Consider the following 144,179-nt stretch of genomic DNA (forward strand, 5'->3'; position numbering starts at 1 on the left):
AATACCCGATGCCCCTCAGTACACCCCTCACCAGTGCAGTGAAGACGCCCACAGACTCCCCATCACCGACCCGACAAAGTCAAACATTTCTTCCAAGGGTTTGTTCACCCTCAATCTTATTTTTCGTATTGTCCCAATGTGTCTAAAGCGAACCCGCTCCCATCGTTTTGTGTCTTCGCCTTCCCTCCGCGATACGCTCTAAGGTCAAATATCACAAAAACCCTCAAAAAACATAAAAATTATTACAAACGTAAAAAAAACTAACAAAAAAACAAGACAAATGTAGACCCTCTGCGTCATAAATACCTAAATAAAAAACTCCACATAGGTTAACTATATACAGAATTATCTCATAGACTGTACAAGCTGTATATATATATATATATATATATATATTCTCTGGATTTCTAATGCTACTGTCTCTTTAAGGACTGGCTTTGTCTAGACTACCTCCATCACTAGCTAAGACAGTATTCAGACCACACAACGGTTTTATGAACGAAGGATCCTGGGAGGAGCTTAGGGTGTCATGAACCAATCACACGGCAGTGTCTGTGACCTCAGGGGCGGGGCTTCTTATTTCGCATAGGGCCACAAAAACTTGCAACACCAGCGTTGCGAACCTTCAGTAGCTTATCTTGTGGAGTAGTCATGCGTTAGATGCGGCCGGCTGTCTATGCGTCGTTACACCACGACCTCTGCAGCATGCGGTGAAGGGTGGACTATAAAATGGCGTCCTTGCGTTCCCGTGACGTCTCCTGGGGCGGGGTCTGCTCAGCAACACCGCGGACGGCTTTGGAAAGAAAATTTTTGGGGGGTAAGCAGCGCAGAGGTGGAAGGTTACAGGATATTCTTAACCGTTCCTTTCACGTACTTCCAAGACGTCCTTGGCGTTAAAAGTGCGTCCCTTGGAGGGGCAAAACGCGCGCCCGTCTCCAGGAATGCCGATGTGTGAAGAGGGCGAGGAGCCTTGAAGCGCCCCTGCACCAGCTATGAATAGATCCCATCCAGATGGGAAGGAGGAAGGTGCGGGGTGCTATAGACAGTCCCTGCAGATCGCCACCTGTCCTTTCATGTAGTCTCTGCAGGGACAGACCCTCTGAGTATTGGGGTGAGACCCCGCACAGCTGAACAATAACAGATCCCCTTGAAAGACGCAGTGTTTTTTTTTCTCGTCAATGGACGGGACCACAATGTCGTTTGCGGTGTCCGATGACTGGCAGTGGATCCCAAACCTATGGAAGAAACATCTATAGATCAGTCTATGAACATGCGTTATATAGCATATATGATGTATACGGTATTCTACAGAATTATAACAAGGACTGGGGAATTTGATATTCACAGCAGCAAGGGAGGAGTGGGGCGATTTTGTGGGAGGGAGAGACCTACGTAGTAAGGACAAAGCTGCATGCAACAGGAACAGAGGGAGAGCATAGAGACAAGTGGGAGGTGTCGGTTATATTAGTAAGAAATGTGGGGTTTACAGCAACACAACGTATTTCAGGAGAGGAATTTTCTGATTTTGTGGGAGGCAGTGACCTATGTAGTAAGGGCAGAGCTGCAGGCAACAGGGAGGAAGAGACTATGGACGTCAAATTACATAGTAGGCGATGTAACACTACAACTCCCAGCAGGCGCAGTCCCTCACATTGCACTTACTTGGCCAGGTCTTTGTCTTTGTTCAGATGCTGGAAGTACGAGGGCTCGCAGATGAGTTGCTTCTCCTGGCACACTTGCTTGCAGGACTTGCCCGGTTCTGCTAACTTCACCTGCATGGCGCTTAATGGCGGCCACATGACTTGTCCGTGACAGAAGTCCTGCGGGGGAAGAAGATTGATGTGAGAAGTGCAGCCTGCGCAAACAGGGATCAGCCTATAGGTGGCACTCAAGCTCTATATATGTGCTAGACCCGTGCACTCAAAGGCTCATATTGGATATTTTGTACCGCAGCATTTATAGAGGACGGAAGATGCTAGATACAAGAAATGGAAACTATCCTTTAGCTGTACAACTGGATGCAAGCTACTGCTCTCTGTTGTCAGCCAGTTCTGTCTGGAGAAAGGCCGATTGTAATGTTTTTCAATGAGATGATTAATAGGATGATAAACTAAGCAACCCTGTAAGGGGTGTAGGTGACTGCATAGGATAGCTCACTAAAAGACCAGGGTGCCGATATATGGGGCCATTGCTCTCCAATCTGTGACTCTCCCAGCTGCTACAAAACTACAACTCCCAGCATGCCTGGACAACTGAGCACTCCAACCTGTGGTCTACAGCCATTGCACAACTACAACTCCCAGCATGCCCCGACAGTTGTGCACTCCAACCTGTGGTCTACAGCCATTGCACAACTACAACTCCCAGCATGCCCCGACAGTTGTGCACTCCAACCTGCAGCCTTCTCCTGTTGCTATACTACAAACCCCAGTATAGACTGACCGCTGTGCACTGCAATCTGTGTAAAACTACAACTCCCAGCATTCCCTGACCGTTATATTATCAAAACCGTGGACCTCCAGCTGTTGCAAAACTTCAGTTCCCAGCAGGCCATGACACTTGTGCTCTACAACCTGTGATGAAGAACTACAGTTCTCAGCATACCTTGACGAGTATCAGTGAATGCTGGGGGTTGTAGTTCTGCAGCAGCTGGTTCTAGACCATTGTGCTAATGTTTCAAGGCACTGAAGCCAGTTCAGACTATCATCACCTCAGCAACCCCCAATGCTTCTATAGCACAGAGACTGCACCACCCCATATGACTACGACTACCCGTCCAATGCACCTCGCGGGCTTCTGGTCACAGTAAAATTTGAGGTCACCCTCAGGCACCCCTAGTATTTCCTTGCACTGGAAAACATCGGAATTCTTCAGATTACGGTGACATTTTTGCACTTGAGTCCCTTTAAGCCCGTCCTTACCTGTTTTTCAATGAACGCGTTCACCCGCTGCAGCATTCCTTCACACGTAAACTCATAGGGCAGGTACGGTTCATTCTGGAAGAAGGGTAAAAAAAAAATTTGCGCCATCAAGAGACGTTACATCGGAGCGAGCAACTCAAGCGAAATGGGTTGGATGTTTTAGGATCCGCGAACGTCTCCTCTGCCACTGAACATCACATCACAGCGCCCGACACCTTCATCCCGATGGAGAGGCTTCTGCAACTCTGCAGGCTACAGGGGAAGTTCTGCAGAGTTCAGAACAGTATTTGACCCGATATTTGCTGCCAGGAGGTGTTAACTTATGGCTGGCAAAAATGCAGTGCTGTCATTTTGCCCAACTGCAATACTTAGGCTAGTAGTGATCACCTGATCCATACAAGAGTCGTCCGTAACCTGTCACGCTAAAGACGTTGGTTAACTACAAGTCCCAGCATGCTGTTGCTGGAACCTTCCAGCCTGCGGACCACCCTATATACCAGTTCCTATGACAGTCTCTTCTTCCAGGAGGATGCAGATGGCCGTATAATCTGATTAATAATCTATAAATGGAGCATTCATCAGAGGGGAATTACAAAATCTGTTTGTGGGTTTGCAGGAAGTGTTGCTGAGACACAACAGAGAAGTGGTTGAGCTGGGACTAATCTTGCACAGGAAAGGTGGTGGGGTGGTTTAGCAATGAAATGAGAAGATGCAGCAAGAAAAGAAATAAAAATAAAATAAAATTTCCAACCTTCTGGTTCAGTATGGCCTTCACCGCCTTCTCCACTTCGTCAGGGTCGTTGATGTTCACCGTCCAGACGTGAGGTTTGCCTATGTACACTTCAGCGTAGGGGTGTTGGGATGTTAACTGCAATAAAATGGATCAGGAAATTACACAGGTTGTCCAGGATTACAAAAAAAAGGTCCAATATTTGATCATAAACAGCGCCACCCTTTTCGACTGGCTGAGTATGGTACTGCAGCTCATCTACATTTAGAGTACCAATACCCAGGTATAGTCCATGAACAAGGATGAAACAGACCCTTTACTAAACCTGGACAGAACAAAGCTACATCTATGGTCTAACCCTTAAGTTCTTAAAGGGGATGTCTAGATTAGAAAAAAAAAATAAAAATGGAATACAGTAAAATCCCAGGATCCTTAAGTGAGTATATTATCCCCCGGAGGACCCAACATATCTGTTCAGACAGACAGTCTACTGATTTTCAATGAGAACTATGTAATACCTTATTTCTCCTGCAGAGGCGCTGGAGAAAAATTAAATACTTCTACCCAATTCCCTACAGATTGCAGCCAATTTTTGGGGATGCCAGGAGCAGGGGAACCCATGAAAAGTGTGATCTTGGGGGGAATCTTCAAATAAGAAAACTGTAATAACTGGACAAACCCTTTCAATGGCAAGCAGAAGATTCTATTTCCAATAGCAGGAACAAAAAAAAACAAAAAAACAAAAACACATTACTTCTGCTCGAACCTCCCACCAAAGTAATCAGGAGGAGGAAGATTTCCGCAGTGGATTTTGCATGGCGAGACTTGCCACAAAACCCGCCGTGTGAACTGAGCCAACATCGTGTGCAGCCTTAAGGTGTCTATTGTGGACGGTTGTAAAAGATGATGGTTATTTACATAGACAAGCCTCATCCCCCATACTTTACACTACTCACCTCTCGTAGCGTCGGCTTGCCCTTAAAGAAGTCTGTATTCCTGCTGCTTTTTGGTGGGTCGAATTTAGGGTTCAGGAAAGCGCAGCCATTGGCAATGGCTTCCAGTGGGGCCGGCCCTTCATACGGGAATCCCAAGCCTACGAAGAGCTGAAAAGCAAACATATATACAGTATATATACACGGCGTGATCCACTGAGAAAAGACATCTGAGGATTATGGAGCTAAAGGGGTTAAGGACAGGGATAGAGGAAGAGAGTCCAATTGTTGGGGGTCTGAGCGCTGGGTTCCCCAGTCATCAGGACTGGCCTCCTAGTCAATGGCGGGCCAGTGTGATGACCGGGTGACCGGCGCCCCATCATGGGCCGTCAGGACTGTCATCTCCGGCAATGCCCGCAGTTGTGAACGGTGCACTGGTAACACCAGAAGTGCACGGCTCAATACAGTAGACACCAAGCAGTGGAATTTTTTGAAAAGTTGCATTTGGTCATCAGGCATATATCCCTTCACTAGTGGAACGTGTGACAAAAATCGCCAAAATTTTACAAAAGTTTTGAAACAAAAAAGTCCAAAAAGTGGCAAAAGGCATTGGCAGAATACTAGTATACACAAAAAAACCTAAAAATTTAATAATAAATAACTATATATATATATATATATATATATATATATATATATATATATATTATAATAAAAAATAAATAAATAAATCATAGTAAATATATATGTATATATATATATATATATATATATATATATATATATATATATATATATATATATATATATATATATATGTATAAAGCGTGCGTACGACAAACCCACTACCACAAATGTGCCATTGAATCCCTTCAGGAGCCGCTCGCACATTAGCCGCACTGTACTGGTCTTATTTATTGCGTGTAAATGCTGAACTGTAACGCAGCGAGGGAACGCTCACCCACGCAAGTCTGATCGCTGCCAAGAACATGGCGAATTATATGGAGACAGCAGGGGACACAAGGCTGCAATCATCTGGACTCTTCAGGTTATTCAGCAAGTGTCACGAAGCCTGTAAAGCCGAGTACAGCTGGGGAGAAGTTGGCATTTCATGAAAAAATAAGGGGCCCGTCCTGTGTGAACACTCACTAAGCAATGACAATTAATAACAATGCAAACAAAAATAAACTGTAATGTGTGAATAAGTCCCGGGGTCAAAAACTTGTCTGTTTTAAAGCGGACCTGTCCTGTGTGGTGTAGTATATAGAGGACCTGTCCTGTGTGGTGTAGTATATAGAGGGTCTCTCCTGTGCGGTGTAGTATATAGAGGATCTCTCCTGTGCGGTGTAGTATATAGAGGACCTGTCCTGTGTGGTGTAGTATATAGAGGACCTGTCCTGTGTGGTGTAGTATATAGAGGACCTGTCCTGTGTGGTGTAGTATATAGAGGACCTGTCCTGTGTGGTGTAGTATATAGAGGACCTGTCCTGTGTGGTGTAGTATATAGAGGACCTGTCCTGTGTGGTGTAGTATATAGAGGACCTGTCCTGTGTGGTGTAGTATATAGAGGACCTGTCCTGTGTGGTGTAGTATATAGAGGACCTGTCCTGTGTGGTGTAGTATATAGAGGACCTGTCCTGTGTGGTGTAGTATATAGAGGACCTGTCCTGTGTGGTGTAGTATATAGAGGATCTGTCCTGTGTGGTGTAGTATATAGAGGACCTGTCCTGTGTGGTGTAGTATATAGAGGACCTGTCCTCTCTCCTGTGTAGTATATAGAGGATCTGTCCTGTGTGGTGTAGTATATAGAGGATCTGTCCTGTGTGTTGTAGTATATAGCGGACCTGTCCTCTCTCCTGTGTAGTATATAGAGGATCTGTCCTCTCTCCTGTGTAGTATATAGAGGACCTGTCCTGTGTGGTGTAGTATATAGAGGACCTGTCCTGTGTGGTGTAGTATATAGAGGACCTGTCCTGTGTGGTGTAGTATATAGAGGATCTGTCCTGTGTGGTGTAGTATATAGAGGACCTGTCCTGTGTGGTGTAGTATATAGAGGACCTGTCCTCTCTCCTGTGTAGTATATAGAGGATCTGTCCTGTGTGGTGTAGTATATAGAGGATCTGTCCTGTGTGTTGTAGTATATAGCGGACCTGTCCTCTCTCCTGTGTAGTATATAGAGGATCTGTCCTCTCTCCTGTGTAGTATATAGAGGACCTGTCCTGTGTGGTGTAGTATATAGAGGACCTGTCCTGTGTGGTGTAGTATATAGAGGACCTGTCCTGTGTGGTGTAGTATATAGAGGATCTCTCCTGTATGGTGTAGTATATAGAGGATCTGTCTCCTCTCCTGTGTAGTATATAGAGGACCTGTCCTCTCTCCTGTGTAGTATATAGAGGACCTGTCCTCTCTCCTGTGTAGTATATAGAGGATCTGTCCTCTCTCCTGTGTAGTATATAGAGGACCTGTCCTCTCTCCTGTGTAGTATATAGAGGATCTGTCTCCTCTCCTGTGTAGTATATAGAGGACCTGTCCTCTCTCCTGTGTAGTATATAGAGGACCTGTCCTCTCTCCTGTGTAGTATATAGAGGACCTGTCCTCTCTCCTGTGTAGTATATAGAGGACCTGTCCTCTCTCCTATGTAGTATTTAGAGGACCTGTCCTCTCTCCTGTGTAGTATATAGAGGACCTGTCCTCTCTCCTGTGTAGTATATAGAGGACCTGTCCTCTCTCCTGTGTAGTATATAGAGGACCTGTATTGAGGCTGTAAATTCTCGTACATCGGGATCTTTCACATACCTGTGTTTACATATGGGATATATACATGGCCGTGTTAAGCACCAGCCCTTCCTCTTAGAGGGATTATAGGCCGACAATACCTGTAATATTCAGCCATCCAACCTTACAGGGAAATTGATATTTTGGTTACAGGGTGACGGTGTAGATGGGATCTGCTTGCTTTGCACTATAGGGTATTAGGAGAGTAAATACGGGGATTAGTGCGGCATTATACTCAGAATGGGGAAGGACTTAGACTCGCTTTATTCCAGCTGCTCTTCAGTGAACCGCACAAAGGCGACCGCAAGTCACCGAGCGACATCAATAGGAAGGGAACAGCACCCTTGTTACAGGATAGCACCCATGATGTGCCTATACCTACAGGGGGAGCTCTTATCCTCCATATACATCAATAGTCGTTTTTGAGATTCTGCTGGTTTAGCGACATCATGTAGTCAGACATGTGACTTAGAGGCGGAGCTCCCACAATGCACCACTCTCTGGCAACAGGAAATGTTTGTAACAGTGGAGAGTTCCTTGAAATAGTGCATTGTGCACATATAACGGTATACATGGTAGTGCACTCACCTTGGTCTCTCTAAGCAGGAACTGCAGGTCCCGGCCGCTCAGTATACCGTGATTCTTCACATAGTTGGGCATGTGGACTGTTCCCTTCTCATGGACTGTGCCATGGACCTCCATGTAGGTGTGGATGATATCCAAATATGTATTTTTGTCCTGTGTAAGTAGAAAACAGAGTAATAAGTCACCAGACTATGTACATGAAATAAAAGTGAATAATATCTCACGGTTTCATCATTAGAAGGGAAGCTGCTGCTGCAACAGCGCCACTCTTATCCATAGGCCGTATCAGGTATTGCACGACAGCTCCATTAAAATAGTTTTTTTTTGGGGGGGGGGGTGATTGTGTCCCAATACAATGTATACATGCAGTTATATGTATCAGCTCAGACTCCACCACACTGTTCGGATCTGGATTCTCTAGCCTCTATACATTTGTTGAACCCAAATAGATGAATATTTCAATTCACAGTAATTGGAGATTTTGAAAATGTTAAGGTAATAAAATGCAATACGTATATAGTGAAAGCAGCAATAAAACAGCATGGACAGTATAAGCCTGCAGCGAGCCCTGTCTTCCCACACCACCGGCTGCAGCGAGCCCCTGTCTTCCCACACTGCAGGCTACAGCAAGTCCCTGTCTTCCCAGATTGCTGCCTGCAGTGAGCCCGTCTTCCCACACCGCCACCTGCAGTGAGCCCCTGTCGTCCCACACCACTGGCTGCAGAGAGCCCCTGACTTCCCACACTGCCGCTTGCAGTGAGCCCCCATCTTCCAACACCACCGCCTGCAGCAAGCCCCCGTCTTCCCACACCGCCACCTGCAGCGAGCCCCTGTCTTCCCACACCGCCACCTGCAGCGAGCCCCTGTCTTCCCACACCGCCGGTTGCAGCGAGCCCCTGTCTTCCCACACCGCCACCTGCAGCGAGCCCCTGTCTTCCCACACTGCTGCCATATCCAGAGCACGCAGGAGTAAATCCTGGAATTGGCCAAACAAGCAGTGTTCCCGTAAATACCATGTTCTATGAAAAGGATTAATGGAAAAAAAACAGAAAAGCAATCCAGTGCCAACCCAAACTACCAGCTGGTGCCATGTAACACTATACGGCGGCAGCATCAGGATCACTCCGGTCTACATGTAACAGACAATAGACAGCCTTAAGTACCGCGTCCTAACACAGAGTCATAAATCCTACAAGTGGTTTTCAGTGGCCTAAGCCGTTTACAACTTGTACTCAAAGTCATCCCAGATGTCATAAATCCTGACTAATATTACAAGCAGCTGCTGTACAGAACACAGACGTAGCAAGAACCCAGGGCTGTGGTGCAGTACACCATGGGGCGGGGGTCACAGCTGTAACCCCTGGGAGATAAACAACAGTAAAATCTTCTATCCTGTACTACAATGTATTCATATTAGTAGGTACAATATTCCTGCTCGTTGCCAGTGAACGGAAACATTCTTGTTATAGCTCTATAGCTCTCATATCAGAAAATCAGTAGCATGAGAAGAGAGCAACACATGACGGGATCAGACTACAAGTCTGCAGAGGAGCATTTTATTATTTAAAAACCATGACTATTTGCAAAATTGTGTTAAAGAGCGTCCTTCACCACCTCCACCTCTTTTCATCCTTTAATAGTCACCACTGATTCGGGAACAGTTGGCCTCTTTCTTCTAGCCCCCACCATTCCTGACCAGCCAGTGCTGTTCGTTTTGGTGCCTGGTTTGCTAACTTGAATCTCCCAATGTCAAGTGGGCGGTGTCAGGCAGGAGCAGGCAAGGCGGTGACTCATTTATCCAATCAGAGGTGGACAGCATAAGCGTTCTGAGTCACGCCCTCTTCGCTGAAACCACCCACTTGACATTGGAGAGTCTAGTTATCATATCAAGCCCCAAAACTAACTGCACTGATAGGTCGGGAACTGCCCCAGAACTAGTGGAGTGGCGCCCAACAAAGAATGCAAATAACTGGAGATTGGGAAGGTGGTGAAAGGTCCCTTTCAATATTTTCAGTGCACTGGAGCAATGTGATGAATTGGTTGCAGAAGTATCCATACCCTATAAGAGGAACAAAATAACAAGGCTCCTGCACTGTCCATCTATGGCAGGGATAGGGAACCTTCGGCTCTCCAGCTGCTGTGAAACTACAAGTCCCATCATGCTCCATTCACTTCCATGGGAGTTCCAAGAACTGCAGAGCAAGTTTGCATGCTGGGAGTTGTAGTTTTGCAACAGCTGGAGAGCCGTATGTTCCCTACCCCTGATCTATGGGGTCACCATTTATTAGGTTCCACAAGCCTATGAGGGTCACATAACCCCCTCCATACCAGTACATCTAGGTCACCTTCACACCATGTAAGCCCCTACAGTTTACCCAAGACCATATGCTCCGAGCCTCAGGCCACAGCTAAGGAATGAAATGAATACGCACAGACTCGATCATGCTGGTGGTTCGGTGGCAGCGCCATATGGCGGGCAGCTTAAGGCTCTGCCATTATCCCCCGCTCCTTCTTGCAAAATACAAAAGAACGAATCTCAGCTATTTAACAATGCAGAAGTGTGCGAGTTGCTCAGTAAGGAAATCCATATAATCCCAATTCTCGCTGCCAAGAGGCGAGTTTCTTGCCATTTCTTGAAAATAATCTCGTGGGGTGGTCCAGATGGCGACTGCATTTATCATATTTTACTTCATCTGAAAATAGCGTTTATTTCTCATCACATCCTGGGGATACTCCAAGGACGCGCAGCTGAAGAAAGACTTCGCTTACAACCAGTTACTGCCTTAAAGGGCCAGAGCTTATAGAAGTCACCGGATCCTAAGATCATTCACTACGTGGCCAAAAAGTAACTGCACCCCCAGATATCGTCTATATCAATGTAAATCTATGGGCAGCCTTGTACCACTCTCGTTTTGGGTACGCAGTTACAATGCAGATTAGTGCGTCTCCAAACAATTTTCACCGTGATGTTATCGCCGTTCCTCCTAACCAATAGAGAACAGAAGAGAGGGCAGATCCATAAGAATAACGCATTATGGCAAGTGTGGCTAGCTCTGTGACATTACTCATGTGTACACGGCTTTATTCAGGACCGGCTTCCATCGCTGCCGCAGTCACGTCAGGGTTTATTAGCCGCTTCGTACCCCAGCACCGGCTCTCTAGTGCAGATAATAAAAGTCGCCTGGAGACCGTCACGCTCATTTATATAGCGCGGGCACAAACTCAAACTAGTGTCAGGCGTAGCAACCAGTCATCTACGAAACCGCACTCCATTCCCAATTTCGTGTCACACACAGTCTTCCCTGTGAAGTTTTGCCAGTAGGTCTCCTTACAACCGTATCACCCACCCACCCAAAATACTACTATGCTCTGATGAGAGGCAAATAACCTTGTAAGAAACTCATTGCTGGTTAGCGGAAGCGTTTGTGCGCAGTTATTGTGTCTAAAGGTTGTGCTACCAAGTATTAGGCTGAGGGCGCCAATACTTTTGTCCAGACCATTTTTGGAGTTTTGTGTAAAATGATCAATGATTTGACTTTTTTTTTCATTCTCTTTTGTGTTTTTTTATTGCAAGCAAAATAAATGAATATATTACCAAAGAGTTTGTGCTTGTAATCATTTTCTGGAAGAGACTGAGTATTATCTGACAGAATTATACTTTTGGCCAACACTGTATATTCATTTTTCCTGCTGACAGACTCCCTTTAAGGAGATCCAGTACCTGCCAACCCTGAGCTGTACCTGCCATAAGGACTGGAAGTTCATTGCTTGCTATGGGGAAAGCCAATGTTTCTTCTCACTGATAACATTTCTATTGGAATGGATACAAATTGGCAGAACGTTCTGTCACGTTTGGATATTCTGACACGCTAGTAGTCAAGGCTTATACACAATGTCATGGCTAAATGCACAATTGCACCTGAACACATCCCCAAAATACGGTAGCCAGAAGTTATACAAATTTGGTACACTCGCTTCTTCCAGCAGACAGAGCAACAGCAACATTAAATTCATTAAAAAAAAAAAAAAATCCACTTACCTTCCAGAAATTGTCAACTTTCCCGTAGACGAGGGACTGGTTCTGGCGTTTGATGTCATTCATGTGTCTGATGTCACTGGCGTTGAGATGCTGCTCAACCACGAACCCCAGGAAGCTGTTATCAGGTGTGTGAGCTGTACCCCGGGGGATAGAAGAGACACAGAACAGTGAATATCAGCTGCTACAAGGACGTTTATCCCGCTCTGCAGGGAATCTCGCAGGCAGCCGCTTTAGCATCTCATTTGTCTTTGAACACTATCTTCAGCGCAGCACAGACTTCTGGAAAAAGGAGAGACTGCTGACGGAAGACGTCTTGTCATATATCATGTCACTAACCGCAATACACCCAACTATCTTATCTAGGCAGAGCAGCGTCAAATATCAATGTGAATAAGATGTCACTGCCAGATATTACTGCAGGACACAGCAGGGGGAAGAGGCTGGACTGGGGTCACAGCAAGGTCTCCTATTTCACCTCCAATTGTCTCCTATCCCCCCCAGTAGACATGGCAGATTCTTCCACTTTCCCCCCAGTAATCATAGCAATGTCTCCTATTCACCCCTAACAGTCATAGCATAGTCTACTGCCCAACACTTCAGTAGTTAAAGCAATGTCTCCTACTTCACCCCCAATAGTCAAGGCATCGGACCCCACCTCTCTCCTGGTATTCACAGCAATGTCTCCCATTCACCACCCCCAAAAGTCACAGCAAGGTCTCCTGCTCCACTTCCAATTGCCTCCTATCCCCCCCCCAGAGGGCATGGCGGCTTTGCCTACTCCTCCGTCCCAGTAGTCACAGCAATGTCTCCTATTCACTCCTAACAGTCATAGCATTGTCTACCGCCCAACACTCCAGTAGTCACAGCAATGTGTCTCCTACTTCCCCCCAATAGTCACAGCATTGTCTACCACCCAACAATCCAGTAGTCACAGCAATGTCTCCTATTTCACCCCCAATAGTCACAGCATCGTCTACCACCCAACAATCCAGCAGTCAAGCAATGTCTCCTACTTCACCGCCAATAGTCAAGGCATCGGACCCCATCTCTCTCCTGGTATTCACAGCAATGTCTCCCATTCACCACCCCCAGTATTCAAGCATCGTCTCCTATATTCCCAGTATTGCTCCTATTCACCACCCCATTAGTCAACAGAGTCTCCTATACCCCCAATAGTCACAGCATTGATTACTACCCACTACCACCAGTAGCTGAGACATTATCTTCAATCCCACCCAGCATTCACAGAAATGTCTCAAACTTTGTCCCCCAATAGACACACTATTGTCACCACTTCAACCCTGGTAGCCACAGCACTGTATCCAATTGCCCCCCAGTAGTCAAGACAATTCCCCACTCTGGTAATCACAGCATTCATTCCCCCTCCATCTGTTAGACAAACCAGTGCACCCACACCCTCCAGTAAGGAGAGCAGTGACCATATACCCCAGAACCAATAGTAATGCTCCCACACTCCAGCAGCCCCCTTACCCTCCAGTAGTCACAGCAGTCCCTCCCCCACCCCATAGTCCCCGTTCCAGGGTGACTTCAGTTTTCACCAAGGCTTCCCCTTTCTAATCCCCCCATATAAAGCCTTCAATGTCTACTTAACCATTCCTCCTCCGTGCACAACCTCGCTGCCGCCTACTGACAGCCGATAAGACAACAAAACATCTGAAGCCTCGGCGCCTCTTTGTGGCCGCGGTTATTTGTATTTGGGAAGGTCGAAAGAGAGGAAATAAAAATCTATTCCCGCTTTTATGATGAAATGAAAGAAAATTCTTTCAATTGTCAGTTGGTATTAATTTTAGGCTGTCAGCGCTCCAGGCAGGTTCTCGGTGACCTCGGGAGGACGGCGAATATAAATTTCAAGGGTAAATTGTACTTTAACAAGTTTTCAGAAAAATGAATCACTGGACAGAGAGCTGGCGAGTCCCGGCTGGAGCGCGCTGCAGAATATTAATAACGTTTCCCCATCTACTCGTCTAGATCAGTTATACCCTATATACCCTGACAGCCAGGGGGCAGAATAAGACAATGGGGTCAAAATCTACGTCCTACACCCCATATCACTGCACTCCCCAAAATAAACCGTTTTTCCTTTGCTGCAGATTGGGTGAATAATCTAACCTGGGGCAATTATATGGAATTACATTCATAGAAAAATCTGATTAATAATACCGGCTGAAGCCAAGACAGACAAGAGGATGCTGCTGAAAGGGAATGTGTCAGCAGAAGATTATCTCATTTTTATGTTAAATAGCTCAAATTTGCATGGAGCAACACGGTGGCTCAGTGGTTAGCACTGCAGCCTTGCAGCGCTGGAGTCCTGGGTTCGAATCTTGCCAGGAACAACATCTGCAAGGAGTTTGTATGTTCTCCCCGTGTTTGCGTGGATTTCTGATTTAGGAATCTCTGAGGATTTTAATTTTTTACATATCATGATCTAGATTTAAAGGAAATACATGCCCCTAAAGTTTAGACGGACACTTGCTAATTCTGAAGAGGCTTTCTTTGCAGCAGTCACCTCATTTACATCACAGACAGGTTTACAATAGAAGATAACACCACTGTAACATCTTATCTCCTCCCCCTCCCTTCACATAGCAAGTCTAGAAGACTCTCCCATAGACATCAATGAGTCCGCTTCAGTTTATTGCTGCCTGCGGCTATGACTATGCTGTAAAGCAGATCACTAAATGCTGAAAAATTAGTCAGAAGTTCCTTTTACAAATGTGATAAATACCGTTGTCTGAATCTGGGACGGACCGGGCGTGACTGCTGGGAATCTGCTTTCTCTTTTTCTGTTATCGGCACACGCACAATCAAATTTAAGCCAAGCAAATTGCAAAAGTCAATGAACCCACAACAGCGCGTCTAACGCAGCAATTTTGGGGGACCTCCTCCCATCACAACCAATCTATACAGATTACTCAGGGCTTCAGGGTCTAGGAGACCTGCCAATACTCAACCTATATGTCTCGTTGTCTCTTACCACCGTATTGATGGGTTTCAGCGTTCCCGCATGGGGGTCCCATAATTCCCTTTAAGGGAACAAATTAGACTTCTTCCCTAAGTTTCTCACCGCTTCTATGTAACCCGTTGTATCTCTAATGCCTTATTTTTTTTTAGTCTAGAGATGCAATGTCCCGATGTTCCTAATCTGTCTGATGTCTCCGTCTTCTGTGTCTAGATAAACTTAAGACAAATCTATAAAACCAAAAAATGAGCAGTGGGGATCAATAAGCAATTTGTATTCACTTAGCTGATGTTTTCACTGTTAATTGAAATCTACTGTACTTCATTAAAATTAATGTATCAAAGGCAGTAAAGAATCAGGACGGCTCCCCGAGGATTAGGGGTTTTGTATCAAATAACAAAACGAGTTCTCCAGAGGAGTCCGCGATACCTGCGCACATTATAATCCCGGCCACGCTAACTAAAATATTACATTTAATCCTTAAAAAGTCTCTGCACTGAAGATTTTTACCGAACACAGAAGTACGATGCAGAATTGTACTGCTACGTCAGTGTCCACTGTGTCAAACCACCTTGGAGCTGTGCCCTGTAGACGGATTTGTATAGATATTGCTAAATTTACATGAACTGAATTGGAAAAATCTGATTAATAAATCAGGCTCAAGGATAGCTGTTCTTACCGCTAGGCTGCTTGTGTGTTGTCCAGAGTGGTAGTCAGACTTTCCAGGAGTGAACTGCAGAGATTGTTGTACGACTATTGCTATCCTAGTAACCAGTATTGAAATGAATTCAAAAAATCTAATTACTAAGGCAGACTAATGGACATAATGTTTTCCCTGTTAGCATGTGAAGTGCTTACACTTCTCCGTTCTGCTCAATCCGTTCCTGGTTTGACTCAAAAAAAAAAAAAAAAGCAGCAAAATTTGCATCAAAAAATGTTTCCGCAATGTAGGGCTTCAGCCTAAGGCTGGGCACATCTGTGTTAGAGTTGACAGACCTGAACAACAGAGACCCTGGTAATCTTTTGGCTTGCTTCACTGTATAAAAACTTCCTAACAGTGAAGACACGATCATGCAGTCTGCCTTAGTAATCAGATTTTTCCCATTCATTTCAGTGCAGGTGACTGGGTCAGCAAGTCATACAACAACTGTACATATCTAGAGAATGCAACGTGAATGTCTGATTAAATGGCAGCCTAGTGGTAGAGACTTCTACATCTCTAAACTGGATTTATTAATCAGATTACAATACACTCCATATTCTTAATTTAGCAATATCTATACAAAGATATCTACAGAGCACAACTTAAAGACGGACTGGCGCAGAGAATACTGAAATAGAGCCTAGCACTATAGACACCTTATATTTCTGTCTACTTTATTAATCAGATTTTTCTAATTTAATATCTACTCCTCTAGAATGCAGCTTAGTGCGTGAAAGACACCGTGGACACAGCAAGAGAGTCTAGAGACACAATCTTTCAGGTTGCTTTGCTGTGTAAAACATCAGTGAAGTCACCATCATTCAGTCTGCCTTATTGATCAGATTTTTCTAATTTATTTCAGCGCAGGTTACTGGATCAGCAATAGCTATACAACTATCTATATAAGTATAGAATGCAACGCAAAAGATTAGCAGAAAGACAGAAAGCGACACTAATGTTCATCCTGCTTTATTAATCAGATTTTTACAATTTCACTCAAATTATTAGGTTAGTATTATTTATACAAAACACAGAGCACAGCCCAAGATGGACTGGCACTATGAAAAACAGCCTAGCACTAGAGACACCGTTTCAATTGACTTTATTAATCAGATTATTTTTATTCAATATCTACAGAACACACTTTAACACTTCAGTCAGCTAAAGCAACAACTCTGAATATTATCTTGTGATGGTAATACCCCTTTAAGTTTAAATGGCACTGAGACATGGCAAAAATCAATCTAACAATAGACACAATCTTTCAGCTTGAGTTATTAATTAGATTTTTCTAATTGATTTCATGTTGTTAAGTCAGAAATATCTACACAAGTATCTATAGAATAGGAAACTTACGGAACATGGTGTAAAACTGTTGAGGGTTCAGATTCCACTTTCCCCAAGGTGTTTTGTGGCCTTTGGACTGGGCGTAGTGAGCGTGATTAAATTCTGGTTCTGTCCCGAACGAGTCCAGAACTCGCAGCATACACCTGAAGAATACAAAATGTATATATATTGGTACACGTGATTTCTAATCGTATCTAATAGCATTCTGTACTGGTACCCCATGAAACATCCTCCTCTAATAAGAACCTGATGGAACCAATATCTTCTTACAGTGCCCCCTAGGCAGTATGGAAGGTATAACCGTGAATCAGAAGGCCAAGATTTTGCACTGCAAACAATTGTTGGATTGACAGATCTTACTGATAGAAACCCAACAATTGATAGTCCAAAAATCACATCAGTTTCTATTGCAGATCTTTCTAGAAACGAAAACTGAGCATACTTACTATACTTTGAATCTTTCTTAAAGGGCTATTTTAGGATTTCTAAGTCATCCCCTATCCCTGGTCCCCTGACTGATAGGAGTGGCAGGTCGAGCATACCTGAAGTTGTTGATTTCAAGTGCTGCACATGCAAGACCGACCAGTCTATTCATATGGGGTACAAGGAAACCCCTATTCTCATGTTGATTGGAGTCCATTTGGTCAGACTCCTACCAATCTATTAGTTATCTGATATCCAGTGAATAAGGGATACCTTAAAATTGTCAGAGGATGTAGCCCTTTAAGGTGGTATAATTACATGGCACCTAGGGGCAGTTACTGTATTACCAAACCCTCTGCTATGAAATTCAGACGCGCCATATATGTTTTAAAGGGGTTTACCACAAATGTTCGATCAATACAAGGGGGGGTCCCTTTAAGTGCGAGCAAGGTCAACGTAACACTCCAAGCATTTTAACACTGGATGTCTACGAGCTACATCAGCAAGAAGTGGATGGAAATCGCTTATGACTGAGTAGACAGAGCTGTCAGAAGCCACAGAGCGCTCCGGCACAAGAGGCTGACAGTGCACGTCTATGGATCAACGCTGACATCTCCCATCAGACCGAGGCATCAAAAAGGAGACTCTGCGGATTTAGAGGGGGCTTACCGGAATCCAAGCAGAATTCTACTTGTTCTAGTGCATAGATGCGTACCTCTGCTATGGGTAAGACACAAGGACACTCTCTAAATCTATAGGAAGAACGACACTTCTGTGATACGGGAGAAACTGAGAACTGAAAGTTGAAGTGAAAATCGTGACGGGTGTGAGAAAAAGGTGCCCAACTGTGTCCGAGTACTGCTCCCAACCGGGAATTGGGTACGACTGTATCCTGTCTATATACTGGTAGTATGATACAACGTATCACTGTACACTATTACACTGTATAGGTTTCACGACTAGCTAGGTGCCTCTGAATATAAGCAAGATTGTTCTCATTCACCGACAGTGAGCTTGAAAACAATGACGCGTTAGAAGTTGTCTAACTTTCTATTTTATATACTGGTTAAGGGGTCACTAACTTTTCAACAAACTTTGTGAATATATGAAGGTTTATAACAACGCTTATAAAAGAGAAATATGCTTCTTTCTCCACTGATCAGGCCTTTGGAACGGACACTCACTCTGAAATCTCTGCTGGGAAATCGAGACAGACTGTCAGCTCATTCATATCACATATGGATCTAGAAGTCTATGGAGAGCTAAGGAGGAGGAGCAAAGGAAAAGAGAAGCAGAAACATACACAGACTTCTGCAGCTAATCGTATGTTTCGTTCTCACTCCAAGTGCTTTACTTGATATCTATAATGTTCAGCACTGCTGAATAATGTCCTCCATGCTGCAGCTAAGTGAGAATCTCCTGTGCGGTCTATAAGAGACACCACAGTAGATAGTCTCCATGCCGCCAGCTCAGGGGAACATGAGTATCAGAGATACACATTAGCACTGAGTATTTCAGTGCCCTCTCCAGGACTATTTCTGCACCAAAAACCAATGAATCTTCCATGTTGGTTACATGCAAATAAATAGGAACGAGCATTCATCCCATCAGCATTGCCCATCTATGTTGGGTTGACTTGTAGTCTCTATATCTATATCATGTCGGCCACTGCCCGCAGTCTCTGGGTTATGAGGAACATCTCATGCTCAGTACTTACTGATAATGAACCCAGGATGGACCAAGGGTCTTCTTGAACTGGGCAAGTCCCACAATGTCAATGTAGATGAGTTCCACCACCTTGTCTCCTTGGGTTGGACATCCCGATCTGTTCCCCACCACTTTCTTCATGATCCTAATGAATGAGACAATTAATGAAGGTTCCTTCAGCCACGAGATATTAATACATAGACATTATGTAACTATTTCCACTCTAGAATTTGTAATGGATGTTATTAATTGACCCATTTCTGATCCCATCCGCTCCCGGCTTCCCCTTTCTCCAGTGATTAAGAGGTGAAATTATTCTGAATTATGTTTTCACCGTAGACAGCCAAGGATCTCTTCCAAAAAAAGTAGAGTCTACAGTATATCACCGCAGATTAATGGAGCCATGGAGTGAATTTAGAGGAAGAAGGAGAGTAATATATATTTGTGGCCAATCACTTAACCTTTCGTGGAGGTCGAGCACAGAAGGACCACAGGCAGTTAGATGGGGACATCATTACATCATGTACAGACGAGGAGGATGGTATTATGACGTACCGATGAGCTCTGTCTAGCAAATTTGATCTATAAATCATTACAGAGATGGGAAAGAGCTTTGAAGAGAAATTAGACAGTAAAACGATTTAAAGGGGCGGACTCGTGACGGCAACCCCTGTGTATATGTTCTATAAGTGGGTTCGGACATCATAGAAGGGGGATCAGAGATGATTTGTAAGAGTTGCTCAGGTTCAGTTCACGTTCCTGACTCTAGGACCAGGTGCTGGTTCTGATCACAAGACTTGGGTCTTTCATCCCAGAAACTCATAGCGCATCACAAATTTAAAGTAAATGTTGAAGCGCTCCCTGGAGAACCCCTTTAATACAATGTTATTACATTAATTTGGCATCCCACAGTCCAGAAAATGACCACGTGTCATTGGTTTCCAGGATGACGTACTATGCAGAATGAAATCCCTACCGATCCAGAGAATAAAAGGGGCCACATATCGGATTCGGATGCTACAATCCACTTCTGTGGCCCTTTTAAAGGAACTGCAAGAGCCAAATAGAAAGAAGAGATTGATTCTCTAGATCAATGGTGGTCTCAGAGGTTGGCCCCGACCTCTAGGGGATTTTATACATCTTTCTATAGCTAGACTATCTGATAATCCAGAATCCATCCCTCCGATGGCGGATCAGAAGAGTTCTACTGTATCTCCTTTTACCCTTCACATCACACAATTCTCATTGTTCTACAATACAGAGACATAAGCTCCTTATACACAATTAGGGCCCAGATTTCTGGATGCTTTCTCTCTATTAGGAGGAGCGTCTACGCTCTCGGTCGGTTTAGCACTGAAGTCGGTTTTAGCATTGGAGGTAATCTTCTTACTCTTTCAGCTCAGCTATTGAAGCTGAAATCCTGACATCATGGCCCAATAAGTACAGAGACGTAATTAAGTCACTCCACTGGACTAATTCTCCAAGCGGCCCGCCACTGAACGCATTCTCAGCTATCTTGAATCCCGATTCCTTCGTCAGTAACCCCAGATGAACAAGGATCTGGAATAAAGAGAAAAATGAAAAATGTATCATCTGCTTAGGAAAACCATAAACTGAAATGAAACTTATGTAAGTGGGTCCAAAAACACATGTGGAAGTCTTAACCTCATGGTGACCACCCATTTAGTATATACGTGTGTTGGTTTCTGCAAGGACATGGCGGTAAGACCTTGCAGAGACCGCGGTTGTACGTCCGTGCAGAGACAGCGGTTGTACGTCCGTGCAGACTCAGCAGTTGTACGTCCTAATAACAAAGGAGTGTATGGACACTGGAAATAGTGGTAGATTTTCTTGAATTTTTGTAGCAGAAATCACAGGGTATTTGCTACAGTTTGGCCGCAGTCTTTACCCTTTGCATTGCAAATTAAACAGCAGAGTTTCGGACCAATTTATAGTCAATGCGTTTTTATCGGCAAAGCCCATAGAAGAGAGAAAATGATAAAGGACCCGTCATGGAGGTGCCCTTTAAGACTTACAGATGTGTAATGAAGCTCCGCCAGCCATTTATTCTCTATAATTACATTGAAGGTGGACTTGGAAAGGAAGTCATTTCACAGACGAAAGACCAGAGAATACAATACGAGAGCGGTAAACTGTGACACTTATCTCGTGCCTCGCAACGGTTATTAAAAGGAAAGAAAAAAATCTTGATTTTCCCATAGAATAATTATACAAAAAGGACGCATTGAACTGGAGCAAGGAGCGCGGCGCCTGTAATTATAACATGCTAATGGCAAGATCTGATAGAAGATGGCCGCCTCACATCGCACTCCAGAGGGTATCTTGGGACCGCTAGATCATTTAGAGGTCACCTTCACCTAAATTTTTAGACTCAACATTAAAGCTTCATTTTTCTGATACACAGCACCAAATCCTCTGCATAGTCAAAACAGACCGCACCCTTAAAGGGGTTTTTCCAGAAATTTAAAGGGAATGTGTCACTAAATAATGGTGATCGCCTCCATAAACTGAAGCTCACCTACCTACACGTCACTAGGAAAGCCAGGCAAATAGATTATTAAATCTCCGTAAATACAGCAAAGTTAAGATCAGTAATTTTTTTTACTTCTTTGTGATCGTCGGTAATGGACTGTGGGATTAATGTGCCACCCCTGCCGCATCGGAGAGGCCTTATCTAAATGGCAATATATTTACATAAGAAAATCCTGGCAATACGAAAAGATTAAATAGAATTAAATCAGAATGTTTGACTTTAAAAGGTTAATGGAAAGTATAAAAAAAATAAGCTGTGATTTTCAGTCTTGGGTGAAGGAGCCAAAACAAGAATCTTCTAGACAAATAAATGGGCTATGGCTTAACATACACTGAAAAAAACTCAATGAAAGAACGAGAGATGGGACTCAGACCCCTACTCAGGTGACATTTTTATAATGTATTCAAAATGGTGGTTTCCATACGGAGTGATGTGGGAAAATACATGTTATAGGTATATCCCACAGGTCTAATACCAGGCAGTTAGATTCGGATATAACTAACTCTAAAAAGAATGTCTGCATAGATACACCATGGTTCTTGGAAGGTCTACCAAGTCTCTGGGCGAGTGTTGGAAGGTCTAGCAAGCCTTTGGGCGATTGTTGGAATGTCTACCGAGTCTTTGGGTGAGTGTTGGAAGGTCCACCAAGTCTTTGAGAGAGTGCTGGAAGGTCGACCCTTTAGAACCAGAACACAGAAAGTGATGGCCTCTACACAGAAGTTAAAGGGGCTCTATCAGCAAAATTATTCTGATCGAGCCCCACATATGCGTGAATAGCCTTTATAAAAGGCGATTCAGGCACCGGTAAAGTTAAAGTTTAATATAACTTTACCGGTGCCTGAATAGCCTTTTTAAAGGCTATTCACGCATATGTGGGGCTCTGTCAGCATGATTTTGCTGATAGAGCCCCTTTAAGGAGTTTACACTATTCTAGGCATTCTCCTCTAATACCTTTTTCCTCTTCCGTTTCTCCAGATTCTGTTTTTCCGCCAGAGACTTGATTGCTTCTATCCAAGTATCATCCATCCGCTTTATTCTCAGCGTCATCCAGCGAAACTCCTCGTGCCTTGACATGACTTTGTAGAGCTCATCAAAATCTGTACGGATTTCAGTCTGAAAACAAGAAGGACCACAGTGCTAGTCTGTTTTGTGACAAGTGTAGGGCTAGCGAGCGGCCAGTTCTTTATTTCTGTAAAACACTTTGATATGTTCAAAAAGTGTAAAGATGGTCTTAAAGGGGACCTTTCATCAACTGCAACTAATTGTATCTTTCAATAGGCGCCGCTCCACTGATGCAAGCACAGTTGGAATTTTTTTTCTAGTCCCTACTATTCCCAAGCATGCATTTCTTTTGGTTTCAGCACAATTCTGCTCCCTGCACCCAGGTGGGCGGTCCTAAGCAGGAGCAGACAAGGACCGCCCACCTGACATCAGAGAGCACAACTGTGCTGAAAAGAATACCAATGATTGCTTAGGAATGGTGAGGGCTACAGAAAAAATTCTAACTGCGCTGGAATCAGTGGAGCAGCTCGTATTAAAGGACACAGAGTCAGAGTTGGTGGAGGTGTGAAAGGTCCACTTTATAAGTGGCAGAGATCTAGTCAATACCAATGACTTTCCATAGACCTTGACACATTCCCACATACACAGTACTCTATAGGACACCTCCACTGGAGCGGGAACATTACAGCTCATGGTCCTCTCCACCCATTGCCACCATTTACTCGTAGTCATTATCTGTGTCATCACATATCCCTTGATTAAAGTAATGGCCGCTACTTCTATCTCCAGCCTTGGCCGCGTTCCCTTGGCCTTAATTCCTTAACTAAATGTTGAAGTTCTAAGCACACGTTAGCGGGTCAATAATAAGAGTTATGAGTCGTTTTACCATTGTCCTTTTATCGGTTTCCTCCTTGTGGTTTACGGCTCTCCATAGCAGTCGAGGACACCAATTTTCAACCTGAAACGAATGAGGACAGAAATGAGAAAACCGAAACGCAGCGAGAACATATTACATTTATAGATGATCCCGATAATGGCTGTAATGTTTGTGCAAGGTGCAGGCAAACTCAGGCACCCGGAAAAAATCTCTTTTTAGGATTTAGCAAAATTTAGCCAAGCAATTCAAGACAAACAAGGCTTCAATGATTTATTTGTACAGCGGGTTGCTTGACCCATGGGGCAGAATCCATCAGTAGCGCTGTCAAAAACCTAGTTTTATTGACTCCGATATAAAAATTGTGAGTGAAAAGCGGCTGTAAAGTGTGACTTTTGCTCTGGAGGACTGGTCCTGTCTTGTATTACACAGACGGACTACTGGTTTGATTGGACACTGTGTAATGCTTCTTTTCTCCTGTGGTGGCGCTGCAGAGAAATCAAACACTGACAGGTTTCCCAACAGATTACGAATGATTGTGGTGATCAGCTTATTTCTTAGGGTCTTTTTTTTAACATGGAGAACCCATTTTATCAGGACCTGACACAGGGGAAGATCTCCATTTTGAACATGGGTATTTTTAGTATCTTCAATGCCAGGACCGGCAATTGAACATTTCTACCAATTATGAGCCCTGGAGATACTATCAGTCATCTTGAATTTCATATGGCTCCTTGAAGGGCGAGGACTTTGACATTATGGGCACTTCTGTATCAACTGGGGATGGATCTTTATAATGTCCCAAGAATTGAGTTGTAAAAGTTGGGCAGTATTTTATTTACGATCGTTTTATACAATGGTATATCTTTAGAATGGTACACAAATATGCTCAGTTCTCCTTGTGGTGGCTGAATGGAGTAACTACAGCTTGGCTCGCATTCAAGTCAATGGGAATCTATATACAGTACCTGTTCTGGCCACTACATGGAGAACGGCGCTGTCTGCTTCCTGCTCCGTGTATTAGCTGCTTAGAATAGCTGATCAGTGGGGGTGCTATCCTTAGGATAGGTCGTCAATATTTTTATCCCGACACCCCTTTGTGTCCCACCCTGCTTTACAAGCATTAAAAGTACAGAAAATAGGAAAAATAAATAAAAAAAATAGGGATTTTTTGTGGTATATTCAGCAAATAGAAGACGACTTATCGCGGTTGTCCAGGAATTGGACAAACTGCAAAAGGAGGCCGGGGAAAGTAACATCTGAAACTGAAAATCACACGCCTGTCCCCGAAACTGCCAACGCTGTCTGTTCGATTCCGTTGCGAGAAGATCTACATTCATGGGACCGTGGAAACCAATCAGTGGCCTCAGTGGTCACGTGATGTCATTGATCCCTCTGCCGCGACCACTGATTGGTCAGTTGTTCTGGTGACGAGGACGTGGTGTGAGACAACAGAGCACCAGGGACAGGTACGTATATATGACACCTCCCCCAGCTGTCTCCGTGGTTTGTCCAATCCTGGACAACCCCTTTAAATTTTTTTTTTTTTTACAAATTCAGTTTGTTTTTTGCACTCGTGATTTGGTACTTGATGTCCTGACACGAGAGCCACCTCCTGTCTTTGGAGCTCATCTCCGCAAGCCTCTCTTCACCTTGTCCTTCGTGCCATCTGCAAGCAGCAGGGCAGGCAATCTGCTTCTTCTGTTCCTTCTATACCCCGCCAGATACCAGACAGAAATCTTTACCCTGCGCTGTGATCATATTGTAGATGTCTTTACCGGCTTATAATGAAAGACGCTTCCTGAGAGGAGACGCCGCCGAACGGCTTCGCTTCACCTTCAATTTCTCATTTGCTTTTCAAAGAGACCGGCGATAAAAAGAGCCGGAGGCGTCCGAATCCGTGTTTAATATTGTATAGAGAGAAATTCCTTTAATCTGACAACTGATAATTTAGAAGATAATCTGGAAAATCCTGCAGAGTAATTAGGAGGATCCTCTGATCTAGAAGGCCTTAATGTGGCGGTAAGAACACAGCCGTCTGCGGGGGGGGGGGGGGGGGGGGGGAGAAGCTGGAGTGCAAAAATAATAGAACCCCTGATGGACCCCATTATGGTCAATGGGGTCCCATCAGACACAGCGACAGACACCGATCCGATTACTGTACGGTCACGAGCCCCGCAGCTGTGCGTCCGTCACATCATCGGAACAGACAGAAGCCATTTAAAACAAAGGGTCCTATGGAATGACAGCAAGCGGAGGTCTTAAAAATGGCGCAGAACGGGAAAAAAAAGATTATTGGCCAAAAGAAAATAACTCTCCATGTTCCAGGCAACTACACGGTGTGAACCCATCAAACAACACGTCACATCTCAGCTCCATATACTGGCCCTATAGGAGGTTAATGTTAGTCACATCCATGTCCAGTAGTCACTGACTAGAGGAGAATTATTTTTTTTTTTCCACGGTCTGTATAAACACAACATGCGTCATCCTAACACAGATGTTTACATAGCACCGACATGGAATACGTCTATAACGCCGACTGGAGAGCAAACAGTAGCGGTTCATTAAAGATGGCGGCCAACCAGCTGTATGTACCCAAGGGGGGCGGCGGAGGTTACCAGATCACCATTGTTTGCTAAAAAGATTAAAACAAGTAAACTAATGAGCTCTAACAATGGCGGCGTCTGAAGAGGAACAACTGTGAAGTAGGGAAGAACCGGCGCCTGGGATTACAGCTGAGGCCTACCCCACGTGATTGGCACCGAGCTGCAGTATCAGACACAACCACTGTATGGCGCTGTGTGAAGGGGATGATCAAGTCAATCCTATGATCAATGGGGTATCGAGCTTCAGACCCCCAACAACCCATACCGATTGGTCATCGATTTTATAGGACTGGAGATGCCCTTCAAACCAATATACTTTATTCGGGGTCAGAATAGGAGGACGTATTCTAACAAATAAAGGAATATTTTGGATTCCAGAACATGAAAAGCTATACCATCATGCACACATCACTATCTACCCTATAGACTGTATTTAACCATTCGCGTCATCCCAATTCATTCAATATAAGCAATGAAGCGACTTTGCAAAAAGACTTGCTTAAAAAGAAGCCATGCCGTTCTGGGTATACAGCTCTTACAGCAGACCTAGTGTATGCATCGCCATGGTTATAGACTACAAACTGTGCAGTCTGATCAAGATGGTAGAAGGAAGACAGATAAAAGCAGGATGAGACTACACAGGGAGGGGTACAGGGACTGTACACACACAAAACAACGGAGGTACACGCACCTCACTGAGGTAAATAAAGAACGAGCACGTGGAGCCGTCAACGCCGTAATTGGAGTAGCAAGCATCGGAACGCCACATGTCCTTCATCCACTGCGGAAAAAACAGAAAGCGCGGTCAGTCAAGGACTGAATGAGAGATTCTCCAGACTAGTGCATTGTGGGAGACGGAGAGCGTTGTACAGGAGTCAAACCAAATCATTAAAAGCGGCATAAAATATTCAAATCTATACAAAATAGGGTCACCTGAGTGATACGGGTACAGATACAGAGACGCCAAAGAACCTGTATAAACACCACATCTCCCCAATGCAATACAGCAGAGAATGCACTAACCCGTTTATGGGGCAATGAACAATCCTAAGAACAAAACCCACATCCCCTCCCCGCCTATAATCCCAGCACCAGACATGGACAGTGGAGCAGGAAGCAGACAGCGCTGTTCTCTGGAGTGGCTCAACTAAGTTTAAGTCCCATTCGAGTCCATGGGAGATGAGCTGCAGTACCTGGTCTGACCACTGCACAGAGAACGGCGCCATCTGCTTCCTGTTCCATTCTCAGTATCAGTTGCAGAGAACAGGTGATCAGGAAGGATGCTGGGTGACCAATCTGTCAAGGATGGCCTAGTCCTAGAATAGTTGTCAAATTAAGCTCGGAAAATCCCTTTAAGGATAAAAAAAAAAAAAGTTTTCAACCCGAAGATCAAAAATAAATGTAGTAAAATCTGAAGCATACCTTTACTTTACCCTCACAGTGAGGGTAGCCATCCATGGGAGGCAATTCACACTGCTCTTGGGCTCCGTTTATTAAATCTGTGCAGAGAAAAATAAGCAGAAGATAAATTTAATAGAACTGACAGGTAACAGTCAACATATTGTCAGGATAATCATCATATGGGAGGAGTTTAGAGGGACGTCCAAAGGAACAATATCTATTCTAAATGGTATGGCATCAGACAAGTGCAAGGTTCACCAGGAGCACAGAGTACTTCAGGAGAGAGGTGACCAATGATTTCAGTACCGACAAGAGTGTCAATGTCAAAAGTGATAAGTAACCTATCTATCTGCAGGACTGGGGTGATATACTGGTTCTGGTGACAGTAACCTATCTATCTGCAAGGCTGGGGAGATATGTTGGTTCTGGTGACACTAACCTATCTATCTGCAGGGTTGGGGTGATATGCTGGGTCTGGTGATACTAACCTATCTATCTGCAGGGCTGGGGTGATATGCTGGGGTCTGGTGACAGTAACCTATCTATCTGCAGGGCTGGGGTGATATGCTGGTTCTGGTGACAGTAACCTATCTATCTGCAGGGCTGGGGTGATATGCTGGGTCTGGTGACTGTAACCTATCTATCTGTAGGGCTGGGGTGATATGCTGGGTCTGGTGACAGTAACCTATCTATCTGCAGGGCTGGGATGATATGCTGGGTCTGGTGATACTAACCTATCTATCTGCAGGGCTGGGGTGATATGCTGGGGTCTGGTGACAGTAACCTATCTATCTGCAGGGCTGGGGTGATATGCTGGTTCTGGTGACAGTAACCTATCTATCTGCAGGGCTGGGGTGATATGCTGGTTCTGATGACAGTAACCTATCTATCTGCAGGGCTGGGGTGATATGCTGGGTCTGGTGACACTAACCTATCTATCTGCAGGGCTGGGGTGATATGCTGGTTCTGGTGACGGTAACCTATCTATCTGCAGGACTGGGGTGATATGCTGGTTCTGGTGACGGTAACCTATCTATCTGCAGGGCTGGGGTGATATGCTGGGTCTGGTGACAGTAACCTATCTATCTGCAGGGCTGGGGTGATATGCTGGGTCTGGTGACACTAACCTATCTATCTGCAGGGCTGGGGTGATATGCTGGGGTCTGGTGACAGTAACCTATCTATCTGCAGGGCTGGGGTGATATGCTGGTTCTGGTGACAGTAACCTATCTATCTGCAGGGCTGGGGTGATATGCTGGTTCTGGTGACAGTAACCTATCTATCTGCAGGGCTGGGGTGATATGCTGGTTCTGGTGACAGTAACCTATCTATCTGTAGGGCTGGGGTGATATGCTGGGTCTGGTGACAGTAACCTATCTATCTGCAGGGCTGGGGTGATATGCTGGTTCTGGTGACAGTAACCTATCTATCTGCAGGGCTGGGGTGATATGCTGGGTCTGGTGACAGTAACCTATCTATCTGCAGGGCTGGGGTGATATGCTGGGTCTGGTGATACTAACCTATCTATCTGCAGGGCTGGGGTGATATGCTGGTTCTGGTGACGGTAACCTATCTATCTGCAGGACTGGGGTGATATGCTGGTTCTGGTGACGGTAACCTATCTATCTGCAGGGCTGGGGTGATATGCTGGGTCTGGTGACAGTAACCTATCTATCTGCAGGGCTGGGGTGATATGCTGGGTCTGGTGATACTAACCTATCTATCTGCAGGGCTGGGGTGATATGCTGGGGTCTGGTGACAGTAACCTATCTATCTGCAGGGCTGGGGTGATATGCTGGTTCTGGTGACAGTAACCTATCTATCTGCAGGGCTGGGGTGATATGCTGGGTCTGGTGATACTAACCTATCTATCTGCAGGGCTGGGGTGATATTCTGGGTCTGGTGACAGTAACCTATCTATCTGCAGGGCTGGGGTGATATACTGGGTCTGGTGACAGTAACCTATCTATCTGCAGGGCTGGGGTGATATGCTGGTTCTGGTGACAGTAACCTATCTATCTGCAGGGCTGGGGTGATATGCTGGTTCTGGTGACAGTAACCTATCTATCTGCAGGGCTGGGGTGATATGCTGGGTCTGGTGACAGTAACCTATCTATCTGCAGGGCTGGGGTGATATGCTGGGTCTGGTGACAGTAACCTATCTGCAGGGCTGGGGCGATATGCTGGGTCTGGTGACAGTAACCTATCTATCTGCAGGGCTGGAGTGATACGGGCAACAATAAAAGGACACAACAAGATAACAAGATAAATTAGCTTATCTGCAGCACAGAGCATTTCAGAAAGGTGTGTCTCAATTTAGTGGGAAAGTAACCTTTCCACCAAAATGTTTAAGCTTCCCCCCCGCCCTCCCGCTTACTCCTGCTGGTTCCAGGACAGTCTACAAATAGCACCATATTGTACACCTGCCATGACGTAGCAGCGAGGGGATTAACGCTTCCTGTGCAGATCCAGAGCGGGCATGAGCTGGTAGAAGGTTGGCAAGGAAGAGGCCGCAGCTGCTGTGCACGGAGGACGGAGCGATATCAGTTACTGCGCAGGGCGGGGAATCTGCAGCTCAGGAAGCAATGCTGGATTTGCTTTCCTGGAAAAGTCTGATAAAGCACATAGCCCTTAAAGGGGGATTCCAGGGGGCCCCAGACTGTAACGCTGCTTCAAGGCAAGAATAAAACGGTTGCAAAGTTGTTTACAATAATGAAGTCTCCGCGTGACCTGTGAAACCGCCACATTGTTACCATAATATGTTGTTATAGAGCGCAAGGAATTGGAATTTAATTAACCTGATCGTCAAATGTATCACATCTCATCTGCTATGTAACAGCATTTAGTGATCTGCTTTACAGCAGTCTCAGGATCAGAACTGGCAAGTGTATCTATTATTAGGCTTAGTGGCCAGAGTGAAAATTGAATAATCAGCACATTATTATTATTATTATTACTGGATAGTAACAAGGGCAACAAAAAACAAATGATCAAAAACAGGTCAATATATTTTGGCGGTGGTTTTGACCCCAGCTCAGCACATATTGGGAGATGAGCCTCTACTCCGCCATCTTGCTAGTGATGAGGGTAAGAAGGAGGGGGGGGGGGGGGGGGGCATTGATACTCAATTTAGATATATGGGGTGAAAAAGCTAAATAAAAAACAACTTTTAAGCTTCATGCCCATAGATTGTGAGCGCACAGTGCAGCCGCCGCGCTCCCCGGATCCATCTTATAGGGCGGTAAGTGGATCTGACAGACTCGTCTTCTGACCACTGACTTGGAAATATTAAATAAAAGTCGAAATTCGGAATCCGCTGCAAAGTGTTCCCGTCTCTGCATTTAATAAAAACATCTTGAGCGCTAGGAAGGAGCAGCAGTCAAATCACTTCTATAAGATTACATCAAGGTTTCCCCCCATGTATTTGGGGGAGGGGGTTACATTTGTAGTAGTTGCCAGCACTTTCAGCCTGAGTTACAGAAGCAGAAGTCGGCGCCATGTTTTGCGAGGCTTCAGCTCCTTATCTGTTTATTCAGAAATGTTTTCCATCCTGCCAGGCGAGGAGGTTCATAAGAAGAACAGATGCCCTATTGATCCAGGGTTCGATACGACAGGAAGGGTCTGGAGCTCATCCACCAACATGAACCACGCCGGCCTCCTCCAGAGACAAACAGGCTTACACATAGAGGGTGAAAACAGGGTCCTATATAAAGGTGCCCCTTGTAAGGCTCTGAAGCTAGGTGACCCCCCTGAAAGTGTGACTTGTGTCTTTAAGACATGTACGAATAAGATCAGACTCAAAATCTGCCACAAACATTGAAAAAAAATGTACAAAAATTTAAAGTATAACCAATATTGCAATGTATGTACACAATAACTGCACCAGCAGAATAGTGAGCGCAGCTCTGGAGTATAATACAGGATAAGTAATGTATGTACACAGTGACTGTACCAGCAGAATAGTGAGCACAGCTCTGGAGTATAATACAGGATAAGTAATGTAATGTATGTACACAGTGACTGCACCAGCAGAATAGTGAGCGCAGCTCTGGAGTATAATACAGGATAAGTAATGTAATGTATGTACACAGTGACTGTACCAGCAGAATAGTTAGCGCAGCTCTGGAGTATAATACAGGATAAGTAATGTAATGTATGTACACAGTGACTGTACCAGCAGAATAATGAGTGCAGCTCTGGAGTATAATACAGGATAAGTCATGTAATGTATGTACACAGTGACTGTACCAGCAGAATAGTGAGCGCAGCTCTGGCGTATAATACAGGATAAGTAATGTAATGTATGTACACAGTGACTGCACCAGCAGAATAGTTAGCGCAGCTCTGGAGTATAATACAGGATAAGTAATGTAATGTATGTACACAGTGACTGTACCAGCAGAATAGTGAGCGCAGCTCTGGAGTATAATACAGGATAAGTAATGTATGTACACAGTGACTGTACCAGCAGAATAGTGAGCGCAGCTCTGGAGTATAATACAGGATAAGTAATGTAATGTATGTACACAGTGACTGCACCAGCAGAATAGTGAGCGCAGCTCTGGAGTATAACACAGGATAAGTAATGTAATGTATGTACACAGTGACTGTACCAGCAGAATAGTGAGCGCAGCTCTGGCTGTAATTTCCATTAGAAGCCATAGTCTATACGAGCAGTTGGGTTTAGATCTTCAGCTCACAGAAGTTGGCCCTGGATTCAGGCTCATGTTCACATGAGTACTACCTGGAGAATTGATCAAACGGCATCATCACTCGCCCCAGGGGTTCAATTGTGCAATGTTAACCCAAATGAGACAATAGTTTTATTGTGTGGCTGATCTTTTGATACACCCACTTCATAGCTTCACATCTGAAAGCATCAGCTCAGTCCCCATCAAATACACCAGAGTCAGCGACAGGAAAGGACTTGTTTTGGTGCTCAGAATCAGATAAATAGTCAATCTTATAGGAAGATACAAAATAGGGAGTTTTCAGCTTAAAATAGATGTGGATGATATATGAACACTTCTTTGTTTGATAATGCCACTAATAATACTGCCACCTATGTACAAGAATATAACTACTATAATACTACTCCTATGTACAAGAATATAACTACTATAATACTACCTCCTATGTACAAGAATATAACTACTATAATACTGCCACCTATGTACAAGAATATAACTACTATAATACTGCCACCTATGTACAAGAATATAACTACTATAATACTACTCCTATGTACAAGAATATAACTACTATAATACTACCCCCTATGTACAAGAATATAACTACTATAATACTACTCCTATGTACAAGAATATAACTACTATAATACTACCTCCTATGTACAAGAATATAACTACTATAATACTACTCCTATGTACAAGAATATAACTACTATAATACTACCTCCTATGTACAAGAATATAACTACTATAATACTACCTCCTATGTACAAGAATATAACTACTATAATACTGCTCCTATGTACAAGAATATAACTACTATAATACTGCTCCTATGTACAAGAATATAACTACTATAATACTGCTCCTATGTACAAGAATATAACTACTATAATACTGCTCCTATGTACAAGAATATAACTACTATAATACTACCTCCTATGTACAAGAATATAACTACTATAATATTGAACCAATGTTACAGAATGATCATCAGAATGGGAATAGAACATGCCACAGCTATCATTACTTATGCAAATAAAATCTCTTAGATAAATTTTATATAGCGACATGTAGTAGCATGCAACTTTTTTTTATATAGTCATATGAACTCAATCTTACACTACTCAATATGACCCAAGATGAGATTCCCACATGTGACAGGATATATTCCTACTACCACAGGCGTAATCTAATGTTCTCTATTCTTGTCTAGAGAACAAATTAGCAGTGTGACAAAGACTAAGCCGCAAACAAAATCAATCTGGAGAAACAAACATGAAAATCACTGCATAACTAATACCCGAGCCATGGCAGAATTAACCATATAGACTCACGTAAAGGAGAAATCGGAATCTGAGCTACTATAATGCGGGGAGGGGGGGGGGTGTTATGTTTTATCAGATATTTATACAACGCCTTCCAAAGATTAACAAATACTGAACCAGTAGGGCGTGCTCTATGAGCTCAGCTCTGACACCAGCAAAATAGGGAGCGCAGCTCTGGAGTATAATACAGGATAAGTAATGTAATGTATGTACACAGTGACTGTACCAGCAGAATAGTGAGCGCAGCTCTGGAGTATAATACAGGATAAGTAATGTATGTACACAGTGACTGTACCAGCAGAATAGTGAGCGCAGCTCTGGAGTATAATACAGGATAAGTAATGTAATGTATGTACACAGTGACTGTACCAGCAGAATAGTGAGCGCTGCTCTGGAGTATAATACAGGATAAGTAATGTAATGTATGTACACAGTGACTGTATCAGCAGAATAGTGAGCGCAGCTCTGGAGTATAATACAGGATAAGTAATGTAATGTATGTACACAGTGACTGTACCAGCAGAATAGTGAGCGCAGCTCTGGAGTATAATACAGGATAAGTAATGTAATGTATGTACACAGTGACTGCACCAGCAGAATAGTGAGCGCAGCTCTGGAGTATAATACAGGATAAGTAATGTAATGTATGTACACAGCGACTGTACCAGCAGAATAGTGAGCGCAGCTCTGGAGTATAATACAGGATAAGTTATGTAATGTATGTACACAGTGACTGCACCAGCAGAATAGTGAGCGCAGCTCTGGAGTATAATACAGGATGTTGTATAACTGTTTCTGTATAATATCTATGACGTGGTTACAATGAGTATGTTGGTCATACTGTGGTTCACCTCATGGTTTTGCACATATACTTTACATATTCTTTGTTGGGAAGTGTCAGCACAGATCTGGCTCTTGTTCTGTGACTAAAGATTTTCATTGCTCGGTACACACATAAAATTAGCAGACATAATACACACATTGATAAGAGATTATCCCTGCACATTATAAGTCTTTGCAACAGGCCATTTGTTCTCAACAAACCAGCGACAGTTATACAATCCGGGAGCCTGACCTGTGCCAAGTGCCGCTGAATACAGGTAAGATGAACCTGCCAGATAGAGGATTCTGCAAAGAGGATTAATTCCGCTACCAGGACCCTTGGTGGAATTCCAACATTCTTACATTTCAGGGTCTCTTGTGTAAACTACCTGCAGGAATACGGCCCTTTTATCTCGCTGCTGTACAGATCTTCTGTACATGTTCACTGGGGCCGAGAGACAAGGAAGAAAAAGGAAGTGCTTTATTTCTATCCGAAGACTTTGTGACACCGGGATATCAAACCAAATGCTGACCATAGTCACGGAGTAGATGGAGAAGACACAGCGGACAGAGACCACACAAATAGGAGCAAAACATAATAAGCAAAACTGAAGGTTTCTATATGGAGCCTAAAACCGCAGCTGGGTATCCCGAATTCAGGATAGTGTCATCAGCTTTGGAGCGCCCCTTTAAGCCCACAGCTGGACATAGGATAGCAGACAGTTAGAGAACTCGGCACCCACCTGCAACATTTACTTTTTCACCAGCAACAATGCTGGGCACGGCAGTCGTGGTACCATTGGTAGAATTGGATCCAGTACCGTTTACAACTAATGTGTCGACTTTAGATTCCAACTTTCCAATACGTTGCAAGATATTATCCAGAAGAACTGCCAGCGTCTTCTTCAGATCTAGAGAAGAAAAGAAACATATAGTCAGATTTTCTCCCAGACATCTTAGATTACATAGCAGTCTTATTGATATCAGGATTATCCGTGCGCTCTGTTTCACAAGGCTCCATATTAGTTTCCTTTTCATTCTGAAATTTCTAGGTCTTCTAAATGGAGAACAGATTGCAGGCGTAATAATATTATAATATGGATTCTTGTCACTGGCGTATCTGTAGATAATGTGTAGAAACAACACACTGAGGATTAGAGGGGAGAGGTGGCACATAGGCGCTGTCTGCAAAAGACATCTGTCACATGTCATCTCTATAGGAGGCTCCTTCTTAGGATATAGAATATAGAGGGATACATGTCTGCAATAGTTGAGACGCTGCCGAAGCCACCACTGCCCACCCGAGGCCCAGGCCACGGCCCCACCAAACCGCCGAAGCCCAGGCCGCATCCCCCACCGCACACCCGGGGCACAGGCTGTAGCCCCAACTGCCTACCCCAGGCCCAGGCCGCAGCCCCAACTGCCCACCCGAGGCCCAGGCCTCAGCTCCCACCTGAAGCCCAGGCCGCAGCCCCCACCGCCCACCTGAGGTCGAAGCCGCAGCCACCACCGCCCACCAGAGGCCCAGGCCGCAGCCACCACTGCTCACCAGAGGCCCAGGCCACAGCCCCACCGAGCCCCCGAAGCCCAGGCCGCAGCCCCCACCGCACACCCCAGGCCGCAGCCGCCACCGCACACCCCAGGCCGCAGCCCCCACCGCCCACCTGAGGTCGAAGCCGCAGCCACCACTGCCCACCAGAGGCCCAGGCCGCAGCCCCTACTATCCACCTGAGCCAATGCCAAAGACCATATCGCACATCTCCTCTGCTGAACAACATGTTGATAATCCTCACTCTTAAAAGAAGTTCTGCAGCAGTTAAGAGGTTTATTACAAGGAATAAAGTATCTCCTAATGCTATATAAAGAATACTAGGAGCCACTTCACTATTACAGGACACTTAAAAATATCCTCAGGCCTCTGTCTCATACTTTTAGATGGGCGCAGTAAGGGGAAGTAAGGGTGGAGGTCATTGTCTCCGCCATCATAAATAACACAGATATAAAGGAGATAACTACACGGCACATACACCCACAAACTTCTCCTATACTGGTGAGCAACGCAACAAACCTGAAACGTCGCAGTAACGCTTAATATTCTGACAACAAAGTGACGCAACCGGAAAATAAAATTTTTTAAAAAACCCACCGCCACACATCGAGTCTGTACACGCCTGTAATTAAATCATTAACAACCTAGAATTATTTTGCTTTGGATAAGACTCCTAGAGCGGAGCCCACGAGGGACGAGATTGTTCATCTGCTAAATGTTTATAACCGATGGCTTAAATTAACCCCGTGACAAGTGATCAGGGCCCTTTACCCAAATTTTTTTTTTTTTTTTTTTTACAATTTGTGATTGTTGGGAAAAAACTAAAAACTATCTCAGCCCTGGTAGGTGTATATATACATCTATTCACACACTGTATATATAAAGGGCACATTTTTCACCCCAAAGTCAGCACAATCCTGACCATAAAAGCTGCATAAACTGAACTTTACGGATATTTTTGGAGTATTTAAGCACAGTTTGGCATCAATCTAGTGACTATTTGGGCACAAAGCCTTTCCTGGCACCAGTGAGACCCGTCCACATGGCTTTTTCCCACGTTCCTCTGCATACTTGTATCCGACCGAGATTCTGTCCAGAAACGACTCCTTTAATACTTCACCGTTTCGGCCTCATGACCTCGGTGTCGCTCCAGATTAGGAGACTTTACAGCTTTGTAAAAGGAGATTATATAGACTATTGGTTCGGGGGACACGGGGACACACGGAGGTCTATTTATTAGACTATATACGATGACACCAACAAACTCAAAGACAGACTTGGTTGCTAGGGAAGTGCCACCTAGCAACTCCAAATAAATGGCGGCCATGTAAGTCATGTATTCTCAGCAACCAGTCGGTTTTGAATGACTTGAAGGGTCATTTAAGGAGAGGACAAACCCGATCTATAGATTTCTTAACCCATTACAGATCAGGTGACGGCAATAAGTAGCCAAAAGATAACTTACTTAGAGACACAAAAATCAGATTTTACAGCAATGACAACAATTAAGATGTCAGATCCTGCCGGTGCAGAATCCAAAGTCTCCAGAAATGTGCCCAGCCTTGGTTTAAAGGAACCTTGAGACTAACATGTCTATTACCCCCTACCTAAAAGACGTATGCACACAAGCCCTGGACTCCGTCTTCTACTTGGCCATTCCTATAGCCCTTGCATGTAAAGACTTTCATGTTCATCATAGTTGGGATATTCAACCACAGCCCCAAAACTTCCAGGAAAAGCCCTCTTTTAGATCCCATCACCTACTCAAACTTTTTGCAATTAGCCCCTCCGGGTTCCTCAATCTCCTTTGTAACCAGTCCCTCCCACAATATCATTTGTAGTCAGCCCCTCCCACAATATCGTTTGTAGTCAGCCCCTCCCACAATAGTTTGTAGTCAGCCCCTCCCACAATAGTTTGTAGTCAGCCCCTCCCACAATATCGTTTGTAGTCAGCCCCTCCCACAATATCGTTTGTAGTCAGCCCCTCCCACAATATCGTTTGTAGTCAGCCCCTCCCACAATATCGTTTGTAGTCAGCCCCTCCCACAATATCGTTTGTAGTCAGCCCCTCCCACAATATCGTTTGTAGTCAGCCCCTCCCACAATATCGTTTGTAGTCAGCCCCTCCCACTTCCTCAATATCGTTTGTACTCGGCCCCTCCCACTTCCTTTTGTCAACTATTCTTGCCTAGTATAATGTAATGTGGAGTGCCATACAATGGGGTAAGGACCCGTAATGAATACACACACTGGAAAATGCCGTTTTACAGCAGATAATCCCGACCGGATAACCCAGTGTTGTTGGAACGTTACAAACATCTGCTAAAGGAGGCTAAAAAAAATAATAAATAAAAGGATGTATTTTTCTGCCTTGTTTTCCTTTCACATAGTGCAGTAGTAGCGTAAGAGACTTGGAAATCTGTTGTGGAAACTGCCGAACAATCCCAATCCTAAAGTTACTCCTCTGGAACAGATTCAAGACCAAAAAAAAAAAAGTTGGCAAAAACAGGTCGCACTGCTCCCAACAGCACTACTGAAAAATACATTTTATAAGAAAGAGGAAGGAACAGAGTCAAAGTCCTGGGCAGAGGCCAATGTGTAGAATCCAGCAGTGACTGATCTAATAATCCCCGTGTCCCTGGATACACAGCCCCGAAACATTACCATCACAGGGCAGCCATATTATACCGTACTACAGGGGACCATAGGAAGAGCTACAGAACATTCACCCACTGCTAATATTAATTAATGTCAAAAACAATAGGAACACCATGGTAAACTGCCTCCTACAATAATAAACCTATTATAATACTGCATCCTGGGGCCACAGGAGGCTCAGTGGTTAGCACTGCAGCGCTGGAGTCCTGGTGTTCAAATCCTACCAAGGGCAAAAAAAAAACACCTGCAAGGAGTTTGTATGTTCTCCACGTGTTTGCATGGATCTCCATCCCATATTCCAAAAAGAAATACTGATAGAGCTCACAATGTATTTTTTCCCTATGTGGGGCTCACAATCTGCATAAAAAAAAAAAAAAAAATACTGCCTCCTATGTGCAAGAATATAACTACTATAATACTGCTCCTATGTACAAGAATATAACTACTATAATACTACTCCTATGTACAAGAATATAACTACTATAATACTACTCCTATGTACAAGAATATAACTACTATAATACTACTCCTATGTACAAGAATATAACTACTATAATACTGCCTCCTATGTACAAGAATAGAACTACTATAATACTGTCTCCTATGTGCAAGAATATAACTACTATAATACTACTCCTATGTACAAGAATATAACTACTATAATACTACTCCTATGTACAAGAATATAACTACTATAATACTGCTCCTATGTACAAGAATATAACTACTATAATACTACTCCTATGTACAAGAATATAACTACTATAATACTACTCCTATGTACAAGAATATAACTACTATAATACTGCCTCCTATGTACAAGAATATAACTACTATAATACTACTCCTATGTACAAGAATATAACTACTATAACACTACACCCCATGTACAAGAATATAACTACTATAATACTACTCCTATGTACAAGAATATAACTACTATAATACTACTCCTATGTACAAGAATATAACTACTGTACTATAATACTACTCCTATGTACAAGAATATAACTACTATAATACTACTCCTATGTACAAGAATATAACTACTATAATACTGCCTCCTATGTACAAGAATATAACTACTATAATACTGCTCCTATGTACAAGAATATAACTACTGTAATACTGCTCCAATGTACAAGAATATAACTACTGTAATACTGCTCCTATGTACAAGAATATAACTACTATAATACTGCTCCTATGTACAAGAATATAACTACTATAATACTGCTCCTATGTACAAGAATATAACTACTATAATACTGCTCCTATGTACAAGAATATAACTACTATAATACTGCTCCTATGTACAAGAATATAACTACTGTAATACTGCTCCAATGTACAAGAATATAACTACTGTAATACTGCTCCTATGTACAAGAATATAACTACTATAATACTGTCTCCTATGTGCAAGAATATAACGACTATAATACTACTCCTATGTACAAGAATATAACTACTATAATACTGCTCCTATGTACAAGAATATAACTACTATAATACTGCTCCTATGTACAAGAATATAACTACTATAATACTGCTCCTATGTACAAGAATATAACTACTGTAATACTGCTCCAATGTACAAGAATATAACTACTGTAATACTGCTCCTATGTACAAGAATATAACTACTATAATACTGTCTCCTATGTGCAAGAATATAACTACTATAATACCGCTCCTATGTACAAGAATATAACTATTATAATACTGCTCCTATGTACAAGAATATAACTACTATAATACTACTCCTATGTACAAGAATATAACTACTATAATACTACTCCTATGTACAAGAATATAACTACTATAATACTACTCCTATGTACAAGAATATAACTACTATAATACTACTCCTATGTACAAGAATATAACTACTATAATACTACTCCTATGTACAGGAATATAACTACTATAATACTACCTCCTATGTACAGGAATATAACTACTATAATACTACTCCTATGTACAAGAATATAACTACTATAATACTATTTTGTGCTTGTAACCTTTCTAGACTGTCACAATACAAGCGTAGCAGCAATAGAAAATCCTTACAGCCAGATGGTTTAATTCATCATGCAATTTGCACTCTCTCGAAAAGTGCAGAAAAATTGGAAATACAAGTGACACGCTCCCGTAGTCATTCCGTGATGCGGAGCCTTAATAAAGACATGTCATCCATTCTCTCAGAAGCACAGGCAAAATGCGCAGTTTTTGTCCTTACCATATGCTGTCATGGTGCCGACATATGGGCCGTCTACTACGTTCCTATTTTCTTCCGCCAGAGCTTTGATGTATCTTTTGCTGAGATCCAAGATCTGCTCGCGGAGGACGGTGCTGCTCTCGTGCGGAGTTCTCTGCTGGATCGTAAAATGGAGCAACATCATGCCCCATATGAAACCAAAAGTCACCAGGAAGAAGCCAAGCTTCTGAGAAGACAGTTTCCAAGGCGTAAAGTAAGCCATGACCTTCCGAGCAAATATTTCGGGTCAGTGCGGTTTTTCTTCAAAGGCAGCGAGAACTGTTCATACCCATGGCACGGACGTTCATAAGAGTCCCTGGAGTGGCAGCATCCTGCAGGTCAGAACCATTGTCTTCAGCTCTGTGATGCTGAGAAAGAAAATTGTATTAAAAATTCATTTTAACAATACGAAGAACTTTCTAGATCATTTGGACGTCAAACAGCAATCTTATCGTGCTATCGGGGTATGTTCACACTGCAGAATTTGAGGCTTTCTACTACTGCCTTGTACTTGGATTTTGAAGTAGAAGACTCGTCTCCAAATTCCACCATATGTACATATCCTATACCAGCTGCATATAAATAGGTCATATACACAGGGAGGGACCTCTGTACAGTTGTCAGACATCAAGAACTTTTTGGCCCCAATGGCTCAAAATTTTTGCACATTTTTATATAAAAAAAAAAAAAAAAAAAAAAGGAAAAGTTCAACAAAATCATTATAATTTACCGAAAGATATTCCTGGAATGCGAAGTTGGGCAAATTTTGGGTAAAGTTTGAATCTAACAAAAGTTATCAACTCTGGTAACCGGTAGTCCTACTAATATTATAAATGGGAAGGGTGTTGGTCGGGGTCCTGGGAGGGGAGGTGGGGTCGGGGTCGCGTGGGGCGTGGTTGGGGTCCCAGGGGGTGGGGAGTTGGGTCGAGTCAGGGTTGCGGGGGGGCCAGGGTTGGGTCAGGTTGGTGTCGCGGGGGGTGGCGGGGTTAGTGTCGGCGGTTGGTCGGCATTGCGGGGGTTGGGGTCGCAGGGAGGGTGGCCACGGGAAGCAGAGGTCGCGTTTCGGAGGGAGGAAGGCTGAGGTCACGTTTGGAGGTGGGAAATGGGAGGCCAGGGTGGGCATGGAGTCACGCAGGGTGGGAAGGGGAGGTCGGGGTCGTGACAGCTGCAGAGCAATGGGGGGCCGCCGGGGACGCGCTCCAGGTGTGTCGAGCAGGGCGGGAACCAGGCCGGCTGCAGACGCAGTCGTGGGTATTGCTAGTTTCAAATAATAATAATAATAATAATAAATAAATAAATAATAGACATAGTTCATAGAATTATTAATATGTTTATAATTAATGAGCTACATCGCTTGTTACATAATTACTTTCATAGGAATCCATTACTGGCTTTTTACTGACTTTAGAGAATTATTTTACTTCTTCTGACTGTATCGGTCGCCATTTGGACCCGGAGTCAGGGTGGTGGTCTGACCGCCCGATTCTGCAGCCCCCGATACGTTCACTACATCTCACACCAGCCGGCGTTTTACTAAGAGTGCATTATGAAATACCCGTCTTAGTACATTGGCCTGAAGCACTTGGAAATTTCTCAGTGTCATGTCAGAGATGAGCGAGGATCTAGTACAGCGATGATGGGGAAATCCCAGACAGGAAACCGTACAAATTGTCACAGCGATGCTACCAGGGGCTCAGTTTCACAACAAGGCTTTGCACTACTGGTTGCTACAGAAATACAGAGATCATATCCTGAACACTCATCATCAAGTAACTGTAAGAACTTCTAATTTGCAGGACGGGTCTTGGACTCATCCAAATAACGCACCATTAAGTCTTGTATACTACGCACGCATACAGCTCGATGGGTACTGATCTGGCTGCAACGGATCTCTGCAAGATCCTGTTAAAGGGAGTCCAGGTTGACAGACTCTATACAAGGCTACGGGACAGTTTTTAACATCCATTTGTTTGGACTGAAAAAAAAAAAATGGTCCAATTTTAACTTACAGCTGAAAATAGATGAAAGATGGATGGAAAAAAAAAAAAAAATGTGTGAAACGTCACCACTCTGTTAGGATTTTCAGAACTTTAGACATGTACGGTGCCTATATTATATATAAAAAAAATCTGGTTCATAAAATGTGTTTTATTGCATTTTGAAAAATTGAAGTTATGTTGCCGCACCCTGTGTAAAAAAATGAGGAATATTCTTTGATCTTGGGTTTACAGCTTCACATCTGACAGAAGTCGCCCCACCAGGAGCCCAACCTAAGTGAACAATGTAAATTTACTCATTCCTTGTCCTCAGGTAACCACTGGTGCAAATGTAACCAGAGCCTTATAAAAAATGTAAAAGGACTCATAAATGAGAATATGACAGTAGGATCGGACTCGACAAGTACAGGAATACTGAAACAGAAGCCTAACAATGCGCCATACAAATATATATTCACAAACGACTCATCCCATAGGGAATTGCCCTAAACTAAAAGTATTGAAACCATAAGTAAAGCAGCCGATACCCCTCAGACCCTAAAACAAACAGAGATCTCAATCAGAACCTTGAACATTTGCTTGCAAACCTTAACTGTTTAATAGTTGCTCCTCCACAGATTCCTGCACAGTTGGAATTTGTTCTCTAGCCCCACCGTTCCTGAGCAATCAGTGCTGTTAACTTCGGAACATAATATGCTATTAGGTTCTATAGTGGCAAATGGGAGGGTCGGGAGCAAAAAGACAAGGACCACCCATATGACAGTAGAGAAGCTAACTGGCGTATGGTGTGCTGAAGCTAGCAGAAATGATGGCTCACGACACATTGGGGCTCCAAAAAAAGAAAGCGCCAGAATCAGCGGAGCCCATTAAAAAAAAAAAGCAAAAAAATTAGTATTGGAGATAGGTCCCCTTTAAATACATCTGAGACCAAGATCCGACCTCCTAAAAGCATACACACCCCTAAATACTTAGAGGATTAACGTGAAGCTCCTGGGCCCCAATGCTAAATTTATGACATGGCTCCTAGCTGCCGTGGGCCATTTAGAATAATTGGACATTTTATGTGGCCTAGGGACCTTCGGGGCCCGGTTCTCCCCCTGCACCCCCTATAGCTACGCCCTTTATGTCCATTTTATGCCGGTATGGTTTGACTATAGACAGGCCTTGGTGGACTTTGATTTCCCAGGCAGGATAAAAATAAAAATTCTCCGCGAGCCTAAACTTTCTTCAGTTTGGGATTTGGCCAAATGCACTTGACCGCTTTGATAACACCTGCCCTTTACCCTTCCGTATACAACAATACTGGACTTCGGCCATGTACAGACTGTGCAGAGACACCGGCTCAAACAATGTGTTAAATGGAAGAAAGTTCAGAGACTGGCGGATGAGGGAAGTGACAAAGATAAGGGGAACACATAGGATTAGATTATTCCCATTCATCAGGTTTACTATCCGGTTACAATGGTTACGTCCTAGGCCGCATCCACATCGAGTAAATACACAATGAACACAAACCTAATTCCTCTTTTGATCTACACCAGATATAATATATACACTATATTACATATATACCGACAGGCGGGGACTCGGACCCATATACAGAACCTGGTATTCTAGCACAATCTCTACACAACACTCGCCCCATGGGTGACAGGTGCACAAAGAGCTATAAACAACACCGCCAAGGGGGTAATTGCTAACAACTAGGCAAAATTATACACGAGAGGGGACGACTGACGGAGAAACCGTACAATACATGATCTGGTAGTGATGAGGTGGACACCATATCATGACGACATCTAAAAAACACACGCAACATAGGTTTACGAAAACTAAAACAGAGTCCCTTTAATGCAGCTTGCACGTCAGTAGCGTCTTCCTCCAAGGAGTCCTCTTAGGTCATCCATTCCACATGAACAAGGAGTACATTTCTAAATAAACTGTTGACATATGTGATCGCAGGGGGGTGAGCAGAACGAAAAGTGACCCCAATAGTTTCCCCATGGGACACAGGATGCGCTATAGCGCACAGAGAGTCCACGTCATGCACTCGACCAGGGCATTTCATTTCAGCAATTCATTTCGAGGAGATGGTTCATGATGGATCCGTCACTCAACGTCATTTATAAATGACAATGTGAAAGCTTCACCATAAAACCAGGACAGCCATTGCCCCCTCCACGCCCAGTTCACCCTTGGATCTGCCTGGTACCAACATTGGGTCTGTCCACGTAAAAAAATGTTAGAATTTTTCTGCTATTGAATCTGCAACAGATTTTGCAAATTCAGCAGCAGCCGCCAGGTGGGATTTTCCTGCTTTCCATTTCCTTCAATGGGAGTTATAAAGGTGGATTTATGAGGTTTTTTTTTGTTTTTTACACTAATGGAAAAATTTTATCATTATTATTATTTGTGGTCTGCCTCCCATTGAAATGAATGGCAAGCAGAATTTTCACACGGAATTTGCAGAGGATTTTGAGGTTCATTCTACTTCAGAGTTCTCTCCATATTCCAGCGCTGTGGATCCTGTGCAAGAAAGCAGAAGCAGAGCTCAGATACAATGGGGCTGATCAGTGAGAGTGTTCACCATCACGAGAACAAGCGCTTAGACAAATTGGTCACATGTGAACATATCCTAACTAAAACTCTGTTCCAGTAATCTTAAAGGAGGACTTTTTAAGTCCTCTGGCACGGACGGTATTCTATACTGCTAGAAAGCGGACAGTGCACTGAAATCTGTGTGAAGGTATGTTTGCCTTGGCACCGATAACCCTCCACTGTCAGAAAGGTGGACCTTACAGTCTAAAGTCAAAGCTGGGCAGTAAGGAACGTCCCCTCCTGATGTTATTCTTCCATAGCCTTGTAATGTCAGGGGGGTGCTCCTAACAGCCCACGGGTAACGCCAGCCCTTCTAACAGTGGATCAATATCATTACCGAAACCAACAGCACCAATATCTCCGGCACCCAGGCGTATACCAGTGCACTGAATTCAGCACACCGTCCACTTTCTAGCAGTATAGAATACCGCCGATGCCAGAGGACGTGAAAGGTCCCCTTTAATGGAGCCTGCACAATCCCATGAGCTGTCCTACAAAACAATGCTGAAAATAACTGCGGCAAACAGCACCTTTAGGGCGTGAACGCACCCTCAGACTGGTTATTAGGGCTTACTCAAGCACATTACATAATTCAGTTGTTCTATATGGACCTGTGATTTTGTTTATGATATACGATTAGCACGTGGCAAGACACAACTTCCTACAACAATATATTATCCAGGAATTGTGAAAGAATCACAGAATGAGTAACTAAAAAAAAACAAAAAAAAAAAACACACCTTTGAAGCCTTCAGATGTGGCGTATTGGTGAGAGGAGATCATTTGGAAATAGATGCCTATACACGGACCCAAAGGCGCAAAAAACCGTTTGCCAAATGCTGCAAATCTACGTGGAATATCGAGGGAAGAAACAAAAGACTGCGGAGGTTCGAAACAATTACAGCAAAAAAAAAAAAAAAAAAAAAAAAAAAATTTAAAAAAATTCCCAATTATAGAAAAAATAAAAGTCACGTAGCGGGGACAGGTCCCCCATGTCCTCTGAAATTTTACATCAGCTGCCACGGGTAAATCAATATTCCTGACAAGTCAATCTGGAGCTTGTGCCATTGTGCGGCAGCTGAGCACACAGCGGCGCCCCATACACAGCGCACAAAAGCAGCGGGTAATGTCCCAGATAAGTGAGGAGCTGGCGGCCGAGATTACACAACCTGGAGCGGTCACACAAGGCCGATAAGAGGAGCTGAATAGGGTCGTACAAACACGTCGCACACATGCACCTGAGTGTGACTGTCACCACAATAGCCGCCATGTGAATAACGGCCCAAGATAAAGCACCTTCATTGTTCCCACAATGCAGAATATTCGGAGTCATCCTGGCCATGACATTCTGGATTCGGGCTCTATAAATATTGACCCGTGAATACAATGGGACACATGGCAGACGGGATGATGGATCGGAGTAATAAAGTGGGGGGTGGGAGGGGGTGACTCAAAAATAAGATGCCTGTAATGTAGTATTTTTTGTTCCCCTGTGGGGGGGCGTCTTGTCCAAAGCAGGGCTGTGGTGTTGGTAGGCCAAAGCATCACTCTTAACCCAACTCCGTCTAGTGCTCCACTGTCCAAAAAAAAAAACTAGCATAGAGGGTTCAAAACAAGAAAAGTTGCATATTTTTGCTCAAAACAAGATTTGCAAATTCTTTAAGTCTTGCGACACTGCACCAAGATGTCAATTTTCACTTACCGTACATCCCATGGCACAAGAACTCCCAATGTGGCCAGGTCAAAAGACAGGCGCCCTTCATAGAGACATACTTGCTTTTTACATATTTTTCAAGCCATATTTTCATACAAAGGAATGTCAAATACTGCTGCAAAAAAAAAATGGCTCCATAACAATGGCATAAAAAACAAAACCACAATCTTCTGGAATTGCAAATCAGTATCTGGAGTCATTGGGTGGCAGAACAATTCAAGGAACTGTGCAAAAACAGCAGGACCCGAAGAGGAATCCAAAAATCACAGCAGGGTCCAGTGCAGGAAAAAAGCCATAATCCAAGTCTAAAGTCACGTGAGATCCGTCAGTTCCTCTCCGGCGCAGGATACGGGGTGTTTAGGAGGAACAAAAACATCAAAAGTAAAACTACACAGCTCGGCCAAGACATTGCACTCCTTAAAAGCTAAGACCTTAACCAGGAGAGAACGGTAAAATGATATCTAGACGTCTGCGGCATCATAGGCGGTACGTTCCCACCAGTGTAGTGTAACCGTATGGGATGGCAGTGATACTGTACATGGTACTTAGCTGTAATTCTAGACAAAACCTATAGACAGGTGTGGCGCTGTTATAGAACAACCGGCTTTAGGTGATGGCCACATGTAGAAAAACAAAGCTAAAGAATGCAGTGGGAAAAGCAATCTCAGAAACGCATCGGCTTTTTGTTTTTTTGCCTCCCCCATATAAAACTCAAGGACTTACATGGATAAAATGAACATGCTGCATTTTTTTACACAATTAAAGGGGTTACCCTCTTTGTAATTTCGATGGCTTATCCTCAGGATAGGCCATAATGGACCCACAAAGATCCAGTATCCACGACCCCCACTGATCAGTTGGTCTGCGATGGCGCAGCTCCTTGTAATTACATCACAGCTCCATTGATGTCTATGGGATAACAGTGCAGTGCCTAAAGCTGCCACTACAGTATGTGAGCAGTGTGACTCCGGACATGTAAAAGTTACCAGGAGCCGCAGACCCCGGCAGGTGTGATATTGATGACCTATCCTAAGGACAGGCCATTAATATTGGAAAGTGGACAACCCCTTTATATAAAATATTTATTTTTCGATGCGGCGCTTCCACAATGGCCAAAAACACGTGGGCTAAGACTAGGGCAACAGTGATCATGGATTTTGGTACCACCCTGCGACTCCATCACTAATGCCAGAGTAGGCGACCAGGAGGGGGCTACCAATGTGACCATTCCAGGGGTAGGCAACTCCAACTGTTGTAAAACTACAACTCCCAGCATGCATACTGGCTCTACTGTTATTGGAACTCCCATGGAAGTGAATGGAGCATGTTGGGAGTTGTAGTTTTACAGCAGCTGAAGGGTTACTGACCCCTGATCTATTCACTTAGTGTAGTGAAGGATTTGCAGGGTGACACAGCCATCTTTGGTCACGTAATGGGGGTAACAACCAAAGTCGCCATGTAGCCGTAGCCTTAACCTTCTCTTCCTAATCCTGCACGTCCGGATTAATCTGTAACTAAACCAGAATCTATAAATGACTAAATTCCAGATTAAAGGGACGTGACTCCCACCAAGTCAAAGTCTCAACAGTCCACCCTGATGGAAATTATTAGACAAGCATTACCTCATTGTTTCCTTGTCAGATGTGCAAAGTCCAAAAACATGAAAGACCAAGGACCTCGTAAATGCAGCATCTGCCCCGGCAGTAATAAAAGAGACTCTACAGAGGAAACCGACTTGTAGGACCATCGTAAAACAGCGCCCGACCTTGCCCCATAACACATCTCAACCGTTCCCTCCTCAAGATATCAGCTACAGAAGAAAATGGACAGTCTAAAAGGAACTCCATGACTGCTGTCCTCGATAACCTGCCGCTCGCCCCCAAAATCTATAAAACTGGTCCCATTCTTGCCACCCCTTGAGTGACAACCAATCTACCACCACTAAGGCGCGGCTGCAACGAACGTAGAGGTTGCTGATGTTAAACTTTCAGAATTGCAAGTGGAAAATTTCAAGCATTTACAGTAGGAGCAACGTGGAGGAGTTTCTAGTACTGCAAAGATTTTACTTTAAACTTTTTTTTGCTAAATTTGATTTTATTTTTTTCCATTTTTGGCTAGGGCTACAAGAATAATCGCCTCAAGAGATCAAAGATGGCCAGGTCAACTTGCAATTTATTCACTCATCTGAGTGAAGGAGTCGCAGTGACCCCGAGGGTGCCGTGACCTTAAGTTGGAAAAGACACAAAGCAATGTCTGTAGCAATAAAATCTGTAGCAACTACGTAAAACAATTCTGATGTGTGAACATACGCTTAGGCTATACGCGTGTGCATATTCCGGGGCAGCTGCCGCGATGGAGTGCTGATGCAGTGCAGTCCGCCTGAAGAAATGGCATGTTGATTCTTTTTTTTCGCGAGCGGCAACATGCCACTCATAGAAATAGGTGGCCTGGCGGTCTACATAGACCTCCATTGTGAGGGGGCGGATTATGACATGGATTCAGCGCCATAACCCGCCCCCTCATGCCCCGCGTGAACTAGCCCTTACCAGAGAACTAACCATGTATTAGCAAACAGGATATTTCTCTTGCTGGGAAAGCTGTATAACAATCATGTTCAAGATGCACCAAACTAGAGGTCACCCAACTTTGCCAGAAACAGAAAAATATTCCATTTTATTTTACAGGGATCAACAACTTTCTGCTGTTGCTCTTGGAACGCCTATAGAAGTAAATGAAGCATGCTGGGAGTTGTAGTTTCCCAAAATATGGTGTAGCACCTTGATTTACTATTTAATGGCAACCAAATTGGTCCTCCATTATAGTTCCTTCAGGTCACAAAACTTTCTCAGACTCCTGAATGGAAATTTTGCAGCGATAAGAAAAAAGATTGCCGTTAATTGCAATTCAGAAGTCTAAGAAAGCTGGGTATATAGGTTGTCACCCAACTTTTCCACTGACTTTATAGCCATGGGACCAAAAGCACTTGAAAGGGTTAAAGCCACAGCCATACGAGACCTTGCGGAGGTTGTGAGTGCAGGAGCTCGGTACATTCAGCTCCGTGCCAGTCTGTTACCTGGAGGATGATGGCGGCGCCCTCAGCTCCACTTGCTCCCTATAGGAAGAATCTGGTAGTTCTCAGAATCGCGCCTTGTAACGCCTTTGGCTTTGTAAGTGAAATTAATTTCCCGGCGGAGAGAACTTTCGAGTGTCACAATCCAGAGAGATTTAGAACCTGCGGTATATGACTCAGGCGATTTGTGAACACTTCCTAATAACAGGCGGCGCCTTCAAGGTATCTTGAAATAGTGCAATAAAGGAAGTGTCAAAACCCAAATGGCAGAATTAATAAAGGGGCGTCTGGCCCTTTAAATTCAGGCATCTGTAAAGCCCATACACACAGTAGTGTATACAGTCCATACGAGTCCCTACTAATGTCCAGAGTATTCAGTGCTCCGCTATAGGCGAGGCCTCATATACTCCCCTAAAATTTAGTATATGGCCTTACTGCGGCAAGCCATGAGACTTGATGCAGATTTAAAAAGGATTGGTGACTTCTCCTTAAATATCCATTTTGGTAAATAACTAAACAATTTTGGAAATTTTGTTATTTTTTAATATTCTAAAGTAATCCGCCTCTGTTATTCCTCCTGGAAATATGCGCATAAACTGAAACCTTGATGCTACCGTTGCCCTTGTTTAAAGTCTTTCATTGGTAGAATACGACTTGCCACATTCGTAATTTATTCACAAATTTCCAGGCGGAATAACAAAGGAAAAGCACAACGCAGGACCCTTAGAAAATAATCGGCAAAGAAGCCCATGGCAGAGAGCTGAAGTTCTGCAAATTACGTGGGGTGAACTTAGTCTAACAGCCATGTGTTAAAATCCGGTATTGTGGCGGTCCTTTGTTACTCCTCCTAGAAATCTACGGATAAATTGACAACTTGATGGTAACAGTTTGAGGGGGTTCTCTGCACAGTCAGACATTGTCAGAGGTCAGTGACTGACCAGGGGAATGGTAACACCCAGTTGTTAATGTATTCATAAAATTTCCAGTAGGAACAACAGAGTAACGACGCGTTGTAGAGTTCTAAGGAAAGAAGATCCAAAAATAATCTCATAGGAACGCCAGTATTTACTAAAACAGACATGTCAGGAGTGAACACATGCCCTCTATAAGGCCCACAGTCCGATTGCTAAGGGCGCAACACCTAGCAAACCGCAGCCTTTTAAAATGGCGTTGCCAAGCAGAATGTCCGTATCACCTTGTCCGGTCTCAGATCACTCGGCTTTTGGGCACAAAAAGCAGAAGTGGCAGTGAAGCGTTCTTAGAGAAGGTGTGAGGCGGCTTTGGCAGGCCTCGGCCTAGTTATAGGCTTCCTGTCCCCTCCATAAATTGATGCTAAGTGTTTACGAAAACAGAAAATCATCTCTAATGCAAATGAAAGAGACGCGAGGTAAAGAAACGTCAGACATGTATGCCAGGAATGTGAAAAGCACTTAGCGGTACAAGTGGCGGGTGGTCAGCGAGCAGAATACATGGCAGCCGTGCCAGGAATGAAGAGCTATTAACAGGCACCATTAGAAGCGGAGGGGCTTCCCAGCATTACAGGCCTAGTCAGCGGCGACATGTATCGCAGGCCGCAAATATAACACAATGACTGGGCACACGGATGACTGTGCGATCGATGCCCAGCGTCGCAGGGTAACAGAGAGGATCCCCTATACAGAATGTGAAGGAGTAGCCTAGAAGGGTCCAATGCTGGAGGACCGGGATGTCCGAGCATTGCAGCCCATCAATCCTTCTGTAGTGTCTGCTTCAACAACTGGACATAGACATTGGGCAGGGGGCACCCACTGCTACCCAGGAAGAGGGAACCCACTGCCATCCAGGTAACGGCACAGGACACCCACTACTGTCAACAAGGGAGAGTTATGAAGACCAGAAGATGTATAAGAAAAAAAGAAAAACAGTTTTTATATCGTCTGCTCCGCCAGCAGGTGCACCTCATACATAACAAGGCGCACCCTCTGACAGGGCCATGCACCAGCCTCAAAATCGACACTACCCCATAGCTGGCACATTTTAAGGTACAGCAATAAACTGGAAGTCGCAGTCAAGTCTGCTTTAAAGGGATCCTATCACTCAGACATGATTTTTTCCAATACTGTGCAAGCGGCCATTTTCTTGTGGCCTGTGGGCATGTGCAGACTGCTCCGCCCAAGGCCTTAGAAGTTACAACCCACCGCCGGAAGAATAGGAGGAAGATGACGCTGCTGAAGAAGAGGAGGCGGCGCTGGAGAGAGCTCTCTCGCAGCATTGGGGACGCTCCCAAAGCTGTCTGAGTGCTGGGGCCCGCCCCCAATGCTGCGAGAGAGCTTATTAGCATACTGACAAGAACCGGGATTGCAGGCAAAGGGAATAAAAAGAGGGCAAAGGTAAGAAAAAGAGGTCCAATTTGTGCAATAATCAGGCTTGTGCAATAAAGTAACTTTTTTATGACTGGAAATCTCCTTTAAGGTAAAACTCCATGGACCAGACTGTTTCAGCGCTGTCTTCGGGTTCCTGGTCGGTTCCGAATCAGGGTTGTGTGATCGAAACCAGTACCTGGCAGTCTCTATTACCTGTACTATTAGGGTACATTAGGGTAAGATTAGATTATACTAGTGAAGCCAGCCATTACAGTACAGATAGCTACCTGTGGACAAGGGAGGGGAGGCAGAAGGTGGATGGACTAGGGCAGACCTGGGCAAAGTCCGGCCCGCGGGCCATATCCGGCCCTCTGACTGATTCAGTCCGGCCCGCACAGCTTTGACTAGGGGGCATGTCTAGGGGGCGTGTCTAGGGGGCGTGTCTTAGTGCTGGCCGAAGATGGAGATGTGGAGCGTGTCATAAAGTACTGAGAGATGTAAGGTGAGCTGCAGGGTGGAAAGAGAGTGTGTGTGTGCCTGTCTATGTGTGTGCCTGTCTATGTGTGTGCCTGTCTATGTGTGTGCCTGTCTATGTGTGTGCCTGTCTATGTGTGTGCCTGTCTATGTGTGTGCCTGTCTATGTGTGTGCCTGTCTATGTGTGTGCCTGTCTATGTGTGTGCCTGTCTATATATCTGTGTGTGTGTGTCTCAGTAACCTAGGGGCAGAGATGGAAGGGGAATGTTATACTAGGGCAGAGATGGCAGATGGAGGGGGGGGAACATGAAACTGGGGGAGAGATGGAGGGGGGGGGGGACATGAAATGGGGAAAATAAAGGGGGATATGAAACTGAGGGAGAAATGGAGGGGGGGGGACATGAAACTGGGGGTAGATGAAGAGGGCACAGACTGGGGGGACATTAAACCGTGGAGGAAGCTGTAGGGGGACCTGTCTGCCTCTAGTTGCCCCCAGTTTAATGTCACCCTCCAGCTACCCCTACAGTTTAATGTCTGCTTCCTGATTTTAATGTCCCCCTCTAGTTGCCCCCAGTTTAATGTCACCCTCCAGCTACCCCTACGGTTTCATGTCCCGCTCCAGTTGTCAATTTATTGCCGCCCTCCAACTACCCCCCACTGTTTAATGTCCCCCTCCAGCTGCTCCAGTTTCATGTCACCTCTAGTTTCCCCCAGTTTATACTGGGGCACCAGGAGAGGGACGTAATACTGTGGGGCAGTTGGAAGGGGACATTACAATGTGGGGGCATATAATGTACGGGTGACTGTAGGAGGATTGTACTGTGTGGGGGCACATGGAAAGATGATTGGGAATGGGCGGAGTCAACGTAGAAGTGGGTGGAGCTAAATTTGTCGTGGCGCGGCCCTCTAGCATAGTTTCAATTTCTTATACGGCCCCATGGGAAAATTAATTGCCCACCCCTGGACTAGGGTGCTGGTTCTGATCATGTGACCATGATTCGGAACCAGCCTGAACACCCAACGTGCAGCCCCAGGATACTCTCCCTTCTTGTGGCGGTTGCAGAAAAGAGTATAGGCCTCATTCAGACAGATGTATTTTTGGTCCAAGTGCACAGAGTGTGTATAACGGACCCATAGTAGTGCACACCGCAAGACACACGACCATCTGAATATGAAACACGCACAAAAAAAAACCCACACATACATTTTTGGACAATTTTTCATACGGCCATAGGAATGAGGCCTTAAAGTGCTATCGAGATTTTCAAAATTAGCCCTTAGAAAATTACATTTGGGGGTCCCCCTTCAATCAGCCAATTTCACTTACAGATCAATACTGTAATACAGAAATCGTAAACCTGGGGCAACAGAGTTCGAAGAATTCCTTAAGGACTACCAATATGGAAAATACCAGGAACCAGCCGAGATCCCCTTTAAACTAAACCAGTGACCTACTGCGCTGTCTGACAACATTAACACACGGTGTAAGCACAAAGTGAGAAGACCGAAGGCTGAAGAGTCACCGAAACACCTAAAATCTAAAAATTTCCAGCTTCAGTATTGGGGTGGGGGCACGTCCTATGACAAATGTACCTTGCATATACGTCACTAATTGCACAGCGAGCGCAACACAGAAATAAAATCACATTTGCAAGACCTGACAGCCACAGGTTTCCTGCTGCAAAGAGAATCAGTAAAAATTTCCCCACGAATAGATTTGCATCTCATTAGCTTCATCAAAACTTTTCTTCTTAAGAAATGACCCAGATATAAAAGATAAGATTGATGCATTTAAAAAATTTTTAATTCCTCTGTTGTAATAAAAAGACGTGTTACATACAGTATTGTGGTGAGCTGAGCATCCGACTGAATAGGGGGAAGTATGACGAAAGCCAAATATGTGAGCCCCAGCAGCGACAGATCGGGCCCCTCCTCACACTGATCCTGTCAGGGGCCACTTACATTGTAACAAAACCAGATCAGTTTGTGTGTTTTTTGTTAGTTTTTGACAAAAGAGTGGCATACTCTAGGGCTAGTTCACACGTATAAAAAGCCTAGCTTATTTTGGCACTGAAAATTCAGCGTCGCTTTTTGTTTACGCTGTTTTTTGCATTGGACGCTGTTTTTGACACTGTTTCAGTTACTGATTTTTTTTAAGCTTTTTTTTAACCAGCCCATTTTTTAACTAGCCAGCCCACTGGGCATGGCCAAAAACCACCCCTTTTTGTCTCCAGGTGCCATTTTAGCTCACAACTCGGACAGAGCAGAGCTGACAGCTTTTTAATATCAAAAAATTGAAAAAAAAAAATGGCATGGAATCTGATGTTCTTTTTCACAAAATGGCTGCAGGAAGAAGCCAACACCCAGGACCACTCCTCTGGGATGTGACTTCATAAAATGTGACATAACAAGCCTCGCTGTTTCAGTCGCTTTTTTGCCAAAACAGCAGCAAAAAAAGCGACCAAAATCAGCAAGGCTTTTTTTTTTTCAGCGCCCCATAGACTCCCATTGATTTCTTCAGGCTGAAAACGCCTGAAGACAGGTCATGTTGCTTCTTTTTCTGCTAGCAAAAAAAGCTAACAATAAAAAAAGCTAGCAGAAAAAAAAAAAAAAAGCTAGCTGTTCACATAGGGCTCCATTGCAAGGGCTAATTCACACGTGAACTGCCCGCGCGGGTTTTGACACCGAGAGAGACGCAGCGAGCCGCATCTCTCTCTGGTCAAAACCCACCTGCCCTTTCCCCTCCGCTGTCGGCTCAAATGAATGAGCCGACATAGGAGGGTGCTGCCGCCTGAAGATAGGGCAGGTCGCTTCTTTTCTCCGCTAGCAGCAGCCCGCCACTAGCGGAAAAAAGAAGCCTGGCAGTCTACATAGACCACCAATGTAAGGGGCGGATTTTGGAGCAAAATCCGCTGTCAAAATCCACCCCTTTGCCCCCGTGTGAATGAGCCCTAAAGGGGCTGATTTTGAAGCAAAATCAGCTGTCAAAATCAGCCTCCATGTCCCCGTGTGAACTCCTTTTCAGTTAGCTAGGAACAGTATATATAAAATCACATATGTATATATGTGGGGTCTCTTACTGAAACCTCATCAGTAGTGATCATCAGTTACATCCTATATTATACTCCAGAGCTGCGCTCACTATTCTGCTGGTACAGTCACTGTGTACATACATTACATTACTTATCCTGTATTATACTCCAGAGCTGCGCTCACTATTCTGCTGGTACAGTCACTGTGTACATACATTACATTACTTATCCTGTATTATACTGCAGAGCTGTGCTCACTATTCTGCTGGTACAGTCACTGTGTACATACATTACATTACTTATCCTGTATTATACTGCAGAGCTGTGCTCACTATTCTGCTGGTGCAGTCACTGTGTACATACATTACATTACTTATCCTGTATTATACTCCAGAGCTGCGCTCACTATTCTGCTGGTGCAGTCACTGTGTACATACATTACATTACTTATCCTGTATTATACTCCAGAGCTGCGCTCACTATTCTGCTGGTACAGTCACTGTGTACATACATTACATTACTTATCCTGTATTATACTCCAGAGCTGCGCTCACTATTCTGCTGGTACAGTCACTGTGTACATACATTACATTACTTATCCTGTATTATACTCCAGAGCTGCGCTCACTATTCTGCTGGTACAGTCACTGTGTACATACATTACTTATCCTATGTTACACCATGAACCAGAGCTGTATTAACAATTTAGCAGACTTCAGAGCTGGAACCTCCCAGCATTCTCTTCCTGCACACCTTGTACTGAGCTTGCTCTGGTAATATAAGTTCTAGGATTCTCTGCACCAGGCACTGTACATACCTGTGATATAGTTGCTGTAACCCTGCACCGATACTAGACTAGTAATGTAATACACAGTGATGTCACGTCTTGTATATAAACCGCACAATGGTGTCCCAGTTTACTACACATGGCACAATAACAAAGAGCTTTCAAGAGTTTCCTCCTTAAAACAAACACAAGCACATACATGACTAAGATAAATGCTTCTATCAAGTTGCTAGGTTGTGCCTGTCAGGCCATGCTGGGTGTTGTAGTACCACCATAGCTGGAGAGTCACAGGTTAATGATCAAATGTACATAGAGAGCACAAAAACACACAAAAACCACAGAAAATCTGATAACCCGGCCCTGAGAACGCAATATAATGTGTAATATCAGAGGAAAGAGCAAAAGGAGGAAATGTACAGGACGAGAAAGAGATACATAGACAGGAGACAGACAGATACATATATAGATACATAAAAGATACATACACATAAGTTACAGATGTGACAAGATATATAGACATAACAGACAGATGTGAGATACATATATAGATAAAAGATAAACACAAGATACAGACATTAGATAGATAGAGATGATAGATAGATAGATAGATAGATTAGATATGTGATAGTTATATAGACATAGGATAGACAGATCTCATATCTATCTGTATCATGACTACTGCATCTGTTTTATCTGCTCATAGAAACAGATATGAGACAACTACGACAGATAGAGACAGCCATACAGCAGATATGAGATATCCATGAGACAGCTATATATCAAGATACAGTCAGAACTCTATAGATACTGTGGACTGACTGAGTCTCTACTTAGATACATAAAAATATATAAAGACATTTCACATAGATACTATAGACAGACTGTATATACAGAGATACTATACAGACTGTATATACAGAGATACTATACAGACTGTATATACAGAGATACTATACAGACTGTATATACAGAGATACTATACAGACTGTATATACAGATACTGTAGACAGACTGTATATACAGAGATACTGTAGACAGACTGTATATACAGATACTGTAGACAGACTGTATATACAGAGATACTGTAGACAGACTGTATATACAGAGATACTGTAGACAGACTGTATATACAGAGATACTGTAGACAGACTGTATATACATAGGTACTATAGACAGACGGTATATACAGAGATTCTATAGACAGACTGTATATACAGAGATGCTATAGATAGATTACAGATATTGTAGATACAGACAGATTACACAAGTATTTGGGAAACCTTTAAGAGCCATTTCCTACTTTCCAGGTTACAGTTCGTCTGCTAGTTGCCCGGCAGGTAGACCTATCCTATCCCCGTCCACCACCAGGCTATTTCTATGTGCAATGACTCCTCGCATTTCTCCGCACAGTTTTTTTTATAAAATAATCAATCTCCAACGCTGCACTATAAAGAGAAAACCTGCCACCAAGCGACTGAGATGACCCCAGACTGCGCCCCCTCACCTGTACCCAGTGACAGCGCCCAGGTGCCAGAGACGATCCTGCACAGAGTTCTATATACAAGTCCGTCTGAGCATCATCTCGCGGGCACATCACAACCTGCAATTTCCTATTTTCATCATGAGTAACTGCCATATAGGGCACTGCCCTCGCCAATGGGAGGGACGGCCTCTGCCCACACCAGGTGCTTCCTACTTAACACCTTCACACTCAAAATGCACAAGATCCTAAAAATATATACACACACATCTATATCCATCAGTTGATTACTGGTTATCAGATCCTGGGAAATTAAGGTAACAACCCATATGACTATCATTAAAGTGAACCTTTCACCACCGCCAGCTCTTTTCATCCTCCAATAGCCTCTCTCCACCGATTCTGCCACAGTTAGAATTTTCCCATGTTCTTGAGCAATCGGTGCAGTTAGTTTTGGTGCCCGATATCCTAACTAGACTCCTTAATGTCAAGTGGGTGGTGTCAGGCGGCAGCAGAGAAAGGGGTGTGACTCAGCTGTGATACTGTGGTTCCTACTGGAGCTCTGAGTCACGCCCCTTTGCCAGATCCACCATCCACTTGACATTAGGGAGTCTAGTTAGGATATCAGGCACCAAAACTAACTGCCCCGATTGCTCAGGAATCAGCTAGATTAAGCAGCTGTAACAGCAGAACTATCATTATCACACAGCTTTGCTGGAAACAGATAAGACACAAGGCCTTGTTTGCTTTATTGACATGTAGACAATGCAAAATAACAGGACAAGAATTTGTCTACAATGTTTGCACAGTGCAAATATGTGGTGTAAACAAGTTATGCCACTGCCATGCCAAGGAGCACGCACAACATGCCAAGATGACAACATGGGCAAGCAGGGAGATGCCCGCGCCACTGCCAGGTGCAAATATGGATCGCCTGGATGACAGTAGCACAGAAAGAAACCCAGGAAAATTGATTTCCTACTCAGAAATCTGGGAAAGCTGGGTGATAACAATAGCCCTACCACTACAGCTTATCACCCAACTTTCCTAGGAACGGAAACAAGGGAACACAAGAAGATGCCTGTGCCACTCACAGGGGCGGGTGCAAATACGAATGCACTAACAGATCGCAGTAGGAGTCATGCACAGGACAACATGAGCAGAGGACGTATTCCAGCACAATAGATTTGCTACTCAGGAGTCTGGGAAAGCTGAGTGACAAACTGTTAGAGCTCAGTTGAATGTAGTGTGGTGGTGCAAGGAAGCCAACCAGGCAGGGTAGTGGTTGATGGGTATTGTGAATGCTTACAATTACCCAATGTCACGATTCTAAGACAAGCGGCGCCAAGTGGCAGCTGCTGATCTTCCCACCTTAAACCTGACAGAAGGTGCCACGTGACCACACCACTTCTTATTCTCGGAGAAAGGGCCATAAAATTTCCTACAGGCGCACCCACCACCCTAGATGAATGGAGGCAGAGGCGACGACTAATTCCTGGGATATTGGCGGTAATCTTATATCTCTAGATCTCCCTAAAAACATAGCAACCAGATGATAATCCGTAGGATAGGGGCTCGCGTCTGATTGGGTGCGGAGCGTACAGTGTACACAGCGCCAGGTTAAACATTACTGCTGCTATACGGTGCCTGGAGCGCAGAGCGGCTTTAGTCACTTCATGTGACCTCGTGTAAAATTTCCACTGACTTCCCCCGGGGTGACAAGGATGAATTCACACACCGCAGAATTTTTGCAGAAATTTCAGGCATCAGAATAAAGATTGTAGAATTCTGCTGCTGCAAAAACTGAACAGAAGTCTATGGAGGAGATGTCCTCAATGATGGCCAGGCCGCTGCTAGAAACAGTGCGAACCAGACAGACCCAGGGCAGGAGAGATAAGACCACAAGAACAAACACCAGGAATAACCCCCAGCGCTTGGGGTAAAAGGGTAGGGGGTCAGTGACTGTGTAACTAGGCAGGTGGAGGATACTCGGATGGTGAATGAATGATGGGACAAGAGTGAAGATTTCTCTATTTTTATTTTTTTAACTAGAGCACCAGTGTGCAGTGACAGGGGATTGTATATCCTTGGTGGGCTACAGTACGGAGCAGATTTATGTCAGTCAGGGGGCCGGTGTGCAGAGTACCAGGGGCAACACTTATAAACTGCAAGGTATCAGAAGATGAAACTATGGGGCTACAAAGAGAGACAGGGATGTTTGTAATGACAATAAATTGGGGGTGTTAGGGGTTGTCTGCAGTGATTCAGTGAGCAGCACCGGGCCAGTGGGCAGCAGAGAAGGAAGGGGGTTGTACTGATGCAGTGGGCAGTACCAGCCAGGTCAGAGGCAGCGTAGGAGATGGGCTGCACCAGGTCAGTGGGCATTATAGGGGTGTCACTGTATAGAGTAGGAGGGTCAGTGTGCAGTGTACAGGGGGATGCACTGGATTGCAGTACAGGAGGGTCAGTGAGCAGTGTAGGAATATTGGGAGAGGGGATAACACCAGGGGGATCAGGATGGGTCACAGAGAGGATGCACTGGGTCAATTGACAGTACGGTGGGGGGCAATGTACTGGGCCAGATTGCAGTGTAAGGGGATCAGTATGTTATACAGGAGGGCTGCACTGGATCAGTGTACAGTGCAGGGGTCAGTGTGGTATGGGGGGTCTGCACTAAGTAAGTGTGCGGTGCAGGGGGGGGGGGTCAGTATGTTATGCAGGGGGCTGCATGGGTCAGTGTGCAGTGGTCACTGTTATTGGGGGCTGCACTGGATCAGTGTGCAGGGGTCAATGTGTTATGCGGGGGGGGGGTCAGTGTATTATGCAGAGGAGTGATCAGTGTGTTATGCAGGGGGCAGCACTGGGTCAGTGTGCAGTGCAGGGGTCAGTGTGTTATGCGGGGGCCTGCACTGGGTCAGTATATTATGCAGGGGGGGGGGGCTGCACTGGGTCAGTGTATTATGCAGGGGGGGGGGCTGCACTGGGTCAGTGTATTATGCAGGGGGGGGGCTGCACTGGGTCAGTGTATTATGCAGGGGGGGGGCTGCACTGGGTCAGTGTATTATGCAGGGGGGTGGCTGCACTGGGTCAGTGTATTATGCAGGGGGGGGGCTGCACTGGGTCAGTGTATTATGCAGGGGGGGGGGCTGCACTGGGTCAGTGTATTATGCAGGGGGGGGCTGCACTGGGTCAGTGTATTATGCAGGGGGGGGGCTGCACTGGGTCAGTGTATTATGCAGGGGGGGGGCTGCACTGGGTCAGTGTATTATGCAGGGGGGGGGCTGCACTGGGTCAGTGTATTATGCAGGGGGGGGGGCTGCACTGGGTCAGTGTATTATGCAGGGGGGGGGGCTGCACTGGGTCAGTGTATTATGCAGGGGGGGGGGCTGCACTGGGTCAGTGTATTATGCAGGGGGGGGGGGGGGCTGCACTGGGTCAGTGTGACAGGAGAGCACCAGGCCAGTGCACACTGTGACAGCGGGTGTAGTATGCGGAGGGGCCGCTGCTCGGCTCTCCCCGGCGCAGGGTGGGCGCTCCTGTATGGGCAGCACGTCTGTGTCATGAGCTGTTACCTGCTGCTGGCTGGCACGTCTGGCTGATACTGTTGCATCCTTGCCCTGCAGTATGCACGCCTCCCCGGAGCACAGCGGTCACCAGGCCGGGTGGACATCGCTCCCATGGCCCATCGGTCCGGAGACGAGTGTCGTACAATCCCCCTGCAAGAACCCGACGACAACCAGCGACCGTCCTCAGACCCTGCACAGCGCTAGGGCGAGCGAGGGCGGGACTCAATGCACCTCACACCAGAGCGAGAGCGAACCACAGCGCAGGAGAGGGGACTGAGCCACAACACAACAACTTCCAGTCAGCGCAGAGCGGCGCGAGAGCGATAAACCTTCCCCCTTTCTAATACAAATAATTGGTAGACGCTGACAGGATGATTGACGGAAGGAATAGCCAATGGGGATGAGAGAAGGTAGGATCGTAACCAATCAGAGGAGTAGGGGCGGTGCCTGGTGCTGGTTGTAGTCTGCCTTTGTGAAGCTCAGCTCATTCAGTGTGTGAAGGGCAGGCGGGGAGGTTGTGCGGGGTGCGGGCTGATGGGTCTGGATGTGACCGGCCATAGCGACTGATACCTGTGCTTGTGTCATGTCCACCATACATACGTGTACATGTTCTGTGCTGCTGCAGTGCCCACACCTAATGTATACAGTATCCCAGAGAGAGGCCTGGCATGGCCCCTTATGTGCCCACAGGTCACTGGTGGCTTTACATGGAGAGCTGATACATCAGAGAGAGACTGGCTACTAGGAAACTAGTGCCGCCTGACTGGTTGTTAAGATGGAGGTCTCCATAGCAAGCGGTGTCAGACTCGATTGATAAGCCCCAAACCTAAATATACTCGTACCCCTTCCCCAGCTGTTTCCCTCTATCCATACAGTCATGGTTGGCTTGGCCGAGTGTGCATGTGTTTTCGCTAGACTGGAGTTTGTCACTTGCATACACCTCTTATCTCCAAGGAAAGGCGACCTATATAAGTGAATGGGGTCACATCCATAATACTGAGGGCAGGGCCGCCATCAGGAATTTTGGGGCCCCATACAGCCTAAGTGTCTGCCCCCCGCCATTTTAAAACGACTTTATTTTGCGACATACCAATTCTGTATTACATTTCCCTTTATTTAGCAGCATTACAAGGCTTAATCAGATTCTATTTGCAGGTACAATCTGCTACGTGTGACTGCACCTATAGAGAGCCCACACCATCTATAAGAGCTCTCTTAATAAATCCTCAGGGCTTATTCACATTGCGTTTTTGGCCTCCCTTGCCGGGATACGTTGGTAACCAGTCAGAATCAGCTGTCAACTTATCTCTGCACGAAGAACTGGCCATTAAAAAAAAGGGGGGCCTGCAGTTCTCTGTGCAGGGATAAGTGGGGAGCTGATTGTGACTGGTTACCAACATATCCTAGCAAGGGAGGCCAAAAACGCAATGTGAACACTCCTTTAAAGTGAAACTCCCACCCCCAAACAGGCTGCTATGCTAATAGCATAGCGGCCTACATCATTATTAATACAAAGCACACAGACCTTTGGAGGTATTATGTGCTTTGTAGTTCTCAAGCTAAAAACTTATATATTATATATTATTGCCCCAGACGTTCCCTCTCCGCAGTGCCGCACACCCGATGCCCCAACAATCCCCCTCCACCCCCCGTCCACCTTCTAACATCTTTCCACTGCCCCCTGTACCCATACCTCCCAACTTTTGAAGAACCAAACGAGGGACAAAATGTGCGGCGCGCTTTGCGCGCCGTGGCAAATTTAGCCCCACCCACTGTTATGTTGACTCCACCCATTCTCATTAATTTTTCATGTGCCCGCACACAGTATAATCCTCCTACAGTCACCCGTACATTATATGTCCCCCTCTATCTCTCCCCCAGCTTCATATACACCCTTCATCTGCCCCCAGTTTCATGTCTCCCACCCAATCTCTGCCCCCAGATTCATGTCCGCCCATCCATTTCTGCCACCAGTTTCATGTCCCCCCCTCCATCTCTGCCCCCAGTTTCATGTCCCCCCATCCATTTCTGCCACCAGTTTCATGTCCCCCCCTCCATCTCTGCCCCCAGTTTCATGTCCCCTCCATCTCTGTCCTGTTTCATGTCCCCCATCTCTACCCCCAGATTCATGCCCTCCATCTCTGCCCCCCAGATTCATGTCCCTCCATCTCTGCCCCCATATTCATGTCCCCTCCATCTCTGCCCCCAGATTCATGTCCCCTCCATCTCTGCCCCCATATTCATGTCCCCTCCATCTCTGCCCCCATATTCATGTCCCCTCCATCTCTGCCCCCATATTCATGTCCCCTCCATCTCTGCTCCCATATTCATGTCCCTCCATCTCTGCCCCCATATTCATGTCCCCGCCATCTCTGCCCCCATTGTCATGCCGTCCTCTCCATCTCTGCCCCCATATTCATATATTCATGTCCCTCCATCTCTGTCCCCATTGTCATGCCGTCCTCTCCATCTTTGCCCCCAGTTTCATGCCGTCCTCTCTCTGCCCCCAGTTTCACGTTCCACATTACACTGACTGACTTACCTTCTCCTTCGTTCCCTCGCAGCTTTCTGCGCACCTCTCTCTCACTGGCGCACAGTTATAGACGCGATGTGACGTCATCACATCGCGTCTACAAGCCAGTAGCGGAGGCGGCGAAGCGAGGAGCTGACACAGGTCAGCTCCTCGCTTCAGCCGCATATGTGACAGCGAGAGAGGCGCGCAGCGAGAGAGGCGCGCAGCGGCGAAGCAAGGAGCTGACCTGTGACCGGCTACTGGCTTGTAGACGCGATGGCTGAAGCGAGGAGCTGACCTGTGTCAGCTCCTCGCTTCGCTGCTGCCGCCGGCTACTGGCTTTTAGACGCGATGTGATCACATCGCGTAACAAGCCAGTAGCAGCGGCGGCGGCGAAGCGAGGAGCTGACACAGGTCAGCTCCTCGCTTCAGCCGCATATGTGTCAGCGAGAGAGGCACACAGCGGCGAAGCGAGGAGCTGACCTGTGTCAGCTCCTTGCTTCAGCCGCATATGTCTTCAACTCAGATCTGCGTCCTCTGGATGCAGATCTGAGTTGAAATAGGACATACACAATGACTGCTACGGGCACCAGGGGGCCGGCACACGGTAGCGGGCCAAAACCGGGCCCCCCCCCATTTTTCAATTTGGCCGGGCCCCTGACGCCAGTACCAGTAGTACTGGCCTATCGGCGGCCCTGACTGAGGGTACTGCCACTTCTAGTCCAAAAAACACTGGGGTCAGGGTGTTATACAGGGAGAGGTCAATGTGCAGCAATCTTTTTGCAGATAGAAGTTGCTGACAGTCGCAACACAGCTTTCTGCATTTGCACAACAGGAACTATAGCCGAAGTTGCCACGTAGCGCTATCGTAAAGGATCGGTGTTATTTGCTAAACCCTTATTTACAGGAGGGTCAAGAATCCTTGTAGAAATCTAATGCCCTTGTCTATCGCAGCGCCCAGGGGTGAAAAAAAATGCAAAAATTAGCAAAACAGTATTTAGTCCTGATGCAAAGGACCCAGAAGACTCGCAGGGTCCTTAGGGAGTTTGGGAGGTCTCTGCATTTGAACTCCATTTTAATGTCTATGTGCATGGGGTCCTCCCATCTATTGCACAGATGTTGGGCAGATAAGGTTCAGGCAATTGGATTGCAACTGTGTGACCCCCTTTGGTCACATGGAGATAAGCCATGGCACTGCACAAACAAACCAAGCGTGTATAGGGAAGTCATACAAACTCTTCAGCCCTGGTTTTTAATCTGTATAGTGCCCGGTGTCCCTGCAAAAGAAATAGAAACCTTTATTTAGATCTGTGAAATCAAGAAATATATTGTGAATTGCTAATAGAAATAAAGCGGACATGTGTCCTATTTGCTGAAAATGTACCCGGGGAAGGGGGTCCAGCGTGTGATACCGGACGAGCCATGCAGGTTTATAAAATCTTAGACAGGGGCCAGTGCAGATTCCAAAATGTACAGGTTTAATCTGATTAGAAATAGAATGTGGATTAATTGAATGTCCAAAATCAGACTGGACAATGGCTTTAGATACGGTGCAGTCAGAAAATGTTTGGCCGATCCATCAAATACTGGTCATGCACCAGTAACAACAACTTGAGTACACCATAAACTGTGCATATGAAGTACGAGTATTAGATGACCAGCTGCTTTGCCTGGCATTCATATTAGGAGCATGACTCCTTAGCATACCTGCAGGGAGAACTGAGGACTGGCATGGTGACACCACACCCTGGAGACTGTCAGTAAGTCTCACTGAATCCAGCCATATTGACCACCATTAACATAAGATATATGCCGCCCTGTGTATTTTTCTACACTCGTCTTGTTAGAGCCACAAGAGGCTTACTCTCTATAAGACAATGACATTCAGAACATATCGTATATGCAACTATCCATGCAAAGATAAGAAATGGGGTTTTGGTTCTGATATAAACAAGCCCAGCAGGTTTTTCTATACAGTAGTCGGGAGGAGACAGAGACGAGGAAGACAAGGTCTGTTTTTTATCTAGGGGAACATCTGCAGAAAGTTCTCACCTTACTCCACATTCTTCCTTCAGGGTTTTTCCCACCAACGTAACCAGATTTACATTTGTAGAGAATTAGAACGTAAACATTTTTGCAAATATAAGTAATTCGTTTAATAGATCTTCTCTAACCATCTTAGAAGTGACATCTTTTGTCTTGATCACTCATCAATGGATATGACCATGAATACAGGAACTTTCTATGGTCAGGAACCGAACCACGTCCTTATTGTGGACAGGTTATCAGGAAGACACTACATGTATGGGAAGATAACCTGACCACAATAAGGACATCATGGCTGGTTATCAGGAGGACACTACATGTATGAGAAGATAACCTGACTACAATAAGGACATCATGGCTGGTTATCAGGAGGACACTACATGTATGTGAAGATAACCTGACCACAATAAGGACATCATGGCTGGTTATCAGGAGGACACTACATGAATGGGAAGATAACCTGACCACAATAAGGACATCATGGCTGGTTATCAGGAGGACACTACATGTATGAGAAGATAACCCGACCACAATAAGGACATCATGGCTGGTTATCAGGAGGACACTACATGTAGGAGAAGATAACCCGACCACAATAAGGACATCATGGCTGGTTATCAGGAGGACACTACATGTATGAGAAGATAACCTGGCCACAATAAGGACATCATGGCTGGTTATCAGGAGGACACTACATGTATGAGAAGATAACCCAACCACAATAAGGACATCATGGCTGGTTATCAGGAGGACACTACATGTATGAGAAGATAACCTGACCACAATAAGGATATCATGGCTGGTTATCAGGAGGACACTACTTGTATGAGAAGATGACCTGACCACAATAAGGACATCATGGCTGGTTATCAGGAGGGACAGTACATGTATGAGAAGATAACCCGACCACAATAAGGACATCATGGCTGGTTATCAGGAGGACACTACATGTATGAGAAGATAACCCGACCACAATAAGGACATCATGGCTGGTTATCAGGAGGACACTACATGTATGAGAAGATAACCCGACCACAATAAGGACATCATGGCTGGTTATCAGGAGGACACTACTTGTATGAGAAGATGACCTGACCACAATAAGGACATCATGGCTGGTTATCAGGAGGGACAGTACATGTATGAGAAGATAACCTGACCACAATAAGGACATGATGGCTGGTTATCAGGAGGACACTACATGTATGAGAAGATAACCGGACCACAATAAGGACATCATGGCTGGTTATCAGGAGGACACTACATGTATGAGAAGATAACCGGACCACAATAAGGACATCATGGCTGGTTATCAGGAGGACACTACATGTATGAGAAGATAACCTGACCACAATAAGGACATCATGGCTGGTTATCAGGAGGACACTACATGTATGAGAAGATAACCCGACCACAATAAGGACATCATGGCTGGTTATCAGGAGGGCACTACATTTGCATGAGAAGATAACCTGACCACAATAAGAACATCATGGCTGGTTATCAGGAGGACACTACATGTATGAGAAGATAACCTGACCACAATAAGGACATCATGGCTGGTTATCAGGAGGACACTACATGTATGAGAAGATAACCTGGCCACAATAAGGACATCATGGCTGGTTATCAGGAGGACACTACATGTATGAGAAGATAACCTGGCCACAATAAGGACATCATGGCTGGTTATCAGGAGGACACTACATGTATGAGAAGATAACCCGGCCACAATAAGGACATCATGGCTGGTTATCAGGAGGACACTACATGTATGAGAAGATAACCCGACCACAATAAGGACATCATGGCTGGTTATCAGGAGGACACTACATGTATGAGAAGATAACCCGACCACAATAAGGACATCATGGCTGGTTATCAGGAGGACACTACATGTATGAGAAGATAACCTGACCACAATAAGGACATCATGGCTGGTTATCAGGAGGACACTACATGTATGAGAAGATAACCTGACCACAATAAGGACATCGTGGCTGGTTATCAGGAGGACACTACATGTATGAGAAGATAACCTGACCACAATAAGGACATCATGGCTGGTTATCAGCAGGGCACTACATGTATGAGAAGATAACCTGACCACAATAAGGACATCATGGCTGGTTATCAGGAGGACACTACATGTATGAGAAGATAACCCGACCACAATAAGGACATCATGGCTGGTTATCAGGAGGACACTACATGTATGAGAAGATAACCTGACCACAATAAGGACATCATGGCTGGTTATCAGGAGGACACTACATGTATGAGAAGATAACCCGACCACAATAAGGACATCATGGCTGGTTATCAGCAGGGCACTACATGTATATTGGGACCCAAAATTGCATACAATATTCTAAGTGTGACCATACCAGTGATTTGTATAGACGCATAACTATGTTCTTGTCATGAGAATCTAGACCTGTTTTGATGCATCCCATACATTTCTTTGCCTTGGCAGCAGCTGCCTGGCACAGGTCACTAAAGGTAAGCTTGCTGTCCACCTAAATACCCAAGTCTCTATCACTGTCAGTCTTACCCAGTAATTTACTATTAAGGACATAATCAGACATTTTATTTCTTCGACCAAATGCATAACCTTACATTTGCCAAGTCTCCGCCCAGGCTTCCAGCTTCCTTAGATCCCCTTGTAATATTCTACTATCCTGCTCATTATTGATTACCTGACAGAGTTTAGTATCATCTGCAAATATAGAGACCCTGCTCTGTAACCCTCTACCAGGTCATTAAACAGGAGAGGACCCCCCTAATACTGACCCCCTCTTATGCCTATATTTATTTATCGACTTGATACTGATGCCTCCTTTATGTCTCACTCGGTACTAATGTAATGTTCCTATAACGCTCCCTACTCAGTAATATCTCTCCCAATGCACTGCCCACTCTTGTACCCCTATGCTGTAATGATGCCCAATTGAGGATGAGCACCATTGGCGCGTTATATTGTATGTCTATCAGTGATCACATTGGCCTTGTGCACCGCCAACACAAAGTATGATGATAAAGCAATTATTCCTTCCTCATACAATCTACTTCTTTTGCGTACTCAATCATCAGTCCTTAAATCTTATCAGCACGGCCATAAATTTCCATAAGTCATGTGACTGAGATAAGATAACAGAAGGTAAAATTGCGCCATCCGACTGCAGCTTAATGACTGACAGCAGACAACGGCCGTTAAAGGGGAAGTGCCGCCAAGAAATGATTTTTTGTTTATATGATGTCTTTATATTAAACACATTTTAAAATCATTTTTAGCGATTTTAATTTCTCATGTTATTATCTAGATTTCCAAAAAAAGTCTTGCAATTCCAACTCTTGCTACTAAGCCTAAAATAGTTTGTGACTTCCTGTCTCCCGGAGATGAACCATACGGGCTGTAGAAATAACTTGACTTGTATGGGAGAGTTTTCTAGGCCCGCTCTGTGACCCGTGCAGAGGTCATTGTATAGAGAGAGGAGCAGATAAGATGTGACAGTGGGCTGTAAGTGAAGTGTCTGCTGCAAAGAACTCTCTTACAGAAAACAGGAAGTCTCTGCATATTATTTGGCTTAGTGGCCAGAGTCAGAGCTGCAGGATTTTTAGGAATTTCTTTTAAATACAAATAACAACAACAAATCTTTTAAAAACATAATTTAAAATGTAAGAATTAAAAAATATATTTCACATAAAACTTTCATTATCTATTAGTATGGTTCATCGAGAATATTATATGGAGGTCCGCTACCTCTTCTCAGGTCATTGGCAGCACGTCCATTAGTCACATGATCAAACGAATGTGGCTGAGCTGCAATACCAAGCCTAGCTACTTCCGAGATCTGTCTGTCTTACTCACCTCTCCTTGGCTTCATTGTGACATCCAGAGACCCCTCAGTGTTGTCTTCCGACCTCTTTAAGCTTCCAGAATGACATCAGTGATCTTGGGGTCCTCTGGGGGGGTCATGGGGCATTGCCACTTCACGATACTTGTGTCATTGTGGAGGCTGTGGGATAGCCGGGCACAGTGACAGAGCCCAGGAGAGGTGAGTAAGGCTGTTTGTTATGTTTACTCACCTTCCCTGGGCCTCCACTTATTATACTCTGGGATCTAAAGTTTTTTGCAGGACGTGTTGTATTTTTCATTAGCACCATTTTGGGGTGCACATAATATATTCTTATTTTTTAATAATTTATACCATATAGAGTATGTATAGAATTTATTTTATTTTTATTTTTTTTAAACAAAAGACTTATTTTAATGTCTGCCTCTTGTAAAAGCCACAACTTCTTTTTCCATCAATAGAGCGAAATGAGAGCTTGTGTTTTGCAGGCTGAGTTGAAAGTAAGGTTACGTTCACACAAAAGAGGTGCAAAACGGTTATAGAAAACATCTTGCACCCAAGGGGCACCTGTTGTTAGACCTGGTCGGAGCCTCCATTGTACCGCGCAGAGGCTGCCAGCTCGCAGCAGAGTGGTGCTTCTGGTCCTCTGTGATGGCGGGACGAAACCTCCGCATTAGTCTGCTGGGATTCCGGTCTCCACCTGGGGCAGTTCCAGGGTCTTCGGGGTTAGTGGAGGGCCGGAGGCTATTTAGGCCTCATTCTGGCTACTGCCCGCCGCTGGTTATTCAGATTGCCTGGTGACAGGTCCTCCTGCTTTACTGCTCCTATCCTGACCCGCCTGAATCTTCTGTTGGTCCTTCTGCCTTCCTGTGTAGGACCTCAGCTTGTCTTCCAGACTACCTCTTCTTGACCTCCTGATTTGGCTACCTTCTGTTCTGCTGTGGATGACCTCGGCTTGTCTCCTGACTACTCCTGCTTGACCTCTGCTTGGTTACTCCGTTACCTCCTGTATACCGACCCGGCTTGATTGACTTTGTTTTTGGCTATCCCTGAAACCTGTGAGACCTCCAGTGTACCAATTTGGGCTTTACAACTTCCCTGCTACCTCCTGACAAAACCTCAGAACATCTCTCTCCGTGCTGACCAGCTCCCCCATTTATTCATCCCCTGAGCTTTCTGGGTTTTCTGGGTCCTCTATTACTTGGGGTGCGCTGAGTGTTCGTCACTCTCTGGGCAGTTGCAGTTCTGGGTCCCAGAATTTACCAAGTCCAACTCCACCATCAGGACGTCTGATGAAGACCTCTGCGGCATGGTTCTGGTTAGGAGAGCGCGGTACACTCCGGACTGTTTTTGCCTCGGTGTTTGGGGATTCTGGTTGCCCCAGACTTGTTCATTATTATCGCATCAGGTTCCTAACACCTGTTTTCACAGATCCCCCAGACATTTCAGTGGAGGGATCAATGAACGCGGCCAAAAATAGGACACGACCTCTTTCATCCATGTCAAAATAATGGTTATGTGAATAGCCCCCATTCACTGATGTGAGGATGTATCCTTACACTGATACTGGTTTGGGGTACATGTAACTCATTGGTCCCTTTTTATTCCATTTTTATTGTTAAAATCATACAATAATGAAAACTTAATAAACAACCACAAAATGCAACATAGAAGAGGAATCTAAAATGGAATCCGTCTCATCTACGAGAAAACACGTGACAGGGAAATCACAACAACGGAAAGGAAAAAGCTAGATGAAGGCAAGACCACGAAACATGCGGAGAGAAAAGTGCTGGTAGATCAATTATATATGACGTATTTATTATCTTATCATGAATTATTTAGTTCTACTACTTACCCCCACATGGGATGTTCCTATGTAATATGTGATTTATCAGTATGTACATGGCCACGGGTTATGGCGTTATTTTGGCATTGATAGACAGGTCTAAGTTACCCCTCATCCTTAATGTCCGTGGTTAGACCCCCACCGAACTACAGTTTATTCCTTATTCTATGGCTATAGGATACATTTATTTCATGGTGTTACCCCTTTAAGTGATGGGGTATCCTTGCACTTCTGGAGAATCTCTTCTTAGAACCCTGAATTATGACGTCCCTCTGTTATCCATCCTGAAAATGTAGAAATGAATCTATAACTAGATATTACTATTCCTCTTGTCAGTGGGTTGAGCCCTATATGAGACTACATGTACGGCCCTTATAGCACTATGGGGAGGTTTATAAAGACTGGTGGTATCAACGCCAGTCTTCATGACCTCATCTCCAATGGAGGGTGCACCTCATATATGATTAGGTGCACACCTCTTTATACGTTGGGCCATGCACCTACAGGGAAATGTATGCCACCTCATGTAAGTGCTGATGAATCTGTCTGGGCCAATGGCCCCACCACTGTACGCCAGTTTTCAGAAACTGGTGCAAGGCATATTAAATCTGTTCGAATGGGTCTACTGTTTAACTGGAGCCCCAATCTCTGTATAGCCAGGACCTTTCTCATTAATGCCGCTCCTGAAATCCTACCATTACATATTTTTTGACATGTTAGACTGATGACCAACCCAAAGGTTAGCTGAACAGTAACTGATGGGTGGTCCAAAACATGGACTAAGGCCTTTTAACACATTGGTGGGCCCAGTGTAAGGGTTTCATAAGTGGACCCTCCCATTACCACCACTTAGTCATATCTGACACGCACAGATTATAATGCCTGCTTAGTGGCCCCCATATAGTATAATGCCTGCTTAGTGGCCCCCATATAGTATAATGCCTGCTTAGTGGCCCCCATATAGTATAATGCCTGCTTAGTGGCCCCCATATAGTATAATGCCTGCTTAGTGGCCCCCATATAGAATAATGCCTGCTTAGTGGCCCCCATATAGTATAATGCCTGCTTAGTGGCCCCCATATAGTATAATGCCTGCTTAGTGGCCCCCATATAGTATAATGCCTACTTAGAGGCCCCCCTATAGTATAATGCCTGCTTAGTGGCCCCCATATAGTATAATGCCTGCTTAGTGGCCCCATATAGTATAATGCCTACTTAGAGGCCCCCATATAGTATAATGCCTACTTAGAGGCCCCCATATAGTATAATGCCTGCTTAGTGGCCCCCATATAGTATAATGTCTGCTTAGTGGCCCCCATATAGTATAATGCCTGCTTAGTGGCCCCCATATAGTATAATGCCTGCTTAGAGGCCCTCATATCGTATAATGCCTGATTAGTGGCCCCCATATAGTATAATGCCTGCTTAGTGGCCCCCATATAGTATAATGCCTGATTAGTGGCCCCCATATAGTATAATGCCTGCTTAGTGGCCCCCATATAGTATAATGCCTGATTAGTGGTCCCCATATAGTATAATGCCTGCTTAGAGGCCCCATATAGTATAATGCCTGCTTAGTGGCCCCCATATAGTATAATGCCTGATTAGTGGCCCCCATATAGTATAATGCCTGCTTAGAGGCCCCATATAGTATAATGCCTGCTTAGTGGCCCCCATATAGTATAATGCCTGATTAGTGGCCCCCATATAGTATAATGCCTGCTTAGTGGCCCCCATATAGTATAATGCCTGCTTAGTGGCCCCCATATAGTATAATGCCTGCTTAGTGGCCCCCATATAGTATAATGCCTGCTTAGTGGCCCCCATATAGTATAATGCCTGATTAGTGGCCCCCATATAGTATAATGCCTGCTTAGTGGCCCCCATATAGTATAATGCCTGCTTAGTGGCCCCCATATAGTATAATGCCTGCTTAGTGGCCCCCATATAGTATAATGCCTGCTTAGAGGCCCCATACAATATAATACCCCTCAACGGCTCATTACACAGTTAAATGCTCTATAGAATATAATGGCCCATCACCCATTAACCTGTGCCCCCCCCCCCCCCTCCCAATGGCCCCTCAGACATTACCCTGTATACTCTATTCTCCCTCCAGTGGCCCTTTGGACAATATTATAATGCCCCCTTCAGCTGTACCCACAATATAAAGTATGAAGTCCCCCTCCAGTTTTCCTTGGAGAACACAGATGTGTTGCAGTCAGTACATATTGGGATAACCCAAACCCCCTGCCTGGGACAGTGCTATAATTGTAGGACTGTTCTGATGACCCAAAGGGGCCCTTGCTAGTATAGGTCCCGATGCAAGTGCACAGTTTGCCTTATGGTTAAAGTATCACTGGCCTTGACTCAGCGTCGATCTGATCTATTTGCCTCCCAGCCGTGGAAGCTACAGCTCTGCTTCTATTTATTTAATAGGGGCAGAGTTGTCGTCCCCCGGCCCCACCACTATTACTTGAATGGGAGCTTTGGACCCCATCCAGTAGCTTCTAGTGCCAGAAGGCAGCCGGATCAGCTGATCAGTGTGGGGTCCAGGTGTTAGACCCCACTGATCAGATAAAGGTGACCTATATGGTGGATAAGTCATCAGTCTAGAAATCTAGAAAATCGGTCGGAAATTCCTTTTCAGATAATCCTTCCTATTATATAATGCTGATAAAAACCTCTCGATAGGATGTTGACATTACCTGATATAGACACAGTTCACACCCAACATTTCTAGGAACTATAAAATTAATGTGTGACCGGGCAAGAGCTTTCAGGATAGTATACAAAAAGGAGACTACAAGTAAGGAGGGGTATATAGACCTGATGTTATCATCAAAGACATTCCAGCTTCAGGAAGGTTCTTGTTACATTTGCATCACTCTACATTTATTAAAGGGGTTGTCCACATTCACAGGATAGGCTAATAGTATGTGCTTGCTGGGTGTCCGACACCTGGGCCCCTCACCATTCTGCTGATCTGGCTGCGTCTAAGTCCATGGACGAGTCCATAAGCATCTCTGCTTCTATTCTAGTCATAGTCAGAGAGTTGCAGTGCTGTAGCATGTAGCTTCTAGTGGCAAGGGGCACCTGGATCAACCGAACGGTGCAGGGTCTGAGTGTTAGACCCCACCAATCAGATATTGATTAAGTTCTCCCTTTAAGTGGAGAACTAATAGGACAGTATGAGTCCCCACCGTACACAGGCTTATCTCGTCGTTGCATTTATTCTCCCGGCCTTGGGTCTTCTTCTTTTGCATCCATATAGTCACCACTGCCCATGTTTTTTAGATCGACAAAGCACAGGCTCGGCCTAGCGCTCCAGCCTGGATGGGAGCACCAGAACCCTCTCCTCAGGATGGGTGGGAATCCCATCAGTCACCATATTAAGGTTATCTTTTACTTGCCAGTATTGTGTTTCTTAGGCCTAGGGGGACAGCACACATGGTGCAAATATTGAGCCCTAGCCATGCCCCTATGGGACCTGCCTCTATTGCCACACCCTTTAGGGCACTAAATACCTATTTTGAATGTGATTGGTATATGTATTGCCCAAGTCAGAAATAAAGTGACTGATACCCCAGCGGCACGGGAGACATACTGCCATATTCTGGAGCTTCCTGAAGCTTCTAGGAGAGTTGATAAGTATGAGTTATCCCGATCGCTCAACCCTACTGGAGACCATGACCTATCGTCGATGTGATGGCACCGCTGCAGCCCCATCAATTCGCAACTGCATGGAATTCAGTAGGTAAGTATAACTCTGTTTTTATTTTAACTCCTCTCCTGCCTGAACATCCCCTTTAAATGATTAAAATTCTGTCTCCCCGCCGGCACCACTAGGGGGAGCTTACTGCATACAGGGGAGCTCATTACCAATGCAGTACACAGTAAGCTATAATATTAGCTTGTGACTTATTGTCTACGTAGGGGAACTCTGTATCCAAAAAGATGTAACGCATCGATTTATCTAATAATGAAATGAATTGATACATTTTGGATCTATTTAGATTTAAAAAATTGTTCTACCGTTGGAATCGTTGGCAGCTCAACGGTTAACTGGCGCCGCAGGAGACATCTGGATCCCCGTTGCAAAGTCTCCCCTCCCGTTACTCTGTTGTCTCGCAGCTCTTTCGGCACAGATTGTGCATTGTATAAGTCACTTTGAGATGACAGCATTATTAAAGATTTAGCCCTCGCTGCAAGGAAATCTACTTACGATTGATATACAAGTGCCGCATTAGGCAGACTATCGCCGCTGATCCAACGCGGCTTTACACGTCTTCGCAAAATCTGCTCTTATTTTTCTTGAAGGATAATTACCGGTGTCTCCTTATACGGTGCGATAATTAATAACATGACTCAATAGTCGCACTTATTTTCTACGTTGCCGACTCCGTCCCCACTGCCTTGTGAAGGAAGATTAAAACGTCTTCTTGTCTTCCTGTTACACGTCGAATAAAGACGCAAAATTCTTCTCCGCGCCGGCGAGAACGATAAAAGGCCGAGGACAAACAAAGATTTATGGAGGCGACGGGCTGGATCTGCAAATATCAGGACAATGGGGGGAAATATTGTTTGTATAAAACCTCCCAGGCCCCCGTTGAGGTCACATGGTCTCCGCCTTGAAGGATTTGCCGCTTTTTGTAAAAGACACGAAGGTTCCGGAACAGATTGCTCGAGATATATAAAGTAAGGGAAAGTTTCTCGGTATTCTGGTATGCCAAAAATATCTCTAGGCGAGTTATTTACATATACAATACTTCCTTTTCAAAAGGAAAGGTATTAGCACACATAGGTTGTCACCTACCTTTCCATGGAGCTCATATAACATTAACCTGTAGTCATAGTGACCTTTTCCCTGCCTTAGGTGTCAGTCTTTACTGAAGGTATTGGATCGCATTCATTAACCAGGAAGATTAACATGAACAGGGTTGTAGATAGGATATGAAGCAGTACACACAGTTATAATGCAAAAAGTAAGGGGGACATGTGTGATAAAGGGTTTGTGCCTAAATTTGCAACTTTTTGCACATTGGCTCCCACGCGCCCACTATATTAAAGGGACGGAGACTCTTGTACATTAGGCACATCTGTGTCTCCATGGTTACAGACTACAAACAAACCCCATGTGTAGTCTGATACTATGTTGCCGTTCTATAGAATGTGTGTAATATAAAGGACTTTATAATATTATAGAGTATATTATATAGTAATAATCTTTATAATAGGTCATGTAAAAGGGGGAGTCTATACAGAAGCAGTGGCGTAACTAGGAATGGCGGGGCCCCGTGGCGAACTTTTGACATGGCCCCCACCCCCCCGACCGACAGCGGCGCCGAAGACCTCGACCGACCCCCTCCTACGCATTTCTGCGCGTTCTATTATGCCCCATAGTGGCCCCTGCACACAGTATTATCCCCCATAGTGGCCCCTGCACACAGTATTATCCCCCATAGTGGCCCCTGCACACAGTATTATCCCCCATAGGGGCCCCTGCACACAGTATTATACCCCATAGTGTCCCCTGCACACAGTATTATCCCCCATAGTGGCCCCTGCACACAGTATTATCCCCAATAGTGGCCCCTGCACACAGTATTATCCCCCATAGTTGCCCCTGCACACAGTATTATGTCCCCATAGTGGCCCCTGCACACAGTATTATCCCCCATAGTGGCCCCTGCACACAGTATTATCCCCAATAGTGGCCCCTGCACACAGTATTATCCCCCATAGTTGCCCCTGCACACTGTATTATCCCCCATAGTGGCCCCTGCACACAGTATTATACCCCATAGTGGCCCCTGCACACAGTATTATACCCCATAGTGGCCCCTGCACACAGTATTATCCCCCATAGTGGCCCCTGCACACAGTATTATCCCCCATAGTGGCCCCTGCACACAGTATTATCCCCCATAGGGGCCCCTGCACACAGTATTATCCCCCATAGGGGCCCCTGCACACAGTATTATCCCCCATAGTGGCCCCTGCACACAGTATTATCCCCCATAGGGGCCCCTGCACACAGTATTATCCCCCATAGTGGCCCCTGCACACAGTATTATCCCCCATAGTGGCCCCTGCACACAGTATTACCACCCATAGTGGCCCCTGCACACAGTATTATCCCCCATAGGGGCCCCTGCACACAGTATTATCCCCCATAGGGGCCCCTGCACACAGTATTATCCCCCATAGGGGCCCCTGCACACAGTATTATCCCCCATAGTGGACACCCATAAACAATTATTATACTCTGGGGTCTTTTCAGACCCCAGAGTATAATAATCGGAGACCCAGGGGGGAGAAAAACATAAAAAACTACTGTTACTTACTTACCTGTCTCTGGCTCCTATGCAGTCTTCTCCGCTGCCTTTCCTCTGCCGTCCTTGTTTAATGACGTCTGACATCACATGACCCGGGACGCAGGCCGGGTTCATGTGACGTCAGAGACGTCAGAAAGGACATCAGGCAGGATCGTGGAGAGGTAAGTAACATGTTTTTTATGTTCCCTTACCTCTCCCGGTCCGCCAATCATTATACTCGGGGGTCTGTAAAGACTCCCGAGTATAATGATAGCAGCGGTAGCGGCTGTCACCGGGCCGCTAATGTCCCGGGCCCTGTGGCAGCCGCCTCCGCTGCTATGGCGGTAGTTATGCCACTGTACAGAAGTAATATCTGTTTTTTAAGGTGTACTCTGGAATAATGGCGCCCTCCCCCGGCCACACACATTCCTGCGCACACTAATATGCCCACTATTGGCCCCACAGTATTATATGCCCTAAGTGGCCCTTGCACACCGTATTATTACTGTATGCCCCATTGTGGACACCCATGAACAATTATACTCTTTTCAGACCCCAGAGTATAATAATTGGAGACTCAGGGTCCGGGGAGGATACAAAAGAAAACTGTTACTTACCTCTCCCTGGCTCCGGCGCACTCCCTGCAGATCATGTTGGCCATTTTCAATGTAGTAGGGCGGGACTCCGGATGTCACTGTGTCGCAACGCATAAGAACACAAACCCCGGCCCATGGGATGTCTGGGATGTCACCAAGTAGGCCCAAAGCCTTCAGGAGCCAGGAGAGGGAAGTAACTGGTTTTTTATGTTCCACATTGTGACACTTTTTATACCGAAACGATGATAGTTATTTTGCCATTATGAGTTCCAGCACGTTCCGGCCCATTTTAATCACGGGTTACCCCACAGTGCCCTTATACAGGTTAATACATCTTGTACAAATAGTGGGTAGAGCCTTTTGGTGTTTGGCTAGATTTTTGCTATGTAGCCAGTGCCAGAAGTAGGATCCTTGGGCACACCAGAAAAATTCAGGGGGTGGCAGGGGATAAGAGCATAGTACTTTTAAGGCCATCATTGTGTTAGATCCTGGGTTACTCTTGTACTTTGGTGGGCCACAGTCCAACACTGCATATACCATGTGGATGTTACAGTCAATATAACGACTGTCTGCACCTTCTATATTCATGACTTGGGTGTAGGTTCTCAAAGGTCAGCAGAGAGTCTGTCTGATGACAGCTGCTCCATTCCCCCTTTCATGGTCCAACCATGGCAGCAGGATCCAGAAACTCCATAACAGACAGTAATAGTTCTATAACTGGCGAGGTCATAGCCTTGGACCTAGGGGTGCAGATGTATGGGTTGCACCTGGTCCCTCCTAATAGATCCCAAAAAGTCACATACGACGGCACCCGTGTAGCGGGGTAAACTAACAAAATTCGGAATAGTATTTTTAGAAAAAGTATGTTTTGCAAATGATTGAAAACCCAATTATTCCCCACGAGCAGAAACCTTGCACAGGCTGCAGCAGACGACTCCTATTATTAGACTACAGATCCCAGAAACGACAACTGCGCCCCGAACAGGATTTACACTTAATTAATTACTGGAACAGCTGGCTGCTTTTTTTTTTTTTTTTTTCCCGGGCACCAGACAAAGACGAGAATTGATCTAGACACATAGTATTCTGGATCATATGTCTGGGGTGATGTCATCACTAGATGCAGTTAATAGATGCCTTCTATACGTGACTCCACCCAAAATACAGAATTGGTTTAATAGTTCATTCTTGTTATTTTGTTACTTTAACCTCGTTTCACCCATCGGAGTTCACAGGACATGTCATGAGTGTTGTCACCGCCATGGGAGGAAGACTGTGTGGAGGAGAACTGCTTGGATGGGGATCAGTGAACACAACTACAAATTGGACAAGAGGAGTGTGTTCTAGATAGGAAAAAAACATGTGAAGGAAACCATTCAGCTTTTATGGTTCCACTACTAGTGTTGTCCAATTATGAAGAACTGATTTCCCGATATTTTCGTCTATAAATCCCACGCAAAATTGACCATGCCTCCTAATCTTAGCGAGTGTATGACGTATGTGGCTGCATATTAATATCCCAATCCAGACTGTATTTTCAACTAGCGATATCTCTAGAATATAGAACTGTATCTTCTGTCATACAAAAGAGAAGATTCTTGCCTTTCATATGACACCAAAAGCAACTTTCTACGTTTATAATACCCAATACATAGCCCTCCCCATCCTCATTTTCTCTACACTTTGTACAGCCCATGTACAATGCGACACGAGGACAGATCTCAAGAGAGAAAAAAAAAAGAATAAAAAATGCAGGATTTCACAGAAAGGAACCAAAATGTGTTAAAGGGATCCTATCATTAAAAGTCTTTTTTTTTTTTTATCCCTAACACCTAGGAATAGCCTTAAGAAAGGTTCTTCTCCTACCTTTAGATGTCTTCTCCTGGCCGCTGGTATATAATCCATTTTTTGTCAGTATGCAAATGAGTTCTCTCGCAGCACTGGGGGTGGGCCCCAGCTCTCAAACAGAACTGGGGGCGTCCCTAATGCTTCGAAAGAACTCTCCAGCGCCGCCTCCATCTTCTTCTGGAATGCCCTCTCCTTGTGTCTTCTTCCAGCGGTGGCTTCCAACTTCTAGGCTTCAAGTCTAGGGCAAAGCCGACTCTGCATGCCCTCCGGCCACAAGAAAATGGCTGCTTGCACAGTATTGCGTAATTGGCTTTGTCCTAGGCCCGAGGCCTAGAAGTATGAAGCCACCGCCGGAAGAAGACGCGATGAAGACCATTTCCTGAAAACTTATATACTGGTTAAGGCTATTCCTATGTGTTAGGGACAAAAAATTGACTTTTAATGATAGGATCCCTTTAATAAAGTCTATTACAAAATGTATTAATGACACAAATACTACCAGAAATTCAAAAGTTGGCCGAATATTTAGTTATGCTTTATCCTTATAATACTCCTTTAATTTTATGCTGACCTTGGGTGATGTAATGGAGTAACACACGAATGCAAGGTCATACAGTTTTGCGCCCATAGAGATACATAGATCCGTATAGGAGCTGCATACACAAAACGGTGGTAGATTTTTTAGTTAAAATAATTTGCAATAGCTAGATGGATTGGTTCGAGCACTGTAACATCTATCGCAATATCCTTGATAAATTCCGTTTTATATACAACCTCTAAAAATAAAATGTTGAAGTCGTTAGTAAATAACCCTGAAAACAAAAAAAGCGGCAATTCACAGGAGAATTTAATGAAAGTCTTTGCTGGTTCTTATTACAGGTTAGGAGGTGAAGCTCTCGGAGGGAGACGCTTTATTTATGAGCCATTATTTCTGTACAGGAGCAATGGACTGAGCGTATAAACAACCCGCTCCCCAGGACTTCAGATCTCGGATAGGATAGGCACTTGTGGTGTGAGCTGTAAATTTACCGCACTGCTGTCTCATAAAGCGCTCACATCCCAGGAATCATTCTGTATTAAGACACTTTGTAGTTAAGCTGGACATTTCCTGGTGAGTTTTATGATCTGACTTCCTCTGATAACTGAGATAGGTTATGGCCACCTGAATCAAACAGTGTTTTCCCCTTGTGAATCTCTGCCTCCATTACCATGATAGCATTGTTTCTGTCAATAACTTTTTGGAGCAACAAGGGTGATGCCAATGCTCCAAAAGGATAAGCGGCACCACCCTTACTGCTCCATATTGTTCATTTGCATATCGACAAAAAAGGCAATTTATCGGCAACAGAAATACCAGTACACAATGGAAAAACACCACTTGATTCAGATGAGTCTAACCTATCTATCTGCAGGGCTGGGGTGATATGCTGGTTCTGGTGACACTAACCTATCTATCTGCAGGGCTATAGTGATATACTGGTTCTGGTGACAGTAACCTATCTATCTGCAGGGCTGGGGTGATATGCTGGGTCTGGTGACACTAACCTATCTATCTGCAGGGCTGGGGTGATATGCTGGGTCTGGTGACAGTAACCTATCTATCTGCAGGACTGGGGTGATATGCTGGTTCTGGTGACAGTAACCTATCTATCTGCAGGGCTGGGGTGATATGCTGGGTCTGGTGACACTAACCTATCTATCTGCAGGGCTGGGGTGATATGCTGGGTCTGGTGACAGTAACCTATCTATCTGCAGGGCTGGGGTGATATGCTGAGTCTGGTGACAGTAACCTATCTATCTGCAGGGCTGGGGTGATATACTGGTTCTGGTGACAGTAACCTATCTATCTGCAGGGCTGGGGTGATATGCTGGTTCTGGTGACAGTAACCTATCTATCTGCAGGGCTGGGGTGATATGCTGGTACTGGTGACAGTAACCTATCTATCTTCAGGGCTGGGGTGATATGCTGGTTCTGGTGACAGTAACCTATCTGCAGGGCTGGGGTGATATGCTGGTTCTGGTGACACTAACCTATCTATCTGCAGGGCTGGGGTGATATGCTGGTTCTGGTGACAGTAACCTATCCATCTGCAGTGCTGGGGTGATATGCTGGTTCTGGTGACAGTAACCTATCTATCTGCAGGGCTGGGGTGATATGCTGGTTCTGGTGACAGTAACCTATCTATCTGCAGGGCTAGGGTGATAAGCTGGTTCTGGTGACAGTAACCTACCTATCTGCAGGGCTAGGGTGATAAGCTGGTTCTGGTAACACTAACCTATCTATCTGCAGGGCTGGGGTGATATGCTGGTTCTGGTGACACTAACCTATCTATCTGCAGGGCTGGAGTGATATGCTGGTTCTGGTGACACTAACCTATCTATCTGCAGGGCTGGGGTGATATGCTGGTTCTGGTGACAGTAACCTATCTATCTGCAGGGCTGGGGTGATATGCTGGTTCTGGTGACAGTAACCTATCTATCTTCAGGGCTGGGGTGATATGCTGGTTCCGGTGATACTAACCTATCTATCTGCAGGACTGGGGTGATATGCTGGTTCTGGTGACAGTAACCTATCTATCTGCAGGACTGGGGTGATATGCTGGGTCTGGTGACAGTAACCTATTTATCTGCAGGGCTGGGGTGATATACTGGTTCTGGTGACAGTAACCTATCTATCTGCAGGGCTGGGGTGATATACTGGGTCAGGTGACTGTAACCTATCTATCTGTAGGGCTGGGGTGATATGCTGGTTCTGGTGACAGTAACCTATTTATCTGCAGGGCTGGGGTGATATACTGGTTCTGGTGACAGTAACCTATCTACAGGACTGGGGTGATATGCTGGTTCTGGTGACAGTAACCTATCTATCTGCAGGGCTGGGGTGATATGCTGGTTGTGGTGACAGTAACCTATCTATCTGCAGGGCTGGGGTGATATGCTGGTTGTGGTGACAGTAACCTATCTATCTGCAGGGCTGGGGTGATATGCTGGTTCTGGTGACAGTAACCTATCTATCTGCAGGGCTGGGGTGATATGCTGGTACTGGTGACAGTAACCTATCTATCTGCAGGGCTGGGGTGATATACTGGTTCTGGTGACAGTAACCTATCTATCTGCAGGGCTGGGGTGATATACTGGGTCAGGTGACTGTAACCTATCTATCTGCAGGGCTGGGGTGATATGCTGGTTGTGGTGACAGTAACCTATCTATCTGCAGGGCTGGGGTGATATGCTGGTTCTGGTGACAGTAACCTATCTATATGCAGGGCTGGGGTGATATGCTGGTTCTGGTGACAGTAACCTATCTATCTGCAGGGCTGGGGTGATATGCTGGTTCTGGTGACAGTAACCTATCTATCTGCAGGGCTGGGGTGATATACTGGTTCTGGTGACAGTAACCTATCTATCTGCAGGGCTGGGGTGATATGCTGGTTCTGGTGACAGTAACCTATCTATCTGCAGGACTGGGGTGATATGCTGGTTCTGGTGACAGTAACCTATCTATCTCCAGGGCTGGGGTAATATTCTGGTTCTGGTGATACTAACCCATCTATCTGCAAGACTGTGGTGATATGTTGGTTCTGGTGACAGTAACCTATCTATCTGCAGGACTGGGGTGATATGCTGGGTCTGGTGACAGTAACCTATCTATCTGCAGGGCTGGGGTGATATACTGGTTCTGGTGACAGTAACCTATCTATCTGCAGGGCTGGGGTGATATACTGGGTCAGGTGACTGTAACCTATCTATCTGTAGGGCTGGGGTGATATGCTGGTTCTGGTGACAGTAACCTATCTATCTGCAGGGCTGGGGTGATATGCTGGTTCTGGTGACAGTAACCTATCTGCAGGACTGGGGTGATATGCTGGTTCTGGTGACAGTAACCTATCTATCTGCAGGGCTGGGGTGATATGCTGGTTCTGGTGACAGTAACCTATCTATCTGCAGGGCTGGGGTGATATGCTGGTTCTGATGACAGTAATCTATCTATCTGCAGGGCTGGGGTGATATGCTGGTTCTGGTGACAGTAACCTATCTATCTGCAGGGTTGGGGTGATATGCTGGTTCTGGTGACAGTAACCTATCTATCTGCAGGGCTGGGGTGATATGCTGGGTCTGGTGACAGTAACCTATCTATCTGCAGGGCTGGGGTGATATGCTGGTTCTGGTGACAGTAACCTATCTATCTGCAGGGCTGGGGTGATATGCTGGTTCTGGTGACAGTAACCTATCTATCTGCAGGGCTGGGGTGATATGCTGGTTCTGGTGACAGTAACCTATCTATCTGCAGGGCTGGGGTGATATACTGGTTCTGGTGACAGTAACCTATCTATCTGCAGGGCTGGGGTGATATACTGGGTCAGGTGACTGTAACCTATCTATCTGCAGGGCTGGGGTGATATGCTGGTTGTGGTGACAGTAACCTATCTATCTGCAGGGCTGGGGTGATATGCTGGTTCTGGTGAAAGTAACCTATCTATCTGCAGGGCTGGGGTGATATGCTGGTTCTGGTGACAGTAACCTATCTATCTGCAGGGCTGGGGTGATATACTGGTTCTGGTGACAGTAACCTATCTATCTGCAGGGCTGGGGTGATATACTGGGTCAGGTGACTGTAACCTATCTATCTGCTGGGCTGGGGTGATATGCTGGTTCTGGTGACAGTAACCTATCTATCTGCAGGACTGTGGTGATATGTTGGTTCTGGTGACAGTAACCTATCTATCTGCAGGACTGGGGTGATATGCTGGGTCTGGTGACAGTAACCTATCTATCTGCAGGGCTGGGGTGATATGCTGGTTCTGGTGACAGTAACCTATCTACAGGACTGGGGTGATATGCTGGTTCTGGTGACAGTAACCTATCTATCTGCAGGGCTGGGGTGATATGCTGGTTGTGGTGACAGTAACCTATCTATCTGCAGGGCTGGGGTGATATGCTGGTTGTGGTGAAAGTAACCTATCTATCTGCAGGGCTGGGGTGATATGCTGGTTCTGGTGACAGTAACCTATCTATCTGCAGGGCTGGGGTGATATGCTGGTACTGGTGACAGTAACCTATCTATCTGCAGGGCTGGGGTGATATACTGGTTCTGGTGACAGTAACCTATCTATCTGCAGGGCTGGGGTGATATACTGGGTCAGGTGACTGTAACCTATCTATCTGCAGGGCTGGGGTGATATGCTGGTTGTGGTGACAGTAACCTATCTATCTGCAGGGCTGGGGTGATATGCTGGTTCTGGTGACAGTAACCTATCTATATGCAGGGCTGGGGTGATATGCTGGTTCTGGTGACAGTAACCTATCTATCTGCAGGGCTGGGGTGATATGCTGGTTCTGGTGACAGTAACCTATCTATCTGCAGGGCTGGGGTGATATACTGGTTCTGGTGACAGTAACCTATCTATCTGCAGGGCTGGGGTGATATGCTGGTTCTGGTGACAGTAACCTATCTATCTGCAGGACTGGGGTGATATGCTGGTTCTGGTGACAGTAGCCTATCTATCTCCAGGGCTGGGGTAATATTCTGGTTCTGGTGATACTAACCCATCTATCTGCAAGACTGTGGTGATATGTTGGTTCTGGTGACAGTAACATATCTATCTGCAGGACTGGGGTGATATGCTGGGTCTGGTGACAGTAACCTATCTATCTGCAGGGCTGGGGTGATATACTGGTTCTGGTGACAGTAACCTATCTATCTGCAGGGCTGGGGTGATATACTGGGTCAGGTGACTGTAACCTATCTATCTGTAGGGCTGGGGTGATATGCTGGTTCTGGTGACAGTAACCTATCTATCTGCAGGGCTGGGGTGATATGCTGGTTCTGGTGACAGTAACCTATCTGCAGGACTGGGGTGATATGCTGGTTCTGGTGACAGTAACCTATCTATCTGCAGGGCTGGGGTGATATGCTGGTTCTGGTGACAGTAACCTATCTATCTGCAGGGCTGGGGTGATATGCTGGTTCTGATGACAGTAATCTATCTATCTGCAGGGCTGGGGTGATATGCTGGTTCTGGTGACAGTAACCTATCTATCTGCAGGGTTGGGGTGATATGCTGGGTCTGGTGACAGTAACCTATCTATCTGCAGGGCTGGGGTGATATGCTGGGTCTGGTGACAGTAACCTATCTATCTGCAGGGCTGGGGTGATATGCTGGTTCTGGTGACAGTAACCTATCTATCTGCAGGGCTGGGGTGATATGCTGGTTCTGGTGACAGTAACCTATCTATCTGCAGGGCTGGGGTGATATGCTGGTTCTGGTGACAGTAACCTATCTATCTGCAGGGCTGGGGTGATATACTGGTTCTGGTGACAGTAACCTATCTATCTGCAGGGCTGGGGTGATATACTGGGTCAGGTGACTGTAACCTATCTATCTGCAGGGCTGGGGTGATATGCTGGTTGTGGTGACAGTAACCTATCTATCTGCAGGGCTGGGGTGATATGCTGGTTCTGGTGAAAGTAACCTATCTATCTGCAGGGCTGGGGTGATATGCTGGTTCTGGTGACAGTAACCTATCTATCTGCAGGGCTGGGGTGATATGCTGGTTCTGGTGACAGTAACCTATCTATCTGCAGGGCTGGGGTGATATACTGGTTCTGGTGACAGTAACCTATCTATCTGCAGGGCTGGGGTGATATACTGGGTCAGGTGACTATAACCTATCTATCTGCTGGGCTGGGGTGATATGCTGGTTCTGGTGACAGTAACCTATCTATCTGCAGGACTGTGGTGATATGTTGGTTCTGGTGACAGTAACCTATCTATCTGCAGGACTGGGGTGATATGCTGGGTCTGGTGACAGTAACCTATCTATCTGCAGGGCTGGGGTGATATGCTGGTTCTGGTGACAGTAACCTATCTATCTGCAGGGCTGGGGTGATATGCTGGTTCTGATGACAGTAATCTATCTATCTGCAGGGCTGGGGTGATATGCTGGTTCTGGTGACAGTAACCTATCTATCTGCAGGGTTGGGGTGATATGCTGGGTCTGGTGACAGTAACCTATCTATCTGCAGGGCTGGGGTGATATGCTGGGTCTGGTGACAGTAACCTATCTATCTGCAGGGCTGGGGTGATATGCTGGTTCTGGTGACAGTAACCTATCTATCTGCAGGGCTGGGGTGATATGCTGGTTCTGGTGACAGTAACCTATCTGCAGGGCTGGGGTGATATGCTGGTTCTGGTGACAGTAACCTATCTATCTGCAGGGCTGGGGTGATATACTGGTTCTGGTGACAGTAACCTATCTATCTGCAGGGCTGGGGTGATATACTGGGTCAGGTGACTGTAACCTATCTATCTGCAGGGCTGGGGTGATATGCTGGTTGTGGTGACAGTAACCTATCTATCTGCAGGGCTGGGGTGATATGCTGGTTCTGGTGAAAGTAACCTATCTATCTGCAGGGCTGGGGTGATATGCTGGTTCTGGTGACAGTAACCTATCTATCTGCAGGGCTGGGGTGATATGCTGGTTCTGGTGACAGTAACCTATCTATCTGCAGGGCTGGGGTGATATACTGGTTCTGGTGACAGTAACCTATCTATCTGCAGGGCTGGGGTGATATACTGGGTCAGGTGACTGTAACCTATCTATCTGCTGGGCTGGGGTGATATGCTGGTTCTGGTGACAGTAACCTATCTATCTGCAGGACTGTGGTGATATGTTGGTTCTGGTGACAGTAACCTATCTATCTGCAGGACTGGGGTGATATGCTGGGTCTGGTGACAGTAACCTATCTATCTGCAGGGCTGGGGTGATATACTGGTTCTGGTGACAGTAACCTATCTATCTGCAGGGCTGGGGTGATATACTGGGTCAGGTGACTGTAACCTATCTATCTGTAGGGCTGGGGTGATATGCTGGTTCTGGTGACAGTAACCTATCTATCTGCAGGGCTGGGGTGATATGCTGGTTCTGGTGACAGTAACCTATCTATCTGCAGGGCTGGGGTGATATGCTGGTTCTGGTGACAGTAACCTATCTATCTGCAGGGCTGGGGTGATATACTGGTTCTGGTGACAGTAACCTATCTATCTGCAGGGCTGGGGTGATATACTGGGTCAGGTGACTGTAACCTATCTATCTGCAGGGCTGGGGTGATATGCTGGTTGTGGTGACAGTAACCTATCTATCTGCAGGGCTGGGGTGATATGCTGGTTCTGGTGACAGTAACCTATCTATCTGCAGGGCTGGGGTGATATGCTGGTTCTGGTGACAGTAACCTATCTATCTGCAGGGCTGGGGTGATATGCTGGGTCTGGTGACAGTAACCTATCTATCTGCAGGGCTGGGGTGATATACTGGTTCTGGTGACAGTAACCTATCTATCTGCAGGGCTGGGGTGATATACTGGGTCAGGTGACTGTAACCTATCTATCTGTAGGGCTGGGGTGATATGCTGGTTCTGGTGACAGTAACCTATCTATCTGCAGGGCTGGGGTGATATGCTGGTTCTGGTGACAGTAACCTATCTGCAGGACTGGGGTGATATGCTGGGTCTGGTGACAGTAACCTATCTATCTGCAGGGCTGGGGTGATATACTGGTTCTGGTGACAGTAACCTATCTATCTGCAGGGCTGGGGTGATATACTGGGTCAGGTGACTGTAACCTATCTATCTGTAGGGCTGGGGTGATATGCTGGTTCTGGTGACAGTAACCTATCTATCTGCAGGGCTGGGGTGATATGCTGGTTCTGGTGACAGTAACCTATCTGCAGGACTGGGGTGATATGCTGGTTCTGGTGACAGTAACCTATCTATCTGCAGGGCTGGGGTGATATGCTGGTTCTGGTGACAGTAACCTATCTATCTGCAGGGCTGGGGTGATATGCTGGTTCTGATGACAGTAATCTATCTATCTGCAGGGCTGGGGTGATATGCTGGTTCTGGTGACAGTAACCTATCTATCTGCAGGGTTGGGTTGATATGCTGGGTCTGGTGACAGTAACCTATCTATCTGCAGGGCTGGGGTGATATGCTGGTTGTGGTGACAGTAACCTATCTATCTGCAGGGCTGGGGTGATATGCTGGTTCTGGTGACAGTAACCTATCTATCTGCAGGGCTGGGGTGATATGCTGGTTCTGGTGACAGTAACCTATCTATCTGCAGGGCTGGGGTGATATGCTGGTTCTGGTGACAGTAACCTATCTATCTGCAGGGCTGGGGTGATATACTGGTTTTGGTGACAGTAACCTATCTATCTGCAGGGCTGGGGTGATATACTGGGTCATGTGACTGTAACCTATCTATCTGCAGGGCTGGGGTGATATGCTGGTTGTGGTGACAGTAACCTATCTATCTGCAGGGCTGGGGTGATATGCTGGTTCTGGTGACAGTAACCTATCTATCTGCAGGGCTGGGGTGATATGCTGGTTCTGGTGACAGTAACCTATCTATCTGCAGGGCTGGGGTGATATGCTGGTTCTGGTGACAGTAACCTATCTATCTGCAGGGCTGGGGTGATATGCTGGTTCTGGTGACAGTAACCTATCTATCTGCAGGGCTGGGGTGATATGCTGGGTCTGGTGACAGTAACCTATCTATCTGCAGGGCTGGGGTGATATGCTGGTTGTGGTGACAGTAACCTATCTATCTGCAGGGCTGGGGTGATATGCTGGTTCTGGTGACAGTAACCTATCTATCTGCAGGGCTGGGGTGATATGCTGGTTCTGGTGACAGTAACCTATCTATCTGCAGGGCTGGGGTGATATGCTGGTTCTGGTGACAGTAACCTATCTATCTGCAGGGCTGGGGTGATATACTGGTTCTGGTGACAGTAACCTATCTATCTGCAGGGCTGGGGTGATATACTGGGTCAGGTGACTGTAACCTATCTATCTGTAGGGCTGGGGTGATATGCTGGTTCTGGTGACAGTAACCTATCTATCTGCAGGGCTGGGGTGATATGCTGGTTCTGGTGACAGTAACCTATCTGCAGGACTGGGGTGATATGCTGGTTCTGGTGACAGTAACCTATCTATCTGCAGGGCTGGGGTGATATGCTGGTTCTGGTGACAGTAACCTATCTATCTGCAGGGCTGGGGTGATATGCTGGTTCTGATGACAGTAATCTATCTATCTGCAGGGCTGGGGTGATATGCTGGTTCTGGTGACAGTAACCTATCTATCTGCAGGGTTGGGGTGATATGCTGGGTCTGGTGACAGTAATCTATCTATCTGCAGGGCTGGGGTGATATGCTGGTTGTGATGACAGTAACCTATCTATCTGCAGGGCTGGGGTGATATGCTGGTTCTGGTGACAGTAACCTATCTATCTGCAGGGCTGGGGTGATATGCTGGTTCTGGTGACAGTAACCTATCTATCTGCAGGGCTGGGGTGATATGCTGGTTCTTGTGACAGTAACCTATCTATCTGCAGGGCTGGGGTGATATACTGGTTTTGGTGACAGTAACCTATCTATCTGCAGGGCTGGGGTGATATACTGGGTCAGGTGACTGTAACCTATCTATCTGCAGGGCTGGGGTGATATGCTGGTTGTGGTGACAGTAACCTATCTATCTGCAGGGCTGGGGTGTTATGCTGGTTCTGGTGACAGTAACCTATCTATCTGCAGGGCTGGGGTGATATGCTGGTTCTGGTGACAGTAACCTATCTATCTGCAGGGCTGGGGTGATATGCTGGTTCTGGTGACAGTAACCTATCTATCTGCAGGGCTGGGGTGATATGCTGGTTCTGGTGACAGTAACCTATCTATCTGCAGGGTTGGGGTGATATGCTGGGTCTGGTGACAGTAACCTATCTATCTGCAGGGCTGGGGTGATATGCTGGGTCTGGTGACAGTAACCTATCTATCTGCAGGGCTGGGGTGATATGCTGGTTCTGGTGACAGTAACCTATCTATCTGCAGGGCTGGGGTGATATGCTGGTTCTGGTGACAGTAACCTATCTATCTGCAGGGCTGGGGTGATATGCTGGTTCTGGTGACAGTAACCTATCTATCTGCAGGGCTGGGGTGATATACTGGTTCTGGTGACAGTAACCTATCTATCTGCAGGGCTGGGGTGATATACTGGGTCAGGTGACTGTAACCTATCTATCTGCAGGGCTGGGGTGATATGCTGGTTGTGGTGACAGTAACCTATCTATCTGCAGGGCTGGGGTGATATGCTGGTTCTGGTGAAAGTAACCTATCTATCTGCAGGGCTGGGGTGATATGCTGGTTCTGGTGACAGTAACCTATCTATCTGCAGGGCTGGGGTGATATGCTGGTTCTGGTGACAGTAACCTATCTATCTGCAGGACTGTGGTGATATGTTGGTTCTGGTGACAGTAACCTATCTATCTGCAGGACTGGGGTGATATGCTGGGTCTGGTGACAGTAACCTATCTATCTGCAGGGCTGGGGTGATATACTGGTTCTGGTGACAGTAACCTATCTATCTGCAGGGCTGGGGTGATATACTGGGTCAGGTGACTGTAACCTATCTATCTGTAGGGCTGGGGTGATATGCTGGTTCTGGTGACAGTAACCTATCTATCTGCAGGGCTGGGGTGATATGCTGGTTCTGGTGACAGTAACCTATCTATCTGCAGGGCTGGGGTGATATGCTGGTTCTGGTGACAGTAACCTATCTATCTGCAGGGCTGGGGTGATATACTGGTTCTGGTGACAGTAACCTATCTATCTGCAGGGCTGGGGTGATATACTGGGTCAGGTGACTGTAACCTATCTATCTGCAGGGCTGGGGTGATATGCTGGTTGTGGTGACAGTAACCTATCTATCTGCAGGGCTGGGGTGATATGCTGGTTCTGGTGAAAGTAACCTATCTATCTGCAGGGCTGGGGTGATATGCTGGTTCTGGTGACAGTAACCTATCTATCTGCAGGGCTGGGGTGATATGCTGGTTCTGGTGACAGTAACCTATCTATCTGCAGGGCTGGGGTGATATACTGGTTCTGGTGACAGTAACCTATCTATCTGCAGGGCTGGGGTGATATACTGGGTCAGGTGACTGTAACCTATCTATCTGCAGGGCTGGGGTGATATGCTGGTTCTGGTGACAGTAACCTATCTATCTTCAGGACTGTGGTGATATGTTGGTTCTGGTGACAGTAACCTATCTATCTGCAGGACTGGGGTGATATGCTGGGTCTGGTGACAGTAACCTATCTATCTGCAGGGCTGGGGTGATATACTGGTTCTGGTGACAGTAACCTATCTATCTGCAGGGCTGGGGTGATATACTGGGTCAGGTGACTGTAACCTATCTATCTGTAGGGCTGGGGTGATATGCTGGTTCTGGTGACAGTAACCTATCTATCTGCAGGGCTGGGGTGATATGCTGGTTCTGGTGACAGTAACCTATCTGCAGGACTGGGGTGATATGCTGGTTCTGGTGACAGTAACCTATCTATCTGCAGGGCTGGGGTGATATGCTGGTTCTGGTGACAGTAACCTATCTATCTGCAGGGCTGGGGTGATATGCTGGTTCTGATGACAGTAATCTATCTATCTGCAGGGCTGGGGTGATATGCTGGTTCTGGTGACAGTAACCTATCTATCTGCAGGGTTGGGGTGATATGCTGGGTCTGGTGACAGTAACCTATCTATCTGCAGGGCTGGGGTGATATGCTGGTTGTGGTGACAGTAACCTATCTATCTGCAGGGCTGGGGTGATATGCTGGTTCTGGTGACAGTAACCTATCTATCTGCAGGGCTGGGGTGATATGCTGGTTCTGGTGACAGTAACCTATCTATCTGCAGGGCTGGGGTGATATACTGGTTTTGGTGACAGTAACCTATCTATCTGCAGGGCTGGGGTGATATACTGGGTCATGTGACTGTAACCTATCTATCTGCAGGGCTGGGGTGATATGCTGGTTGTGGTGACAGTAACCTATCTATCTGCAGGGCTGGGGTGATATGCTGGTTCTGGTGACAGTAACCTATCTATCTGCAGGGCTGGGGTGATATGCTGGTTCTGGTGACAGTAACCTATCTATCTGCAGGGCTGGGGTGATATGCTGGTTCTGGTGACAGTAACCTATCTATCTGCAGGGCTGGGGTGATATGCTGGTTCTGGTGACAGTAACCTATCTATCTGCAGGGCTGGGGTGATATGCTGGGTCTGGTGACAGTAACCTATCTATCTGCAGGGCTGGGGTGATATGCTGGTTGTGGTGACAGTAACCTATCTATCTGCAGGGCTGGGGTGATATGCTGGTTCTGGTGACAGTAACCTATCTATCTGCAGGGCTGGGGTGATATGCTGGTTCTGGTGACAGTAACCTATCTATCTGCAGGGCTGGAGTGATATGCTGGTTCTGGTGACAGTAACCTATCTATCTGCAGGGCTGGGGTGATATACTGGTTCTGGTGACAGTAACCTATCTATCTGCAGGGCTGGGGTGATATACTGGGTCAGGTGACTGTAACCTATCTATCTGTAGGGCTGGGGTGATATGCTGGTTCTGGTGACAGTAACCTATCTATCTGCAGGGCTGGGGTGATATGCTGGTTCTGGTGACAGTAACCTATCTGCAGGACTGGGGTGATATGCTGGTTCTGGTGACAGTAACCTATCTATCTGCAGGGCTGGGGTGATATGCTGGTTCTGATGACAGTAATCTATCTATCTGCAGGGCTGGGGTGATATGCTGGTTCTGGTGACAGTAACCTATCTATCTGCAGGGTTGGGGTGATATGCTGGGTCTGGTGACAGTAACCTATCTATCTGCAGGGCTGGGGTGATATGCTGGTTGTGGTGACAGTAACCTATCTATCTGCAGGGCTGGGGTGATATGCTGGTTCTGGTGACAGTAACCTATCTATCTGCAGGGCTGGGGTGATATGCTGGTTCTGGTGACAGTAACCTATCTATCTGCAGGGCTGGGGTGATATGCTGGTTCTGGTGACAGTAACCTATCTATCTGCAGGGCTGGGGTGATATACTGGTTTTGGTGACAGTAACCTATCTATCTGCAGGGCTGGGGTGATATACTGGGTCATGTGACTGTAACCTATCTATCTGCAGGGCTGGGGTGATATGCTGGTTGTGGTGACAGTAACCTATGTATCTGCAGGGCTGGGGTGATATGCTGGTTCTGGTGACAGTAACCTATCTATCTGCAGGGCTGGGGTGATATGCTGGTTCTGGTGACAGTAACCTATCTATCTGCAGGGCTGGGGTGATATGCTGGTTCTGGTGACAGTAACCTATCTATCTGCAGGGCTGGGGTGATATGCTGGTTCTGGTGACAGTAACCTATCTATCTGCAGGGCTGGGGTGATATGCTGGGTCTGGTGACAGTAACCTATCTATCTGCAGGGCTGGGGTGATATGCTGGTTGTGGTGACAGTAACCTATCTATCTGCAGGGCTGGGGTGATATGCTGGTTCTGGTGACAGTAACCTATCTATCTGCAGGGCTGGGGTGATATGCTGGTTCTGGTGACAGTAACCTATCTATCTGCAGGGCTGGGGTGATATGCTGGTTCTGGTGACAGTAACCTATCTATCTGCAGGGCTGGGGTGATATACTGGTTCTGGTGACAGTAACCTATCTATCTGCAGGGCTGGGGTGATATACTGGGTCAGGTGACTGTAACCTATCTATCTGTAGGGCTGGGGTGATATGCTGGTTCTGGTGACAGTAACCTATCTATCTGCAGGGCTGGGGTGATATGCTGGTTCTGGTGACAGTAACCTATCTGCAGGACTGGGGTGATATGCTGGTTCTGGTGACAGTAACCTATCTATCTGCAGGGCTGGGGTGATATGCTGGTTCTGTTGACAGTAACCTATCTATCTGCAGGGCTGGGGTGATATGCTGGTTCTGGTGACAGTAACCTATCTATCTGCAGGGCTGGGGTGATATGCTGGTTCTGGTGACAGTAACCTATCTATCTGCAGGGCTGGGGTGATATGCTGGTTCTTGTGACAGTAACCTATCTATCTGCAGGGCTGGGGTGATATACTGGTTTTGGTGACAGTAACCTATCTATCTGCAGGGCTGGGGTGATATACTGGGTCAGGTGACTGTAACCTATCTATCTGCAGGGCTGGGGTGATATGCTGGTTGTGGTGACAGTAACCTATCTATCTGCAGGGCTGGGGTGATATGCTGGTTCTGGTGACAGTAACCTATCTATCTGCAGGGCTGGGGTGATATGCTGGTTCTGGTGACAGTAACCTATCTATCTGCAGGGCTGGGGTGATATGCTGGTTCTGGTGACAGTAACCTATCTATCTGCAGGGCTGGGGTGATATGCTGGTTCTGGTGACAGTAACCTATCTATCTGCAGGGCTGGGGTGATATGCTGGGTCTGGTGACAGTAACCTATCTATCTGCAGGGCTGGGGTGATATGCTGGTTCTGGTGACAGTAACCTATCTATCTGCAGGGCTGGGGTGATATGCTGGTTCTGGTGACAGTAACCTATCTATCTGCAGGGATGGGGTGATATGCTGGTTCTGGTGACAGTAACCTATCTATCTGCAGGGCTGGGGTGATATACTGGTTCTGGTGACAGTAACCTATCTATCTGCAGGGCTGGGGTGATATACTGGGTCAGATGACTGTAACCTATCTATCTGCAGGGCTGGGGTGATATGCTGGTTGTGGTGACAGTAACCTATCTATCTGCAGGGCTGGGGTGATATGCTGGTTCTGGTGACAGTAACCTATCTATCTGCAGGGCTGGGGTGATATGCTGGTTCTGGTGACAGTAACCTATCTATCTGCAGGGCTGGGGTGATATGCTGGTTCTGGTGACAGTAACCTATCTATCTGCAGGGCTGGGGTGATATACTGGTTCTGGTGACAGTAACCTATCTATCTGCAGGGCTGGGGTGATATACTGGGTCAGGTGACTGTAACCTATCTATCTGCAGGGCTGGGGTGATATGCTGGTTCTGGTGACAGTAACCTATCTATCTGCAGGACTGGGGTGATATGCTGGTTCTGGTGACAGTAACCTATCTATCTGCAGGACTGCGGTGATATGCTGGTTGTGGTGACAGTAACCTATCTATCTGCAGGGCTGGGGTGATATGCTGGTTCTGGTGACAGTAACCTATCTATCTGCAGGGCTGGGGTGATATGCTGGTTCTGGTGACAGTAACCTATGTATCTGCAGGGCTGGGGTGATATGCTGGTTCTGGTGACAGTAACCTATCTATCTGCAGGGCTGGGGTGATATGCTGGTTCTGGTGACAGTAACCTATCTATCTGCAGGGCTGGGGTGATATGCTGGTTCTGGTGACAGTAACCTATCTATCTGCAGGGCTGGGGTGATATGCTGGTTCTGGTGACAGTAACCTATCTATCTGCAGGGCTGGGGTGATATGCTGGTTCTGGTGACAGTAACCTATCTATCTGCAGGGCTGGGGTGATATACTGGTTCTGGTGACAGTAACCTATCTATCTGCAGGGCTGGGGTGATATACTGGGTCAGGTGACTGTAACCTATCTATCTGCAGGGTTGGGGTGATATGCTGGTTGTGGTGACAGTAACCTATCTATCTGCAGGGCTGGGGTGATATGCTGGTTCTTGTGACAGTAACCTATCTATCGGCAGGGCTGGGGTGATATGCTGGTTCTGGTGACAGTAACCTATCTATCTGCAGGGCTGGGGTGATATACTGGTTCTGGTGACAGTAACCTATCTATCTGCAGGGCTGGGGTGATATACTGGGTCAGGTGACTGTAACCTATCTATCTGCAGGACTGGGGTGATATGCTGGTTCTGGTGACAGTAACCTATCTATCTGCAGGACTGGGGTGATATGCTGGTTCTGGTGACAGTAACCTATCTATCTGCAGGACTGGGGTGATATGCTGGTTCTGGTGACAGTAACCTATCTATCTGCAGGGCTGGGGTGATATGCTGGTTCTGGTGACAGTAACCTATCTATCTGCAGGGCTGGGGTGATATGCTGGTTCTGGTGACAGTAACCTATCTATCTGCAGGGCTGGGGTGATATGCTGGTTCTGGTGACAGTAACCTATCTATCTGCAGGGCTGGGGTGATATACTGGTTCTGGTGACAGTAACCTATCTATCTGCAGGGCTGGGGTGATATACTGGGTCAGGTGACTGTAACCTATCTATCTGCAGGGCTGGGGTGATATGCTGGGTCAGGTGACTGTAACCTATCTATCTGCAGGGCTGGGGTGATATGCTGGTTCTGGTGACAGTAACCTATCTATCTGCAGGGCTGGGGTGATATGCTGGTTCTGGTGACAGTAACCTATCTATCTGCAGGGCTGGGGTGATATGCTGGTTCTGGTGACAGTAACCTATCTATCTGCAGGGCTGGGGTGATATACTGGTTCTGGTGACAGTAACCTATCTATCTGCAGGGCTGGGGTGATATACTGGGTCAGGTGACTGTAACCTATCTATCTGCAGGGCTGGGGTGATATGCTGGGTCAGGTGACTGTAACCTATCTATCTGCAGGGCTGGGGTGATATGCTGGTTCTGGTGACAGTAACCTATCTATCTGCAGGACTGGGGTGATATGCTGGTTCTGGTGACAGTAACCTATCTATCTGCAGGACTGGGGTGATATGCTGGGTCTGGTGACAGTAACCTATCTATCTGCAGGACTGGGGTGATATGCTGGGTCTGGTGACAGTAACCTATCTATCTGCAGGACTGGGGTGATATGCTGGTTCTGGTGACAGTAACCTATCTATCTGCAGGACTGGGGTGATATGCTGGTTCTGGTGACAGAAAAATACATACCTGCAAAATTTTGCTCATCTTCATGGAGGAAGGAATTCTACAGCTGGTGGTGCGCTGCTAATTGAGACACATTGTTATTATAAGGGTGTGGCCTAAGTTTGTGGGTGGAGTTCACCAAATCCAAAAAATTACAAAAATCTTACAAATAGGTCAAATATTGTTGAAATACCGAATCACGCCTGTCATTGCACCCATGAATATTATATTATTGACCCCTTTGATTCTATACATATTTTGTATTAGTCTTTTGCAGATTGTGTATATTTCTTCCAGGTTTGCAGTTCTGCTTTGCGGCCATGATTCACTATTATTCTGACAGCCCTGACGTGTTCCTAGTTGTCCGGATACTTACCTATTTTCTATGTGCGGTGACTCACAGCCTCATGTGCAATGTGTTATCTCCATGACTCATCTGTGAAACCGAATAATGGAAAGTATTCTGTGCAACCGTGTTTGGTAATGTGAAGAACCTACTTGTCTAGTGAGTGTCCGCTATGTATATCTCTACAGGGTCGTGGTTACTCACTATCAATGACCCCTTTAAGGAGAAGCGCTCATACAGACAACATAGTCAACCACTAATGGCCAACCATCGGGGGGTTAGATGAAACTTAGAGCGCCGGTCACGTACAGTAACTTCATTCAGTTCCTAAATATTAGACCCTATACAAGTCATCAAATACCCTGTAGTCTATGCTGAACACAGAGACTTATGGACGCTCTCTCACCTCATTGTCTACAATGGACAACTGCTATTATTTTCACACTTGTGGATTTTGGAGACTTTTTCATGCCCAATTTCCTATCAAACCTCACACTAAAGTCCCATTGTCTTCAACGGGAACCAATGACGAATATCAGTTTTTTCCTCCTTCCAAAAATCTCCGTGTGAACATACCCTAGGGGTGGAAGAGAATGTAGACAAACCCGCTGATCTCATACCATTCACATTCTCCCTTTTCCAGGGTTGAACCTTCAGAAATCTTATCTCTGTGCCAAAAATAGAGCGAGCGACACTAAGGCCTTGTTCGTACACAAGAGCGTATGACAGATCCTTGTTGTACAGATCAATATGATATTGTGCCTCCATGTGCCTATGATTTTTTAGGGTGGTATCATTATCCACAAACTCATCAAGCCCATATACTCGTGTTCGCCACAAATATGAATTTTAGTAGGACCAACTCACAATTTTTAGGGACTTGTTTGGCTAGATACTTTATACATTGCAGCCTATGGGGAGTTAGTGATGGATCCATGTATGGAATCCTGTTCCAGGCGAAGTGAGTAATCGTCTTCCATTATTGATAAGAAGATGTGAGATGTAGCCTTCATGTTACTGAGCTGCATATCTGCTGCCAGCTCATTGCTTCACAACGTGATCGAGAACCTAAAATATATAAGTCTACTAAGTATGACTAATTCTCATTCATTGTGAACTGAGAATGAAACGAAATTGTCAAGGATGTCACCTGTAACCCACTGCAGGATGCCATTTGACCCTGGTGGCCTATTGAAGTCTGCATTTGTTGTTCTGTCTTAAAGACAACCCTTCATTTCCTCTGAGATGGGCGGCATTATATACGGCTAGAAAGCTGTATGGCAATGAAGAGCATGCACTTGGAAATAGTCTCATCATCATGTGTGAACTGGGCACAAGTGTAATGGCGCCGCTGCAGAGCGGTCACCATAGAAATCGACACCTCCGCTGTAAGTTCTTACAGTGGGTAATGCCGGAGCTGCTTCGGGATCTCCGCTGTAAAAGTTACAGCGGAGGTGCCCACTGGAGATGCCCTCCCCTTCAAGTTTAAAATCAGCCCCGGGGCCGGTCCCCACCAGCCCCATACCTTTAAAGTTGCAGGCTGGCTCCTGCGCGATGAGTTCGCAGGAGCCGACCTGTTCCGATGACAGCCGGGAGCCTAATGAAGGCTCCCAGGCCTGTCATCGCTATATTACTATTGCGGCTGGTCTATGATCATCCATAATAGTAATGTAGAGAATCTCCCATAGACGGCAATACACTTGTATTGCCATCTATGGGACTCGCAATCAAATGATTGCAGGTTCAAGTCCCCATGGGGGGCTAATAAAATAGTGGAAAAAAAAAGTTTAAAAAAATATAATAAATAAAAGTTCTAAATCACTCCTTTCCTTAGAATACATATAAGGGCGGGTTCACCCCAGCACCCGATCTCTGTTATGCAGGTTTCCGTTTTTCTGTCGGCAGAAGACGGAAACTGACTTTCATTGTCCGCCGGTGAGCGTCTTCTGCTCTCCTTGGCATTTTTTCTTTTACTGGACACAAAGTCCTGCATGTCCAACTTTGTGTCCGGTTAAAAAAAAGAACCTGTTTCGCCGCGGAGAGTAGAAGACGCTAAACATGAATGGGTTTGAAAACTGCCGGTGTGAACCCGCCCTCAAAGTAGAAAATGACTGTGAAACATACACATTAGGTATCCCTTTGTCTGAAAGTGCCCGGTCTACTGAATATAGGGGATCTGCAGTGCTCCTGTTCCGTCGGGAAGGGGTTAATAGGAGCACTGCAGAGACCCTATATACAGCCAGACTGAGTTCCAAGTAGGGGGAAAAAACCCCAGTCCTCAAGCTCGGGGAAGGGGCAGACAGACAACCAAAACACCCCCTCCCCTACCCCAGCACCCAGCAACTACTGCACCCAAAAATTCCGGCCATTTTAATTTTCCAGTAGCTGCTGCATTTCCCCCCTCGGCTTATACTCGAGCCAATAAGTTTTCCCAGTTTTTTTGTGGTAAAATTAGGGGCCTCGGCTTATATTCGGGTCGGCTTATACTCGAGTATATACGGTATATGTTCTGCCTCCCCTTGGGGTTTTGGAGGTTCAGGTGTGAAAAAAAAGTATCATTTACTCTTTAGACATGTAGGCTCGGGCCACAAGACTAGTGATGACTGGTGGTCACTTTTTTATGGGTGGGCCATTAGCCTTGATATGGCCCCTGCATATTAAGATAACCGGAGCTCCCCCATTAACAGTGTCAAAATGTAACCCCAAAAATACTGCAGGGGATAGAAATATCCAGATAAGTCAGCACAGTAGGAGAGTTGCAGTATACAGCAGTGTTAGCCAGAGAGTGCACCCATAAAAAGTACTGCCATAAACAGTGCAGTCAGAGCGTGACCCTAAAAAACAGAGTAAAACCAGAGTAGACCCTTGAGACATAAAACAGTGTCTACAAAAGAGCAACCCCATAAAACAGTGCAAACAGAGAGTAATGTGATGAAACAGTGCTAATAGAGTGTGAATCCGCAACACTGCAGCTAGAGAATATCCCACAAAACAGTGACACCAAATAGGGATAGTGATTGACAGTGCAACCAGATAGTGAAAGTGATCCCGTGAGAGTTTCTTCATAAAACACTACAGCAAGAGGAAAAAGAAGAGCAGCCAGAAGTCAGCTAAGTGCAAGCAGAGAGTAACACCACAAGCATTGCTAATATAATACAGTGCACCCAAAAAATTACCCCATAAGCTGTACAGCAAGTGTCCACAAAGGAAGCGCAGCCAGAGGTCAACCAGTGTGACTACATAATAGAGTGACCACATAAAATAGTGCAAACATGAAGTGACTGCATAAAATAGTGCAACCAGAAAGTGACTATATAAAATAGTGCAACCAGAAAGTGACTATATAAAATAGTGCAACCAGAAAGTGACTGCATAAAATAGTGCAACCAGAAAGTGACTATATAAAATAGTGCAACCAGAAAGTGACTATATAAAATAGTGCAACCAGAAAGTGACTATATAAAATAGTGCAACCAGAAAGTGACTGCATAAAATAGTGCAACCAGAAAGTGACTATATAAAATAGTGCAACCAGAAAGTGACTATATAAAATAGTGCAACCAGAAAGTGACTATATAAAATAGTGCAACCAGAAAGTGACTATATAAAATAGTGCAACCAGAAAGTGACGCACCTAGGTTTTAGAGGAGGAAAATAGGGAAAAAAAATTTTGAACTAAAAACTGGTAAAATATTTAATATATGGGAGTTGTAGTTTTGCAACAGCTGCAAGGCCACATTGACAGGTGACCCTGCAGCTGTACGGGGATGCATAGAGCGTTTTTTTTGCGGGGCCAGCTGTAATTTTTAGTTATACCATTTTGGGGGATATCTATTGCTTAGATCACCTTGTATTGAAAAAAAAACAGGAGGTGATTTAGAACTTTTATTTATTTCATATTTTTAAAGCTTTTTTTTTTTTTTTTTTTTTTTTTTTTTTACTATTTTATTCCCCCCCGGGGGCTTGAACCTGCGGTCACTTGATCGCAAGTCCCATAGACGGCAATACAAGTGTATTGCCGTCTATGGGACATTCTGTCTATTAGTATTACGGCTGGACATAGACCCAGCCGCAATACTAATATAACCGTGACAGGCCGGGGAGCCTCATTAGGCTCCCGGCTGTCACCCGAACAGGTCGGCTCCTGCGATATCGCCGCGCAGGAGCCGGCCTGCAACTTTACAGGTACGGGCCGGTGGGGACCGGCCCCGGGGGAGAAGGGGCCACGGATACTGACCCGGCATCCGCTGTACTAGAGAGGCGGATGCCGGGGAGGGATAGACGCCGGGGCCTGAGACATCGCTACGATCCTCTGCCCTGCATGAAGCCAGCGGCGGGGGCACGGAGGAGCCCCTGCCGGCTTCATGCAGGGCAGAGGATCGTAGCGATGTCTCAGGCCCCGGCACCTGTAATGGCGTCTATCACTTGCCGGCTTCCGCCTCTCTATTACAGCGGATGCCAGGCGCCACCTTCAGACTATAAGACGCACCCTTCTTTTCCCGTCTTATAGTCCGAAAAATACGGTATATAAAATAGTGCAACCATAAAGTGACTGCATAAAATAGTGCAACCATAGAGTGACTATATAAAATAGTGCAACCATAAAGTGACTATATAAAATAGTGCAACCATAAAGTGACTATATAAAATAGTGCAACCAGAAAGTGACTATATATAATAGTGCAACCATAAAGTGACTATATAAAATAGTGCAACCAGAAAGTGACTATATAAAATAGTGCAACTAGAAAGTGTCCTTATAAATAACGTAACCACAAAGTGACTATATAAAATAGTGCAACCACTGAGTGACTGCATAAAATAGTGCAACCATAAAATGACTATATAAATTAGTGCAACCATAAAGTGACTGCATAAAATAGTGCAACCATAAAATGACTATATAAAATAGTGCAACCAGAAAGTGACTATATATAATAGTGCAACCATAAAGTGACTATATAAAATAGTGCAACCAGAAAGTGACTATATAAAATAGTGCAACTAGAAAGTGTCCTTATAAATAACGTAACCACAAAGTGACTATATAAAATAGTGCAACCACTGAGTGACTGCATAAAATAGTACAAATAGAAAGGGACTCCATAAAACTGTGCAGCTAAAGCGTGTCCTAGAAGTTGTGCAGCCATATGGTGCCTCCAGTATTATGTCAGTACAAGAGTGGTGCCTTATAACTTTTGCTTCTCTACACCCTGTAGTAAGGGACTACAAGCCTTGTGGGATACTCGCCAACACCAATGGGGGTCCCCGAGCTCTCTGCCTAGTTTTGCAGGACACCCAGACAGTCAGAGGGGATGGCGGTTATATCTTTACTCCAGTCTCTGATGTACTTGCAGCCGTCACACGGACTTTTATTATGCACCATTCAGTGTTTCCATCTTATTTGGTTCCTGCTGCCAACTTCAATATAACACATGTAGTGACTCGGAATCTGATTCATTTCGCATCCTGTCATCTTGGAAGACGTTATTACGCCACTCGGGCTTTATCACCGGCCACTATGGCTCTGCTATTAATAATCGCGGGGCTCGGAGCGCTGCGCTGGTGCTAATACACTAATTAGACATTAAATACAGAACATATCAAGATGAAAGCGGCCGCCGCGTCTGTTGTGGGGACTATTAACCAGGCGACGGCTGCAGCGAGGCCAGGCAGGGATATTACAGTATAAGAGCCTTGTATCGCGACTGTCAATCGAATGCAAAGTCAGCGTCCGACAAGGTTATTTGCATCAGTTGCCTATGTTAGTCAATATGGAGAAAACTAGTAAAATTCTAATCAAAACCCACATTGGATCAATTTAATTTTCTGTACATCATTGTGCACCATTTTGCCTGAACTACTGTTGTGAACAGCATTTTGCTTTACAGCAGGTAAATAGTCATAGTCAAAAACTCATTGATTTCTATGGTAGACAGTTGTGGACATGCTCTGCAACATGTGTAGTGGTTACTGTGCAGGGAGAGGGATGGGCTGATCTGTGTTACCTATAGTGACTGGTGGATCCTGTGTTATCTCATTATATAAGTGATACCTGTAATCCTGCCTATGAAGAAGTAATCTCTACAGAGCAGGAAGTGTCAGACTATTATGTGCTCAGTAAGTGGTTGGTCTATGACTTGTACTAGTGTCTATGCAGGGTGAGGGAGGATAAATGATCTGTGTCCACCTATTGTGACTAGTGGATCCTGTGTTATCTCAATATGTAAGTGATACCTGTAATCCTGCCTATGAAGAAGTAATCTCTACAGAGCAGGGAGTGTCAGACTATTATGTGCTCAGTAAGTGGTTGGTCTATGACTTGTAGTAGTGTCTATGCAGGGTGAGGGAGGATAAATGATCTGTGTCCACCTATTGTGACTAGTGGATCCTGTGTTATCTCAATATGTATGTTATACCTGTAATCCTGCCACTAAAGAAGTAATCTCTACAGAGCAGGGAGTGTCAGACTATTATGTGCTCAGTAAGTGATTGGTCTATGACTTGTACTAGTGTCTATGCAGGGTGAGGGAGGATAAATGATCTGTGTCCACCTATTGTGACTAGTGGATCCTGTGTTATCTCAATATGTATGTTATACCTGTAATCCTGCCTATGAAGAAGTAATCTCTACAGAGCAGGGAGTGTCAGACTATTATGTGCTCAGTAAGTGGTTGGTCTGTGACTTGTAGTAGTTTCTGTGCAGTGAGAGGGAGGAGGAGCTGATCTGTGTCCACCTATTGTGACTAGCAGATCCTGTGTTATCTGACTATATAAAGGATACCTGTAATCCTGTCTCTGAAGAAGTGATCTCTACACAACAGGAAGGGTTTCTTTTAAATGTTCCATTTCCCTATGCATACTATTGAGTCTTAACTTATTACTACATCGATATCACACAGAGCTGGCTGTCCCTTCCCAAGACTCCAGGTCAGTTCCAAAATGTAATGACTATTTTCAAAAATGAATTTGGGGCTGCCATATTGGAGGGGCACATTTAGGATAGCATTATGTCACTGTAACCCTGATGCCTTACAATGCTGGGAAAACCCTTCTTAAAACACTCAATCTGTACAGTAAAGCTGTAAAGAGAGAGGTATAAAACGGTCTCAATCTACTATGTACACCCTAGTGGTCACTTTGAAAACTGCAATTTTTAAAAATGTATTTCATAGAAACAGCTCCATGCCTGTCCATAGGACATGGGATAACTGATCAGAGAGGGCCCCCTACTAATGATTGGAAAGGGAGTCCTGGGTGCCCTGTATGAATTTAGCAGGTTGCGCATGCGCACCGAACCTCCATTCAATCCTATGGGACTTCTATCAGTTCCACAACAGTACGCATGTGTGACATGCCGCTCCAATGGGCGTTCGAAGAATAGTTAAATAAGGGTGAGCTGCAATACCAATCACAGCCAGTAGAATGGAGTGGCGCTGTTTCTGCTCTCATCTCAATCTCTTGTCTTGCAGAGGATAACTGGGAATCCTCAGTACACAGGCCTTGTAGGGCGAGGAGCCATATATAGACACATAGAGTACATATATTTGCATAGGCAGTTGTGTACTGTTTGCCAGTCCCGCTCACGTGTATCAGCAGAGAACACACCGCAGAGGTAATTGCTGCTCTGTCAATAGGAGAACTTCATTTGCAAGTAAAGCAATCAAAAGAAAACTCAGGCAAAAAAATCCCTCGGTGTTCCCTCCTGTCGCTGCCGCAGCTATTTACTGCACATTTGTTGCCTTTCTGTGAAAGGTATAACAAACATTTGCGCGGGTTCAGGTGACGGAGATTGACATCTGCTCCAGAAATGTCACCGCCGAAGGAAAACGTCTCAGAATAATGGGCCTGTTTTGTACACTGCAGTCCATTTTAGGAACAGCATATGGCGCGGACGCGGGATATAGTCACGTTGCAGGAACTTGTCACCAGATTGTGAAAGTTATCACTTTTTTTTTTTGTATACATGATGACTATGGGAGCGGCCATCGGAGCTTCTCCTCTGTACTGTTTACAGCATTTAGTGATCTGCTTTACAGCACAGTCACGGCCATAGGCAGCAATAGACTGGAGTCAACTCATTGAGTTCTATGGGAAAGTTTTCTAGACATGCTCAGTGCAGAAAGGGGGAGGAGATAAGATGTGACATCATCTATTGTCAGCAGTGATGTCATGATGGCTCAATGGTAACAATTCAAGGGGTTTATCCAGCATAATACAGGGGATAGAGGACAGAATTCAGCAGACTAAGGGCTCAGGATATTGTATGAATTCGCCCGTATTTTGACTTTATTGGGCACGGCCAAATTCCATGAACATATTTTGACAAATTCCACGTCCAATTCTGCATCAAATTCCGCTCCAATGAAAAAGTTGTATCTGCCATTCATTTCAATGGTAGTTTGAAGAATGAGCAGGACCCTTATTTTTTCCGCCAGCAAACCTCAAATTCAGTGTCAAATTCTTACATGTGAACCCCCTTAAAGTCCTAAAAACCCCTTTAAGTTTACTGTCAGTTTTCATTTTTTCACCCTGCCCTTCCAAGAGCTACAACTTTTTGATTTTCTGCTGATATTGCAGTATACGACCTTACTTTTGTGGGACAAGTTACGTTTTTGAATGGCTCCCTTAATTTTACCATGTAGTGTAATTGAGGAATTTCAGAGATTTTTTTTTTGTAGGGTAGAATGGAAAAAACCCACAATTCTGGCATTGTTTGTTATCGATAGAGCCGAGTGAGGGCTTGTGTTTTGTTAGGTGAGCTGTAATTTTTAATGGGGGTACATATAAGTTTTTGATCATTTCTTAGGCCATTTCTTAGGAATGAATGACTGGAGAGCAGCAAATTTAATTTTTGTCAGGTATTCATAAAGATAGCTTAATAGTTTGGACATTATTAGATGTGTTGGAAATAGTATGAGAGGGAATGTTTTGACCTATTAAAATATTTTTAATTTTATTATTTTTGATTTATTTTTTTAACTTTTTTTCCATACACATGGCATTTCCTGAACAATACGGGACGATAAGACAGCTGGGCCTGCATTTGGCGTAAGATCCTGTCTTATGCAAAATTTGAGACGCATCGCCTGTTGTGCAACCCACTTGCCCCTTTTCCCTAATGTGGGCAGAATGGGGTGGGCCCGGGGATACTTTGGCCTGACATTTATTATAACTTTCCAGTTTTTTAGCATGAATCATACAGGAAACCTACACCAGTTCCATAAGGCGTAGACATAAATTTTAATTCTGGCACATGGGTGTGCGCTTGGTTTTTGGGGATAGCCTCTCGATAAATCAGGCGTGCCTTGCACCTCTTCTTCATGGGAAATCTTAAAAAATGTGTCCCGTTATTTTTGTATAGCGGCCTAAATTGTCTGCGCTCCTGTACCAGGAGTGGGCAACCCATTCCGATTCCCAAATAGGGCCCTCCACCCAATGAGGATGGAGGGCCCCTATAACAAAACCAAATTTTTCTTCTAAAATTTGTTCTTTGATATGTTCTCCCTCAAGGTCGAATCAGATTATTTGCTCATTTGCTGGTTGTGTCTTTGTTCCCAAATCCCGATGAGCTCAGACTTGCTGTTCAATATCCAAGGATAGTCATGATCCCTGCCAAAAAGCAAATGGTAGGAGAACTCGAGGCTTAGCCAATGTGGCGCCTCCTATGGCCAGACCGTACATGTTATGGGTTAGGAAGGTAAATAAACAGTGCGGATGAGATTTGTACAGGACGAGGCTGCCGTGTGATGTGATCAGGTCCGCGCTGGCACAAATCCATCTTCTCTAAGCTTTTGTTTGATTGTGTCTTAGCGCCCGGGCGAAGACTTTGAGATAAGATCCTGCGTACACACCATCCGAGATGTTTACAAGAAGGTCTGAGATACTGAAGGTCTGAAATACAGCAAAAAAAAAAATCACACAGAACTCCAGGAAAAAAAATCACACACAGGGTTACCTGCATGGGTAGTATAAATAGTATATGGTGGGCGTATGGAGGGTTATGTAATTTTGCTTGACACAGTGATTTGCCCTTTGTATACAGGCTTGTACGCCCCAACAATTTCTCTAGACTTTAACCGCTTCACAACCGGGACAATTTCCCAGGCACATTTTTGTTTTTTTCTTGGTATATGCGGTTTAAAAGTCAATAACAATTGCATATTTTTTCAGTGATTTTTTTCAGTTTATTGCAAAGTTTTATGAACCCCGCCGTTCTCTATATTTCTTGCTTCAGTGACAATATCCGAACGATGACCTGCCAACCCAACCGAGGTCACCATTGTGGCCAGTAAATAAGCATTGTGGTCCCATGTATGTGTTGGGAAGCCATCACAGAAACAGGAGCATGGGGGGACATGGACAATGGACAGTGTCAGACTGGTCCACCAGAATCCTTGAGGATCCTCTGATGGGTCCAGGCTCTAGTGGTCCAGCAGACGATACACAAATTTGGAGGGTACTTTGGTCTATTTCCTAGGGGTTGTTAGAATCATGTTATCTGGTGGATCCAAGGCCCTTCACTCTGGTACTGGGCATGGGATCAGTATGACTTTTGTCAAAGAAATTTTAAGTAGCTGGACAGACCCTTTAAGAACCTGACCCCATTGATTTACCATGTAATCCCCAATGGTTTGCCCATTGTATGTAGACTTGTTCACAGTCATACCTTTAGGCTTTTGGACAGTAATGGGGCGCCATCTGCCATATGCTATTTATACAGGGCAAATGGACATTTTGTCCTTCTCGGGTTCCAAACACGGTGACGACTTCTACCTTTGCACCCCTATAAAAATACCCAAAACACCCCTGAACTGGTGGACCGATTGAGTTTACTTACTGATTGACTCCGAATATAGCCTAAAAAGAGGAATGGGTGTGATGTCTATGGGGCCTGCTGCGGCGTTCAGCCTTGTTGACATAAAGTGACGGGTTCGTGACGGTGCAGAATTCAGTAGACACATTATCCAGCAGCAATAACAATGTAACGTCTACCATCCCGTGCATTAGCTCGCCGCCTGCATTACCTAGCATTGGATGTAATCTATACACAATCAGATCTGGACTCCAGCTTTGTCTGTTTGTCACTAAGTGCTGGGCAGGCCCCTGGATATGGGACAGGCTGTTCCTCTCTGTACGTTTAATAAGCCCTGTGTTGTGGATCTGTGCTGTGTTATGCGGACAGCCTTGAAGCATCTCGGGAAATAAACCTCTTAGTCACAGATTTCTGGAAAACAGGATGGAATATAATTCATTTCTGCCAAAGGGTCTTTACTTTCCTGGCAAATAAGATGTAAACATAATTATAATCCCGCTCTATCATTTTACCACCAGCAAGAAGAAAATGCAAGAAAACTGTCTCCCTGCCATGACATATGTTCTGCAAATGAGTCAAGTCTTACTCCTATTATGGGGCTGAAAAACTTTTGACTTCAGTCTGATTCTGTTGTCTGTTCTGACCTCGGTCAAGATGGAAGAAAGTGGGGACCAAAGTGTTGCCATTTGTTGCAAGACTTCTTATGTGGATGGAGTCAAGCAGCAATATCACGATAGGTGTGTAGCTGTCAGGAACCTAAATATCTGCTCCTACCTGCAGTCGTCATTGTATTGAGAAAGATCCTGCATTGGCCACATGGCTACTGATACAAGGTTACTATGTCTACCAGTCAAACTTTGGCTGGGTCTAGTCAGCCAGTTGGAGCTGTAAGTTGCAGAGCCAATCCAGGGCTGAGGCGAGGTATTATAACCTGACACTTACCTTACCCAGGTGCCTGTGATTGCTTTCGTTTTCGAGGCTCTGTGGGTACTCCCAGTAGCTGTCCCAGTTTACTGATTTTTGGCTTACTCTCCTAGTTTAACCTTATCTTGCTCACTTGGCTTCTTATGTAAAATTGTACTGCTGCCTGGATGTTCTTTGAATTGGATCGATGAATGGATAGATATGAGATAGATAGATAGATAGATAGATAGATAGATAGGAGATAGATAGATAGATAGATAGGAGATAGATAGATAGATAGATAGATAGGAGATAGATAGATAGATAGATAGATAGATAGGAGATAGATAGATAGATAGATAGATAGATAGATAGGAGATAGATAGATAGATAGATAGGAGATAGATAGATAGATAGATAGATAGATAGATAGATAGATAGATAGATAGGAGATAGATAGATAGATAGATAGATAGATAGATAGATAGGAGATAGATCGATAGATAGATAGATAGGAGATAGATCGATAGATAGATAGGAGATAGATAGATAGGAGATAGATAGATAGATAGGATATAGATAGATAGATAGATAGATAGATAGATAGATAGATAGATAGGAGATAGATAGATAGATAGATAGATAGGAGATAGATCGATAGATCGATAGATAGATAGATAGATAGGAGATAGATAGATAGATAGATAGATAGGAGATAGATAGATAGATAGGATATAGATAGATAGATAGATAGATAGATAGATAGATAGGAGATAGATAGATAGATAGGATATAGATAGATAGATAGATAGATAGATAGGAGATAGATCGATAGATCGATAGATAGATAGATAGATAGATAGGAGATAGATAGATAGGAGATAGATAGATAGATAGATAGATAGATAGGAGATAGATAGATAGATAGATAGATAGATAGATAGGAGATAGATAGATAGATAGATAGATAGATATGAGATAGATAGATAGATATGAGATAGATAGATAGATAGATAGATAGATAGATAGATAGGAGATAGATAGATAGGAGATAGATAGATAGATAGATAGATAGATAGATAGATAGATAGATATGAGATAGATAGATAGATAGATAGATAGATAGATAGATAGATAGATAGATATGAGATAGATAGGAGATAGATAGATAGATAGATAGATAGATAGATAGATAGATAGATAGGAGATAGATAGATAGGAGATAGATAGATAGGAGATAGATAGGAGATAGATAGATAGATAGATAGATAGATAGATAGATAGATAGAAGATAGATAGATAGATCGGTCCTATGAATTTTACCTTAAAAAGTTGGAGGATGAATACATTGAATATAGGGGTGGAAGGATGAAAATAATCTTGAACCCATGTGACTAGAGATGAGCGAACAGTGAAATATTCAAGATTCGTTTCGAATAGCCCCCAATATTTTACTATTCGAACGAATATAGAACCCCATTATAGTCTATGGGGAAAAATGCTACGTTTCAGGGGAAGCCACTCTTCGACTCAGGAGAGTCACCAAGTCCACTATGACACCCCAGGAGATGAGGACAACACCTCTGGAATGCAACTGGGACATGCCTGGGGGCATCTAACTTTCCCAAGTCCCTGTATTACGCAATCGGACCACAATGGAGACTGCTGTGGACCGATCTTAGACTCCACCTCCTCCGGCAGAACCAGCGATGATTGGCCGAATGCTGTACATTGTATGGCATTCGGCCAATCAACGCTGGTCAATGCATTCCTATGAGAAAAAGTCAGCTCCAGTATATCGCAAGCTGACAGGGATCCCGACGAGATAGAGCCCCAAAGAGCTGTGTGAGTGACATTCCCCCCTAAATAAAGCTAATCCCTAGCTAACCCTGCCTGTACATCTGTCCCTGTCTCACAGTCACATAGTTCACAGTCTCATATGACCCGGATCTGAAATCCACCATTCATATAAAGTGGAGGTCACCTGATTTAGCCAGCCAATTACTTTTTTTTTTTTTTATGCCTCCGTTGTCGTAGTTCCTGTCCCACCTCCCCTGCGCTGTTATTGGTGCAAAAAACGTGCCAGGGATACGAATTTTTAGTGCGTTTGCCTCGTGGTATTCGTGGTATACATGTGACATTTTAGAGAACAGTTGATGGTTTCTTCTTACATGTTGCAATTGAGTACAGAATCTACAAGTAAGACCGCTGCCCGGAGTCTTCCATGTCTTAGGTGCCAGCTATTATGATAGGTCCTGACTGTTGACATACAGACCCGGGTTTATATTGGCTGCTATTTCTACGGGCGTCTTCACTTGCCAGGCTCAGCGTTTGTCTGAAGTGTTTTGTAAACAGAAATCTTGGAACATCTCCATGTAAGAAGTAACTCGTAGATCACACTGACAAATCCCACTACACTAGTCAAGAAAGTAGCGAGGAACATTCTAACTCCACAGTTACTTTCAATTTTGTGATATCTTAATACACACCTGATAAATATCTTTGTATCTAACAAGCTTCTAGAACAACAGCAAAAAAAGCGCCAGGGAGGGTGGGAGGGGGATCTTTAGCGAGTTTGCCACCTGGTGTTCGATATCTATCTATCTCCTATCTATCTATCTATCTATCTATCTATCTATCTATCTATCTCATATCTATCTCCTATCTATCTATCTATCTATCTATCTATCTATCTATCTATCTATCTATCTCATATCTATCTCCTATCTATCTATCTATCTATCTATCATCTATCTATCTATCTATCTATCTATCTATCTATCTCATATCTATCTCCTATCTATCTATCTATCTATCTATCTATCTATCATCTATCTATCTCTCTATCTATCTCCTATCTATCTATCTATCTATCTATCTATCTATCTATCTATCTATCTCCTATCTATCTACCTATCTATCTGCTATCTATCTATCTATCTATCTATCTATCTATCTATCTATCTCCTATCTATCTATCTATCTATCTATCTATCTATCTATCTATCTATCTATCTCCTATCTATCTATCATCTATCTATCATCTATTATCTATCTATCTATCTATCTATCTATCTATCTATCTATCTATCTATCTATCTATCTATCTATCATCTATTATCTATCTATCTATCTATCTATCTATCTATCTATCTCATATCTATCTCCTATCTATCTATCTATCTATCTATCTATCTCCTATCTATCTATCTATCTATCTATCTATCTATCTATCTATCTCCTATCTATCTATCTATCTATCTATCTATCTATCTATCTATCTATCTATCTCCTATCTATCTGTTATAGACGTCTCTATCTGTCAGCCACTATTCATCCTTCTATGTAGCCATGCTATTGCACCATACGGTCCTGTATATACAGTCCTATGAAAAAGTTTGGGCACCCCTATTAATCTTAATCATTTTTAGTTCTAAATATTTTGGTGTTTGCAACAGCCATTTCAGTTTGATATATCTAATAACTGATGGACACAGTAATATTTCAGGATTGAAATGAGGTTTATTGTACTAACAGAAAATGTGCAATATGCATTAAACCAAAATTTGACCGGTGCAAAAGTATGGGCACCTCAACAGAAAAGTGACATTAATATTTAGTAGATCCTCCTTTTGCAAAGATAACAGCCTCTAGTCGCTTCCTGTAGCTTTTAATCAGTTCCTGGATCCTGGATAAAGGTATTTTGGACAAACAATTCAAGTTCAGTTAAGTTAGATGGTCGCCGAGCATGGACAGCCCGCTTCAAATCATCCCACAGATGTTCAATGATATTCAGGTCTGGGGACTGGGATGGCCATTCCAGAACATTGTAATTGTTCCTCTGCATGAATGCCTGAGGATTTGGAGCGGTGTTTTGGATCATTGTCTTGCTGAAATATCCATCCCCGGCGTAACTTCAACTTCGTCACTGATTCTTGAACATTATTCTCAAGAATCTGCTGATACTGAGTGGAATCCATGCGACCCTCAACTTTAACAAGATTCCCGGTGCCGGCATTGGCCACACAGCCCCAAAGCATGATGGAACCTCCACCAAATTTTACAGTGGGTAGCAAGTGTTTTTCTTGGAATGCTGTTTCTTTTTGGACGCCATGCATAACGCCTTTTTTTATAACCAAACAACTCAATCTTTGTTTCCAAAATGAAGTTGGCTTCTCCAAATGTGCTTTTGCATACCTCAGGCAACTCTATTTGTGGCGTACGTGCAGAAACGGCTTCTTTCTCATCACTCTCCCATACAGCTTCTCCTTGTGCAAAGTGCGCTGTATTGTTACCGATGCACAGTGACACCATCTGCAGCAAGATGATGCTGCAGCTCTTTGGAGGTGGTCTGTGGATTGTCCTTGACTGTTCTCACCATTCTTCTTCTCTGCCTTTCTGATATTTTTCTTGGCCTGCCACTTCTGGGCTTAACAAGAACTGTCCCTGTGGTCTTCCATTTCCTTACTATGTTCCTCACAGTGGAAACTGACAGGTTAAATCTCTGAGACAACGTTTTGTATCCTTCCCCTGAACAACTATGTTGAACAATCTTTGTTTTCAGATCATTTGAGAGCGGGCTGTCCATGTTCGGCGACCATCAAACTTAACTGAACTTGAATTGTTTTGCAGAAAGAAATGGTCCAAAATACCTTCATCCAGGATCCAGGAACTGATTAAAAGCTACAGGAAGCGACTAGAGGCTGTTATCTTTGCAAAAGGAGGATCTACTAAATATTAATGTCACTTTTCTGTTGAGGTGCCCATATTTTTGCACCGGTCAAATTTTGGTTTAATGCATATTGCGCATTTTCTGTTAGTACAATAAACCTCATTCCAATCCTGAAATATTACTGTGTCCATCAGTTATTAGATATATCAAACTGAAATGGCTGTTGCAAACACCAAAATATTTAGAACTAAAAATGATTAAGATTAATAGGGGTGCCCAAACATTTTCATAGGACTGTATGTATGCTGTAGCTGATCACTCCTCTAGTCTTGTAGAGCCCCATGGGGGGACAATGACACTTCACGTCCACATCTTTATATACTTGCAGAACATTCTGTACCATCCTTAAACATCTTGTAATTTCTGTCCCTGCAGAGATGACAAATCCATGATAATTGTGATCGGCGCTATGCTGAGAGCATTGTGTGTAATGGGCTGATGTTGTATGTATGTGGGCACAGAAGGAAAGATCCCCCGCCGATCAGATGATTTATCAGATACTTCTGTAGTATGGGAATGCGGATTGTATCACATTATAATGGATACATTATGTCACTGCCAGAACTATGATGGGGGAAACAATTCACAACATTGTAACAATTATATTTCTGCATTGATCCAAATATAGAATTTTGTTGATCACTTAATATTACGTACAGTGGACAGGGAAGGAGGAAAACAATTCAGAAATGTGAAAAATACTGCAATAAGTGCTGCTGTGCTATCGTCTTCCAGGTGTCATTTTTATGGTGTTCACCGTGCAGTAAAAATGACACATTACCGATATTCCGCGGGTTGGTGCGATCAGGGGGATAACAAATTTATCTAACTTTGTTTCAATACCCTTAAATTTTGAAAAATTTAACAATTTTCATTTCGTCACCATATTGTGACAACCATAATTTTTTTTGCTTATATTTTCAGGTCTGGGACTGTGTAAGGGCTTTTATTTTGTGGGGCGAGTTGTAGTTTTTATTGATACCATTTTAGGAAATGTTTTTTTTTTTTCGTGCTATGTTATTCACTAGATGGGATAAATATTTTTATAGTCTCAGTATTTTTCGGTGCGGGGATGCTCAATTTCTTTGAGTTAGTTTTTGTTTGTTTTTATATGTATTCTAGGGAAAAGAGGGTTGTTCTAGTCTGGCCTTTTATCATCTAGCCATCGGGTGGGTTGTCAATATCAGATCTATAGGGATTGTTGAAGGTTTGTCCAGTATCAGTGATGAACAGTTCAGATGTGGTGGGAAAATGATGACAATCACCAACATGTTTCAACCCTCTTGTATACATAGATACAGTATATACCATTTTATAGGAGTATAACCTCACAAGAGGTTATGGAGGATTGTCAAAGCAAACCCAAATATTCAGAGGAAAGCCACCTAAACACACAAAGGACCTGCAGACTCCATGTAGATGCTGACCTAGAGGTGCAGTTGGGTAACCATAGGTATTAGATTATTATTAGTAGTTATTATTATTATTAGATATTTATTTATATTATTTTATATATTTTTATACATTTTTCATTTTATATTTACATTTTTAATTTATTTTAGATTTATATAGTTATCTTTTTAATTTATTGTATTTATATTTGTAGTCAATTCAAATGTATGTGCAGGCAATATGGTCACACATTCATATGAATGGAATACAGATAAAAATGTAAAATATAAATAATTAAAAATAATAACATTAAATAAATTTAAAATAGAAATAATATAAAATCAAATGTAAAAAATAAAATAAATACATATAGATATACATATAGATATTCATTTAAACTTGTCGGGAAAATTCCATTTTTCTGTCTCGGTGTCATCGGAGTCCATTTCTGCTAAATTGTTGTAATCTTTAGTGAGGTTGGATTGTAATGGACTGATAGACGGAAGAAACCCCAGATGGGAAGTCTAATGTTTCCTACCACTGATGGTTTTACATCCATTATCGTTACAAGGTTTTCCAGTTTTCCATCATGAATGTGTCGGCTTTGACTTTCTCCATCTTATTGTGCGGTGTTGGATTATTGGATGATTCTTTGTATCTTGTATGTTTCTTTTATGTAATATTATCCCGGATGTGACCACTATTAGCCCGTACTGAGATGACTGTAATACAACCGCCTATTGGACCATATCACAGCCGGAAGGGAACTGAAATTAGACGGCCATGGGAGTCAGGTCAATAGAACCACGAGCAAATGGTGCCGAATATGTGTCCTTATTATGACTGATATGGGACTTAAAGGAGATTCTCCACCTCCACCAACTCTTTGTGTTATTTAATAGTCAAACCACTCATATGTCACCAGTATGGCCATACAACCCCTTTAAATGCAACATGTTGACCCTTAGGGCTGTGTTCTGCTTTGGACACCATGACGTCAGATTAAGCCCCACCCCTGACTTGGGGGTAAAAGATGGCTAGAAATAAGGGCAGCCTATCCAACGTCATGAGCACCTCTCATGTCAATGGCGTTACGAACCCTGGTGTAAAATCACAATAACGCCGTAACGTCTGCCGTTTCCTTCCACAGTCTTGGCCGGACCTTTATATTTCTCCTCATCACAGGCAACTAAACAGAAATCCCGTAACATGCAATCTCCGCATTATCTCATAATTCCGCTCCTCGCTCTCAGTTAATTCCCACCAGCTGAAGACATCATCTGTGTGTAAACAGCGACGTGAATAATTCATTGTTCTTGTGTTTGTTATTTACCAGCGGAGAATGTCCCCGTTACAAGACCATCCTGCAATAATCCACATGTCCACCACGCAATGTAAACTGACCTTACACGCTGCAGGTATTGGTGGATCGGCATGGCATCCAATGCAATTGGGGGGGGGTCCATATTCCCAACTAATGGAAGAGAGATGTGGGCATGTTCTTCTTTGGTGTGGGCACTATGAAACTTCTCAAATAGGTACAAACCTTGGAGAGAATGTGTCAGTAGAAAATTACTTATTTTTTTTAAAAAAATTCTATGTTAAACTTTATCCTGCAATTTTCACTCTGGCCACTAACCCTAATAATAGACTGACACATGCCAATTCAGTAGTTTTTTTGTTCGTTTTTTTTTTTTTTTTTTTTTGCAGCAGTCACCTCATTTACATCACAGAGGTTTAGAATAGAAGATAACACCTCTATACATAACTACACTTACCATCATTACATCACTACCGACAATACATGATGTCACAGCTTCCTGGACTGTTGGTCCAAATGATACAGCTTTATGAAACAAGGGGGCGCCATCACTCTTCTCAGTGGTCACATGGTAACAGTGATGTATTAGCAGTGACATCATCAGTCCCCAACATGTGACTACTGAGCGCAATATAGAATGGGGACCCAATGCCAACATGGAGGATTGGGGGAAACCAATCCTCTTGTCTGGAAACCCCCTTTAAATCTCAGATTTGAGCCAGGTATCTTTATCTTTGGTGGATTTCCTCCGTATTCTCCAGGTTTCCTCCCACACTCCAAAAACATTCAGAAAAGTGAATTGGTTTCCTCTGAAATTGCAAATAGGTTTGTTCAGGAAAGGATTGTGCATGATAAAATTTGGCCTCCACTTTATAGGAATCTCCTCGCGATCGCCCCCTCCTCGCTCTGTCACGTCTTGTATCGGTGACTGCGGAGTTATTCTTGGCTCCCTCCTGTATTTACCTGGACTATTATTCAGCGTTACAGACACTTGATCCCGAACAATACAATGTGTATATTCGCGTCACTCTGAATTTATTTTCCCTCTGTTCGCTTCTGTGTAGGCGACACATGTTTATTTCATTGCGAGGGTTTGAAGGATTTTCCAGAAAGACTTCCTCATAGTAAGCCAAGCGCTAATCTCGCTGCTCAGTGGAAGATTTCTGCTGTTAAGAGGTCATTGTCATCATTAATTTTAGCGTATATGTCCGACCTCTAGGACCTTCCCAATCTGGAGATATGGCCTTACTTATTTTAGATGGAAACTCTTTTAACTTCACCTAGTTGCAAAATTATTGACACCCCATAAAAAATTCCTTATATTTTTGAGTCCTTGACCCAACAAAAATTCTCTAGAAATTCCTTGGTGATCACTTAGCTCCCTCCTTGGCATTGGTAGGGCTAGTTCACACGTGGGCAAAGGAGCGGTTTTTGACAGCGGAATTCGCTTCAAAAACCGCGCCCTTTAACATGGTGGTCTATGTAGACCGCTAGCTTTTTTTTTCCTCCTAGCGTTTTCCGCCTGAAGAAGCGACATGACCTTTCTTCAGGCGGAAAACGCCTGAAGAATTGCATAGAAGTGAATGGGAGGCGAAAACCGCGCGGTAAAAAACCGTGCGGTTTTTTGCACACAAAACCGCGCGTTTTTTTGCAAAAAAACGCGCGGTTTTCGCCTGCAGTTTCTATAGCACATATAGAAAAAAACCCTAGCGAAAACCGCTAGCGAAAACCGCGTCAAAAACCGCGCGGAATGCAAAAAACCGCGTCGAAAAAACTCCCCGCGGATTTTTACCTCGCACAAATAAGCTAGGCGGTTTTCACGTGTGAACTGACCCGTAGAGACAAGGCCACTTCATGGCTGGGCCTTTGTCCCTGGTTCATGATCATTGGTGTAACTACCGTGGTAGCGGCTGCCACAGAGCCCGGGACATTATGGGGCCCGGCGACAGCCACTACCACTGCGGTTTTATCTTTTTTTCTTAATAGGCCGTTACCGGCTGGAGTTACTCCGACCAGTAATGGACCCTATTTACTTACCGATCCTGGCTGGGCCGGGATCGGTAAGTGACATCGCGGGTAAGTGACATTATACTCGACCAACGAGTATAATGATCGGAGGCCCGGGAGAGGTAAGAAACATAAAAAACACTGTTACTTACCTCTCCATGATCCGGGCAGGCTTCAGGCCTAGTTGTCTGACTTCTCTGACGTCCTGGGTCATGTAACGTCCAACGTCATTGTAGAAGGACAACAGCGGAGGACTGCAGCGCAGACAGGGGACAGGGAAGTAACAGTGGTTTTTTATGTTTTTATTCCCCCTGGGTCTTTGATTATTATACCCTGGGGTCTGAAAAGCTATATAGAGTATAATAATTGTTTATGGGTGTCCACAGTGGAGCATAATACTGTGTGCAGGGGCCACTATGGGGGATAATACTGTGTGCAGGGGCCACTATGGGGGATAATACTGTGTGCAGGGGCCACTATGGGGGATAATACTATGTGCAGGGGCCACTATGGGGGATAATACTGTGTGCAGGGGCCACTATGGGGGATAATACTGTGTGCAGGGGCCACTATGGGGGATAATACTATGTGCAGGGGCCACTATGGGACATCATACTGTGTGCAGGGGTCACTATGGGGGATAATACTGTGTGCAGGAGCCACTATGGGGGATAATACTGTTATTAAGATTAATAGGGGGCACAAACTTTTTCATAGGACTGTATATATATATATATATACACAAGGACAGGATCAATCACAGGAGGGAGGATGGAGCGTCCCAAACAAACAGCTTAGGACAATGGTTTCAATCTAAAAAAGGTGTTGTCCAAATTATCTATATCAGAGATCTGGTTATATTTGTGTATTACACATCTTATGTGAAACCGAAGCCACATAACACCCTAATATAAACCGAGAGTCAGAACTACTGCAATATAATTATACTAATTACCGGTATGTCTGATTATGTCATCGCATCATATACATAGTAGTTATATAATTGTACATAGGGGTAGTATTATAGTAGTTATATTCTTGTACATAGGAGTAGTAGTATAGTAGTTATATTCTTGTACATAGGAGTAGTATTATAGTAGATATATTCTTGTACATAGGAGTAGTATTATAGTAGTTATATTCTTGTACATAGGAGGTAGTATTATAGTAGTTATATTCTTGTACATAGGTGGCAGTATTATAGTAGTTATATTCTTGTATATAGGAGTAGTATTATAGTAGTTATATTCTTGTACATAGGAGGTAGTATTATAGTAGTTATATTCTTGTACATAGGTGGCAGTATTATAGTAGTTATATTCTTGTATATAGGAGTAGTATTATAGTAGTTATATTCTTGTACATAGGAGTAGTATTATAGTAGTTATATTCTTGTACATAGGAGGTAGTATTATAGTAGTTATATTCTTGTACATAGGAGCAGTATTATAGTAGTTATATTTTTGTACATAGGAGTAGTATTATAGTAGTTATATTCTTGTACATAGGAGTAGTATTATAGTAGTTATATTCTTGTACATAGGAGGTAGTATTATAGTAGATATATTCTTTTACATAGGAGTAGTATTATAGTAGATATATTCTTGTACATAGGAGTAGTATTATAGTAGTTATATTCTTGTACATAGGAGTAGTATTATAGTAGTTATATTCTTGTACATAGGAGCAGTATTATAGTAGTTATATTTTTGTACATAGGAGTAGTATTATAGTAGTTATATTCTTGTACATAGGAGTAGTATTATAGTAGTTATATTCTTGTACATAGGAGGTAGTATTATAGTAGTTATATTCTTTTACATAGGAGTAGTATTATAGTAGATATATTCTTGTACATAGGAGTAGTATTATAGTAGTTATATTCTTGTACATAGGAGTAGTATTATAGTAGTTATATTCTTGTACATAGGAGTAGTATTATAGTAGATATATTCTTGTACATAGGAGTAGTATTATAGTAGTTATATTCTTGTACATAGGAGTAGTATTATAGTAGTTATATTCTTGTACATAGGAGTAGTATTATAGTAGTTATATTCTTGTACATAGGAGTAGTATTATAGTAGTTATATTCTTGTACATAGGAGGTAGTATTATAGTAGTTATATTTTTGTACATAGGAGTAGTATTATAGTAGTTATATTCTTGTACATAGGAGTAGTATTATAGTAGTTATATTCTTGTACATAGGAGGTAGTATTATAGTAGTTATATTCTTTTACATAGGAGTAGTATTATAGTAGATATATTCTTGTACATAGGAGTAGTATTATAGTAGTTATATTCTTGTACATAGGAGTAGTATTATAGTAGTTATATTCTTGTACATAGGAGCAGTATTATAGTAGTTATATTTTTGTACATAGGAGTAGTATTATAGTAGTTATATTCTTGTACATAGGAGTAGTATTATAGTAGTTATATTCTTGTACATAGGAGGTAGTATTATAGTAGTTATATTCTTTTACATAGGCGTAGTATTATAGTAGATATATTCTTGTACATAGGAGTAGTATTATAGTAGTTATATTTTTGTACATAGGAGTAGTATTATAGTAGTTATATTCTTGTACATAGGAGTAGTATTATAGTAGTTATATTCTTGTACATAGGAGGTAGTATTATAGTAGTTATATTCTTGTACATAGGAGCAGTATTATAGTAGTTATATTCTTGTACATAGGAGCAGTATTATAGTAGTTATATTCTTGTACATAGGAGCAGTATTATAGTAGTTATATTCTTTTACATAGGCGTAGTATTATAGTAGATATATTCTTGTACATAGGAGTAGTATTATAGTAGTTATATTTTTGTACATAGGAGTAGTATTATAGTAGTTATATTCTTGTACATAGGAGTAGTATTATAGTAGTTATATTCTTGTACATAGGAGGTAGTATTATAGTAGTTATATTCTTGTACATAGGAGCAGTATTATAGTAGTTATATTCTTGTACATAGGAGCAGTATTATAGTAGCTATATTCTTGTACATAGGAGCAGTATTATAGTAGTTATATTCTTGTACATAGGAGGTAGTATTATAGTAGTTATATTCTTGTACATAGGAGGTAGTATTATAGTAGTTATATTCTTGTACATAGGAGGTAGTATTATAGTAGTTATATTCTTGTACATAGGAGGTAGTATTATAGTAGTTATATTCTTGTACATAGGTGGCAGTATTATAGTAGTTATATTCTTGTACATAGGAGTAGTATTATAGTAGTTATATTCTTGTACATAGGAGGTAGTATTATAGTAGTTATATTCTTGTACATAGGTGGCAGTATTATAGTAGTTATATTCTTGTATATAGGAGTAGTATTATAGTAGTTATATTCTTGTACATAGGAGTAGTATTATAGTAGTTATATTCTTGTACATAGGAGGTAGTATTATAGTAGTTATATTCTTGTACATAGGAGCAGTATTATAGTAGTTATATTTTTGTACATAGGAGTAGTATTATAGTAGTTATATTCTTGTACATAGGAGTAGTATTATAGTAGTTATATTCTTGTACATAGGAGGTAGTATTATAGTAGTTATATTCTTTTACATAGGAGTAGTATTATAGTAGATATATTCTTGTACATAGGAGTAGTATTATAGTAGTTATATTCTTGTACATAGGAGTAGTATTATAGTAGTTATATTCTTGTACATAGGAGCAGTATTATAGTAGTTATATTTTTGTACATAGGAGTAGTATTATAGTAGTTATATTCTTGTACATAGGAGTAGTATTATAGTAGTTATATTCTTGTACATAGGAGCAGTATTATAGTAGTTATATTCTTGTACATAGGAGCAGTATTATAGTAGTTATATTCTTGTACATAGGAGTAGTATTATAGTAGTTATATTCTTGTACATAGGAGTAGTATTATAGTAGATATATTCTTGTACATAGGAGGTAGTATTATAGTAGTTATATTCTTGTACATAGGAGTAGTATTATAGTAGTTATATTCTTGTACATAGGAGTAGTATTATAGTAGTTATATTCTTGTACATAGGAGTAGTATTATAGTAGTTATATTCTTGTACATAGGAGTAGTATTATAGTAGTTATATTCTTGTACATAGGAGGTAGTATTATAGTAGTTATATTCTTGTACATAGGAGCAGTATTATAGTAGTTATATTCTTGTACATAGGAGGTAGTATTATAGTAGTTATATTCTTGTACATAGGGGCAGTATTATAGTAGTTATATTCTTGTACATAGGAGTAGTATTATAGTAGTTATATTCTTGTACATAGGAGCAGTATCATAGTAGTTATATTCTTGTACATAGGAGTAGTGTTATAGTAGTTATATTCTTGTACATTGGAGCAGTATTATAGTAGTTATATTCTTGTACATAGGAGCAGTACTATAGTAGTTATATTCTTGTACATAGGAGTAGTATTATAGTAGTTATATTATATCCTTAGTGATAGGATATAGTTTTGCACGGTTTCTTTGATTTTAGTTCATATATCATTTCATGTATTTACATAGTGCACATATTTCAGGTATCGTGACTCTTTTGGGTGTTACCTTTCACATTAATCTTCTCACACTGTGTATTTGTCTGTCGCTTTTTTTGCAATGCTTTTATTGGCTTCTGGATATGTTTGCTGACGTCAGTAATGTTTACTCCAGATATCTTCGTTCCTCTACACTACATAATCGGTCGGGTCTGACTTGCTGTTCCAATTTTTAAAATACTTTAACATTTATGATTGTGGCAATAAATTACTCAGTATAGTCATAAATCAGAGATGAGATTGGTAACATACAATTGGGAGCCCTACTGGGGTGAGGCACTGATGTGATGGGTGACAATGTCTATACAGTATATGACGGTGCTTTATAATCAGCAATAATAATATATTACATAAAGGAACTGCATTAAAGTAGTCACTGAAGACAGTCCTCCGGTATACTAATGGCAATCTGTATTACAGGCCGTGGATATGGAGGTAATATATTTAGCCATGCACATCAAAACCTAAAACTATGTTATATGAACAGTGACAAGTTTTCCCTTATATTCCAGTCTGTAACTATAGGGCTTATAGTAGTATACGTCACATCTACTTTGGGGGTTGGCCATTTACAGACCAATATTGAGAGACAAAGGTTATTGTCTGTATAATGAAAAGTTGTACAATTTTCCATAATACTCTCGGTTTTCTAGATCTCTGCTTGCTACTTCCATCAGTCCATTGTCATGGGTTGAACACACAGATGCATTCTGGGATCCAAAATGGCAAAGAAAGCTTCTTGATGAGCACCATGGACTGAGGCTTGATGGTTAAAGAGGACCTTTCACCACCACCAAAAAATCTGCGCCCGGCTTTGATTTAGAGACTGACAATTGTCCTAGAAATCACTGTTGCACCGTTTGGGCCCCAACTTAGTAGAAACCCAACATGCTAACTGTAACCATGTACCATTGCACATGGGGTGCACCATGTAGCTCTCATCAGTTACCTCCTTGAAAGACCAGACTACACAGCAAGCGATGAACTCATTCCCATCACTTTTGCCCATCGACATTCAGATGCATGTTGATCCGGATTGAGACCTATGGAGCGGTACTACAGTACTGCTGGGAGTCTACGGCCATACCAACATACCCTAATGGTTGTCAGGCTATGATGTGAGTTGTATTTTCTCACTGTATCGAAATCATTGCTCCAAAGTCTACTGGAGGCCATTACAGAAGCAAAAAGGGGATCATTTCCCTACTAAATTTCCCCAGTGGGCCTGGCTTTGCAAGCACATATGGCGGTGATGTTTGATTCTCTTTATACTTTTGGCCATGTACATAAAAACAAGTCTGTGCTCAGGAAGTGCCGAAACTGCAGAGGGGATGGTTTCAATTATCTCTTAGCTATTAACATATCACAACACTGAACACAATGAAGGCCAAGAGGGAACATTTAATTGAGACCAAGATGTGTAATGAGGCACAGAGCTCCGTCCTCTGCAATTAATCCAGGAATACAGCTCACTTAGCGATGGCGGCCGCCAGCAGGAACTTTACGTGTAACCGCAGGTAGAACAAATTACGTAAATGCAGATGGGTCAGGTGAAGGGACAGAGCATGCAGATGTGAAACTTATTTAATCCCATTTTACCAATCTTAAGGATGTAAGAACAAGAGCTGGAAGGAGAAGACCAACCAGCAATGAACATGTTACACTACGTTCACATCTGCACTTTGATTTCCATTTTTCTGCTCCATTGGAGGACCAGAGGGACGGAAAGACTACAATCATTGTGATTTTCATTGCATTTTTCTCTGTAGACTTTATACCCTATAGGGAAAATGCAGCATTTCCACTGTAACGTGTGTAAAGGATTAGCCAGAATCTCATTTACTTTGGGGGTCTGTAAAACGCAACGTGGGTCCAACTGCTGGGATAGCTCCCAGCAATTATCATGACAGGGACCCAGTGTCCCCTGTTTTGTTGCACCAGTGGTGACACGTGTATTCCAATGTGATGGGGGAACACGGGATATTCATAGTCATGGTTGGTGGGGGTCCAATAGTTGAATCCCCTTGCAGACCAGGCCAGGGCTACACTATGACTCCTATGATCCTCACCTGGAGACTCCTTCACTAATCTTAGTATATGGAGTTGCATTGTGAAGCCCAGGGTGCTGTGACCACGTTCTCTAGTCGCAAAAAGAACATTGTATGATTCGTTTTTTACAACTCCACTTGGTCACACGATGGGCATTGCGGCCAAAGTGTTGATTTTTGGAAATACCCTTTAACTTTAGGCTGGACCACTTCCTTGTTGCTGATCACGTTATCATTCGGCATGTTAAATATGCAAGTCATAGGTTGACTATTGCCTGCAGCCGCCATTCCTGACCAGCAAACCCTGCGTTTATCATCCAGAAACTAAAACCATTTCTTAAATTGCTAAGAAAAAGTGAAGCTGAAGTCCGAAAAGCGCTGACCAGGAGTGGCAAAGGATTTGTTGCGGGATAATCCGAATCAGATCATCTTCTGCATCCCTAAGGAATAGGACAATCTGATCACGTACAGTGACCTTCAGCCCCTCCGGCAGAGGGTGATGTAGACAGCAGAGTCTCCAGGATAGGGTTAAAACATTAAGAAGGATAAATATTCTTGGCAGTAATTTGCTAAAGTGTCTGCTGGAGGGTAAAGTCGCCTGGTGTCTCCTCGCTGCCTCATGTCGCGCACTACTTAGCGATAAGCTCCTCTGTGCCCCGGGCTAGGGCTGCAACTTCCAACGGATCCAAAGCTCCTCTCCTCCTCTATCCTACTCTGTGGGGAGAAAACAAAACAGCGTCTCATATCACCGTAACAGAGAATATTACACTGAATCCGGTGAAACGGCCGCAGGGAGGATGCAAAACTGCTGCTCTGGATGAAAGTGATGTCTTCTTGTTGGTTTATTAGGAGGGAAATTGTCTTACAAGGATAAATCGAGGTTATTCTTTTCTGTTGGATAAACTGAAGTGAAGCATGTGATGAATTCATAAGAGCTCCTTACAAGAGTAAACATCTGACGTGTCCTAAACCTGATACCAACACTACTGGGTAAAAAGCCACTGCGAGTAAACATTCCTAATATATACCCCGGGGAAATGTCATAAAAGTCACTTAGCTGTTATATTATTCCTAACTGGCTGTTACCTCCGGCTGGATAATGCTCTGTGTATATTATAAATTATCATACTAATAAATAATGACTAACATCATTCCTTATGGAAAACAATATACTTACTATAATACTACCTCCTATATGTCAGAATATACCTACTATAATACTACCTCCTATGTACAAGAATATAACTACTATAATACTGCTCCTATGTACAAGAATATAACTACTATAATACTGCTCCTATGTACAAGAATATAACTACTATAATACTGCTCCTATATACAAGAATATAACTACTATAATAATACTCCTATGTACAAGAATATAACTACTATAATACTACCTCCTATGTACAAGAATATAACTACTATAATACTGCTCCTATGTACAAGAATATAACTACTATAATACTACCTCCTATGTACAAGAATATAACTACTATAATACTACTCCTATGTACAAGAATATAACTACTATAATACTACCTCCTATGTACAAGAATATAACTACTATAATACTACCTCCTATGTACAAGAATATAACTACTATAATACTACCTCCTATGTACAAGAATATAACTACTATAATACTACCTCCTATGTACAAGAATATAACTACTATAATACTACCTCCTATGTACAAGAATATAACTACTATAATACTACTCCTATGTACAAGAATATAACTACTATAATACTACCTCCTATGTATAAGAATATAACTACTATAATACTACTCCTATGTACAAGAATATAACTACTATAATACTACTCCTATGTACAAGAATATAACTACTATAATACTACCTCCTATGTACAAGAATATAACTACTATAATACTACTCCTATGTACAAGAATATAACTACTATAATACTACTCCTATGTACAAGAATATAACTACTATAATACTACCTCCTATGTACAAGAATATAACTACTATAATACTGCTCCTATGTACAAGAATATAACTACAATAATACTGCTCCTATGTACAAGAATATAACTACTATAATACTACTCTTATGTACAAGAATATAACTACTATAATACTATCCCCTATGTACAAGAATATAACTACTATAATATTGCTCCTATGTATAAGAATATAACTACTATAATACTACCTCCTATGTACAAGAATATAACTACTATAATACTACCCCCTATGTACAAGAATATAACTACTATAATACTACTCCTATGTACAAGAATATAACTACTATAATACTATCCCCTATGTACAAGAATATAACTACTATAATATTGCTCCTATGTATAAGAATATAACTACTATAATACTACCTCCTATGTACAAGAATATAACTACTATAATACTACCCCCTATCTACAAGAATATAACTACTATAATACTATCCCCTATGTACAAGAATATAACTACTATAATATTGCTCCTATGTATAAGAATATAACTACTATAATACTGCTCCTATGTACAAGAATATAACTACTATAATACTACTCCTATGTACAAGAATATAACTACTATAATACTACCTCCTATGTACAGGAATATAACTACTATAATTCTGCTCCTATGTACAAGAATATAACTACTATAATACTGCTCCTATGTACAAGAATATAACTACTATAATACTGCCTCCTATGTACAAGAATATAACTACTATAATACTACTCCTATGTACAAGAATATAACTACTATAATTCTGCTCCTATGTACAAGAATATAACTACTATAATACTGCTCCTATGTACAAGAATATAACTACTATAATACTGCCTCCTATGTACAAGAATATAACTACTATAATTCTGCTCCTATGTACAAGAATATAACTACTATAATTCTGCTCCTATGTACAAGAATATAGCTACTATAATACTGCTCCTATGTACAAGAATATAACTACTATAATACTACTCCTATGTACAAGAATATAACTACTATAATACTGCTCCTATGTACAAGAATATAACTACTATAATACTACTCCTATGTGCAAGAATATAACTACTATAATACTACTCCTATGTACAAGAATATAACTACTATAATAATACCCCTATGCACAAGAATATAACTACTATAATACTACTCCTATGTACAAGAATATAACTACTATAATACTACTCCTATATACAAGAATATAACTACTATAATACTACTCCTATGTACAAGAATATAACTACTATAATATTGCTCCTATGTACAAGAATATAACTACTATAATACTACCTCCTATGTACAAGAATATAACTACTATAATACTACCTCCTATGTACAAGAATATAACTACTATAATACTACCTCCTATGTACAAGAATATAACTACTATAATACTACTCCTATGTACAAGAATATAACTACTATAATACTACCTCCTATGTACAAGAATATAACTACTATAATACTACCTCCTATGTACAAGAATATAACTACTATAATACTACTCCTATGTACAAGAATATAACTACTATAATACTACTCCTATGTACAAGAATATAACTACTATAATACTACCTCCTATGTACAAGAATATAACTACTATAATACTACCTCCTATGTACAAGAATATAACTACTATAATACTACCTCCTATGTATAAGAATATAACTACTATAATACTGCTCCTATGTACAAGAATATAACTACTATAATACTACTCCTATGTACAAGAATATAACTACTATAATACTACCTCCTATGTACAAGAATATAACTACTATAATACTGCTCCTATGTACAAGAATATAACTACTATAATACTACCTCCTATGTATAAGAATATAACTACAATAATACTGCTCCTATGTACAAGAATATAACTACTATAATACTACTCCTATGTACAAGAATATAACTACTATAATACTATCCCCTATGTACAAGAATATAACTACTATAATATTGCTCCTATGTATAAGAATATAACTACTATAATACTACCTCCTATGTACAAGAATATAACTACTATAATACTACCCCCTATGTACAAGAATATAACTACTATAATATTGCTCCTATGTATAAGAATATAACTACTATAATACTACCTCCTATGTACAAGAATATAACTACTATAATACTACCCCCTATGTACAAGAATATAACTACTATAATACTATCCCCTATGTACAAGAATATAACTACTATAATACTGCTCCTATGTACAAGAATATAATTACTATAATACTACCCCCTATGTACAAGAATATAACTACTATAATACTACTCCTATGTACAAGAATATAACTACTATAATACTACTCCTATGTACAAGAATATAACTACTATAATACTGCCTCCTATGTACAAGAATATAACTACTATAATACTACTCCTATGTACAAGAATATAACTACTATAATACTACTCCTATGTACAAGAATATAACTACTATAATACTACTCCTATATACAAGAATATAACTACTATAATACTGCTCCTATGTACAAGAATATAACTACTATAATACTGCTCCTATGTACAAGAATATAAAGGTAGGTGAATCTAACAGCAGACCAGCATATAATCTATGGCTTCAGATTAGGAGTAATATTATTTATAGACTTGAGAGGTATGTGAGTGATCTGCTTGGTTTTACGTCCCGGCTTTTTTGGCTATAAAGGAATTTTTATATTAGTATCAACAAAATGAAGGAAACCTCTGACAGATCTGGATCCATCTGAAGTACATTTATTTTCTAGTACATGAAAGGCTGCATACAGCATATATCTAGATAAATAATGTATGACATTGTCAGTAATCATTCAGTCATAGCAAACTCTCTGCACAAAACACGTCCTTCACACCCGCAGATTTCTAAACATTACTGAGACATTTCTCAGAATCAAACAGTGAGAGTCTTATATGACAAAAATGAAGGTTGTTAATATTAAATAGATATAAGTCAAAAAAACATCAGAAAGAGAAACGGTAGAGAGATGTAAGATAGATAGATAGATAGATAGATAGATAGATAGATAGATAGATAGATAGATAGATAGATGATAGATAGGAGATAGATAGATAGATAGATAGGAGATAGATAGATAGATAGATAGATAGATAGATAGATAGATAGGAGATAGATAGATAGATAGATAGATAGATAGATAGATAGAAGATAGATAGATAAATAGATAGGAGATAAATAGATAGATAGATAGATAGATAGATAGGAGATAGATAGATAGATAGGAGATAGATAGATAGATAGATAGATAGATAGATAGATAGATAGAGATGAGGACCACTATAGTACTTTGAAAAATTCAAGTTTATTGATCCTTCTAATTCCATTTGTTACAAAATACGTTCCCTATTTCCACCTCGTCGCAGTGGTGGAACATGATCAATGATCCTGAACTTAAGTTGTTGTTCAATTTATTGGGAACAGGACGATCCTTCTTTTGTGTCCACATTTTATTTCTGTGTAGAAGGGGTTTGCGGGGGCGATCACGTTACCATTAGTAGTGTCTGTTGCTGCCATATGTTAACAATGGACAGGGCTGGGTTCACACTACCGTTGTTAATGTCCATTGCTGTCTTCTATCATAGGATGACAGCAATGGACATTAAACTGTTGCAGAAGAATGGGCACAGACTGATTTTGTGTCCTTTCCCATTAAGACTAATATAACAACATGGCGGGCGCTATCTTCCTTCATATTTGTTGACTACATGACCCCCGCATGTTGAGTACAAGGTGAAGAGCGCCACCATATTCGATGTGTGGATCAATACACTGGTTAATATTTGATATCTTCATTGGTGGTGTCCCTTGTAATTCCGTGATGACAAGGTCAAAAGATAATTAAGATGTTCTGTACATGAAACTCAGCCAAAACTCAGACCCGTACCGCTGAAGCCAACTCCATACAAGTCAATTCATGAGTGCGACTCTGGGCTGCTTCTGGGCTCCAAATTTATGCTGAGCGATTATCAATTTGCATTTGTCTCCAATGACTTTCAAGGATCCCTAATTCTAGAGCGGGGGGGGGGGGGACCTAAAGTGGTGAAATGAGCATGCAGAATACACACAGTGATGTCACAGTACAGAGATAATACACACAGTGATGTCACACTACAGAGATAATACACACAGTGATGTCACAGTACAGAGATAATACACACAGTGATGTCACAGTACAGGATAATACACACAGTGATGTCACAGTACAGGATAATACACACAGTGATGTCACAGTACAGGGATAATACACACAGTGATGTCACAGTACAGAGATAATACACACAGTGATGTCACAGTACAGGGATAATACACACAGTGATGTCACAGTACAGGGATAATACACACAGTGATGTCACAGTACAGAGATAATACACACAGTGATGTCACAGTACAGGATAATACACACAGTGATGTCACAGTACAGGATAATACACACAGTGATGTCACAGTACAGGATAATACACACAGTGATGTCACAGTACAGGATAATACACACAGTGATGTCACAGTACAGGATAATACACACAGTGATGTCACAGTACAGGATAATACACACAGTGATGTCACAGTGCAGGGATAATACACACAGTGATGTCACAGTACAGAGATAATACACACAGTGATGTCACAGTACAGGGATAATACACACAGTGATGTCACAGTACAGAGATAATACACACAGTGATGTCACAGTACAGGGATAATACACACAGTGATGTCACAGTACAGGATAATACACACAGTGATGTCACAGTACAGGATAATACACACAGTGATGTCACAGTACAGGGATAATACACACAGTGATGTCACAGTACAGGGATAATACACACAGTGATGTCACAGTACAGAGATAATACACACAGTGATGTCACAGTACAGGGATAATACACACAGTGATGTCACAGTACAGGATAATACACACAGTGATGTCACAGTACAGGGATAATACACACAGTGATGTCACAGTACAGGGATAATACACACAGTGATGTCACAGTACAGGATAATACACACAGTGATGTCACAGTACAGGATAATACACACAGTGATGTCACAGTACAGGATAATACACACAGTGATGTCACAGTACAGGATAATACACACAGTGATGTCACAGTACAGGATAATACACACAGTGATGTCACAGTACAGGATAATACACACAGTGATGTCACAGTACAGTATATTAGTTATTGGCTCCATAGTGGCTACTTTGGCTGCTGCTTTCGTATTCCTGTCCGTGGCCACATGTCTGATAGTGGATCTATCTCTCGGCCTGTTTCCATGGGTAACCACCATTATTCTGAGAAACAATATGAATGTCGCTCCCATCAGGCCTCGGGATCCTCATATTCTCTTTGTTGCCTACAAAACCCAGGCAGAATAACCTTGGAAAATTTCCATTGTCTTGGGCAATGATAATATTCACCGTAGGGAGTGTCTCAGTTTGGAGATGAGCCAGACATGATGGGAGAGGAATATTATATTGTGTTTAATCCAGGGCCATTACTTTGATATGTCATATCCCGTCCTGACGATTATGTTACAACATGGGTGTGACTGGAAAGACAAGAAGGACTCCTGTGGCCTCCAGGAGCATTAGATGAACGGGCTAATCCTGCCCCACACATCACATAATGCAGATTAATCCAACAAAGCTTCATTTATATAGAAGTACTCAGGTATAATAATACTTAGTGCCAGTTATCGGAGCAGGTGACCATCAGCCAAAGGCTTACAACGATAGAGCGCCAAACCCAAAAAACACAAAAATCACATAAGGTTCTTGAAGGGGATCTTTCATGTTGTGGTTTACAACTCAACATAGGACACATTCTTGTATTCCTACTAATAAGCAGGTCTTCACCAGCAGTAGTCAATCTCCTTGTGGTTCTCCTCCAGCCTTCAGGTTCTCTAGATGAATCCAGTCTTGTGGTTCTCTTTGGTCTCACAACCTTGTGGTTATTCTGGTGGCTCTTCTTATGGTTCTTGCATTGTTATTCTCCAGGTGTTCCAAATATTCACATAAATTGATGGTTTCTGCTTTGTGGTTCCAATTTTGTAGCTTACCAGAGGTCCCACTGGTGAAGAACCCCAGTTTTTTCTGTTTGGTAGCTCTTCTAGTGATTTTATATTTTGTAGTTCTCATAGTGGTTCCAGACTTGAGGTTGTCTTTGTGGTTCCAATCTTGAGATTCCCGTATTGGTTCCAGTCTTGTGGTTCTCCTAGTGGTTTCAGTTGGTTCTCTTCATAGATAGTTCAGGCCTTGTGGTTCTCCTAGTGGTTTCAGTTGGTTTTCTTGGTAGATCGTTCAGGCCGTGAGGTTCTCATAGTGGCTTCAGTTGGTTCTCTTGGTAGATAGTTCAGATCTTGTGGTTCTCCTAGTGGTTTCAGTTGGTTCTCTTGGAAGATATTTCAGGTCTTGTGGTTCTCCTAGTTGTTTCAGTTGGTTCTCTTCATAGATAGTTCAGGCCTTGCAGTTCTCCTAGTGGTTTCAGTTGGTTCTCTTGGTAGATAGTTCAGGTCTTGTGGTTCTCCTAGTGGTTTCAGTTGGTTCTATTGGTAGATTGTTCAGGCCTTCTGGTTCTCCTAGTGGTTTCAGTTGGTTCTCTTCATAGATAGTTCAGGCCTTGTGGTTCTCCTAGTGGTTTCAGTTGGTTCTCTTGGTAGATAGTTCAGGCCTTGTGGTTCTCCTAATAATTTGAGCCATGGAGTTTTCCTGGTGGTTCTGACCTCGTAGTTTTGCTCCAGCTATGTGGATCTCCTTGTGTGTACCAACCTCATGGTTCTCCTACTGGTCTACAGGTCTTGTGGTTCTCCTAGTTGTTTCAGTTGGTTCTCTTCATAGATAGTTCAGGCCTTGCAGTTCTCCTAGTGGTTTCAGTTGGTTCTCTTGGTAGATAGTTCAGGTCTTGTGGTTCTCCTAGTGGTTTCAGTTGGTTCTCTTGGTAGATAGTTCAGGTCTTGTGGTTCTCCTAGTGGTTTCAGTTGGTTCTCTTGGTAGATTGTTCAGGCCTTGTGTTTCTCCTTGTGGTTTCAGTTGGTTCTCTTGGTAGATAGTTCAGGTCTTGTGATTCTCCTAGTGGTTTCAGTTGGTTCTATTGGTAGATTGTTCAGGCCTTCTGGTTTTCCTAGTGGTTTCAGTTGGTTCTCTTCATAGATAGTTCAGGCCTTGTGGTTATCCTAGTGGTTCAAGTTGGTTCTCTTGGTAGATAGTTCAGGCCTTGTGGTTCTCCTAATAATTTGAGCCATGGAGTTCTCCTGGTGTTTCTAACCTCGTAGTTTTGCTCCAGCTATGTGGATTTCTTTGTGTGTACCAACCTCATGGTTCTCCTGCTGATTCTAGTTTAGTGCATTTCCTTGTGTTTTAACTTTACAACTTACCTGGTGATTCTAACTTTTTGTTATTTCTAGCCTAGTGTTTGTCCTGGCGGTTTCGGTCTTCAGGTTCTTCTGCTGGTTACAACTTGCTGGTATTTTAAGTGGTTTCAGCTTGGCAGGGACACAAAGTTTAGAACGATGGAACGCATGAGATGTTTGTTCTCAATTGCTATATAAAGGTCTTGTTTTTACTATTATTGCTGTGTTTATAGGATTGAATCGTATGCCCAGATACTAACTAACCATCTATCTAGAACAAAAAACAACCAAACACTATCTGACCTCCGCAGCCTGTACTTACTTCACACCATTGTCTTCATTTGGAAAAATGGCACAAAGATCCTGAATTACATTTGTTTATACTGCAATATAATGAGGCTCCTGCTATAGCTTCGGGCTATGAGACCTGCACACGTGTCAGGTGTACTAACGCCGGCGTCCTACATGATTGTAATCTACCACGGGCTTAGGTTTCCTTTCCCTGAAACTTGAAGCTAGAAGTAGATGAACAACCCAAAGTGTATTGCTGCAATGACCTAAATCGTTATCTGAGCATCTTAGCAACCTGTATAGGATTCCAAGAGTGTCTATTGAAGACATGGACATATCTACATGATACTCCATAAATATATATCTACTGGAGGACCCACCTCTGGACCCCCAACTATAGAAAACAAGGGTCTTCTGATGACTATGCAAGGCAGAAGCAAATCCAGACACAAACTGATGTGCCCCAGCAATGATATATTGTCATTTGGAACCTGGGGATGCTGGGAAATCACCTCTTAAAGGGAGTGCCACCAAAACCCAGAATATCAACTCATCCCCACAGATTGATAGGTTAGGGTCACAAGAATTTGTTACCTCGGCTGCTGAACTCGTTACCTCTGTTGCTGAAATATCACTTGCTTTGTCAAGTCTTTGGAGCAACGCGGGTGCTGTCATTGCTCCAAAAAGCTAATTTGCATATTCACAAAATGAACAATATTTCAGCAATGGAGGCAGTGATTCACAAGATTCAGGTGACCCTAACCTATCTATCTGCAGGGCTGGACGGATATGACGGGTTTTGGTGAGTAAAGATAAAACTGATTCAGAAATTTGTATCTACTTGCTTTTTTAAGATTTTAGCTGTAGATGCCTTTCGGCTGGTTTTTAAAGTGTTATAGATGACAGTGAATCATAAGATAAGAAGAAAACTTATGGTGACGCTTCACTAGAGAATGTAGAGCAGCTGGAACAGTCCGAATGTTTATTCTAAGCCTTGGCATCTTCTCTCAATATGTGTTTCCTTTGGGAAGAAGTTTTCTCAAGAAAATAAAGTAGCACAGAATGCTGGCAGCGCTCAACGCAGATCCGGCATGTCATAGGAAAATAGCTTTCATAAGTGGCAGGTTATAAGACTTCAGGATTATCCAGAGTCAGAATTGAACAATTTCACTGTATTACATTTTATCACATTGTCCCAGTAGAAGCATCACAGCTGAAATTCTTATCAATTGTTACTTGGCAGTATGGACGCTGCGTGTTGTAATAAATTGGAGATGCGATTCAGTGTCACTGCTGTACAGGAATCATAGAAATGTTTGGTCGAGTGGCAGTAAAGCTCTAGTCTGATATCACAATATTACTAATGTACAAGAATATAACTACTATAATACTGCTCCTATGTACAAGAATATAACTACTATAATACTACTCCTATGTACAAGAATATCACTACTATAATACTGCTCCTATGTACAAGAATATAACTACTATAATACTGCTCCTATGTATAAGAATATAACTACTATAATACTACTCCTATGTAGAAGAATATAACTACTATAATACTACTCCTATGTACAAGAATATAACTACTATAATACTACTCCTATGTACAAGAATATAACTACTATAATACTACTCCTATGTACAAGAATATCACTACTATAATACTACTCCTATGTACAAGAATATAACTACTATAATACTACCTCCTATATACAAGAATATAACTACTATAATACTACTCCTATGTACAAGAATATCACTACTATAATACTGCTCCTATGTACAAGAATATAACTACTATAATACTACCTCCTGTGTACAAGAATATAACTACTATAATACTACTCCTATGTACAAGAATATAACTACTATAATACTACTCCTATGTACAAGAATATAACTACTATAATACTACCTCCTATATACAAGAATATAACTACTATAATACTACCTCCTATATACAAGAATATAACTACTATAATACTACCTCCTGTGTACAAGAATATCACTACTATAATACTACTCCTATGTACAAGAATATAACTACTATAATACTACTCCTATGTACAAGAATATAACTACTATAATACTGCTCCTATGTTAGGGAATAGCCAGATGATAATTCCCCAGAAGCTGCTGGTGAACCCTGGAGGGAGGGGCACAAGGGACAGTGAGCCCTAAACTGAAGCCCCCCGCTTGCCCTTCCTATTGCCAGACCCTATCCTAAGTAATAGGCGACAACCATGAAGACAATCCCTCCCTGAATACGTGAAACACAAAACGCAGACAAGACGTACAACAACAAAGGGAGGTCAGGTAGCCAGGGTTCGGTAACAAGAGAGCGATGCAGTGCCAAATCGGAGTCAAGAGAATAGTCAGTAGGAAAGCCAGAGGTCAAGGATTAGAGTACAAGTAATATAACAGCAAGAAAAACCAGAAAGCTAGGGCAATAACCGGCACCAGTGTGACTGTGAGCCAAGACTAAATAGGGAAGGAAGAACCTACCCAGAACCTGACAGGAAGAAAAGCTGTCAATCACAGGCAAGACAGATTAACCACTTAATGAACAGAGGCAACCTTGGCAGAAGACGGGTGTGGTGCAAATCCAATTAAGGACTAGAGCCGTGTTCACACAGTGCAACTAAAAACCTTAAGCAGATTGTCAAACTGCACACGCCTCCGGCGCCGCAGCATGCGAGCAGAGGGTGGCGCAGAGGCCCGAACAGGCAGAGATGTTTCATCCTATGTACAAGAATATAACTACTATAATACTACTCCTATGTACAAGAATATAACTACTATAATACTGCTCCTATGTACAAGAATATAACTACTATAATACTGCTCCTATGTACAAGAATATAACTACTATAATACTACCTCCTGTGTACAAGAATATAACTACTATAATACTACTCCTATGTACAAGAATATAACTACTATAATACTACTCCTATGTACAAGAATATAACTACTATAATACTACCTCCTGTGTACAAGAATATAACTACTATAATACTACTCCTATGTACAAGAATATAACTACTATAATACTGCTCCTATGTACAAGAATATAACTACTATAATACTGCTCCTATGTACAAGAATATAACTACTATAATACTACTCCTATGTACAAGAATATAACTACTATAATACTACTCCTATGTACAAGAATATAACTACTATAATACTACCTCCTATGTACAAGAATATAACTACTATAATACTGCTCCTATGTAGAAGAATATAACTACTATAATACTGCTTCTATGTACAAGAATATAACTACTATAATACTACTCCTATGTACAAGAATATAACTACTATAATACTACCTCCTATGTACAAGAATATAACTACTATAATACTACTCCTATGTACAAGAATATAACTACTATAATACTACTCCTATGTACAAGAATATAACTACTATAATACTGCTCCTATGTATAATTATATAACTAATATAAATCTTGCTCCTCTGGTTATATATTCTCTGTTGTCATCTCTCGATGAGTCTTTATATTACAGTTGTGTCTATTATTATGTCAGACGGTAATTCCAGCGTTTCTGTGATACATGAATAGTCCTCAGTCTATTATCTAATGTAGAATATGGAGGATTTGTGATTTATGGAGCTTTCTTTGACTGTTTGTCTCCACGAAGGGAACATTTGCAATTAACACTGATACGGTATAATTCACTCCCTGCATTAATGGTTCTAGAATAAATGACGACATAAAGGAAGACTCCGTCTCTACATAATATGTGCTTAGCTGAGAGTCTTCTGCAAAAATACAATGGAGCGAATTTATTATCCCACCTACGCCAATTTTCAAATGGGCGTTAATGTGGTGCACATTTGGCGCAGGTCTCTTTAATTACCCAAAGCTGCGCCACATTCCCCAGTCGATGGCTCGCTCTCCTCTTTCTGCTAAGAAATGGAGACGTGTTAAGATATTTTCTAAGGTGGACTGGAGGTCAGTTTAGGTCCAGGAAAAACCTGGTACAAAATAGGAGATGTACATACAGTAGAACTTGCAGGAGATAAAATTGAAAAAGATGGAAATGGTCCTCCTGAGGCCTGTCCACCTGGGAGGTGGCAATGAGCAGGAAACGGTGAAGGCTTGGCCATGGGGACAAGTGATGGTGGACTGAATTAGCTAGGCCTGAAGCCTGACCATCTGAAATGCAGCAATGTGCAGAAAATGGAGAAGGCTTGTCGTTGGGGTGGAGGCATCACATTGGGCATATAGGAGCTGCAGAGAAGCTGGTGTGTTTTGGCAAATCTCTGGAGGGGAGCGGTTTGGCTGCTACACTATGCAAGGCCTTGAAGGTTGTCATGAGAACAGATAGCAAACCACTTGAGAACCCCACAATGCACGATTACAATGGGGAGCGCCTCAGTGTCCTGTGCTGACAAATAATAGTACAGACACCATCCAGACACCATGGTAGCGGTCACAGAGCAGTACTGATCAGAAACAATACTCCTAGATGGTGGCGCTAGTCATAGAGGTTATAGTAGAGGTTCAGACTTCTACTTTCTATATGTATTGTTACACATAAACCTGAATACAAGGACACGCAAAGATGAAGTGATTGTGACAATGACAAGGGAGCGAGGTGACGATGACTCAAAGTAGGTGAAAACCTCGAGGCTTTGTGTTCATTAGCAGAGAAAACATTGGAAAATAGAATAAGAACTGGAAATAGTCGCCATTGTAGTGGTAAGTGCTCAGTCATAGCTCTGCTATGTGGTTATTTTATAGCCGCTGCCGTATACAGTAGGTAGAAGCCACAAGGTAGGACATCAATGTTAGATTGGCAAATTTCAGCAATGGAGGCAGCGCTTCACAATGGGAAAACTCCATATGATTTGGACCACAATCTGCAGGGCTGGGGTGATATGCTGGTTCTGGTGACAGTAACCTATCTATCTGCAGGGCTGGGCTGATATGCTGGTTCTGGTGACAGTAACCTATCTATCTGCAGGGCTGGGGTGATATGCTGGTTCTGGTGACAGTAACCTATCTATCTGCAGGGCTGGGCTGATATGCTGGTTCTGGTGACAGTAACCTATCTATCTGCAGGGCTTTGGTGATATGCTGGTTCTGGTGACACTAACCTATCTATCTGCAGAGCTGGGGTGATATACTGGTTCTGGTGACAGTAACCTATCTATCTGCAGGGCTGGGGTGATATGCTGGTTCTGGTGACAATAACCTATCTATCTGCAGGGTTGGGGGGATATGCTGGTTCTGGTGACAGTAACCTATCTATCTGCAGGGCTGGGGTGATATGCTGGTTCTGGTGACACTAACCTATCTATCTGCAGGGCTGGGGTGACATGCTGGTTCTGGTGACAGTAACCTATCTATCTGCAGGGCTGGGGTGATATACTGGGTCTGGTGACAGTAACCTATCTATCTGCAGGACTGGGGTGATATGCTGGTTCTGGTGACACTAACCTATCTATCTGCAGGGCTGGGGTGATATGCTGGGTCTGGTGACAGTAACCTATCTATCTGCAGGCCTGGGAGAATATGCTGGTTCTCGTGACAGTAACCTATCTATGTGCAGGGCTGGGGTGATATGCTGGTTCTGGTGACAGTAACCTATCTATCTGCAGGGCTGGGGTGATATGCTGGGTCTGGTGACACTAACCTATCTATTTGCAGGGCTGGGGTGATATACTGGGTCTGGTGACAGTAACCTATCTATCTGCAGGGCTGGGGTCATATTCTGGTTCTGGTGACACTAACCTATCTATCTGCAGGGCTGGGGTGATATGCTGGGTCTGGTGACACTAACGTATCTATCTGCAGGGCTGGGGTGATATGCTGGTTCTGCTAACAGTAACCTATCTATCTGCAGGGCTGGGGAATATGCTGGTTCTCGTGACAGTAACCTATCTATGTGCAGGGCTGGGGTGATATGCTGGGTCTGGTGACACTAATCTATCTATCTGCAGGGCTGGGGTGATATGCTGGTTCTGGTGACACTAACCTATCTATCTGCAGGGCTGGGGTCATATTCTGGTTCTGGTGACACTAACCTATCTATCTGCAGGGCTGGGGTGATATGCTGGGTCTGGTGACACTAACGTATCTATCTGCAGGGCTGGGGTGATATGCTGGTTCTGGTTACAGTAACCTATCTATCTGCAGGGCTGGGGAATATGCTGGTTCTCGTGACAGTAACCTATCTATGTGCAGGGCTGGGGTGATATGCTGGGTCTGGTGACACTAATCTATCTATCTGCAGGGCTGGGGTGATATGCTGGTTCTGGTGACACTAACCTATCTATCTGCAGGGCTGGGGTCATATTCTGGGTCTGGTGACAGTAACCTATCTATCTGCAGGGCTGGGGTCATATTCTGGTTCTGGTGACACTAACCTATCTATCTGCAGGGCTGGGGTGATATGCTGGGTCTGGTGACACTAACGTATCTATCTGCAGGGCTGGGGTGATATGCTGGTTCTGCTAACAGTAACCTATCTATCTGCAGGGCTGGGGAATATGCTGGTTCTCGTGACAGTAACCTATCTATGTGCAGGGCTGGGGTGATATGCTGGGTCTGGTGACACTAATCTATCTATCTGCAGGGCTGGGGTGATATGCTGGTTCTGGTGACACTAACCTATCTATCTGCAGGGCTGGGGTCATATTCTGGTTCTGGTGACACTAACCTATCTATCTGCAGGGCTGGGGTGATATGCTGGGTCTGGTGACACTAACGTATCTATCTGCAGGGCTGGGGTGATATGCTGGTTCTGGTTACAGTAACCTATCTATCTGCAGGGCTGGGGAATATGCTGGTTCTCGTGACAGTAACCTATCTATGTGCAGGGCTGGGGTGATATGCTGGGTCTGGTGACACTAATCTATCTATCTGCAGGGCTGGGGTGATATGCTGGTTCTGGTGACACTAACCTATCTATCTGCAGGGCTGGGGTCATATTCTGGTTCTGGTGACACTAACCTATCTATCTGCAGGGCTGGGGTGATATGCTGGGTCTGGTGACACTAACGTATCTATCTGCAGGGCTGGGGTGATATGCTGGTTCTGGTTACAGTAACCTATCTATCTGCAGGGCTGGGGTGATATGCTGGTTCTGGTGACAGTAACCTATCTATCTGCAGGGCTGTGGTGATATGCTGGTTCTGGTGACAGTAACCTATCTATCTGCAGGGCTGGGGTGATATGCTGGGTCTGGTGACACTAATCTATCTATCTGCAGGGCTGGGGTGATATGCTGGTTCTGGTGACACTAACCTATCTATCTGCAGGGCTGGGGTCATATTCTGGTTCTGGTGACACTAACCTATCTATCTGCAGGGCTGGGGTGATATGCTGGGTCTGGTGACACTAACGTATCTATCTGCAGGGCTGGGGTGATATGCTGGTTCTGGTTACAGTAACCTATCTATCTGCAGGGCTGGGGAATATGCTGGTTCTCGTGACAGTAACCTATCTATGTGCAGGGCTGGGGTGATATGCTGGGTCTGCTGACACTAATCTATCTATCTGCAGGGCTGGGGTGATATGCTGGTTCTGGTGACACTAACCTATCTATCTGCAGGGCTGGGGTCATATTCTGGTTCTGGTGACACTAACCTATCTATCTGCAGGGCTGGGGTGATATGCTGGGTCTGGTGACACTAACGTATCTATCTGCAGGGCTGGGGTGATA

The 144,179-nt window shown here is 43.7% G+C and overlaps 1 protein-coding gene across 2 annotated transcripts; it reads right to left on the minus strand.

The window, feature by feature from the left end:
• Positions 1 to 573: 573 nt before the first annotated feature.
• On the minus strand, positions 574 to 62,185 carry MGAT5 (alpha-1,6-mannosylglycoprotein 6-beta-N-acetylglucosaminyltransferase). Of its 2 annotated transcripts, none has more exons than XM_075284561.1 (17): positions 61,958 to 62,185; positions 40,873 to 41,258; positions 35,167 to 35,334; positions 27,604 to 27,680; positions 26,873 to 26,962; positions 23,585 to 23,656; positions 22,648 to 22,809; positions 20,533 to 20,702; positions 19,153 to 19,287; positions 17,022 to 17,155; positions 11,983 to 12,116; positions 7,947 to 8,096; positions 4,608 to 4,754; positions 3,673 to 3,789; positions 2,922 to 2,996; positions 1,663 to 1,820; positions 574 to 1,235 (listed from the first exon to the last, which is right to left on the minus strand). In XM_075284561.1, exons 2-17 carry the CDS (start codon positions 41,111 to 41,113, stop codon positions 1,037 to 1,039), a joined length of 2,229 nt encoding a protein of 742 aa, XP_075140662.1. In that variant the 5' UTR covers positions 41,114 to 41,258; positions 61,958 to 62,185; the 3' UTR covers positions 574 to 1,036. The 2 variants fall into 2 exon arrangements, with proteins under 2 accessions (XP_075140662.1, XP_075140663.1); XM_075284562.1 differs by lacking the exon at positions 61,958 to 62,185 and adding an exon at positions 58,410 to 58,474.
• Between the last annotated feature and the right edge of the window lie 81,994 nt (positions 62,186 to 144,179).

Source organism: Leptodactylus fuscus, chromosome 8, assembly GCF_031893055.1.
Source record: "Leptodactylus fuscus isolate aLepFus1 chromosome 8, aLepFus1.hap2, whole genome shotgun sequence".
Lineage (NCBI taxonomy): Eukaryota > Metazoa > Chordata > Amphibia > Anura > Leptodactylidae > Leptodactylus > Leptodactylus fuscus.

Coding starts and splice junctions, on each gene's coding strand:
- MGAT5 (XM_075284561.1), bottom strand. CDS start 41,113: ATGGCTTACTTTACGCCTTGGAAACTGTCTTCTCAGAAGCTTGGCTTC. Junction 4,755..7,946: donor TCCTGCTTAGAGAGACCAAG/GTGAGTGCACTA, acceptor TTTGCTTTTCAG/CTCTTCGTAGGCTTGGGATT. Junction 1,821..2,921: donor ACGCGTTCATTGAAAAACAG/GTAAGGACGGGC, acceptor CTTCCCCCGCAG/GACTTCTGTCACGGACAAGT.